Below are 144,179 nucleotides of genomic sequence, written 5' to 3'. Positions count from 1 at the left end.
TCATGAAGCCATTGTTTTTGATAGCTGAGTAGTACTCAATTGTGTAGGTTGACAATATTTTGTGTATCAATTCCTCTGTTGAAGGGCTTCTGGATTCGTTTCACCTTCTGACTATAATAAGTAAGGATGCTATAAACATAGTGGAGCATGTGGCTTTGTTATACATTGGAGCATCATTTGGGTATATGCCTAAGAGCAGTATAGATGAGTCCTCAGGTAATACAATGTCCAATTGTCTAAGGAACCTCAAGAATGATTTCCAAGTGGTTGTACCAGCTTGCAATCCCACCAAAAACGGACGAGTGTTTCTCTTTTTCCACATCCTAGCCAGCATCTGTTGTCACCTGAGTTTTTGATCTTACCTATTCTGGCTGGTGTGAGGTGGAATCTCAGGGTTTTTTTGATTTGCATTTCCCTGATGACTAAGGATGTTGAACATTTCTTTGCAACAATTTGATATTCCTCAGCTGAAAATTCATTGTTAATCTCTGTACCCTGTTTTTAATAGTGTTATTTGGCTCTCTGGGGTCTAACTTCTTGAGTTCCTTGCATTTTGGATATTAGCCCTCTATTGGATGTAGGATTGTTAAAGTTCTTTTCCTAATCTGTTGGTTGCAGTTTTGTCCTACTGACAGTGTCCTTTGCCTTACAGAAGCTTTGCAGTGTTCTGAGGTCACATTTGTTGATTCTTGTTCTTAAAGCATAAGGCACTGGTGTTTTGGTCAGGATATTTTTCCCCAGTGACCATGTGTTCAAGGTTCTTTCTCATTTTTTCTTCTAGTAGTTTGAGTGTATCTTGTTTTATATGGAGGTCCTTAATCCACTTGCACTTAAGCTTTGTATGGCGCAATGAGAATGGTTCAAGTTGCATTCTTCTACATGCTGACCTCCAGTTCAACTAGCACAATATGCAGAAAATGCTATCTTTTTTACACTTGACTGTTTTAGGTCTTTTGTCAAATACCAAGGGACCATAGGTTTGTGGATTCATTTCTGGGTCATCAATTCTATTCTAGTGATCTACCTCTCTGTTTCTGTACCAATACAATACAGGTTTTTTGTTTGTTTTTGTCTTTTTTTTTATGATTGCTCTGTATAATGACTTGATGGTGATTCCCCCAGAAGTTCTCTTACTGTTTAGGATAGTTTTTGCTATCCTGGGATTTTTGTTATTCCAAATAAGTTTGCAAATTGCCCTTTATAACTCTATGAAGAGATGAGTTGAAATTTAAATGAAGATTTCATTGAATCTGTAGATTGATCTTCACAAAATGGCCATTGTTAATATATTAATCCTGCATATCCATGAGCATGGTGGTCTTTCATCTTCTGAAATCTTCACTTTCTTTCTTCAGATACTTTAAGTTCTTGTCATAGAGATCATTAACATTTGGTTAGAGTCACACCGAGGTATATTATGTAGTTTTTGACAATTGTGAAGGATGTCATTTCCCTAACTTCTTTCTCATCCTGATTATACTTTGAGTACAGGAGGAGTAATGATTTCTTTGAGTTACTTCTATACCCAGCCACTTTGCTGAGGTTGTTTATCAGGCTTAGTAGTTCTCTTGTAGAACTTTTGGGGTCACATAAGTATACTATCATATCATCCGCAAATAGTGATAGCATGACTTCATCCTTTCCAATTTGTATCCCTTTAGACTCTTTTTGTTGTCTGATTGCTCTGGCTAGGACTTTGAGTACTATAGAATTTTATTGAGTACTTTTGTGTCTATATTCATAAGGGGAATTGGTCCGAAGTACCCTTGCTATCTTTATTCCATTGGATGGTTTTAACTCCTTTGTCAAAGATCAAGTGACCATAGGTGTATAGGTTCATTTCTGGGTCTTCAATTCTATTCCCCTGATTTACTTGCCTGTCTCTATACCAATACCATACTTTTTTTTAATCACTATTGCTCTGCAATACTACTTGAGATCAGAGATGGTGATTCCCCCAGAAGTTCTTTTATGGTTGAGTAGAGTTTCTACTATCCTAGGTTTTTTTTTTTTTTTTGTTATTCCAAATGAACTTGCAAACTGTTCTTTCTAACTTTCTTTCTAACTCTGTGAAGAATTGAGTTGGAATTTTGATGGCGATTGCATTGAATCTGTAGATTGTTTTTGGCAAAATGGCCATTTTTAATATATTCATGCCAATCCATGTGCATGATGGTCCATCTTCTAAGATCTTCTTCAATTTCTTTCTTCAGAGACTTGAAGTTCTCGTCCTACAGATCTTTCACTTACTTGGTTACTGTCACACTGAGGTATTTTATATTAATTTGAGATTATTGTGAAGGGCGTCAATTCCCTAATGTCTTTCTCAGCCTGTTTATACCTTGAGTAGACAAATGCTACTGATTTGTCTGAGTTCATTTTATACCCAGCCATTTTGCTGAAGTTGTTTATCAGGCTTAGTAACTCTCTGAGGGAACTTTTGGAGTCATTTAGATAAGGGAGCATATAGAACTTACATGTTTATGTGCCCCTGAAACAAGGAACTACATCATTATTATTCAGGGTCTGTGAGGTTGAAGTTCACAGTTATAGTCTTTGTTTTTTGCAACACAATGGATACAAATACAGTTTGTATTTGCTTCAGCATGCAGGAGGCTGAATTCGGACATTCACTGAAGAGGAAGACACACAGAAAAGAGATAAGCAAGATGTAGATGATAGTCCCTTATTACATATAACAGCAAAATATCATAGTGCTGCATATAGAACACAGCAACCATACTTTTAAAGATTAAAAAAAAAACACAAGGCCATTAAGTACAGAGCCATCACCCAAGAGGTCTTCATAGGTAAGTACGATCACAGCTTCTTGATTGCAATGGTTCTATTCTGTGTTGATATACTGGTCCTCTGGACACTTCGACATTATTCTAAATATGATGGCAAAAAGAAAGTATTGTTTAGATTGTCCAGTTCCTCCAGATTTTTCCAGTTTTTATTTTTCTTTTTGAGTATAGGCTTTTTAGTATGATCTGATGATTTTTTTTTAATTTCCTGTTTCTGTTGTTATAGCTCTTTTTCATTCCTGATTTTCTTCATTTGGACACTCTATTTGTGCCCTCTTGTCAGTCTGGCTAAAGGCTTATGCATCTTATTGATTTTTCAAAGAACCTGTTCCTGGTTTTTTTGATTCTTTGTATAATTCTTTTTGTTTCTACGTGGTTGATTTCTGCTGAATTTAATTGTTTCCTGCCTTCCACTCTCTAGGATGTACTTACTTCTTTTTGTTCTAGAGCTTTCAGGAGTGCTGTCAAGCTGCTGATATATGATCTCTCCAGTTACGTTTTGGAGGAACTCACAGGTATGAGTTTTCCTCTTAGCACTCTGTTCATTATATCCCATAAGTTTGGGTCTGTTGTGAATGTCTTCAATTTCTTTATTTCTTCATTAACCAAATTATCATTCAGTAGAGCATTGTTTACATTCCATGTGTATGTGGTCTTTCTGTTGTTTTTGGTCATATTGAAGACCAGTCACAGCCCATGAAGATTGAATAGGATGCATGGGATTATTTCAATCTTCCTATATCTGTTAAGGCCTGTTTTGTGACTGATGATTAGGTCATTTTTGGAAAAGGTACCATGAAGTGCTGAGAAGACGGTATATTCTTTTTTTTTTTTGAGAATGAAATGTCCTATAGATATCTGCCATATCAATTTGGTTCATAACTTCTGTTAGTTTTACTGCCTCTCTGTTCTGTTTCTGTTTCCATGATCTGTTCATTCATGAGAGTGGTTTACTGAAGTCTCAGCCTATAATTGTGTGTGGTGATTATATGCTTTAAGTTTTAGTAAAGTTTGTGTTATGAATGAAGACCCATCTCTACCACAACTGGACATATTCCAAAAAGATGCTCCAAAATATAACAAGGACACATGCTCCACTATGTTCATAGCAGACTTATTTATAGTAGCTAGAACCTGGAAACAACCTAGATGCCCTTCCACAGAGGAATGATTACAGAAAATGTGGTACATTTGCACAATGGAGTACTATTCAGCTATTAAAAATAATGACTTCATGAAAGTCTTAGGTAAGTTGATGAAACTAGAAATTATCTTCCTGAATGAGGTAACAAAATCACAAAAGAGAACAAAAGGTATGTACTTACTGAAATATGGATATTAGTCCAAAGCTTGGAATACTGAAGATACAATCTACAGACCACAGGAAGCTCAAGAAGTTGGAAGAACAAAGAATGAATGCTATGTCTTCATAGAAGGGAGAACAAAATATTCACAGGAGGAAATACAGAGAAAAAGTGTGGAGCAGAGACTGAGGCAAAGATCATCTGGAGATGGCCCCACTCTGTGAGCCATCCCATATACTGTCACCAAACTCAGACAATATTGTGAATGCCAAGAAGTGCATGCTGATAGGAACCTGATATAGCTTTCTCTTCAGTGGCTCTGCCATAGCCTGACAAATACACAGGCACCTGCTTTCAGACAACCATTGAACTGAGAACTGATTTCGCAATGGAGGAGTTAGAGAAAGGACTAGAAGAGCTGAAAGGGTTTTCAGCACCATGGGAAGAAAAACAGTATCAACCAACCAGACATACCCCAGAACCCATAGAGACTAAGCACTATATTGTTTAAAGATTTCTTACATTTAATAACTTTCAAGGAAAAACTTCATAGTATCAAAAACATGTTTTTGGGGAACCTACAAGCTACTTCAGAAATCTGTTGATTCTTGCATGCTCATCTTTCATTCTTTGTGGAGTATTAAGATTTATGTCTAAATCATATGTGTCTTATGTACATGTCCATTCCATGTTTCCACACATACAGTTAGATGCATATCCTCCTATCTTCTTTTCTCTTTCTTAAAAGAGTCTTCCAATAGATTCCAACACTCTATGTAGCCCTGACTGATTTTGAGTTTACATAGATATGCCTCTTTTTGCCTCTTGAATGGTAAGATTGAGGGCATGTGAGAGCTATGAGCAGATTTCTTCCCTTGATTTTTAATTTCATGTTTATCATTGATTTTTTTTGCATTTACTAAGGTTTTAAGTATCATTTAGTCTGAGAATGGAGAAAATGCAGGTTCTTGTCTATTTTTCACTAATTTATTTGAGTCACAGTCTCCATGTGTAGACCGTGCTGGCTTTGACTCGCTATGTGCATCAGGATTTCTACAATTAAGCAGAGATTTGCCTTACACTGGATCTCAAGCGTTTGTATTAACAACATGTAACACCTCAAACACTTGTCCTCATTTCTGATTTTAATTGAAATTCTTTGAGTTTCTCTTTATGCAGTACAATGCTGTCAGTTGGTTTACCATAGAAAGCCTTATTATGTCAAAATGTATTAGTTATATACCTATAGGATTTACTTTGTTTTGTTTTGTTTAACTCTGAATAGATACTGGTGATTGTTCAGAACTCCCATAGCACTTATTTTGGATTATCATGAAATCTTACCCTTAAGTTTATTTATATGATATGCTCTACTTAAGGTATCTGCATAAGTTGAATCATCCTAGAATGAAGTCATCTTGGTCACAAAGGCTGATTGTGTGTGTGTGTGTGTGTGTGTGTGTGTGTGTGTTGTTGTTGTTGTTGATGATGATGTTGAGTTACATTAGCTGCTGTTTATGTGTGGATATTTCTATCCATGTCCATCAGAAAGATTGATCCTTAATTACTGTAAAACCTGCTCTATTTCCTTAAAATGCCTTTCCTCATATGTATACAAAGACTTTTTGTGTTTGCTTTTTATCTGTTTGTTTGTTTTTGTTTTGAGACATGGTCTGTGCAGTGCTCAGTGTCCTCAATTCTGTGCTGTGAAGCACATGTCCCCAAACTCACTAGATTGGTGTAGTAGCAAATTATTAATCCACTCTAAACTCCTATTGTGTCAATGATGGTGCAGAGGGTACCTGGAAGGGAATGGGGGACAAGAGACAAGAAGAATGCCAAGACAAGAGTCAGATCAAAGCGACAATTTTATTTTTTCCCAAGGCTGAATTTATTTCATAAAGGGGGGGGAAGTGTGAATCATTTCCACAGGTCAAGGACACAGTATTCGTGTGGTGAGCTGATGTCAACTGGATGTCAGAAAGGTCACAGGTTTGTGATATCTATTAGTCAGCAGGATGTTGGTTTTTTTCAGGAAGGTTATAGGTCATCACATTGGGCATCTTGACGTAAGATGTATTTCTCAGCAATGGCAGAACTTTATCATATCATTATTCATCCTGACCACCAGATTTGTATTTGTCTTCGGCAGCTGGCTGGGGATTTTCCATGAACCCAGTCATACTTAACACTAACCATAATATTAACATCAATAATGGAGGGTTTCAAGGGCATCGCTCCCAACACTATTGCATGCATATGCCTCCTCTATACATGGCCTTTTGGATTCTCAAATGTAAAATAAACAAACAAACAAACAAACACACACACACACACACACACACACACACACACACACACACACGGGCTGATTCTGGAGTGTGGTTGGGCAACTCCTGAACCTCCACATGCCTAACACATTCCTCTCCAATTCTGAGTTAATAATTACTAAATCTATATTAATCCTAAAATTGGCATCTTAAAAATGGCACCTTAAAAATGGCATCCTCATCAGAGGAGTGGCATATGGGGCCACTTCCCTGAATCATACATGGCTGTATGACTTTTCTCCTGTAGCTCTTAAATCTGATCTCCTGCTTCCCCATAATGGCAATTCTGCTTCTTCTTCTCCCCTCCCTTCATCCCTTGTCCAGGAAATATAAATGCCCCACCTCTTTCTCCCTGCCTTGCCATTGACTATTGGTAATTACATTGACAGATCAAAAACCAATTATAGACAGTGATCCTCAGTATCTGAAAACTTAGATTTCCACGTGATTTGGGGAGTTAAATCAAGACAAAGGAATTGAACCCATCCCAACAGATAGTCATATCTCTGCATCCTCAGTGCTGGGAATAATAACATGGACCAACAATATCCATCTTTTCTGGCTATGAGTAGCTTGGTTCTTTAGAGGAAAAGAACATTTTTTGATTTTTATAAGCAAACTATAATATCTTATGTTATGTTATGAATAGACAATATGAAAGATTAATGAAACTTTACTAAATTTACTCAGTAAATTCAATGCAAACACAAATATTCATGAGATTATCATTATGTCATTCAGGGAAAATTATGAAACTCATAAACAAACATAAATACAGATAACAAACTTAAAAATGTACTATGCACACATTCAAACATACACAGATATACATAAATCTGCATACATACACATGTATGCACATACACAGATACACACACACACATGTCTGAAACAGCAGAACTAAAATATATTAGAAACACACATAATGCAACTACACACTTATTCATACTTAAATATACACACATGCCACACATATATTGATAAACATAGACCAACAGACTTATTCACCCAATGACACCCATTTACACACACACACACAGGGACAAATACATATGGAAAGACATGCAGAGTCACAGAGATACAATCTATAGTCAGTTGGTCTGATGCTACTTGTATTCAAATGCTAAATTTTGTACCCAAGACGTGATTGTTCCAAGACCGGCAGATACAATATATTGTTGTGTAAACCTTACCCCCAAATTATGTATCATTTGTTAATAAATAGGCTTACAGCTTAAAGCTGGGGAAAAGAGAGGTAAGTTGGGATTGCGGTTTCTGGTTAGAGGTTAGAAGTAAGGACAATGAGGGAGGAAGGAGAAAGTTGATGTCATTGGGGTAGCATGGTTCCTGAATGCTTGGCTACCAGGGCCAACCTTCTGAAATAGAATTGGCCCAGGCAGAACATTGCAAATATCATCTTGGAATTATTCACAAGGAAGTAGACAAAATACCATATATGATTGAGAGTTTCTTGGTTCTGAGCTTTTAAGGCTTATTATAAATATTAAGGTTTGTGTCTTTCATTTAGAACTAATTTATCAGTGATGTGGAAGAAATCACAAAATAATATTTATCACTAATTTTTCAACAAAGGGATATTTTGAAACATAAACAAACTTATTCTCAGAGAAATCTACAGATTGGAAAAGGATAATCATCAACCCTACATTTGACAGTGGGCTAATATAAAAATCTATAAAGAACTCAAGAAGTTATATACAAACAAACCAAATAACCTCATTTAAAAATGGCATATGGAACTAAACAGAATTCTCAACAGAGGAATATTGATTGAATGGCTCAGTATCGCTAAAAGAAATGTTCTACATCTTTAATTGTCAAGGAAATGTCAGTCAAACAACTCTGAGATTCCATCTTTCACAAGGCTCAATGATCAAAAACACAAGTAATTGCATGTGCTAGTAAAGATGTTGAGTAAGAAAAACACTCCTCCATTGAAAGGGAGTGTAAGCTTGTACAACCACTTTGAAAATCAATTTGGTGGTTTCTCAGGAAACTGGAAACAATTCTAGCTCAAGATCTAGCTATATCATTCCAATGTATATACCCAAAAGATGTCCCACTATGCTACAAGGACACTTGCTCATATATGTATACAATAACTTTATTTTTAATACCCAGATACTGGAATCAACCTAGATGTACGTAACCTGAAGAATGGTTACAGAAAATTAGGCACATCTGCACAATGGAATACTATTCGGCTATTAAAAACAGACACCATGAATTTGCAAATGACTGGATGGAACCTCACCATATTCTGAGTGAATTAACCCAGACTCAAAAGGACATACATGGTATGTTTTCACTTATTCACTTATAAATGGATATTAGCCATAAAAAATATGCTATATTCTATAGACTCAAAGAATCTTAACTAGAAGGAGCCGAAGAGAGGATTCTTGAATCTCACATAGAAGGAAGAATAAAATAGTCATAGGAATCAGGGGGAGAGAGAGAGAGAGAGAGAGAGAGAGAGAGAGAGAGAGAGAGAGAGAACTGGGTAGAAGAGTAGATAGGGAAGGGAATGTGGGAGTTCAGGATTTGGTGTGGGAAGGGACAGGAAAGATAGACAGATGGCCATGATAATAAAAGGAAATCTGCAATTAGCATGGTGGGAAGGTGAGAATCATCTCAAAGATGTGCCAGACCTGATTTATGGGATGAACTCAATAATCAGTGGAGTTCTCCTTATCTGTGCTGCATAGCATTGGGGATATGGGGCCTAGGAAAGCTGCCTTCTGTGTCTAGCAAAAACCTCAGTAGAGTAAAGGTACACTAAGCCATCCACAAAATTTTCTACCCAAAATGTTCACTATCTACAAGAAATGCAGGGACAAAACATGGAACAGAGATTGAGGGAATGACCAGTTTACAACTAACTATTTTTAGACCCAACCATAGGTAAGTACCAATCCCTAAAATGATTAAAGATGTTCTGTTGTCTTTGCAAACAGGAATGTAGAATGGCTTTCCTCTGAGAGGCTCTACCCTGCAGCTGATTCGGATGGATGTAGAGACCACAATTATTCAGTGGATGGAGCTTGGTGACTTTTATGAATTAGTTGTGGGAGGAATTGAGGGCCTCAGGAAAATGAACTACATCAAATAACCAAAACCTTTGGGGTTCTCAGAACTGAACCACCAACCAAGAAATATACATGGGTTTGAACATAATCATACATGTTTTCTGGCTTTATGAACTCTAAATCTTTACCCGCTTCTATTCATGTTATTGTTATGTTTGGTGTTTTCATTGAGTCATGATGTGTCAAACGGAGGCAACCTTAGACATGGACAACCTAGGAATGACACCAGAGCAACAGATGCAAGCATTGCAAACGGAATAAAAAGATGGAAGGGAGAATCCCCTGTATAAATAATACTACAGACAGTATGGACAAATCAGTCAAAGAAAATAAAAAGTGTAAGAAGCTCCTAACCCAAAACACCCAGGATATTCAGGACACAATGAAAAGACCAAATCTAAGAATAGTAGAAATAAAATAGGTGAATATTCCCAGGCCAAAGTGTCAGAAAACATCCTCAAAACATTCATAGAAGAAAACTTGTGCAACATAAGAAACAGGACACTAAAAAAATTGGGCGGGATAAAAGAATTACTCCTGTAATATAAATATCAAAACAATAAATGCAAGGAAAACAGAAAGGATAAAAAAAGGTATAAGAGAAAATGGCCAAGTAACATATGAAGGGAGACCTCTCACAATTATACCAGACTATCAGACGTCTCAATAGACTTTAAAAGCCAGAAGATCCTAGACCAAAATGATGAAGACCCTAAAAGATAACAGACGCCAGAATAAGCTAGTATACACAACAAAATTCTCAATCACCACAGAGGGAGAAACCAAAATATTCCATAATATAATCAATTATTTTCAATTTTTACAGTGTAGCCCTTCATTTTATACAAACAATTCATGCTGAAGTTAAAAAAAAAAAAACACAAGTCATGCAGAACATTTGAAATTCACTGTTCTAAGTTATTATAAAACATAAAATGGCAGGTCCTCAATACTTTTGAGATAATTCTATATTTGGTTCAAGTGCCTTGATGGAGTCATATCCTGTGATTTTGTGTTATTTGGAATGTAAGCAGTAAGGCAGTAAGAGGATAAATCTTATTGCCAGTGAAGTATGTAGGATCACTGGAAAGTTTGTTTAAAAAATCATGTTGCTTGTTCTCACTCCTCGAGATTTTGATTACCTTGTTTGGTTTCTTTATTCAAAATATGCTTTGTTTACTATATAGTATCATATTTTAAATTAATATAATTATTGAATCCACCCCCAGAGATAATTTTTGTTTTCAATTTTTTGAATTCATTTAAATCATTTTACATATGGATTAAAAAATCAATGAAAATCTTTGAACTTATATGCAGCCAAGGTAGAAAGAGCTGTTAGATTCTATTTTCGTATACATGGTTTCACTAGTTCAATATTAAGACAGTAGAAATCAGCCAGAACAGAATGTGTTCATGATCATTTGCCTCATTCAAAGAAAAGAAAAATTGACTTCTCTTCTATGAAAATGAGCTTAATGTATTTTAGAGATGATGAGAATATTTATTGAAATTATATCAATAATTCATATAGTCAAGTGTTTCATTGATTTTAAAGTGGTTTAATATATTTTGGGAAATTGTATCCTGTTTAAAATGTTAACTAAATTCTTGTTAATATTGTAATGCTAGACCTGACTAAATGCTACCTGGGTGTAAATAGTAACACAATGTATGAAAACAAAGATGAAAATCAGCGAAATTTTATTATCTAGAAAAGAATTTAGATATTTATTGAAGTTCCCATATATACATATCTAAAAATATACCTATGTCAAAGATACATAATCAAATTTTAAAAAGATCTCTCTACTAATCCAGAGGATGTTAAAAGGAATCCCCATAAAAGAAGGTTAACTACACCCAAGAAAACACTAGAAATTAATGATGCCACAACAAACAGAAGAGACTCACACACATGTAATAACACATCCAACAATAAAAACAACAGAAACTAACAATTATTGTTCTTTCATATCTCTCAAAACCAATGGAAAGATTTCCTCACTAAACGACACAGGTTAACAGACTGGAAATGTAAACAAGAACCAGCATTCTGTTGCATACACAAAACACACATCGTTGACAAAGAAAGACACTAATTCATAAAAAATGGCTTCAAAAAATTTTCCAAGCAATTGGTCCCAAGAAATATATCAGAGCAGTCATTTAATATCCAATAAAATGTACTTTGAAAAAGTTATCTATAGAGATGGGCAAGGACACTTCATGCTCATCAAAGGAAACATCCACAGAGTAAGTCTCAATTCTGAACATATATACTCCAAAAACAAGGACATCCACATTCATACTGGAAACTTTGCTAATGTTCAAAATACTTATTGAACCTCAAACAATAATAGTTGGAGATTTCAACATCCTACTTTCACCAATGGACAGGTTATTGAAACAGAAACTAAACAGAGACACGTTGAATCTAACAGAAGTTATAAATCAAATTAATTTAACAGATGTCTATAGAAATTTCAATCCAAAATTAAAACTTCTTCTCAGCACTTCATGGAACCTTCTCCAAAACTAACCATATAATTGGACACAAAACAAGCCTTAACAGGTACATGAATATTGAAACAATCCCATGCATTCTATAAGATCAAGCAGACTAAGGCTGGACTTCTAACCACAAAAAACAGAAAGCCCAAATACTCATGGAAGCTGAACAACATTCTACTCAATGAAAACTTGGCCAGGGAAGAAATAAGAAATTAAAGATTTTCTATAATTCCATGAAAATAAAGACGTAATGTGCCCAAAATTATGGGAGACAATTAAAGCAATGTAAAGGGGAAAATTCATAGCACTGAGTACCTTCATGAAGAAATTGGAGAGATGCTATACTAGCAAATTAACAGTACACCTAAAAGTTCTGGAACAAAAGGAATTGAACGCTTCCAAGAAGCCACCAAAGTCTAACTCAGGGCTAAAATCAACAATTAGAAACAAAGGGAACAATAGAAAGAATCATCAAAACAAAGAACTGGGTCTTTAGGAAAATCAACAAGACATATAAATGCCTAACCAAACTAACCAAAGGGCACAGAGATATTATCCAAATTAACAAAATCAGAAATGAAAGGGGAGACATAACAACTGATACTGATAAAATTCAAAATATCATCATATCATACTACAAACACCTATATCCAACCAAACTAGAAAACATGGATGATTTAAAAGACAGATTCCATATGCCAAAGTTATATCAAGATCAGGTAAACTATCAAAATCATACCATAACACCTAAGGAAATAAAAGTAATCATTGAAATCATCCAACCATAAAAAGACCAGGACCAGATGATCTTAGTGCAGAATTCTATCAGACCTTCAAAGAAGAGGTAATATCAATACACCTCAAACTATTTTTAAAAAACCTGAATAAATGCTGGCTAATTCATTCTATGAAGCCACAGTTATTCTCATGAATAAACCACACAATGACCCAACAAAGAAAAGGGACTTTAAGCCAATTATCACTTATCACTCATGAATAATGATACAAAAATACTCAATAAAATATTCTGTAATCAAATCCAAGAACACAACAAAACTGTCATTCACCATAATGAAGTCACCTTCATCCCAGGAATGAAAGGAAGGTTCAGTATAAGAAAACTTTGAGATTGTTTATAAAATACAAAAAAGTCACATGACCAGCTCTGCACCCAAATCCCATGGAAGGGAGAGCTAAACCTTCAGAGAGGCAGACACGCCTGGGAAACCAGAAGAGTCTATACTCGGCCCACATCTCTGACTCCAGAGGAAAACACCAAAGCCATCTGGAACCCTGGTGCACAGAAGCCCCCAGAAAGGGCAGCACAGATCTTCCTGGTTGCTGCCGCTTCGGAGAGCTCATAAGCAACACCCCTGGAGCAAACTTGAGCCTCGGGACCACAGGTAAGACCAACTTTCCTGCTGCAAGCGACCTGACTGGTGGCCTTGGGACACACAGAGGCAAAATTCCTCTAGGACCGGACACTTCCGGTTTTTAGCAGGAGTCACAATCTCGCGCTCCCTGCCTCCAGCTCACTGCTCCCAAACCCTGTGGGAGGGAGTGCTCACTGCTGAGACAGGTGGGCACTCCTGAGACTGCAGAGCGGAAGAGACCACCAACACTACCCACCCCTTCCCACATCCCTGGCACAAGAGGAAACTGTATACGGCCTCTGGGTTCCCTTGGATAAGGGCACAGGTGCAGGAAATCCGCTGTGTCTGAGACACTGCCAGAACCTGAAGGGACCAACTGGATAAACAGTTCTCTGCACCAAATCCCGTGGGAGGGAGAGCTAAACCTTCACAGAGGCAGATATTCCTGGAAAACCAGAAGAGACTACACACTGCCCTCATCTCTGACTCCAGAGGAAAACACCAAACGCTATCTGGAACCTTGGTGCACGGAAGCTCCCAGAAAGGGCAGCACAGATCTTCCTGGTTACTGCCACCACGGACAGCTCATAAGCAACGCCCCACAAGCAAACTTGAGCCTTGGGACCAAAGGCAAGACAAAGTTCCATCTCCAAGCGACCTGCCTGGTGAACACAAGACACAGGCCCACAGGAACAGCTGAAGACTTGTAGATAGTAAAAACTACACGCCTGAAACCAGAACACTCTGTCCCCATAACTGGCTGAAAGAAAACAGGAAAACAGGTCTACAGCACACCTGACACACAGGCTTATAGGACAGTCTAGCCACTGTCAGAAATAGCAGAAAAAAGTAACACTAGAGATAATCTGATGACGAGAGGAAAGCGCAGGAACCCAAGCAACAGAAACCAAGACTACATGGCATCATCAGAGCCCATTAACCCACCAAGCAAACACAGAATATCCAAATACACCAGAAAAGCAATATCTAGTTTCAAAATCATATTTGATCATGACGCTGGAGGACTTCAAGACAGACATGAAGAACTCCCTTAGAGAAACACAGGAAAACATAAATAAACAAGTAGAAGCCTACAGAGAGGAATCACAAAAATCCCTGAAAGAATTCCAGGGAAACATAAAAAACAAGTAGAAGACTATACAGGAGAATCACAAAAATCCCTGAAAGAATTCCAGGAAAACACAATCAAACAATTGAAGGAATTAAAAATGGAAACAGAAGCAATCAAGAAACAACCTTGGATATACAAAACCAAAGGAAGAGACAAGGAGCCGTTGATACAAGCATCACCAACAGAATACAAGAGATAGAAGAGAGAATCTCAGGAGCAGAAGATTCCATAGAAATCATCGACTCAACAGTCAAAGATAATGTAAAGCAGAAAAAGCTACTGGTCCAAAACATACAGGAAATCCAGGACTCAATGAGAAGATCAAACCTAAGGATAATAGGTATAGAAGAGAATGAAGACTCCCAGCTCAAAGGACCAGTAAATATCTTCAACAAAATCATAGAAGAAAACTTCCCTAACCTAAAAAAAGAGATACCCATAGGCATACAAGAAGCCTACAGAACTCCAAATAGATTGGACCAGAAAGGAAACACCTCCCATCACATAATAGTCAAAACAACAAACACACAAAATAAAGAAAGAATATTAAAAGCAGTAAAGGAAAAAGGTCAAGTAACATATAAAGGCAGGCCTATCAGAATCACACCAGACTTTTGCCAGAGACTATGAAAGCCAGAAGATCCTGGACAGATGTCATATAGACCCTAAGAGAACAAAAATGCCAGCCCAGGATACTGTATCCTGCAAAACTCTCAAATAACATCGATGGAGAAACCAAGATATTCCATGACAAAACCAAATTTACACAATATCTTTCTACAAATCCAGAACTACAAAGGATAATAAATGGTAAAGCCCAACGTAAGGAGGCAAGCTATACCCTAGAAGAAGCAAGAAACTAATCGTCTTGGCAACAAAACAAAGAGAAGAAAAGCACACAAACATAACCTCATATCCAAATATGAATATAACAGGAAGCAATAATCACTATTCCTTAATATCTCTCAACATCAATGGTCTCAACTCCCCAATAAAAAGACATAGATTAACAAACTGGATATGCAACGAGGACCCTGCATTCTGCTGCCTACAGGAAACACACCTCAGAGACAAAGACAGACACTACCTCAGAGTGAAAGGCTGGAAAACAATTTTCCAAGCAAATGGTCAGAAGAAGCAAGCTGGAGTAGCCATTCTAATATCAAATAAAATCAATTTTCAACTAAAAGTCATCAAAAAAGATAAGGAAGGATACTTCATTTTCATCAAAGGAAAAATCCACCAAGATAAACTCTCAATCTTAAATATCTATGCCCCAAATACAAGGGCACCTACATACGTAAAAGAAACCCTACTAAAGCTCAAAACACACATTGCATCTCACACAATAATAGTAGGAGATTTCAACACCCCACTCTCATCAATGGACAGATCATGGAAACAGAAATTAAACAGAGATGTTGACAGACTAAGAGAAGTCATGAACCAAATGGACTTAACAGATATTTATAGAACATTCTATCCTAAAGCAAAAGGATATATATTCTTCTCAGCTCCTCATGGTATTTTCTCCAAAATTGACCATATAATTAGTCAAAAAACGGGCCTCAACAGGTACAGAAAGATAGAAATAATCCCATGCATGCTATCAGACCACCACGGCCTAAAGCTGGTCTTCAATAACAATAAGGGAAGAATGCCCACATACCTGGAAGTTGAACAATGCTCTATGCAATGATAACTGGGTCAAGGGAGAAATAAAGAAAGAAATTAAAGACTTCTTAGAATTTAATGAAAATGAAGGTACAACATACCCAACCTTATGGGACACAATGAAAGCTGTGCTAAGAGGAAAACTCATAACTCTGAGTGCCTGCAGAAAGAAACAGGAGAGAGCATATGTCCACAGCTTGACAGCACACCTAAAAGCTCTAGAACAAAAAGAAGCAAATACACCCAGGAGGAGTAGAAGGCAGGAAATAATCAAACTCAGAGCTGAAATCAGCCAAGGAGAAACAAAAAGGACCATAGAAAGAATCAACAGAACCAAAAGTTGGTTCTTGGAGAAAATCAACTAGATAGATAAACCCTTAGCCAGACTAATGAGAGGACACAGAGAGTGTGTCCAAATTAACAAAATCAGAAATGAAAAGGGAGACATAACTACAGATTCAGTGGGAATTCTAAAAATCATCAGATCTTACGATAAAAGCCTATATTCAACAAAACTGGAAAATCTGCAGGAAAAGGACAACTTCCTAGACAGATACCAGGTACCGAAGTTAAATCAGGAACAGATTAACCAGTTAAACAACCCCATAACTCCTAAGGAAATAGAATCAGTCATTAAAGGTCTCCCAACCCAAAAGAGCCCAGGTCCAGATGGGTTTAGTGCAGAATTCTACCAGACTTTCAGAGAAGTCCTCATACTAATATTATCCAAACTATTCCACAAAATTGAAACAGATGGAGCACTACCGAATTCCTTCTATGAAGCCACAATTACTCTTATACCTAAACCACACAAAGACCCAACAAGGAAAGAGAACTTCAGACCAATTTCCCTTATGAATATCGACGCAAAAATACTCAATAAAATTCTGGCAAACCGAATCCAAGAGCACATCAAAACAATCATCCACCATGATCAAGTAGGCAAAACCACATGATCATTTCATTAGATGCTGAGAAAGCATTTGACAAAATTCAACACCCCTTCATGATAACAGTCCTGGAAAGAATAGGAATTCAAGGCCCATACCTAAACATAGTAAAAGCCTAAAACAGCCAACCAGTTGCTCACATTAAAATAAATGGAGAGAAACTTGAAGCAATCCCACTAAAATAAGGCGCTAAACAGGGCTGCCCTCTCTCCCTACTTATTCAATATAGTTCTTGAAGTTCTAACCAGAGCAATCGGACAACAAAAGGAAATCAAGGGAATACAGATTGGTAAAGAAGAGGTCAAAATATCACTATTTGCAGATGATATGATATGATATAATAGTATATTTAAGTGATCCCAAAAGTTCCACCAGAGAACTACTAAAGCTGATAAACAACTTCAGCAATGTGGCTGGGTATAAAATTAACTCAAATAAATCAGTAGCATTCCTCTACAAAAAAGAGAAACAAGCCAAGAAAGAAATTAGGGAAATGACACCCTTCATAATAGACCCAAATAATATAAAGTACCTCGGTGTGAATTAACCAAGCAAGTAAAAGATCTGTACAATAAGAACTTCAAGACTCTGAAGACAGAAATGGAAGAAAACCTCAGAAGATGGAAAGATCTCCCATGCTCATGGATTGGCAGGATTAATATAATAAAAATGGCCATTTTACCAAAAGTCATCTACAGATTCAATGCAATCCCCTTCAAAACACCAATCCAATACTTCAAAGAGTTAGACAGAACAATTTGCAAATTCACCTGGAATAACAAAAAACCCAGGATAGCTAAAACTATTCTCAACAATAAAAGGACTTCAGGGGGAATCACTATCCCTGAACTCAAGCAGTATTACAGAGCAATAGTGATAAGAACTGCATGGCATTGGTACAGAGACAGACAGATAGACCAATGGAACAGAATTGAAGACCCAGAAATAAACCCATACACCTATGGGCACTTGATTTTTGACAAAGGAGCCAAAACCATTCAATGGAAAAAAGATAGCATTTTCAGCTAATGGTGCTGGTTCAACTGGACGTCAACATGTAGAAGAATGCAGAACGATCCATGCTTATCACCCTGTACAAAGCTTAAGTCCATGTGGATCAAGGACCTCTAAATCAAACCAGATACACTCAAACTAATAGAAGAAAAACTAGGGCAGCATCTCGAACACATGGGCACTGGAAAAAATTTCCTGAATAAAACACGAATGGCTTATGCTCTAAGATGACGAATCGACAAATGGGATCTCATAAAACTGCAAAGCTTCTGTTAGGCAAAGGACACTGTGGTTAGGACAAAACGGCAACCAACAGATTGGGAAAAGATCTTCACCAATCCTACAACTGATGGAAGGCTTATATCCAATATATACAAAGAATTCAAGAAGTTAGACCCCAGGGAGACAAATAACTCTATTAAAAATGGGGTTCAGAACTAAACAAAGAATTCACAGCTGAGGAATGCCAAATGGCTGAGAAATACCTAAAGAAATGTTCAACACCTTTTGTCATTAGGGAAATGCAAATCAAAACAACCCTGAGATTTCACCTCACACCAGTGAGAATGGCTAAGATAAAAAAACTCAGGGGACAGCAAATGCAGGCAAGGAAGTGGAGAAAGAGGAACACTCCTCCATTGTTGGTGGGATTGCAGACTGGTACAACCATTCTGGAAATCAGTCTGGAGGTTCCTCAAAAAATTGGACATTGATCTACCTGAGGATCTAGCTATACCTCTCTTGGGCATATACCCACAAGATGCCCAAACATATAAAAAAGACACGTGCTCCACTATGTTCATAGCACCCTTATTTATAGTAGCCAGGAGCTGGAAAGAACCCAGATGCCCTTCAACAGAGGAATGGATACAGAAAATTTGGTACATTTACACAATGGAATATTACTCAGCTATCAAAAACAATGACTTTATGAAATTCATATACAAATGGATGGAACTGGAAAATATCATACTGAGTGAGGTAACCCAATCACAGAAAAATACACATGGTATGCACTCATTGATAAGTGGCTATTAGCCCAAATGCTTGAATTACACTAGATGCATAGAACACATGAAACTCAAGACGGATGATCAGAATGTGAATGCTTCACTCCTTCTTTAAAAGGGGGAAGAAGAATACCCTTGGCAAGGAATAGAGAGGCAAAGATTAAAACAGACACAGAAGGAACACCCATTCCACCCATTCAGAGCCTGCCCCACATGTGGCCCATACATATACAGCCACCCAGTTAGACAAGATGGATGACGCAAAGAAGTGTAGGCTGACAGGAGCCGGATGTAGATCTCTCCTGAGAGACACAGCCAGAATACAGCAAATACAGAGGCGAATGCCAGCCGCAAACCACTGAACTGAGAATAGGATCCCCGTTGAAGGAATCAGCCAATGAACTGGAAGAGCTTGAAGGGCTCAAGACCCCATAGGAACAACAATACCAAGCAACTAGAGCTTTCAGGGACTAAGACACTACCTAAAGACTATACATGGACTGACCCTGGACTCTGACCTCATAGGTAACAATGAATATCCTAGTAAGATCACCAGTGGAAGGGGAAGCCCTTGGTCCCGCTGAGACTGAACTCCCAGTGAACATGATTTTGGGGGGGAGGGCGGCAATGGGGAGAGGGTGGGGAGGGGAACACCCATAAAGAAGGGGATGGGGAGGGATTAGGGGGATGTTGGCCCAGAAACCCGGAAAGGGAATAACATTCGAAATGTAAATAAGAAACACTCAAGTTAATAAAAAAATAATAAAAGAAAAAAAAAAAAGAAAAGAAAGTCACATGACCATATCAGCTACATGCTCAAAAACCTTTGATAAAACTCAACATGCCTTTATGTTAAAAGTCTTGGAGACATCTGGAAGTCCTGGCACATAGGTAAACATAATAAAAGTAGTATAGCAAACCAATAGCCAACATCAAATAAAATGGAAAATGCTAGAAGCAATCCCATTAAAATCAGGGACTAGACAAGGCTGCTCATTCTCTCCTTATCTGCTCAATTTATGATTTGAAGTTCTAGCTACAGCAATAAGACAACTAAAAAAGATCAAGCAGATATACATAGCAAGAAAGAAGTCATTGCATTGCTATTTGCAGATGGTATGATTGTGTACATAAGTGATAACAAAAGTTCTACCAGAGAATTCCTAGAGCTGATGAACAACTTCAACAAGGTGGCTCAAAAATGTAGCAACCCTCTTTTTTAAATGATAAAGGGACTGAAACAGACATTAGAGATACAAAATTCATCTTAGTAACCACAAATAATTTAAAAGATCTTGGGTGCAACTCTAACAAAGCAAATAAAAGATATGTATGACAAGAACTTCAAATCAATGTAGAAAGAAATTAAAGAAGTTACCAGAAGATAGAGATGTATATCATGCACATGGACCAGTAAGATTAACATGGTAAAAATTAATATCTTACCAAAGACAATATAAAAATTCAGTGCAATTCCCATCAAAACACCAACACAATCCTCTACAGATTTGAAAGAACAAGTCTCAACTTTGTGTGGAAAACAAAATGCAGGATTTATTAAAAACAATGCTGTACAATAAAAGAACATTTAGATATATCACAATCCCTGATCTCAAGCTATGCTATAGAGCTATAGTAATAAAACTACATGGTATTCATACAGAAAAGGAGGTATTGATTAATAAAATCTGACATAAAAACACATACACACATACACACAGAGAGAGAGAGAGAGAGAGGGAGAGAGAGAGAGAGAGAGAGAGAGAGACTTGACACTTAGATATTGTCAAAAATGGCTAAACACAAACAAACAGGGCTGAACTAACTAGATGTCTACATGTAAAAGAATGACAGTATATCCATATTTAACACCAAGTCATAACTCAATCTAAGTCAATTGAGTACCTGCACAAAAAATCTGGCAGAATACATGTAACAAAACAAAAATAAAGGAGCAGTCTTTAACTCATTGGTACAGGAGGTAATTTCATGATGGGAACACTAATAGCTCAAATTGTATTATCAAAAACTGTTAAATTGGACCACATAAAACTGAAAAGTTCTGTAAAGCAAAGGATAATTGTCAACAGAACAAATCAGCAACCTATATATTGGGAAAAATATTCACCAACCCTATATCCAATAGAGGAGTAATATCCAAAATATATAAAGAACTGAAGAATTTAACCATAATACTAAATAACCAAATATAAAATGGGGTACAAAGCTAAACAGAGAATTCTCAACTGAGGAACCTCAAATGGTTAAGGAGTACTCAACAGAGAAATGCAAGCCAAAATGACACTGAGATTCTACCTTACACCAATCAGAATGGTTAACATCAATGAACAAGAAAATATCATTCTTAGTGAGGCTACTCAATCACAGGAAAACACACTTGGTATACACTAATTGATAAATGGATATTAGCTGAAAAGCTTGAATTAATGAAGATGCAATCCACAGACTACAGGAAGCTCAAGAAGAAGGATGAGCAAAATGCAGATGCCCCCACTTTTTCTTAAAAGGGGAAAAATATCCATAAGAGGGGATATGGAAGCAAAGTTTAGAGCAGCGACTCAAGGAATGGCCATTCAGAGCCTGACCCACATGTGACACACACACACACACACACACACACACACACACACACACATATATATATATATATATATATATATATATATATATATATATCCACCAAAACTAGATAAGATTGATGAAGCTAGAAAATGCATGCTGAAAGGGACCAGATATAGATCTCTCCTGAGAAACACATCCAGAGCATATTCAATATAGAGGTCGATGCTAGCAGCAAACCACCAAACTGAGAACAGGACCCCCTTTGGGGGGAATTAGAGGAAGTATTGAAAGGGTTGAAGGAGCTTGCAACCCCATAAAAACAACTATGCCAACCAACCAGAGCTTCCAGGGACTAAACTACTACCGAAAAACTATACATGGACTGACCCAGGGCTCCAACTGCATATGTAGCAGAGAATAGCCTTGTTGGGGCAACAGGGGAATGGAAAGCCCTTGGTCCTGCCAAGGTAGGAACCCCAGTACAGGGAAATATGGGGAGGGCAATAAGGGGGATGTATAGGACGACACTCATATGGGGGAGGATGAGGGGAGGAAATAGGGGCTTATCGACAGGAAACCTGGAAGGGGAATAACATTGGAAATATAAATAAAGAAATATATCTAATAAAAAATTTAAAAAGAACCTCAAGTAATAGTAAGGCTTCCAAGGATGTGGAGAAAGAGGAATACTCACTCCTCTGTTGCTGGTGGGGTTACAAACTGATACAACTACTCTGCAAATTCAAAATTTTGAAGTGGTTCCTCAACCAGAAGATGTTCCACCATACCACAAGGTCACATGTTTCACTAAGTTCATAGAAGCCTTATTCACAATAGTCAGAAACTGGAAAGAGCCCAGATGTCCCTCAACCAAAAATGGATACAAATAATATGGTTCATTTACTCCAAGAATGCTACCAAGCTATTTGAAACAAGGACATCCTAAATTTTGTAGGCAAATGGATGGAACTAGAAAGTATCATTCTGACACAAAGACGCTCATACAACGAGCTCATAAAGTATGCTTGAATCTTTCTCAGAAGGGAAATTATTGGATGTGGATGAAGGTAGGGAAAGGGGATGAGAAAATAAGGAAACAGTTGTGCGGCAAGAGAATAGTATCTGGTGTAGAAGAATCAAGAGAGAAAATAAATCATCAGTGTTCGGAGAATCTCTAGGAAATGTCATCCCTGTGACTAGGGAAGACTCCCTGGTATATTTGGGGTTGTTTCTAGCTGAGACTCCAAGCAGTGGCGGATATGGATCCTGAAGAGTTTACTGTCTATAGCCTAGCAGGACTCCCAATGGAGTAATAAGGGCAGCAAGCCATCCCCAAAACCTTTGACACAGTATGTATCCTACCTATAATATGTGGAAAGATAAAGATAGATCAGAGATAGAAGGAATAACAAAGCAATCACTGGCCCAAATATAGACCCATCCCATGGCTAAAATCCTATCCATGACACTATTAATGATACTGTTATGCTTGCAGACAGGAGTCTCGTATAAACATCCTATGAGAGGCTCCACACAGTGGCCAATGGAAATAGATGCAGCGACCCTCAAGCATACATATGATGGATGTTTGGGGAAGACTTAGGGAAACCATTTAGGTAACCGAAGTGGACAGGGACTCCACTAAAAGATCAAAAATGACAACTTAACCTGGAACAACAGACTGACCCACCACCTAAAGAGGAATCATGGGCTGGACTTAGGCTCCACACACATAGAAAGCAGAAGTGCAACTTGGTCTTCATGTGTGTCCCCGTGCAAGTAGATCAGGGCTGTCCCTGAACCTGTTACCTGCCTGTGAATTCCATTTCCCTAGCTGAGCTGCTTTGAAGGGCTTCAGTGGGAGAGGGTATGCCTAGTCCTCCGGTGATTGGATGTCCTAGGGGGGAATGATACACAGAGTATTCTTCCCCTCTCAAAGGAGAAAGGGAAGGGAAATCAGGGAGGATCTGCATGAAGCAGTACTAACTTGAAGGGAGTGCTAATATTGGGATGTAACGTGAGAATTTTAAATGTAAATTGGTTGTATAACTTTAATAAATGTAACTGAAGGAGGAACAAAATAAAGAAAAAAGAAAAGAAATTAAGCACAGAGGAGACAATATAAAGAAAACTATTATACACGACACTGCTAGCCATAATAATTAGAAAAAGAGTGACAGTAACTAGTTAATGTATACAGCTTGAAAATTTCTTCTAATAAGTTCTTCTGTAGCAACATTACCTTTATCACTTATAATTTATAAAAGTTCAGGATGATGCTTTCCATCCTAACTTTTGAAGAGAATTTCTCTCTGGACTTAAAAAAATGATATAGAACTTGGGGATAAAGATGCATCCCAGCAGGCCTGCACTGGAGGCCAAGATGGAAAACACTTCCACAGCCACTATGAATTTTCCCTTGGTACTGTAGTAGACAGGGAGAAAAGTAACCCAGACACTGCAGAACAACAGCATGCTGAATGTCAGGAACTTAGCTTCATTGAATGTGTCAGGAAGATTCCGGGCCAAATAAGCTACAATGAAGGTCCCTATGGCAAGGGAGGCTTGGTATCCCAGTACAGAGTAGAATGCAGTAACTGAGCCCTTGTTGCACACAATAATGATTTTGCCATACTCGGAGCATGCATCACTATCAATAAAGGGAGGAGAAATTCCAAGCCAGATTGCACAGAGGATAATTTGGATGAGAGTACAAATGGGAATGATATAGTTGGGTGCCCTTGACACCAGAATCTGCCGCATCCTTCTTTCAGGGCCTGTGACATTGAAAGCCAGAACTACAGTAACTGTTTTGGCCAACACTGTGGAAACAGCCACTGTAAATACAAGTCCAAATGTGATTTGCTGCAGGAGACAGGTGACTGAATTTGGATGGCCAATGAAGAGGAAAGAGCACTGGAAAGAAAAGATGAGTGAGCTGAGTAAGATGTAGCTCAGGGTGCGATTGTTGGCCTTCACAATGGGAGTGTCATGGTGCTTCACAAAGATCCACAGGGCCACAGCTGTGAATACAGAGAAACACAAGGCCATTAAGGCCAGTGTCATCCCTAAGGGCTCTTCATAGCTTAGAAAGACCACAGCTCTGTGGATGCAGTGGGTGTGTTCTGTGTTAGCATATTGGTCCTCTTCACACTTCACATATCTGACAAAAAAAAGGAAATTATCATTAGTGCTGGTACAGTCTTGTTTTTTGGATAGAATACTTCCATTATGTGTTTTTTAAGAAAATATGTTGAAGTTGTTTGCAATATATTCATTTTGTTGCTGAAGATATAATTTAAGTGATTCTATTTCTTAATTCTCATTATCTTATGGAGAATGAAATCATACAATCATTTATGTATATGTTTAATTCTGTGTTGATAATATCATTTATCCTGTTCTCAGAGAGCACAGCTTTCTTAGAACATTTTGAGTGCTATGATGAAATGACAAACATGATGAATTCACATAAGAAAAAAGTCATTAAACACAGTTGTACTAAATTCATTTTAAAATTACAGGCCCCATATATTCTGTCACTGCTGAAGGCTATCTCCTTTGTGAATACTGACCTCATGAGAAATAAAGATTCTGTTTTCTACTCAGACAAGAGGTACACACATAGTTTAGAATTAGTACCCCAACTCAAATGCATTGCTACAGAAGCAAAAATACATGGAATCAGTAGGTTTAATGTGTATGTATATTTTTAGATGTGATTTCCTGTAAAAGTTACAAAGAACCTTTTGTATATGGGGTGAGTGTAAGCGTAAAATTGAGAGAAGAAATGCATAAATTATAATAATAATGTGTGAAAAGTACAACAAATGAATAAGTAAATAACCTTTTGTAACCCCATAACTGAAGATAAGTATTTCTATATATTCTAATCAGCAAAAAGCCCTACATATTGACTCCAACACCTTTGACATCAGACAGCAAATGTTTTATTCCCCAATTGCTATCTATGTGAAATCCAGATTCTATAAGTAAACTTGAGAGTGAAGAAGATATTGGTAAATATCATAAGAATGCTAACACTGGAACCCCAATCAAGAACATTTTTTCCATCCATTTGTTTAAAGCAATAGTATCCTAAACATTAATGATATCCCCACCATTATAAGTGGAGTAAGTGTGATTGCAACGATGCTAAATCACTGGAATTTTGCAGAGAGACATAATATGCTCTAAGAATTTTAAGTCTTTATTTCTAGAACAATGCATATAGTGACCTCTGTAGTCAGTTAATTAGTTAAGGGGCTAGGATATTGGCTCAGCTCTGAAAAGAATGTCTTTCTCTTGCAAAAAACCCGAGCTCATTTCCCAGCACCCATGGCAGAAGTCCCACAACTTTCAGTAACTCTAACCTGTTCCTGCACTTGGGTACACTAACCCACCCTCTAAACATACATACACATTAAATAACAATATAAAGATTTTTGTTGTATTTGTTGGTATAAATTCTTATTTGTTTTTACATTTAAAACCATTTTATTACATGTTTTCAATTATTTTGAAATATGTTTTATGTAGGAGTGCATGGAGGCCACAGGACAACTTCTTGGACTTTGTAACTTCCTCTTACTAAATTGGCCCTTGGGATGAAGTTAGGTAATCAGTTTTAGAGTTAACAAATGTAACTGCTGAGTTATCTCACTGGCCATGAGTGTTCTTCATGGGTTTTCATTTCATTCTATAGGATGAAAGGTGATAGAAGTAGAAATCTGTGTGCCTTTTGTATTTAGCCAACCCTAGTTATTTAACTATTATGGCTAATGTAGCTAAAACTAATGTTTTAATAATTATGAACTAATTGCTTTCAGGACAAAACCATTTTAATATTTTATTTATAACATTAACTTGGTTTAAAATACAAAATATAGAATATAGGACAAATAATTATTAGCCCTCTTTTGTAATCTTACATATGACTTGGATTTGATTCCCAGAAGCCAAATAAAACAATCCAGTAGATCCAATACTCCATGCTGTTTTTAATGGGCTTTTGCACAACCAGGACAGATTCATGCACAAATGTTAACTGAATAAATAAATATTTTAAAGATTCATTACTGGAATCTAATCTACATGCAGTTATGAAGAAGATAAATCATTAAGAATGAAATGTTTAGAATTAATTAACACTGCAGTTTAATTATTAAAACAATTTTGAGAAAATGCCATCTGCAACAAACCTACAATTATGTTTGTCAATGCATTAATTATTTCTTTCATGGACATTGTTAGTGAACATATTCCTATACAGACTTAAGAAAGTCATATTTTTGTGTTTAGTTTGTTTTACGATGCCACCGGCATCCAAGTGTGGGTAAAAGAAGATAATTAATGTGAAGAATTTATCCCTGTAGCAAATACTCACTTGTCTCATTAGATATTTCATTTTCTGGGCAGCGAATACAGTCAAAACAACAAACTTCGGTACCTTCTTTCCAGAATTTTCTGAACCCAGGACCACAATCAGCACTGCAAACAGAGGGCAGAATCTGAGAAAAATTATGTACATGCTAATATGAGGACTTTTGCTTATGGGTTCCATATCTATAATACTTTAGCATATTATATTATCAATAACTATTTGCATATACAAACTGAGGGCCCACATTTTACTTAGTATATTATGTATTGCCAAACATTAATATGTGGAAAGAAATTGATGAAAAGCTTAATTGCTTCCCAACTTCTAGAAATTTATGAAGAAACACATGATTTAAATTTTTTTGCAAACACTCTAGTAACCAGCTTTATTCTTCTAGTGGGTGTGTTTTTAATACTCAAATGAGAACTGGTTAAATCATACATAAGGTATTATTGCTGGCCTCTAAAAGAGTTATGTGTATAGCTTCATAGCTAAACATCCAAATCATATTTTCTTTCCCTTAGAATGGCTTCTGTCCTCACTCTGAGAAAGATTCTAACTGTAGATTTCTTAATGTCTGAGAATCCTGAGATTTCACTACAAATCCAGCTTACACTTTCCAAAAATCAATACATTGAAAATTCAGCACAGTTTGTAACCGAGTCATTTGAACTAGATTACTCATAACCATCTATAGCAGAAATACTACCTGTAATATTCCTAGGACAATAATGGAAGATACGATTTAATATTTTATTCAAAACCACATTTTATTATGATGAATAACCCCACACAAAGAAGAAGAAACTAGACACAACCTTATTTGTTTGAGTGAATGATGAATATTGAGCTAGGCAAGCAAGGTTCTCTCAGTAAGCAATATCTTTTATTTTGAATGATTTAGGTCAAGAGAGAGGCCTGTGCTGTTAATATTAATTGCAGTCCATGAACAGAAAATATATCTGAATTCTATCACCCATGGAGTTGTCCTAAGTTGTCTTAGTTTCCCAGGAATTGTAATCATCAACATGTTCTGGCATCAGTATGAACCATATATTCAGGGCATTCACAGACATGCATGAATACAAAAAACATATGCATTTTTTAAAGTTATGTTATAGTTTATCTAAATGTATGGATTCAGATATTGGCAATTTAGAAACTATTTATAAAAAAAGAATAAATAATATTGTATAGTAAGCATCAATGACTTACATTTTACTTTACTCCTCCCTTAGAGTTAATCACATACTTTTTAACATAATTGTTAGAAGTTCAGCAGAAGACAGGAAAATAACTGTGTATATCAATATGTTACCAAAGGAACAGTTCATACTTTACTAGAGATTATATTAAACAATAAGTTTTTGTTCATATTTATATTTTGTATTAATATTTAAAAACCAGAAACAGTTTCTGATACAATAAAAAATTCCTATAAACATGCCAAATATACTTTAAGAATTAATAATATGTTACATAAAAAAGTAAAAGTAAGAAGTATAATACATAACACTACAAATAGTTTCTCCTGTGACAATCTATTTCATTTCACTAAATTACAAATAAGTAACTTAGTATCAGTGTTTAGTGCTAGGTAATATAAATGAGTTGAGATAGTTCAGACCCACCTGTCTACTTCCTGTAGCCCATTCTATAGTGTCTTCAGATACAATAAGCTGTTGAGTATGTGTAAAATACGGGCTAAATTTTCCTATCTTCACCTTAAGTGCAAGACTGTGTGGGAAATTCCAAACTTGAAAACTGTCATATTCTGCCTGCAGTTTTTCCTTCTCATTCACATTTACTCTGTCACCAACAGGATTAGTGAAGCGGATCTTCCTCAGATAGGAGTGCAGCTGAAAGACAAGCAGTGTTCTGTAGTGCATATGCCTTTGGTAGAAGTCAGATCATGTTCTGCTTATACCTTCTAAGCAACATTTTTGAAGATTTTGAGTGTAAAAAGTGGCCACGAAAGCAAACAGATCAATCAAACTGTGATAATGTTCCTAGAATCTTGCTTCTTTCAGAGGAAAGTACCAAACGCAAACACCAAAATGAATTCACATACCAGAGATATGCACTATACAAACACAGGCACACATATATCTACACACAGGAGACTCACTTCAATAGAGAGATATACTGATAACTCAGCTACCATGATATTCACACACACACACACACACACACACACACACACACACACACACACACACGCATGCATGCATACACACAAGCACAGAAATACATGAAGCACATAGTCATGCTCTTTAGGCTCTTTAGGTTTTAATAGGTATGGACCCCATAGGCTCATGTATATGAATGTTTGTGCTATAAAAATAATTGGTCGAAAAATGGGCCTCAACAGGTACAGAAAGATAGAAATAATCCCATGCGTGCTATCGGACCACCACGGCTTAAAACTGGTCTTCAATTACAATAAGGGAAGAACGCCCACATATACGTGGAAATTGAACAATGCTCTACTCAATGATAACCTGGTCAAGGAAGAAATAAAGAAAGAAATTAAAGACTTTTTAGAATTTAATGAAAATGAAGGTACAACATACCCAAACTTATGGGACACAATGAAAGCTGTGCTAAGAGGAAAACTCATAGCGCTGAGTGCCTGCAGAGAGAAACAGGAAAGAGCATATGTCAGCAGCTTGACAGCACACCTAAAAGCTCTAGAACAAAAAGAAGCAAATACCCCCAGGAGGAGTAGAAGGCAGGAAATAATCAAACTCAGAGCTGAAATCAGCCAAGTAGAAACAAAAAGGACCATAGAAAGAATCAACAGAACCAAAAGTTGGTTCTTTGAGAAAATCAACAAGATAGATAAACCCTTAGCCAGACTAACGAGAGGACACATTGAACTGCCTGAGGATCCATCTATACCTCTCTTGGGCATATACCCAAAAGATGCCCCAACATATAAAAAAGACACGTGCTCCACTATGTTCATCGCAGCCTTATTTATAATAGCCAGAAGCTGGAAAGAACCCAGATGCCCTTCAACAGAGGAATGGATACAGAAAATGTGGTACATCTACACAATGGAATATTACTCAGCTATCAAAAACAACGACTTTATGAAATTCGTAGGCAAATGGTTGGAACTGGAAAATATCATCCTGAGTGAGCTAACCCAATCACAGAAAGACATACATGGTATGCACTCATTGATAAGTGGCTATTAGCCCAAATGCTTGAATTACCCTAGATGCCTAGAACAAATGAAACTCAAGACGGATGATCAAAATGTGAATGCTTCACTCCTTCTTTAAAAGGGGAACAAGAATACCCTTGGCAGGGAAGAGAGAGGCAAAGATTAAAACAGAGACCGAAGGAACACCCATTCAGAGCCTGCCCCACATGTGGCCCATACATATACAGCCACCCAATTAGGCAAGATGGATGAAGCAAAGAAGTGCAGGCCGACAGGAGCCGGATGTAGATCGCTCCTGAGAGACACAGCCAGAATACAGCAAATACAGAGGCGAATGCCAGCAGCAAACCACTGAACTGAGAATAGGACCCCCGTTGAAGGAATCAGAGAAAGAACTGGAAGAGCTTGAAGGGGCTCGAGACCCCCATATGTACAACAATGCCAAGCAACCAGAGCTTCCAGGGACTAAGCCACTACCTAAAGACTATACATGGACTGACCCTGGACTCTGACCTCATAGGTAGCAAGGAATATCCTAGTAAGAGCGCCAGTGGAAGGGGAAGCCCTGGGTCCTGCTAAGACTGAACCCCCAGTGAACTAGACTGTTGGGGGGAGGGCGGCAATGGGGGGAGGGTTGGGAGGGGAACACCCATAAGGAAGGGGAGGGGGAGGGGGATGTTTGCCCGGATACCGGGAAAGGGAATAACACTCGAAATGTATATAAGAAATACTCAAGTTAATAAAAAAAAATAAGTCTATTAGAGGGTGCGGCCTTGTGGGAGGAAATGTACTACTGACTGTGGGATTTTATTCATCCTGTGTTCAAGATACACCCAGAGCGGCAGACAGTCTCTTCTGCCACCTATGGACCAAGATTTTTAACTCCCAGCTGTTTCTCTAGCACCCTTTCTTCCTAGATGCTGCAATACTTCTTAGCATGATAATGGACTAAACCTCTAAATCTGTAATCTAGGCAAATTAACATCTTTTCCATAAAGGTACATGGTCATGGTGTACCTTCATAGCAATAAAACCCCAACTAAGACAGAAGTCAGAAACATGAAATTGGCTATTACTTGTATAAGCCTGACCGTGCTTTTGTTTGAATGTATATTTTGGAATTCAAAATTAGAGAAGCAATTGAATGGTTTAAATGGGGGCTTCATGGAATATTCTAATAGAAATATAGATGGAAGACAGTCATGCTGAGGGTGATTTGAACTGTGAGGTCATGAATTAAAATGTTTAAGAAGAAAATAATGCTGGAGAGATGGCTCAGGGTTTAAGAGCATGAGTAAGTGTTCTTCCAGAGGTCTTGAGTTCAATTCCCAGCAACCACATAGTGGCTCATAACCATCTATAAAGGTCTCCTGTATTTATATAAAGAAGAAAATAATTTTAGTATGTTGCCTAGTGACAATTCTTGTGATATGTTGGTTAAAAATGTGCCTGCAATTTGCCCTTATCAAAAGAGTGGCTGAAGTAAGGTGAAGAGATTTGTATTGATTTCAGTACCAAAATAAAGTATAAAACAGCCTAGTATAAACTATCTTGTGGTTTATTCTTATAATGAACTCTTTGATGAAACAAAGCAAGCTGAACAATGAAAGATACAAAATAAATGTATCAAGGTTTAAAGCGACATCAGAGTAGAAAAAATAGTGTTGGGGCTTCCTATCAGCAGGTATATGATGTCTCGTTAGTGGCTCAGTGTCTGAGAGATCTCAGGTGTCCAGTTTAGTTGAGGCTGCTGGTCTTACTATGGGCCCATCCTCCTCCACAGCTTTGGGAGGAGGAACATCCTCTTGGAGATAGGGGAGGAGGTATAGGATGAGGAGCAGTCAGAGGGCAGACTTGGAGGGGACTGAGGAATAAAGACTAGACTGTTATAAAAAAGATTAAAGAATGAAAAAATAGAGTAGTGAAACTAAATCCAATATTCAAGGAGATAAAACATATGAAATGTATTAAACGAAAATGAGAGTGTTACAAACTTAGTTTGAAATTCTTCCCAGATATTCTTTCACCTTGTGAAATATGATAAAAGAAAAGCTTAGGTCCAGGCATATTGGTTCATGTGTTTATTGCCAGATTTCAAGAAACAGGCACGTAGATCTATGGGTTCAAAGTTAGGCTGGACTACAGAACAAATTTCAGAACAGTCAAGGTTAGGAACTGAAGGAATTCATTATATGTTTGAAGTATGTGATCTGTTTTTTGTTTTTGTTTCTGTTTTTTTTTTCCCGCAGTGAGTGAGAGTAAACAGATCGCACTTATCTCAGAGGAGATTCTCAGCTTTGAAATTTTAAATAAGTATGAGATTGTGGTTGGTTCCAGGGATTTTTAAAGTTGGACAAAATGCATTTCACATTAGGTTAAAACCCATGAGTATATGTAGGCAAGGTTCTGAAATATGGTGGTTTGAGTAGGCTAACAAACTCATGAGTTTCCATGTTTAGCCTACGGAGTGTAGCACTATAAGGAGATGTTGACTTGTTGTCACTATAAGGTATAACCTTTATAATTATGGGGGTTTGTTTTGAGGTATTCTATGTTCAACCAACACAAATAATGTACCAGAAGTCTCCTGCAAATTGTGGATTAAAATGAAACTCTCATCTTTTCTCAATCACTATGTGTGCCTGGTGCTGTCATACTTTGCACCATGATGATAATGGACTAAGTCCATAAGCCAGAAGAACAAAATATTATTCTTTATAACAATTGTAATGGTCATGGTGTCTCTTTACATCAATAAAACCCTAATTAGTACACACGCACACATACACACACACACACACACACACACACACACACACATGCACATACAAATACATATTGGGAACATACAAAGATATAGGCATCTACACAGAGAGACTTTGTGATGTAGATGAATATTTTCTCACATCTAAAAATATACACATAAACATGAACACATGTATACACCCACTGTGTACATGTGCACAGAAACATAGACACAGTTATGCAAACATCCATACCTGCAGGCACATACACAGGAACAAACAAAAAACACACAGGCAAACTCAGACACATGCAATGATTATAATAATTCCTAAATATTGGCAACAAATGAACAGGATATCATCTTCTCATCATGGAGAGTATTCATGAGGCAGGACTCTTTATATTCCTATAATTAGAACAGGTACTATGATATTTGGGTGTTCATTAAAAAATAATCACTGATCTTCATCAGTAAACATGCTTTTGAGTCCACTACCTTTGAATTAAAGATTTGTTACAACCTCTAAGTTTACTTTATCAGCAGGAAAAATGTTCACAAAATATCCTATTACATGAAATATTTCTTGGTCCACTGGTATTGAGCCTGTGACAGTTTCCTAAAGAGAATGACATTGATGAAAAAGAAAATCATCCAATGGTAGAAACACTACCTCCAAGCAGGGAGATTTAGACCTTATCTTGTTGTCTATTGGTGAATTATCTACTCTTTGAAAAATCACTTCATGAAAGGCATGAGCCACAGCATACACAGCATTGTATATATCAAAACTGCCATCACTAAAGGCCATTTCAAAAGTCTGTTCCATTAGCCATTCCAATGACACATTGAATGAACAGTTCTTCAGATTTTTACAATTAAATGTTGAGACATCACACCTGAAGGCCATCCACTCCAAACTTGCCAAATATTTGTCCAAGTATTTGAGAGGGTTCAATGACTGGACAAATTTTTTTATACCAGTAATATTAGCATGGCGGTGTGTAAAAGCAAAAGTCCTGGGGAAGGAGTTAAGGGTGAAGCCCCTTTTACTTGTAGTGGCATCCCACTCTGAGGTGGTGACCCATAGTCTGTGTACACCTAGAGATTCCCACATTCTAAAGTTCAAAGCTAGAGTACTGTCTGAGTCACCATAAATAATAATATTTGTTGATGATGTCAAGACTTGGTTATAATACACTTCAACTCTTGACATATATAAAGGAATGTCGACTGGGATCATACTGACAAATGAGAAGCAGACTGTATTTTTTTCCATCTCTGTTCTCAAATGTAATAGAAACTGGATACCATGATCATTGTCTGAGATGACCAGCCCAACCCAATTCCAGTGGAAGTAAATTATGAAGGAGACCATAGCCATGGCTAAAGATGTATCCTTGGGAGCCATTTGATATAGATAAGGAAATTGTCCATGATCACTCATGATAGGATGGAAAGGTCAATAGGTAAGCTGAAGGACCTTAGGGTACAGGGAACAGCAAGAGTTAGCAAGCACTCCTAAAAGCTTACAAACATGCTTTTCTGAAACAGAGTTCTAAAAATTTCTTACCTATTTCTCTTCCCTCACGTCTGTTTCAAAAATAAAATGTGGAGACCCATCAAGTCTATGAATATTACCTTTGATCTACATATATGACATAAACATAAAGCTTGTCCATTATTAAATACTTCTTAGCCTCCAGAAATGTCACCTAAGGCAACATGATTTCATAAGTTCCTACTCAACAAAATCTCACCTCCTGAGATTTGTACAGGTCCATGGTCTTCCGAAAGTTCACAGATGTTTTCCACCTTGGACCTGTTAACACCACTGCACAATTGATCTCTTCTTCACAGATATAGTTAGGTGGAATTGCATGAAATTGTTGGGAAAAATAAGTAAGAGATTCTAGTTTTGACATACTCATACAACCATCTTCTTGAACATCAAATACTAGAGAAATGTTTGGTAAGAGATCTGGGTTTCTGTTGACCTCATCCAAAGAAAAAGCCAAGGCCAGAGCATAGTGGTAGTTTTTTGTTGGTGTTCTGTAAAAGTGTACAATGTTTACTATGAACAGAGATCTAAAGATGTTTATTTTTAGTCAAAACCATAACTTTCCTATACTGCACAATATTGCACACTAACAAGAAAAAGTATCCTTTAGTATATGGTTTAGATGACATAAGAAGCTTGAAGCTTACACAAGGTTTTACTTTCATGAGAGTGCATCTTCCAAAAATGAGATGTGCTATAGGCATCTACCACAAAAATCATTTCCATATCTGGGTCTTTGAGTCATTATGCTGATAGTAAAACAAGGCTAGAGGCTTTGTTAAAACAATAAGCCTGTTCATGTCTTTCATTTTGAAATTATTTGGAAATAAGAAAATTATGTTCTGTATTAGCCAGTACGTTTATAGTATTTTTTATGAAATGAACTGAATTGGCTAAGACAGTGAAATAATGACTCTGCAGTGCACATTAGTCTTTCTGAAACAATATTTGGCTTCTAACAATTCACTATGCCTAGTGGGTAATATAGTTCACATATCCCACCATATCCATCCTCATTATTTTCTATTTATTTTGTAGTTTATTAAGGCAGAGAAAAAAATTAACTTTATATCATTGATTTTTAAATAAATTCAAAGACCACATTTGCATTTTGTAAGTGGTTTATGACAATATCCATCTATGTGTATGGACATGAGCAATGAGAATTGCTTAATTAGGGAATGAAAGAGTCAATGATCTCAGGTTTGAATGAGAGTTTTCTGTAAACTAGTCTGGTGTCAAAGGCACAGTGTTTCAACTTTTACAGGTCATGTGTGCTAAGAATACGGACATGTACCAATATCCGAGAATAGATAATCTGTTTTATATTTTATACAGTCACGTGATTTATTCACTCATGCTATATCAGAGTAACATATTTTTCTTCTAAATAATATCTTATGACTGCCATTACAATTATATCAACACAATGTTGCATTCTAATGAGAAAAATTAACATCCAACAATTGCAGTCGGATTTATATTCCCAATATTACATGTTTTTTAAATTGAAGAATATGAAGTTTAAAATGTGTAAAAAAATCTTACTTTTTGTACTAAAATTGTTAGACAAACCAGTTCAAAAAGAATAAAGTCATTCTGTATTTATGTTTATTAGAAGAAGAAGAATTCCTGTCTTTTCCAAGTCATTTCTTGTCATCTAAACAATATATATCAAACATCCTAATTCATTCTGAATGTTTCACTCAGAGATTGACAAACTGTTTTCCAGTTTGAAACTGTACTTCTGTTGTGTTTTTTCTACTCTTGTGCACCTTTTGTGTATTCTGAAGACATATAGAAAAGATATTACTGAAATTTCAGTAACATACAAAAGGAATTTTAGACTAGTGCTTGTGTGACTCAAAGACCTGAACTAAATCCTGCATACTAAACATAATAAACATCAAGTATTTTGCCAACAGAGTGGCTAGTGGTTGAAAGAGCTGTGTTTGAGAAAAATGATAAAAAATACAGAAAAATAAAGATGTGTATAGTTCATACAATAGAAAAATATGCAGATATATTTTGTAATGTTTCTGATATAGAAACATAGAGGAAATGTGATATTTGTCAGAGAATAAACAACTTATAAAAAGAGAAGAATGCTTCATAAATAATGGCCTAGTAGGTTACTCCTCTATTTTAGCTCTTGGTGTTGCCAACTGACATAAGCCAAAGTTTCACTTATGCAAGTGACAAAGCAGAAGTTACCAGTATATTTGTGACAGCCTAACTATTTTAAGAATGCAAACATATCAATTACAGTCCATATATTCCTTCATTTTTCTAATGAGAGAGTAGAGAACTGGTGTTTTCAATACTTAATCCAAAGATTGTGTATTTATTCAAGTGGAACAAATAAAGTATTGATGAACAGGAGCCTATGAGGTTCAGGCATGACAGATCTACTTCCATTAACAAGGCAGCTTCAAACACCAGAGCATGACCACACACAGATGATCAAGTGTAACTCAATATCAATGTGAATGCTTTCAAGAGCTAGGTGTTCTACAATCATTGGTTGCAACAGTGTATGTCTTAGGGACTGCACACTCTTCAAGAAGGACTGTAAGCACACCCCCCGTAGTCATTTAATTACATTTTTTTTCAGGATAATACTCAATTAAATAATATGGGGTTACTTTTGATAAAAAATATTATGGTAACTGTGCTATGAAAACTGTCACAAGGAGAGTTTTTTTTTGATAGATCAAAGAAGAGGCATTTCTTAACTCACCTTGAAGCCTTGTAAGTAGAAGAAAAACAAAATCCTCTCTAGACCAATTTAAACTTGAAATAGTTTTGAGTCTCTAAAAGGATTTGGCATTGTTTCCTACTGCGAAAGTTTGAAGGACAGGACATGACTTAGAGCATTCATCCATTCCTTAATCTCAAACATCCCAAAAATATTAATAATGACTTTCATATGAAAAACACAAAAGCACTTACATTTTTTTTAGAATGTGGTTGAAATAATCTTTTTCCACAGGCAACTGAATTGCTCTAAGGGGGAAAGCACAACCTTTCTTCAAGTCTTTATCTTTGTCTTCATTCTGCTTCATTCTCCAAAAGCAACCAGGATGAATAAATCCTGCTACAAAAAATGGAATGTTCAACAGCAAGAAGAGGAAAATAAAAGTGAACATCTCTGTCCTCTTCTAAGTCTGAACAATAAAGATTTTTAAGTTCCTTGCAGAACAACATGTCAAATGGTACTCACATATTTCCATCAGTTTTTATTTCAGGGACCAAAGGAAAAGCAGCTTGCACATTTGTAACATTCGTTCCCAGGTGGTTTACCACCCCTGGCGAAATCTCAAACTCTCTCTTCCCTGGGGCTCCACATCTGATGTCCACAGTGTGATAAACATGAATTGATAAATATATGTGAGGTTAAATGAGTCTCTGGTTCCATGGCATTACTAATGTTTAAGGAAATTAAAGCTCTTGGGTAGATGAGAGTTTTAGAAAGTTTCATCCAAGGACTGTGTCAACATCTACCTAAGTAAACAGCATTGGAAATTATGTCAGTGTATTTTGTTAGATGGTCACAGTGAGATGTGCATTAATGGCTCACGAATAATTTATATCAGGCATAGATCATGGTTACACACTGGGCATAGTATAATCCAAGTTAATATTAGGATGAGTTAACTTCATATATGAAGCTCTGTAATCCACAAATCATGCACTGTATGAACTATCTATAACTGTTAAACAATTAATATATCTAAAAAATTTCTGCTTTCATTGTGTGCAGAAATAATAATCAGGCAAAGTTTCTGAATACATAGTATACAAATATAAACAACTCACCACAAAAGCACACTTTATCAATGTTAACGCTTAAGTCTTACATGCTCCCCAAGATCAAGAAAGAATGCCTTACCTGTGTTCCTCATTTCAAGTACAACTTAAGAACTATCACTAGTTCTCCCAATCATTATTCATGAAAAATATGAATAGAAAGAATATTTGAGGTTTTAAACATTATCTCATTCTCAGATAGTCACTGCTCAAAGATCACTACTTGCTGTTTACCTGTCTCTTATGCATTATATTTAATTCCCTACATTGTTTTTGCTCATTTTACATTTACATGGGAAGAAGTTTTGTTTCTCAGAAACAAACAGAACTGGAAAATAGCACTCTATTCAATGTATAAACTCTTCTCGTGTCATTTTCTTAGTCATCTATTCTTGGTTACAGTCTAGAACCTGCATTGCCGGAGGAGTGTGCTGATGAGTGTAGGCTAAAGAATCTAGTTCAGTGGACTTTCAAGACTGCAGAGAAAGTAGAAGAAATGTAGGCCACTTTCTGTGCATGCTGATATGTGTTACTAAGCATTTCAGTTGAGGCACACATGGCTAATATTCTTCTCTGGATCTTGTTGTACATGTAAATTCAACATTTAACATGTGGATATCCTCTAATTCTGTGACTATCTTCCCTGGATATCTGAGTCCTGGACATTGAGGAATATGATTGGAAAAGTCATGCATAAGAAATCAAAGGAATTTTATCTTTTGTTAAGATGACAAGTAAAATTTCTAGTGGCCAGATTTCTCATGTTATTCATCTTTGTGTATAAAAATTTATCATTTCTTTTTAAATTAATATACTACAGGAGGGGATTCATTATGACACATTCCCACATGTGTAGCACATACTTTGCTGACATTTGCCTTTCCATCACCCGCATCTGTGGCTTATCTTACTGGTGATTCTATTCCTCATTGAAATGCCCACTTCCTCACTTTATGACATGTGTGTGCTTATTCATTTTATTAGGTTCATATGATACCACATAAATTTCCTTCATAAATTTTCAGTTCTCATATATTTGCTCTCCTAAGTTCACTGTTGTATAAACACACAGAAGTGCGCGCGCGCGCGCACACACACACACACACACACACACACACACACACACACACATTTACAGACACAGTGAAATTTAAAGTCAAAGAAAGTCTTATTTTTCTAAATCTACTTAGTTTAACATGATAATGTCCTGTTTCATCCCCAATTCTTGCTAATGACACAAATTAATAATTGTTGAGGCTAACTCTATTACGTGTATATAAATCCCAAGTAACGGTCATTTGAACTGGAATAATTCTAAGAGAATTTGTTGTATTCTTAGTTACAATAATTCATGAATTCCATAGAAGTTATATTTATTTACATTTTTAAATCATCTTTAATCAATTTTAACAGGCAAGTCGTTCTTGCTTTCCTAGTCTGTCCTCCAACTGTCCCCACGCTCCACCTCACCCAGCCTTCTGAATCCCTAGGACCTTAAGTCTCTCAAGAGTTAGATGCATATTCTCTCACTGAGACAGTGTCTAAGAGATCTTGGGGTTCGGAGGAGGACCAAGTTCTTTGAGACTGCTGGTCTTCCTATGGGATTGCCTTCCTGCAAGGCTTCTTCCACCATTGCCCTATTCAACCCCAGGGATTTTCAGCTTCTGTTCAATAGTTGGGTTTTAGTATCAGTATCTGACCCTTTCAACTGTTTGTTGGGCCTCAAGGAAGGCAGCCATGCTAGGGTCCTACCTGTAAGCACACCATAGCACCATTAATAGTGTCAGAGTTTGGAATCTCCCCTTGAGCTGGATCCCAAATTGGGCCAGTCACTGGATGACTTTTCCCTCAGCCTCTTCTCGATTTTTGTTCCTACAGTTCTTTTGGACAGGAACAATTCAGGGTCATAGATTTGGACTGTGGGATGGCAACTCTATCCTTCCTTCCAATTAATGTCCTGTCTGTCTACTGGAGGTAGACTCTACAAGTTCCCTCTCCCCACTGTTGAGTATTTCATCGAAGGTCCCTCCCTTTAAGTCCTGAGATTCTCTCATCTCCCAGATATTTAGTACAGTAGAGAGGGTATCCCTACCTCCTCCTTTCCGAGGTTGCCTGTTTCATTCCATATGCTGGTCCTCAGAGATTTACTTGTGCCCCCCCAATACCTGATCATATTCTCCTTTTCCTCTTCATGTCCCCTTTCCCACTGAGGTCCCTCCCTCTATCTGTTTCCCCCATGATTGCGTTCTACTCCCTCCCAAAGGGGATTGAAACATCCTATCTTGGGCCCTTCACCTTGTTAACCTTCTTGAGTTCTGTGCATTTTATCCTAGATATTCTGTACTTTTTTGCTAATATTCACTTATTAGTGAGTACATACCATGCATGTCCTTTGGGTCTGAAAATATCATCTCATGATTATATTTTCTAGTTCTATCCATTTGCCTGCCAAAATCATGGTGTCCTCATTTTTAATAGATGAATAGTATTTCATTGTATAAATGAACCACATTTTCTGTATCTGTTCTTGCATTATGGCATACCTGGGTTGTTTCTAGCTTCTGGCTATCACAAGTAAGGTCACTAAGAACATAGTGGAGCATGCATCCATCCCTGTGGCATGTTTGGGGTGTATGCTCAGGCACCTTCTATGAATATAGGAGAATATCATAAGAAATCATTTAATTGAATTTGTTTTTTGTCAGTACTGCTTGCCTCTGTCTTACATATCTGAGATATCAAACCTCTGTGTGTTGGCATTCATCCAGTGTCAATGCCTTCCCGCTTTTTTGGCAGGGAACTCATGATAAACCAGTCATTTGTTGGACACTGCTACAATATTTGAGTGACAGAATATTTTTAGGCAAGAAAAATTGGGTCTGAAATTTTTTCACAAACACACACACACACACACACACACACACACACACACTGTGCTTTCCTTGTTTTTTATTTCCCTGGGTTTGTGGACTGTAGCACGATTATCTTTACCTTTCCAGGTAACATCCACTTACCTGTGAGGACAGACCATCTATGACTTACTGGGTGTATGTTCCACTATTCTTCATGAAATTTTCCTAGTTTCATTCTTTTGAGTAAAATATTTATGATGTTATTTTTCAGCAGCTGAGTAAATACTCCATTATGATAACGTGTCACATGTTTTTACCCATTTTTTGATTGAGAAACATCTAGGTTATTTACAGATTCTGGCTATCACAAATAATGCTACATTGAACAATCAAGCTATATTTAACAAAGTTGAACAAGTTTTCCTGTGGGATCATGAAGTAGCTTTTGGGTATATTTCCAGGAGTGGTATAACTGGGACTTGAGGTAGATCAATTACCAATTTGGGATAAACTTCCATATTAATATAAAAAGTTGCTTTATGAATTTATACTCCCATCTACAATGGAAGAGTGTTCTTGTTCCACACCCTTGCCAGCATGAACTATCAATTACATACTTGATCTTCACTTATTTGAATGGCAAAAGAAATAATCTCAGTGTCATTTTTATTTGCATTTTACTGCTAGCTAACATTGTTGAACATTTCTTTAAGTGCTGCTTGACCTTTTGAGATCCCTCTGTTTGGAATTCTGTTTAGCTGTGTACATCATACTTAAATTTGATCACTTGATTTGTTGATAAGTAGTTTCTTGAGGTCTTTATGTTTTGGAAAGTCCTGTGTTGGAGTTGGTTGTGGTATTTAAACATTTTTTTCACAGCCATTTATTGATGTTGTGGTATTTTACCATTTTTACACTGCCATTTATTGATGTATCCTTTTTTACTTATAGAAACTTAGTTTTCATGATGTCTCAACTACTACGCATGCCTGCTTGATTGGTGTTCTGGCTAGGGAGTTGTCTACTATGACACTCTCTATGAGGATATTCCCTATTTTCTCTTTTATCAGGTTCAGGTTCAGTATATATGGTTTTATGTGCAGGTCTTTGTTCAACTTGGACTTGATTTTTTGCATTATAATGAATATGGATATAATTGGATATTTCCACATGTATACATCTAGAAAGATCACCAATATTTGTTCAAGATATATTTTGTTTTTCATTGTGTAATTTTGGCTTCATTCTCAAAAGAAATCATCTGTCTATAGGTATGTGGATTTATATATGAGTATTTCATTTGATTTTGTCGACCAATCTGTCTGTGCTTATGTCAATAATATGTGGTTTTTAATTGCTATAACCCTGTAATAGAGTTTAAAATCAAGAATGTTAAACTTTCCTACAGAAGTTCTTTTATTGTACAGGATTCTTTTAGCTATACTAGATTTGTCATTTTCTCTATGGAGTTCAATATTACTTTTTCAAGTAGGGTAAAGAATATTCTTGGAAATGAAGTTAAATCTGTATATTCCTTTTGATCAGATGGCAGTTTTTAATACATTAATCTTCCTGAACCACAAGCATGGAATGTATATCCAATTTTTTGCTATCTTTTCCAATTTCTTTCTTCAAAGATATAAAGTTGTTGTCATACAGGTCTTTCATTTGCATGGTTAGAGTTATACCAAGGCATTTTATTTTAGTTGTGGGTTTTATGAAGATTGTTCTTTCCCTGGTTTCTTTTTCACCACATTTATCATTTCTATATAGGTGGCATAGTGATATATTTAACTTAGTATTGTTCCAAGCACTTCACAAAGTTGTTTTTCAGTGACTTAATTTCCCTGGTAAAATTTTTGGGGTCACTATCATATTATCTCAAAGTAATGATATTTTGAACTCTCCCTTCCAAATTTGTATCCTATGATCTCCTTTAGTTCTCTTTTGCTAAAACTAAAACTCTAAGTACTGTTTTCAATAGATATGGAAGAACTGGGCAGTCTTTCTTATTCCTGATTTTAGTAGAATTACTTTGAGTTTCTCTCAATTTACTTTGCTGAAGATATGTGATTACTATATATAGCCATTGTTATGTGTAGGTATGCCCCTTGTATTCCTGACATGTCCAGAAATTTTACTATGAAGTGGTGTTGGATTTTATCAAGGGAATTTCACATCTAATGAGATTTTCATGTAATTTTTTTCTTTTACTTTTTTGTATGGGGGTTAGTTACAATGACATCCTTCATTGTGGGCAGATTTTATCTTCATCATGGTAAATTATCTTTTTGATGTATTCTCGGATTTAGTCTGCAATTAATTTACTCAGTATACTTGCATCTATGTTTATGAGGCAAATTGTGATGTAATTTTCTTTCATTGTTAAGTCTTTGTGTGGTTTCTGTGTTGGAGAGACTGTGGCATCATAAAGTAAATTTGGCGATGTTCTTCTCTTTCTGTTTTTTGGAGTAATTTGAGGAGTAATTTTGTCTATTCTTTGAAAAGTCTACTAGAATTCTGTTCTAAAACTAAAGGCCCTGGTGTGTGTGTGTGTGTGTGTGTGTGTGTGTGTGTGTGTGTGTATGTGTGTGTGTGTGTTTGTGTTTGTGAGACATTTAATAATTGCTTCTATTTCCTTAGGTATATATGACAATTTGTTCATTTTATTGTAGTTTTTACAGGTGGTATCTATACAAAAATTTATCCTTTTCCAAACCTGTAAACTACAGATTTTCAAGTACAATTTAATGATTTCCTTGTGGCCTTTTTGTTATGTCCCCCTTTTTACTTCTGATATTGCTCATTTAGCTATTCTCTCTTGAAATTCCCTGATCTCTGAGTTTTCTGGACCATTCCCAGATGCCTTCAGCAAACTGCTATCCTAGGAAGACCATCATTATCCAACCAAATTTCCACTGACCATCTTCAGAATTGCTGATGCAGAACTATATAACACAAGAATACCTATTAGAGGCCTGCCACACCACTATCATCATGGTTAGACAACCCTCCCAATAACTCCTACCACATTAATATCCAGGAACTAAAGCCATCCAGATGACTAAAGATATTCTAGATAATACAATAAAAAAGCCAGGGTAAAGGGGCACGTTCAGAGCACAACTACCCTAATGTCTGGTCCTGGATATCCTAACACAACCGCAAACAGGAAAGTGACCTTAAGCTCTCTCAGGACATAATAATCAAAACACAAAATCTGCAAAAAATGAAGAATATTAACAGTGGTAAGAAAAAAAAGGTCAAGTAACATACAAAGCCAAACCTATCAGAATAACACCTGATGTCTCATTAGAGACACTAAAAGCCAGAAAAGCCTTGATATATATGTTGCAACCTGCAGAAAACCACAGAGACCAACATAGACTACTATAACCCAACAAATCTCTCAATCAGCATTAATAGAGAAAACAATATATTTCAAGACAAATCCAAATTAAAACAAACAAATCCTTTCACAAAGCCAGCCCCACAGATATTAGAAGAAAACTTCAACCAAAAAGGATAACTACCCTCAAGAAAACAAGGGAAATAACTCCATAGCAGTGAAAACAAGGAAATTATACATATCCCCCCCCCTCTCTCTCTCTCTCTCACACACACACACACACACACACACACACACACACACACACACACACTAACACCACCAATATCAAGGTAACAGCTAATAAGAATAACTGGTCACTAATATCTCTCAATACCAATGGAATCAATTCCCCAATGAAAAGACACAGGATAAAAGAATGGATGCAGGGGCTGGGGATTTAGCTCAGTGGTAGAGCGCTTACCTAGGAAGCGCAAGGCCCTGGGTTCGGTCCCCAGCTCCGGAAAAAAAAAAAGAATGGATGCAAAAACAGGATTGATCATTCTGCAGCATACAAGAAAAATACCTCAGCCATAAATATGTTGCTGGAATTTCCAACCCCAGTAAAGCCATATGAAAGCACACAACCCAGTTACTGTAATTACAAGCTGTAGGCCTAAGTAGGGCATATCTAACGCTACACTAATTTGTTCCCCAGCTATAAGACCCTTTGCTACTTACAGTTTACTGGCCATTTGGTTCTACTCCTTCAGAACTCTCTGCTGCTCATTCTTCCCTTCCTCCTTCCTTTTTCATCCTTCCCTCTCTACCCCTCCTGCATTCTCTCTCCAAAATATCTCATCCTTCCTTTCCCTTCCACTGTCCAATCATAGGTTCAAGCCTTTATTGACTAGTTAAAATGGGAAGAACATTCAAATGAGATCACCTGAATATATCATGTACTGCTCATTGGAGACAACTCTTCTTGAGTAAACAATATTAACATCAAAATACAAACAGCATCAGAGCAACTGACATTTCCCCATTTATGTCCATAAAAATAGACATTATCTCAAAGTAAAAGGCTGGAAAAAATCCAAGCAAATAGACCCAAGAAGCAAGCTGGAATAGGCATTCTGATATCTAATAAAACAGACTTTCATCCAAAATTAGTCAAAAGACACAGGGAAAGACACTTCATACTCATTAAAGGAAAAATCTATCAAGTTGATATCTCAATTCTGAACATCTAGGCTCCAACATTTACAAAAGAAGCATTTCTAAACCTTTAATGGCAAATCGAATGCCACATGTTAATAATGTGTGTAATTCAACACCTTCATCTCATCAATTGACAGGACATCCAGGCAAAAATTGAACAGAGAAACAATGAAACCAATAGAAACTATGAATTGGAGCTCTCTGCTCTCAAACCCCGTGGGAGAGAGACCTCACCACCTGGTCAGGTGGGCACTCCTGAGGCTGCAGAGCGGAAGAGACCACCAACACTGCCCACCCCTGCCCACATCCCTGGCCCAAGAGGAAACTGTATACGGCCTCTGGGTTCCCGTAGAGGAGGACCCAGGAGCAGCAGGACCGCTGCCTCTGAGACACCGCCAGAACCTGAAGGGACCTATCAGATAAACAGTTCTCTGCACGCAAATCCGGTGGGAGGGAGAGCTAAACCTTCAGAGAGGCAGACATGCCTGGGAAACTGGAAGAGACTGCACTCTGCACACATCTCTGACGCCAGAGGAAAACACCAAATACCATCTGGAACCCCGGTGCACAGAAGCTCCCGGAAAGGGCGGTGCAGATCTTCCTGGTTTCTGCCACCATGGAGAACTCATAAGCAACACCCCACGAGCAAACTTGAGCCTCAGGACCACAGGTAAGACAAACTTTTTTGCTGCAAGTGACCTGCCTGGTGAACTCCAGACACAGGCCCACAGGAACAGCTGAAGACTAGTAGATAGGAAAAATTACAAGCCCAAAAGCAGAACGCTCTGTCCCCATAACAGGCTGAAAGAAAACAGGAAAACAGGTCTACAGCACTCCTGACACACAGGCTTATAGGACAGTCTAGCCACTGTCAGAAATAGCAGAACAAAGTAACACTAGAGATAATCTGATAGCGAGAGGCAAGCGCAGGAACCCAAGAAACAGAAACCAAGACTACATGGCATCATTGGAGCCCAATTCTCCCACCAAAACAAACACAGAATATCCAAACACACCAGAAAACCAAGATCTAGTTTCAGAATCATATTTGATCATGATGCTGGAGGACTTCAAGAAAGACATGAAGAACTCCCTTAGAGAAACACAGGAAAACATTAATAAACAAGTAGAAGCCTACAGAGAGGAATCACAAAAATCCTTGAAAGACTTCCAGGAAAACATAAATAAACAAGTAGAAGCCCATAGACAGGAGTCACAAAAATCCCTGAAAGAATTCCAGGAAAACACAATCAAACAGTTGAGGAATTAAAAATGGAAATAGAAGCAATCAAGAAAGAACACATGGAAACAACCCTGGATATAGAAAACCAAAAGAAGAGACAAGGAGCTGTAAATACGAGCTTCACCAGCAGAATACAAGAGATGGAAGAGAGAATTTCAGGAGATGAAGATTCCATAGAAATCATTGACACAACTGTCAAAGATAATGTAAAGCAGAAAAAGCTACTGGTCCAAAACATACAGGAAATCCAGGACTCAATGAGAAGATCAAACCTAAGGATAATAGGTATGGAAGAGAGTGAAGACTCCCAGCTCAAAGGACCAGTAAATATCTTCAACAACATCATAGAAGAAAACTTCCCTAACCTAAAAAAAAAGAGAGATACCCATATGCATACAAGAAGCCTACAGAACTCCAAATAGATTGGACCAGAAAAGAAACACCTCCCATCATATAATAGTCAAAACACCAAATGCACAAAATAAAGAAAGAATATTAAAAGCAGTAAGGGAAAAAGGTCAAGTAACATATAAAGGCAGACCTATCAGAATCACACCAGACTTTTCGGCAGAAACTATGAAAACAAGAAGATCCTGGACAGATGTCATACAGACCCTAAGAGAACACAAATGCCAGTCCAGGATACTGTATCCTGCAAAACTCTCAATTAACATAGATGGAGAAACCAAGATATTCCATGACAAAACCAAATTTACACAACATCTTTCAACAAATCCAGCACTACAAAGGATAATAAATGGTAAAGCCCAACATAAGGAGGCAAGCTATACCCTAGAAGAAGCAAGAAATTAATCGTCTTGGCAACAAAACAAAGAGAAGAAAAGCACACAAACATAACCTCATATCCAAATATGAATATAACAGGAAGCAATAATCACTATTTCTTAATATCTCTCAACATCAATGGTCTCAACTCCCCAATAAAAAGACATAGATTAACAAACTGGATACGCAATGAGGACCCTGCATTCTGCTGCCTACAGGAAACACAACTCAGAGACAATGACAGACACTACCTCAGAGTGAAAGGCTGGAAAACAACTTTCCAAGCAAATGGTCAGAAGAAGCAAGCTGGAGTAGCCATTCTAATATCAAATAAAATCAATTATCAATTAAAAGTCATCAAAAAAGATAAGGAAGGACACTTCATATTCATCAAAAGAAAAATCCACCAAGATAAACTCTCAATCCTAAATATCTATGCCCCAAATACAAGGGCACCTACATACGTAAAAGAAACCTTACTAAAGCTCAAAACACACATTGCATCTCATACAATAATCGTAGGAGATTTCAACACCCCACTCTCATCAATGGACAGATCATGGAAACAGAAATTAAACAGAGACGTAGACAGACTAAGAGAAGTCATGAGCCAAATGGACTTAACAGATATTTATAGAACATTCTATCCTAAAGCAAAAGGATATACCTTCTTCTCAGCTTCTCATGGTACTTTCTCCAAAATTGACAATATAATTGGTCAAAAAACGTGCCTCAACAGGTACAGAAAGATAGAAATAATCCCATGCGTGCTATCAGACCACCACGGCCTAAAACTGGTCTTCAATAACAATAAGGGAAGAATGCCCACATATACGTGGAAGTTGAACAATGCTCTACGCAATGAAAACTGGGTCAAGGAAGAAATAAAGAAAGAAATTAAAGACTTCTTAGATTTGAATGAAAATGAAGGTACAACATACCCAAACTTATAGAACACAGTGAAAGCTGTGCCAAGAGGAAAACTCATAGCTCTGAGTGCCTGCAGAAAGAAAAAGGAGAGAGCACAGGTCCGCAGCTTGACAGCACACCTAAAGCTCTAGAACAAAAAGAAGCAAATACACCCAGGAGGAGTAGAAGGCAGGAAAAAATCAAACTCAGAGCTGAAATCAGCCAAGTAGAAACAAAAAGGACCATAGAAAGAATCAACAGAACCAAAAGTTGGTTCTTGGAGAAAATCAACTAGATTTTCTTAGCCAGACTAATGAGAGGACACAGAGAGTGTTTCCAAATTAACAAAATCAGAAATGGAAAGGGAGACATAACTACAGATTCAGTGGGAATTCTAAAAATCATCAGATCTTACGATAAAAGCCTATATTCAACAAAACTGGAAAATCTGCAGGAAAAGGACAACTTCCTAGACAGATACCAGGTACCGAAGTTAAATCAGGAACAGATTAACCAGTTAAACAACCCCATAACTCCTAAGGAAATAGAATCAGTCATTAAAGGTCTGCCAACCCAAAAGAGCCCAGGTCCAGATGGGTTTAGTGCAGAATTCTATCAGACTTTCATAGAAGACCTCATACTAATATTATCCAAACTATTCCACAAAATTGAAACAAATGGAGCACTACTGAATTCCTTCTATGAAGCCACAATTACTCTTATACCTAAACCACACAAAGACCCAACAAGGAAAGAGAACTTCAGACCAATTTCCCTTATGAATATCGACGCAAAAATACTCAATAAAATTCTGGCAAACCGAATCCAAGAGCACATAAAAACAATCATCCACCATGATCAAGTAGGCTTCATCCCAGGCATGCAGGGATGGTTTAATATACGGAAAACCATCAACATGATCCATTATATAAATGAACTGAAAGAACAAAACCACATGATCATTTCATTAGATGCTGAGAAAGCATTTGACAAAATTCAACACCCCTTCATGATAAAAGTCCTCAAAAGAATAGGAATTCAAGTCCCATACCTAAACATAGTAAAAGCCATGTACAGCAAACCAGTTGCTATCATTAAACTAAATGGAGAGAAACTTGAAACAATCCCACTAAAATCAGGGACTAGACAAGGCTGCCCACTCTCTGCCGATTTATTCAATATAGTTCTTGAAGTTCTAGCCAGAGCAATCAGACTACAAAAAGAGGTCAAGGTGATACAGATCGGAAAAGAAGAAGTCAAAATATCACTATTTGCAGATGATATGATAGTATATTTAAGTGATCCCAAAAGTTCCACCAGAGAACTACTAAAGCTGATACACAACTTCAGCAAAGTGGCTGGGTATAAAATTAACTCAAATATATCAGTACCCTTCCTCTACACAAAAGAGAAACAAGCCGCGAAAGAAATTAGTGAAACGACACCCTTCATAATAGACCCAAATAATATAAAGTACCTCGGTGTGACTTTAACCAAGCAAGTAAAAGATTTGTACAATAAGAACTTCAAGACTCTGAAGAAAGAAATTGAAGAAGACCTCAGAAGATGGAAAGATCTCACATGCTCATGGATTGGCAGGATTAATATAGTAAAAATGGCCATTTTACCAAAAGCGATCTACAGATTCAATGCAATCCCCATCAAAATACCAATCCAATTCTTCAAAGAGTTAGACAGAACAATTTGCAAATTCATCTGGAATAACAAAAAACCCAGGATAGCTAAAATTATCCTCAACAATAAAATGACTTCAGGGGGAATCACTATCCCTGAACTCGAGCAGTATTACAGAGCAATAGTGATAAGAACTGCATGGTATTGATACAGAGACAGACAAATAGACCAATGGAACAGAATTGAAGACCCAGAAATGAACCCACACACCTATGGGCACTTGATTTTTGACAAAGGAGCCAAAACCATCCAATGGAAAAAAGATAGCATTTTCAGCAAATGGTGCTGGTTCAACTGGAGGTCAATATGTAAAAGAATGCAGATCGATCCATTCTTATCACCCTGTACAAAGCTTAACTCCAAGTGGATCAAGGACCTCCACATCTAACCAGATACACTCAAACTAATAGAAAAAACTAGGGAAGCATCTGGAACACATGGGAACTGGAAAAATTTTCCTGAACAAAACACCAATGGCTTATGCTCTAAGATCAAGAATCGACAAATGAGATCTCATAAAATTGCAAAGCTTCTGTAAGGCAAAGGACACTGTGGTTAGGACAAAACGGCAACCAACAGATTGGTAAAATATGTTTACCAATCCTACAAGAGATAGAGGCCTTATATCCAAAATATACAAAGGAGTCCAGAAGTTAGACCGCAGGGAGACAAATAACCATATTAAAAAATGGGGTTCAGAGCTAAAGAAAGAATTCACAGCTGAGGAATGCCAAATGGCTGAGAAACACCTAAGAAATGTTCAACATCTTTAGTCATAAGGGAAATGCAAATCAAAACAACCCTGAGATTGCACCTCACACCAGTGTGAATGGCTATGATGAAAAACTCAGGTGACAGCAGATGCTGGCGAGGATGTGGAGAAAGAGGAACACTCCTCCATTGTTGGTTTGATTGCAGACTAGTACAACCATTCTGGAAATCAGTCTGGAGGTTCCTCAGAAAATTGGACATTGACTGCCTGAGGATCCAGATATATCTCTCTGGGGCATATACCCAAAAGATGCCCCAACATATAAAAAAGACACGTGCTCCACTATGTTCATTGCAGCCTTATTTATAATAGCCAGAAGCTTGAAAGAACCCAGATGCCCTACAACAGAGGAATGGATACAGAAAATGTGGTACATCTACACAATGGAATATTACTCAGCTATCAAAAACAATGACTTTATGAAATTTGTAGTCAAATGGATGGAACTGGAAAATATCATCCTGAGTGAGGTAACACAATCACAGAAAAACACACATGGTATGCACTCATTGATAAGTGGCTAAGAGCCCAAATGCTTGAATTACCCTAGATGCCTAGAACAAATTAAACTCAAGACGGATGATCAAAATGTGAATGCTTCACTCCTTCTTTAAAAGGGGAACAAGAATACCCTTGGCAGGGAAGAGAGAGGCAAAGATTAAAACAGACACAGAAGGAACACCCATTCAGAGCCTTCCCCACATGTGGCCCATGCATATACAGCCATCCAATTTGACAAGATGGATGAAGCAAAGAAGTGCAGTCTGACAGGGCCGGATGTAGATTGCTCCTGAGAGACACAGCCAGAATACAGCAAACACATAGGCAAATGCCAGCAGCAAACCACTGAACTGAGAATAGGACCCCCTTTGAAGGAATCAGAGAAAGAACTGGAAGAGCTTGAAGGGGCTCGAGACCCCAAAAGTACAACAATGCTAAGCAACCAGAGCTTCCAGGGACTAAGCCACTACCTAAAGACTATACATGGACTGACCCTGGACTCTGACCTCATAGGTAGCAATGAATATCCTAGTAAGAGCACCAGTGGAAGGGGAAGCCCTGGGTCCTGCTAACACTGAACCCCCAGTGAACTAGATTGTTGGGGGGAGGGGGGCAATGGGGGGAGGATGGGGAGGGGAGCACCCATAAGGAAGGGGAGGGGGGAGGGGGATGTTTGCCTGGAAACCAGGAAAGGGAATAACACTCTAAATGTATATTAGAAATACTCAAGTTAATAAAAAAAAGAAGTTAAGAATTGAAAGACATGTATAGAATATTTCACCCAAACACAAAAGAATATACCTTCTTAGCAACTCATGTATCTTTCTCCAAGTTGACCATATAGTACATTACAAAGCAAGCCTCAACAGAGAAAAGAAAATTAAAATGCATTAAAGCTGGACTTCAACGACAGTAGAAACAATGGAAAGTGGACACTGTTAAAAATTGAATACCTTTCTACTCAATTGATTTTCTTCCCTGATTTCTGGGTCAGGGAAGAAATAAAGAAAGAAATTAAAGACATTTTAGAATTCAATGAAACAAATTCAAGGGAAAGAATGAAAACAGTACTAGGAGGAAAGTTCATATCGCTAAGGGACTCCATAAAGAAAGTAGAAAAATCTCCTATTAGCAATTTAAAAGAACACCAAAAAGCTCTAGAAAAGAAGTAAGGAGGTCCATGAAAGAGGAGTGAAGGCAAGAAATAATCAAAATCTGGGCTGATATATACCAGCAGGAACCAAAATAATACAAAAATTCAATGAAACCAAGAAGTGGTTCTTTCAGAAAATCAACAAAATAGACAAACCCTTAGTCAAATTAATTAAGAGACATGGCAACACTTTCCATAAAAATAAAATCAGTAATGAAAAGGCAAATATATCAACTGACACTGAGGACATTCAAAAAATCATAAGGTCTTATTTCAAAAACCTATACCCCACAAAATTGAAAAAATCTTAATGAAATGAATGATTTTCTAGACAGATACTACTTACTAGAGTTAAATCAAGGTCAGGTAAACTATTTTTTATTAATTTGGTTATTTTTCTATTTATATTTCAAATGTTTTCTCCCTTCCTGCCCCGCCCCCACCCCCTGCAAACCCTCATCCCATCCACCATCCCCTTTGCCTCTAAAAGGGTGTTCCCCACTCACACACCTACTCTTCCCTCTCCCCTCCAGAATCCCCCCTGTGATGGAGCAACAGGCCTTGACAGGACCAACAGCACTCCCTACCATTAATGCATGATAACACAATCCTCTGCTACATAGGTTGCTGGAGCCATGGACCAATCCACGCATATACTTTTATTGGTGGTATAGTCCCTGGGAGCTATGCAGGGTATGGTTAATTGATATTGTTGTTCTTTCTAATGGGTTGCATTCCCCTTCAGCTCCTTCAGTTCTTCTCCTAACATTTCAACTGGGGTCTCCAGGTTCATCCCAATGGTTGGCTTTGAGTATTTGCACCTGTCTTGGTGAGATGCTGACAGAGGATCTCAGAGGACAGCTATAATAGGCTTATGTCTGTGAGCACTTCTTGGCATCAGCAACAGTGTCAGAGATTGGTGTCTGCAGATGGGATGGATGCCAAGGCAGGGCAGTCTCTGAATAGCCTTTCTTTTAGTCTCTGCTCCATTTTTTGTTCCTGCATTTCCTTTAGACAGAAACAAATGTGGGTTAAAAATTTTGAGATGGGTAGGTGGCTCTGTATTTCAACTGGAGGCCATGTCTATGTACTGGGTGCGGTCTCCTCAGGTTTTATTTCCCCTTTCTTCAGTTTTTAGGCTAATGTAATCCCTGTTGGGTCCTAGGAACCTCGCACTTCCCTGGAATCTGGAACTATCTGGTAGTTTCCACAATCCTGAGCCCCACTGCTCCACATTTCTATTAATTTTTCTGACTCTATGGATTTCTGCCCTATTTTCCTCCCCATTCTCTCTCCCTCCCAAGTTCCTCCCTCCCTCTACCTCCCATGATTATTGTACTTACCCTTCAAAGTATGACTGAAGTGTCTACACTTTGGTCTTACTTAATGATTGATAACTTTCATATGTTCTGTGAGTTGTACCATAGATATTCTGAGCATTTAGGCTAATATCCACTGATCAGAGAGCACAAGCCATTTGTGTCTTTTTGGGTCTTTTAGGATCTTGTTCTTTAGGTCCATCCATTTGCCTCCATAATGCATAAAGTTATCATTTTTAATAGCTGAGTAGTATTTCATTGTGTAAGTGTATCACATTTTCTCTAGTCATTATTCTATTGAGGGGCACCTGAGTTGTTTCCAGCGTCTGGCTATTATAAGTATGGCTGCTGTGAACACAGTGGAATACATATACTTGTTACACGCTGGTGCATATTTCAGTAAATGACAGGTAGTGGTATAGCTAGGTCACTAGGTAGACATATTTCCATTTTCTAAAGAACCACCAGATTGTTTTCCAAAGTGTTTATACCAGCTTGTAATACTATCCGCAATGCAGGAGTGTGTCTCTTTCTATACAACTTTGCCAACATATGCTTCTCCCAGAAGTTTTTATCTTAACCATTCTAATTGGTGTGAGGTGGAATCTCAGGGTCATAGGATTTTTATTTCTCTGATGAATAAGTATGTTGAACATCCTTCTTTGGGTGGTTTAGCCATTTGAGATTTCTCAGTTGAAAATTTTTTGTTTACATATGTACCCAATTTTAATAGGGTTATTTTGTACTGTGGATTCTAACTTCTTGATTTCTTTGTATATTTGGACATTAACCCTCTATTAAACGTCAGGTTGGTAAAGTTTTTTTCCTAATCTGTAGGTGTGGGGCAGCAGGCTATGAAAGGTACCCTGATTCCTGGTCAAGATAGGTTGAATCTCTGGAACCCTAAGGCATGTAAGAGCATTCCCAATCTCCCAAGAGATCAGGCTCCTCTCTCTTAGCTACAGCCACCCCTTCCCCCACCACCCCTCATGATCCTCCTGTAGAGAGGTTTGAATCATATCAGTCACATAGGGCAATGCCCTTCTCCACAGGTTACATAGGCTCAAGAGAGATCAGTCACAAAGAAGCAGGATCATGTCCCCAGAAATGTAGATGAGGTATTCCCAAGATCTCAGGCCAAACCAATAGGAAGTACCTATGTCAGACCCTGACCAATTCCAAAATTGTATTTAAGAATCCTATTCAGAAGGATTAAAAGGTGAAGGAATTACTCAATTGTCTGGGAGCTTCTGTCATAAGAGTTGTAAAACCGCCTCTTGGGGAAGAGATCTGCTCTCCCTCACTATCAGGAGCTTCCCTGCAACCCTTGTTGGTCAGTCAGTCTCTGGATGGCTCAGCCCAGCCCAAGAAACAGGCTGAGTAGCACCAGCAGCAGAGGCAGCAAAAGCAGTCCCCACTCCCAGTCCAAATCCTGTCTCCCTTGCCCGAACCCCCACACCTAGCCAGACTAGAGGTCTCCATAGAAAGCCTCCAGAATGAAGTTCAACATGTACGTTGCCATTTTGTCCTACTCACTGTCTCCTGTGCCTTACAGAATCTTTTAAATTTTATGAGGTCCCATTTGTTAATCTTTGATCTTATAACCTGAGACATCAGTGCTCTGTTCAAGAAATTATCCCCGTGTAGGTGTATTTGAGTCTCTTTCCCACTTTCTCTTCTATTATATTCATCATATCTGGTTTTATATGGAGGTCCTTGATCCACTTAGACTTGAGTTTTATACAAGAGATAAAAAATGATCAATTTGCATTCTTCTACATGCAGACCACCAGTTGAACAAACATCAATTATTGAAAAGACTTTCCTTCACTCAAAGGTTTTGGCTTCTTTGTCAAAGATCAAGTGACCATGCACGTGTGGTTTTATTTCTGGGTCTTCAATTCTAGTCCACTGATGTACCCATTGTTATTGTTGTTATTGTTTTTGCTGCTGCTGTTGCTGCTGTCATTGTTGTTGTTTTACCACTGTTGCTCTGTAGAACTTGAGTTCAGAGATGGCAATCCCCCTAGAAGTTCTTCTATTGCTGAGAACTGTTTTCAATATAGTGTGCTTTTTGGTTTTTCACTTGAAATTGAGAATTGCTTTATCCATACAGGTGAAGAATAGACTTGGAATTGTAATGGGAATTGCTTTGAATCTGTAGATTGGTTTTGGTAAGATGGCCATTTTTACTCTTAATCCTAATGATATATGAGCATGGGAGATCTTTCCATCTTTGGAGGTCTTCTATTTCTTTCTTGAGAGAATTGAAGATCTTGTCATACATATCTTTCACTTGCTTGGTTAGAGTTACACAAAGATATTTTATGTTGTTTATTGTGAAGAGTGTTGTTTTGCTAATTTCTTCCTCTGATGGTTTATTCTTTGACGAGAAGAAGGCTACTTATTTTTCTGAGTAAATTCTATATCCAGCCACTTTGCAGAAGTTTACAGCTGTAGTAGTTTGCTGATAGAATTTTTTGAGTTATTTATGGGCACTATCATATCATCCACAAAAGTGATATCGACTTTTTCATTTCCAACTTTATCCATTTCACCTCCTTTTGTTGTCTAATTGCTCTAGCTAGAACTTTAAGTACTATAATAAACAAATATGGAGAGAGTAAGTACTCTTGTCTTGGCCCTGATTTTAGTGGAATTGCTTGAAATTTCTATCCATTTACTTTTATGTTGGCTATTGCTTTGCTCTATATTTCTTTTATAATTTTTTGGTATGTGTCTTGAATCCTGATCTTTCCAAGACTTTTACTATGAAGGTGCATTGTGATTTGTCAAAGGCTCTTTTTTTTAACTGAGATAATCCATGGATTGTTTTCTTTGAGTTTGTTGAATAGTCAATTATGTTGATGGATTTCCATATATTGAACCATCCCTCCATCCCTGGGATGAAGCTTACTTGATCATGGTGAATGATGGTTTTGATGTGTTCTTGGATTCAGTTTGTGAGAATTTTATTGAGTATTTTTGCATCAATACTTATAAGGCAAATTGGTCTGCAGTTCTCTTTCTTTGTTGTGTCTCTCTGCAGTGTAGGTATCAGCATAACTTTGCCTTCATACAACAAGTTAGGTAGTGTTCCTTCTGTTTCTATTTGGTGGAATAGTTTGGGAAGTATTGGTATTAGAACTTCTTTGAAAGTCTGATAGAATCCTCCACTAAAACCATCTACCTGGCCCTGGGCATTTTTGGTTGGGAGAATTTAATGATTGCTTCTATTTTCTTAAGGGTATATTTAATATTCTATTTAGATGGTTTATCTGACCTGATTTAACTTTCTACATGGTATATGTCTAGGAAATCATTAATTTCACCTAGATTTTTCCAGTTTATTAAGTATAGTCTTTTGTAGTAGGATCTGATGATGTTTTTCAATTTCCTCAATCTCTGTTGTTATTTTTTTTTGTATTCATTTCTGATATTGCTAATTTGGATACCTTCTCTGTGACCATTAGTTAATTTGACTGAGGTTTTTTCTATTTTGTTGACTTTTCTCTAAGAACCAGCTTCAACTTTTGTTGATTCTTTGTTTCTACTTGATTGATTTCAGCCCTGAGTTTGATTATTTCCTGCTGTCCATTCCTCTTGGATGTTTTTGTTTCTTCTTGTTCTAGAGTTTTAGATGTGCTGTTCCCCTTTCCCAACCACCTCCCTTCCTGCCCTGATATTCACTTGCACTGGGGGTTCCAGCCTTCGCAGTACCAAGGGCTTCTCCACCGATTGTTGCCCAACAAGGCCATCTTCTGCTACATATTCAGCTGGAGCCATGGGTCTGTCCATGTGTGTTCCTTGTGCAGTGGTTTAGACTCTGTGAGCTCGTAATTGTTGGTATTGATGTTGTTCTGGGGTTGCAAGACCTTTCAGCTACATGAATCCTTTCTCTAACTCCTCCAGTGGGAACTCTGTTCTCAGTTCAATGGTTTGCTGCTAGCATTTACCTCTGTATTTGTCAAACTCTGGCTGAGCCTCTCAGGAGACAGCGATAACAGGCTCCTATCATCATGCACTTCTTGACATCATCAATATTGTATAGGTTTGGTGGCCATATATATATACGGATTGGATCCCCACATCAGGGAGGCTCTGAGTGGTGATTCCTATAGTCTCTACTTCAAATTTTGTTTTCATATCTCCTCCTATGAATATTTTATTTCCCCTTTAAAGAAGGACTGAAGCATCCAAACTTTGGTGATACTTCTTAGAGTGTTCTGTGGTCTGGAGATATTATCCTGGGAAATTTGAGCTTTTGGGCTAATATACACTTAAAATGAGTTCATACTAGGTGTGTATTTTTATGATTGGGTTACTTCACTCAGGAACGTATTTTCTAGTTCCATCCATTTGCCTATGAATTTCATAAAGTCATTGTTTTTGATAGCTGAGTAGTACTCCATTGTGTAGATGTACCACATTTTCTGTATCCTTTCCTCTGTTGAAGGGCATCTGGGTTCTTTCCAGCTTTTGGCTATTATAGATAAGGCTGCTGTGAACATAAGGGGCATGTGTCTTCGTTATATGTTTGTGCATCATTTGGGTATATGCCCAGCAGTGGTATAGCTGGATCCTCACGTAATAAAATGTCCAATTTTCTGAGGAATCTCCAGACTGATTTCCAGAGTAATTGTTCCAACTTGCAATCCAAACAACAATGGAAGAGTGTTCTTCTTTCTCCACATCCTGACCAGCATCTGTTGTCACCTGAGATTTTGATCTTAGCCATTCTGACTGGTGTGAGGTGGAATCGCAGTGTTGTTTTGATTTGCATTTTCCTAATAATTAAGGAATTTGAGCATTTCTTTAGCCATTAGGTATTCCTCAGCTGAGAATTCTTTATTTAGCTCTGTACCCCATTTTTTTATTAACTTGAGTATTTCTTATATACATTTTGAGTGTTATTCCCTTTCCCAGTTTCTGGGCAAACATCATCCTCCCCCCTCCCCTTTCTTATCGGTGTTCCCCTCCCCACCCTCCCCCCATTGTCCCCCTCCCCCCAACAGTCTAGTTCACTGGGGGTTCAGTCTTAGCAGGACCCAGGGCTTCCCCTTCCACTGGTGCTCTTACTAGGATATTCATTGCTACCTATGAGGTCAGAGTCCAGGGTCAGTCCATGTATAGTCTTTAGGTAGTGGCTTAGTCCCTGGAAGCTCTGGTTGCTTAGCATTGTTGTACATATGGGGTCTCGAGCCCCTTCAAGATCTTCCAGTTCTTTCTCTAATTCCTTCAACGGGGGTCCTATTCTCAGTTCAGTGGTTTGCTTTTGGCATTCGCCTCTGTATTTGCTGTATTCTGACTGTGTCTCTCAGGAGCGATCTACATCCGGCTCCTGTCGGTCTGCACTTCTTTGCTTCATCAATCTTGTCTAATTGGATGGCTGTATATGCATGGGCCACATGTGGGGCAGACTCTGAACGGTGTTCCTTCAGTCTCTGTTTTAATCTTTGCCGCTCTCTTCCCTGCCAAGGGTATTCTTGTTCCCCTTTTAAAGAAGGAGTGAAGCATTCACATTTTGATCATCTGTCTTAAGTTTCATTTGTTCTAGGCATTTAGGGTAATTCAAGCATTTGGGCTAATAGCCACTTATCAGTGATTGCATACCATGTATGTCTTTCTGTGTTTGGGTTAGCTCACTCAGGATGATATTTTCCAGTTCCAGCCATTTGCCTACGAATTTCATAAAGTCGTTGTTTTTGATAGCTGAGTAATATTCCATTGTGTAGATGTACCACATTTTCTGTATCCATTCCTCTGTTGAAGGGCATCTGGGTTCTTTCCAGCTTCTGGCTATTATAAATAAGGCTGCAATGAACATAGTGGAGCACGTGTCTTTTTTATATGTTGGGGCATCTTTTGGGTATATGCCCAAGAGAGGTATAGCTGGATCCTCAGGCAGTTCAATGTCCAATTTTCTGAGGATCCTCCAGACTGATTTCCAGAATGGTTGTACCAGTTTGCAATCCCACCAACAATGGAGGAGTGTTCCTCTTTCTCCACATCCTCGCCAGCATCTGTTGTACCCTGAGTTTTTGATCTTAGCCATTCTCACTGGTGTGAGGTGAAATCTCAGGGTTGTTTTGATTTGCATTTCCCTTATGACTAAAGATGTTGAACATTTCTTTAGGTGTTTCTCCGCCATTCGGCATTCCTCAGCTGTGAATTCTTTGTTTAGCTCTGAGCCCCATTTTTTAATAGGGTTATTTGTTTCCCTGTGGTCTAACTTCTTGAGTTCTTTGTATATTTTGAATATAAGGCCTCTATCTCTTGAAGGATTGGTAAAGATCTTTTCCCAATCTGTTGGTTGCTGTTTTGTCCTAACCACAGTGTCCTTTGCCTTACAGAAGCTTTGCAGTTTTATGAGATCCCATTTGTCAATTTTTGATCTTAGAGCGTAAGCCATTGGTGTTTTGTTCAGGAAATTTTTTCCAGTGCCCATGTGTTCCAGATGCTTCCCTAGTTTTTCTTCTATTAGTTTGAGTGTGTCTGCTTTGATGTGGAGGTCCTTGATCCACTTGGACTTAAGCTTTGTACAGGGTGATAAGCATGGATCGATCTGCATTCTTCTACATGTTGACCTCCAGTTGAACCAGCACCATTTGCTGAAAATGCTATCTTTTTTCCATTGGATGGTTTTGGCTCCTTTGTCAAAAATCAAGTGCCCATAGGTGTGTGGGTTCATTTCTGGGTCTTCAATTCTATTCCATTGGTCTATCTGTCTGTCTCTGTACCAATACCATGCAGTTTTTATCACTATTGCTCTGTAATACTGCTTGAGTTCAGGGATAGTGATTCCCCCTGAAGTCCTTTCATTGTTGAGGATAGCTTTAGCTATCCTGGGTTTTTTGTTATTCCAGATGAATTTGCAAATTGTTCTGTCTAACTCTTTGAAGAATTGGATTGGTATTTTGATGGGGATTGCATTGAATCTGTAGATTGCTTTTGGTAAAATGGCCATTTTTACCATATTAATCCTGCCAATCCATGAGCATGGGAGATCTTTCCATCTTCTGAGGTCTTCTTCAATTTCCTTCTTCAGTGTCTTGAAGTTCTTATTGTACAGATCTTTTACTTGCTTTGTTAAAGTCACTCCGAGGTACTTTATATTATTTGGGTCTATTATGAAGGGTGTCGTTTCCCTAATTTCTTTCTCGGCTTGTTTCTCTTTTGTATAGGGGAAGGCAACTGATTTATTTGAGTTAATTTTATACCCAGCCACTTTGCTGAAGTTGTTTATCAGCTTTAGTAGTTCTCTGGTGAAACTTTTGGGATCACTTAAATATACTATCATATCATCTGCAAATAGTGATATTTTGACTTCTTCTTTTCCGATCTGTATCCCCTTGACATCCTTTGTTGTCTGATTGCTCTGGCTAGAACTTCAAGAACTATATTGAATAAGTAGGGAGAGAGTGGGCAGCCTTGTCTAGTCCCTGATTTTAGTGGGATTGCTTCAAGTTTCTCTCCATTTAGTTTAATGTTAGCAACTGGTTTGCTGTATATGTCTTTTACCATGTTCAGTTATGGGCCTTGAATTCCTATTCTTTCCAGGACTTTTATCATGAAGGGGTGTTGAATTTTGTCAAATGTTTCTCAGCATCTAATGAAATGATCATGTGGTTTTGTTCTTTCAGTTTGTTTATATAATGGATCACGTTGATGGTTTTCCATATATTAAACCATCCCTGCATGCCTGGGATGAAGCCTACTTGATCATGGTGGATGATTGTTTTTATGTGCTCTTGGATTCGGTTTGCCGGAATTTTGTTGAGTATTTTTGTGTCAATATTCATAAGGGAAATTGGTCTGAAGTTCTCTTTCTTCATTGTGTCTTTGTGTGGTTTAGGTATAAGAGTAATTGTGGCTTCGTAGAAGGTATTCGGTAGTGATCCATCTGTTTCAATTTTGTGGAATAGTTTGGATAATATTGGTATGAGGTCTTCTATGAAGGTTTGATAGAATTCTGCACTAAAACCGTCTGGACCTGGGCTCTTTTTGGTTGGGAGACCTTTAATGACTGCTTCTATTTCCTTAGGAGTTATGGGGTTGTTTAACTGGTTTATCTGTTCCTGATTTAACTTCGGTACCTGGTATCTGTCTAGGAAATTGTCCATTTCCTGAAGATTTTCAAGTTTTGTTGAATATAGGTTTTTGTAGTAAGATCTGATGATTTTTTGAATTTCCTCTGAATCTGTTGTTATGTCTCTCTTTTCATTTCTGATTTTGTTAATTTGGACGCACTCTCTGTGTCCTCTCGTTAGTCTGGCTAAGGGTTTATCTATCTTGTTGATTTTCTCAAAGAACCAACTTTTGGTTCTGTTGATTCTTTCTATGGTCCTTTTTGTTTCTACTTGGTTGATTTCAGCTCTGAGTTTGATTATTTCCTGCCTTCTACTCCTCCTGGGTGTATTTGCTTCTTTTTGTTCTAGATCTTTTACGTGTGCTGTGAAGCTGCTGACATATGCTCTTTCCTGTTTCTTTCTGCAGACACTCAGCGCTATGAGTTTTCCTCTTAGCACAGCTTTCATTGTGTCCCATAAGTTTGGGTATGTTGTACCTTCATTTTCATTAAATTCTAAAAAGTTTTTAATTTCTTTCTTTATTTCTTCCTTGACCAGGTTATCATTGAGTAGAGCATTGTTCAATTTCCAAGTATATGTGGACATTCTTCCTTGATTGTTATTGAAGACCAGTTTTAGGCCGTGGTGGTCCGATAGCACGCATGGGATTATTTCTATCTTTCTGTACCTGTTCAGGCCCGTTTTTTGACCAATTATATGGTCAATTTTGGAGAAAGTACCATGAGGAGCTGAGAAGAAGGTATATCCTTTTGCTTTAGGATAGAATGTTCTATAAATATCCGTTAGGTCCATTTGGCTCATGACTTCTCTTAGTCTGTCTACATCTCTGTTTAATTTCTGTTTCCGTGATCTGTCCATTGATGAGAGTGGGGTGTTGAAATCTCCCACTATTATTGTGTGAGGTCCAATGTGTGTTTTGAGCTTTAGTAAGGTTTCTTTTACATATGTAGGTGCCCTTGTATTTGGGGCATAGATATTTAGGATTGAGAGTTCATCTTGGTGGATTTTTCCTTTGATGAATATGAAGTGTCCTTCCTTATCTTTTTTGATGACTTTTAGTTGAAAATTGATTTTATTTGATATTAGAATGGCTACTCCAGCTTGCTTCTTCTGACCATTTGCTTGGAAAGTTGTTTTCCAGCCTTTCACTCTGAGGTAGTGTCTGTCTTTGTCTCTGAGGTGTGTTTCCTGTAGGCAGCAGAATGCAGGGTCCTCGTTGCGTATCCAGTTTGTTAATCTATTTCTTTTTATTGGGGAGTTGAAGCCATTGATGTTGAGAGATATTAAGGAATAGTGGCTATTGCTTCCCGTTATATTCATATTTGGATGTGAGGTTATGTTTGTATGCTTTCATTCTCTTTGTTTTGTTGCCAAGACGATTAGTTTCTTGCTTCTTCTAGGGTATAGCTTGCCTCCTTATGTTGGGCTTTACCATTTATTATCCTTTGTAGTGCTGGATTTGTAGAAAGATATTGTGTAAATTTGGTTTTGTCATGGAACATCTTGGTTTCTCCATCTATGTTAATTGAGAGTTTTGCAGGATACAGTAACCTGGGCTGGCATTTGTGTTCTCTTAGGGTCTGTATGACATCAGTCCAGGATCTTCTGGCCTTCATAGTTTCTGGCGAGAAGTCTGGTGTGATTCTGATAGGTCTGCCTTTATATGTTACTTGACCTTTTTCCCTTACTGCTTTTAATATTCTTTCTTTATTTTGTGCATTTGGTGTTTTGACTATTATGTGATGAGAGGTGTTTCTTTTCTGGTCCAATCTATTTGGAGTTCTGTAGGCATCTTGTATGCCTATGGGTATCTCTTTTTTTAGGTTAGGGAAGTTTTCTGCAGCCTCTGTACCCCATTTTTAATAGGATTATTTGGCTTGTAGAGTCTAACTTCTTGAGTTCTTTGTATATTTATGATATTAGCCCTCTATCATATGTAGGATAAGTAAAGATCTTTTCCCAATCTGTTGGTTGTGGTTTTGTCCTAACGACAGTGTCCTTTGCCTTACAAAAACTTTGGAATTTTATGAGATCCCATTTGTTGATTCTTGATCTTAGAGCATAAGCCATTGGTGTTCTGTTCAGTAAATTTTCCCCAGTTTCCCACGTGCTCAAGACTATTCTCAAATTTTCTTCTATTAGTTTGAGTGTATCTGGTTTTATATGGAGGTCTATGATCCACTTGGACTTAAGATTTGTACAGGGTGATAATAATGGGTTGATTTGCATTTTTCTACATGCTGAAAACCAGATGATCCAGTACCATTTGTTGAAAAAGCTCTCTTTTTTCCACTAGATAGTTTAAGATCCTTTGTCAAAGATCAAGTGACCATAGGTGTGTGAGTTCATTTCTGGATCTTCAATTCTTTTCCACTGATGTTCATGCCTATCTATGTACCAATACCATATGGTTGTTATCACTATTGCTCTGTAATACTGCTGAACATCACGGATGGTGATTTCCACAGAAGTTATTTTATTTTTGAGGATAGTTTTTATTATCCTGAGTTTTTTGTTATTTCAGATGAATTTGCAAACTGCTCTTTAAAATTCTATAAAAATTGAGTTGAAATTCTGATGGGCATTGCATTGAATCTGTAAATTTCTTTTGGCAAAATGGCCATTTTTTCTATATTAATCCTGCCAATATATGAGCATGGGAGATCTTTCCATCTTCTGAGATCTTAATTTCTTTCTTCAGAGACTTGAGGTTCTTGTCATACATATCTTTCACTTGCTTCTTTTGAGTCACACTGAAGTATTTTATGTTATTTTTGACTATTGTGAAGGGTGTCATTACCCTCAGCCTGTTTATCATTTGAGTAGAGGAAGGCTACTGATTTGTTTGAATTAATTTTATACACAGCCACTTTGCTGATGTTGTTTATCAGGATTAATAGTTCTCTGATGGAAATTTTGGGTCACTAAAGTATACTATCATATGATTTGCAAATAGTGATATTTATATCCACTTTACTTCTTTTCATTGTCTGATTGCTCTGACTATGACTTCAAGTACTATATTGAATAAGTAGGGAAAGAGTGGGCAGCTTTGTCTGGTCCCTGAATTTAGTGGGATTGCTTCAAGTTTCTCTCCATTTAGTTTGGTGTTTGCTACTGGTTTGCTGCATACTGCTTTTACTATTTTTGGTATGGGCCTGAATTCTTGATATTTCAAAGACTTTTAGCATAAAGAGGTGTTGAATTTTGTAAAAGGCTTTCTCAGCATCTAATGAGATGATCATCAAGTTTTTTATCTTGGAGTTTGTTTACATGGTGGATTATGTTGATGGATTTCTGTATATTGAACCATCTCTGCATCACTGAGATGAAGCTACTTAATCAGAGTGGATGGTTGCTTTGATGTGTTCTTGAACTTGATTTGCAATAATTTTATTGAGTACTTTTGCATCAATATTCACAAGGGAAAATGGTTTGAAGTCCTCTTTCTCTGTTGGGTCTTTGTGTGGTTTAGGTATAAGCATAACTGTGGCTTAATAGAAGGATTTGGGTAGTGTTCCTTCTGTGTCTATTTTGTGAAATAGTTTGGACAGTATTCGTATGAGGTCTTCTATACTCTGCATCTGATAGATGCAGAGATCTGATAGAATTCTGCACTAAACCCATCTGGTTCTGGGCTTTTCTTGGTCAGGAGACTTTTAATAACTGCTTCTAGTTCTTTAGGAGATTTGGTAATGTTTAGTTTGTTTATCTGATCCTGATTTAACATTGGTACCTGCTATATGTGTAGAAAACTATCTGTTTCATCCAGATTTTCCAGTTGTTTTTAAATTTAGGCTTTTACAGTAAGATCTGATGATTTTTTTTTAATTTCCTCACATTCTGATGTTATGTCTCCGATTTCATTTCTGATTTTGTTAATTTGGATATGCTTTCTGTGCCCTCTGGTTAGTCTGGCTAAGGGTTTATCTATCTTGTTGACTTAATTAAAGAACCAGCTCCTGATTTTGTTGTTTCTTTGTATAGGGTTTTCTGTTTTACTTGGTTGATTTCAGTCCTGAGTTTGATTATTTCTTCCCTTCTACTCCTCTTGGATGCATTTGCTTTTTTTTCTTTTTTGTTCTAGATCTTTTAGGTATGCTATGAAGCTGCTAATGTATGCTCTCTCCAATTTCTTTCTGGAGGCACTCAGACCTGTGAGTTTTCCTCTTAGCGCTGCTTTCATTGTGTCCCATAAGTTTGGGTATATTGTGCCTTCATTTTTATTAAATTCTAAAAAGTTGTTAATTTCTTTCTTCATTTCTTCCTGGACCTGGTTATCATTGAGTCAATTGTTGTTCAGCTTTTATGTGTATAGGTTTCTCTGATGTTTTTGTTTTTGAGGCCTGTTTTGTGACTAATTGTATGGGCAATTTCTTTTCTTGAGAAAAAGGTATATTCTTTTTTAAGATGAATTATTCTATAAATACCAGTTAAATCCATTTGGTTAAAAAAATCTCTTCATTACTATATAACTTTGTTTAGATATTGTTTTCATGATCTGTCCATTCCTGGCAGTGGGATGCTGAAATCTCCCACTGTTATTGCATGAGGTGCAGTGTGTGCTTTGAACTTCAGTAAGGTTACTTTTATGAATGTAGGTGCCCTTGCATTTGGAGCATAGAATTTCAGAATTAAGAGTTCATCGTGGTGAATTTTTCCTTTGATGAGTATAGAGTGTCCTTCCTTATCTTTTTTGATAACTTTTGGTTGAAAAATGATTTTATTCAATATTATAATGGCTACTCCAGCTTGTTTCTTGGGACCACTTGCTTGGAAAGTTGTTTGCTAGTCTTTTACTCTGAGATAATATTTGTCTTTGTCACTGAGCTGTGTTTCCTGTATGCAGCAAAATGCTGGGTCCTCTTTATGTATCCAGTCTGTTAGTCTATGGCTTTCTATCAGAAAATTGAGTCCATTGACTTTAAGAGATATTAAAGAATAGCGATTTTGTTTCCTGTTATTTTTGATGTTAGAGGTATAATTATTTTTGTATGGCTTTCTTCTTTTGGGTTTATTTCAAGAAGATTATTTTCTTGCTTTTTCTAGGGTATAGTTTTCCTCCTTGTATTGGAGTTTTCCATCTATTATCCTTTCGGATGAATTTTTTTTCAAAAATAATATAGTGTAAATTTGGTTTTATCATAAAATATTGTGGTTTCTCCATCTATCGTAATTTGAGAGTTTTGCTGTATATAGTAGCTTGGCTGGCATTTGTGTTCTCTTAGGGTCTGTATGACATCTGCCCAGGATTTTCTAGATTTCATAGACTTTGTTGAGAAGTCTGGTGTAATTTGGATAGGTCTGCCTTTATATGTTACTTGCCCTTTCCCTTACTGCTTTTAATATTCTTTCTTTGTTTTGTGCATTTGGTGTTTTGACTATTATGTAACAGGAGGAATTTCTTTTCTGTTCCAATCTATTTGGAGTTCTGTAGGCTTCTTGTATGTTCATGGGCATCTCTTTCTTTAGGTTAGGGAAGTTTTCTTCTATATTTTTGTTGAAGATATTTACTGGCTCTTCAGGTTGACAGTCTTCTATCTCTTCTATACCTATTAGCCTTAGGTTTGATCTTCACATTGTGTCCTGTATTTCCTGGGTGTTTTGGGTTAGGAGCTTTTTGTGTTTTACATTTTCTTTGACTGTTGTTTCATATTTTCTATGGTATCTTCTGCCCCTGAGATTCTTTCTTCTATCTCTTGTATTCTCTTGGTGAAAATTGTGTCTATGTCTCCACATCCTTTCCTATGTTTTCTATCTCCAGAGTTCTCTCCCTTTGTGATTTCTTTATTGTTTCTATTTGCATTTTTAAATACTGAATGTTCAATTCCTTCAGCTGTTTGGTTGTGTTTTCCTGTAATTCTTTAAGGAACTTTTATGTTTCCTGTTTAAGGTCTTCTGCTTGTTTACCTGTGTGGTCCTGTATTTCTTCAAGGGGATAATTTATGTCCTCTACCATCATCATGAGATATGATTTTAAATCCAAATCTTGCTTTTCTGGCATGTTAGGATATCCAGTATTTACTTTGTTAGGAGAACTGTGCTCTGATATGCCAAGTAGTCTTGGTTTCTGTTGCTTAGATTCCTAGGCTTGCCTCTCACAATCAAGTTGTCTTTGGTGTTGCCTTGTCTTGTTGTCTCTGACAGTGTCTTGACCCTATTTTATGCCTGTGTATCAGCACTCCTATAGACCTGTTTTCTTATAGCCAGATATGGGGACAGAGAGCTGTGGAACCAGTTCAGTCCTAGGCTCAGGCAGAAACTGGAAGCGTCCTTTCCCAGAATGCTCCTGGGTTTGTGTGCCCTGAGGCCTGCAGGCAGGTCACTCAGAGCAGAAGTGTTGATATTACATCTGCTCTCAGGTATGTCAACACTCCTTGGTGACTGCCTTTCAGCTCTAACGACAGTCAGAAACCATAAGGATCCTGCCCCTGACTGCTCCTTGCTTCCTATGCCCTAAGATAGTTCCTCTTGTGCCAGGAATGTGAGCAGAAGTGGAGGTCTCACCTGAGCTCTCAGAAATGTGGAACTGGTTCAGCTGCAGACATAGGCAGAAACCCCAGATATATGTCTTTTTCATCAGGGGGTCGGGGGAGGGATTGGGGGAGTATGCATGTATGTTTAAGTGGGTGGGTTCAATGTTATTCATTCTTATTGTTCATTCTTTGACGTAGGTTCTATCCTAGTTACTTTTTATTGCCATCACAAGATACCCTGAAAAAGACATCTATAAAAGAAAGCATTCAACTTGGAAGCTCAAGTTTACAGAAGGTCCATGATCATTCTTGCAGGGAGCATGCCAGCAAGCAGCCAAGCATGGTGTTGTACTTATACTTGAGAACTTATATCTGATCCATAGGCACAAGGCAGAGTGAAAGCCTATTTGGGATAATATTGGCTTTTGAAACCTTCACTTTCAATAATGTAACTTTTCCAACAAGGACACACTTCCAAATCCTTCCAAGACAGCTAACCATACTAGAAATAAAATATCAAAATACATGAGCCAAAAGTAGGCTAATCTCATTCAAACCAGCACATAGTCTCCGAATCAAACATTTTGTATGTAATTCAGTTTTCTCTGGGATCCTTTTTCTCTGAATTTACAGGCAGGCTGGCATGGATTATTTGATTCTTATTCCAAATGTCCTTAATCATCTTACCCATGAAGCCCTCTCCTCAGTCACGACTTTCTGATTTTCAAGGAAATGAGAGGCCAGCCAGTAAAGAAAAAAGACAAAAGGAGGAATAAGTTAGTTTAACACTCTTGAGTTTCTTGTCCTTTCTGTTATTATACTTGCCTCAATCATTCTTCTAATTTTCTTCTAAAAAATTATGTGCATGAGTGTTTTGTCTTTATATGTCTTTGTCCACCATACGCATACCTGTGGCACTTCGATGGCAATACTGAGCTTCAGATTCATGGAGCTGGTATTATAGGAAACTGTGAGCTACTGTTTGAGTGTGTGGAATCAAATCCACGTCTTTTAGGAAGAAAAATAACTCTTCTTAACCATAGAGACATCTCTCTAGCTTTACACCCCACCTCATTCTCAAGGGAAAAATTCTGGTTTTGTTGGAGTCTCATTTGTGTCATGTGATTTTTTTTCTGGAAACTGTCTTATGGGAGAAATGTTTTGCTGAATCAGACACATGGGAGGATATTTTGCTGAGGAAAGAAGTGGTGTTTTCTGGAAGCAGCCTGGCAAAAGGGCATGCAATATTTTACTAGAGTATGCACTTGAGAGGGCATGTGATATTTGGAAAGGTTATAAATATAGCCCAACATATGTGGACTATACTGTGTGGTACTGGTTCACCTACCCCTCTTTGTTGGGCTTTGTTGGGCTTTGCTGATGTTGGTCTTAGGTGATGATGCTGTGTGGTATCTGTTTGCCTTTCCATATTTTTGCTAGTCATTGATTATCATAACTTCATAGAGAGAAATGCACCAATGAACTTCTGATAGTGTTCCAGTGTCATCTAGCTACTTCCTGGGACTGAGGACTATACCAAGCCTCTCCGTTTCTTCTACTGTTTCTGATTCATGGATTGAATTGAATTGAATTGAATTGAATTGAATTGAATTGAACTGAGAGAGGATCAAAGTACTGCTGCTGATTCATGTGAACAGAACTGCTGGTATCCTGACAAGCAGATTGGATTCCTTCCAAAGAACTATTTCCAAACAGGTCCACACCCTCCTTTGTCCTATTAACCTTTCCTTTTCACTACCCCTGGTGGGCTAGAAGGGAGGAGGTTAAAGCATTTAAATACAAATATTAAAGCAGGCTTTAGAAATATAAGCCTATACCATTCCCATACCTATACCATTTGCAGAACAGAAAATTGCCACTTCAAATCTCAGTTGCATGCCTTCTTCCTGGAAAATTTCCCCATTTCTACTTTGTGCTCTCATCATCTGGCAATTGTATGGGAGAGGATAGTCTACCTTCTCTATATGTTCTCTGCTTTCTCCTGATTCCAGTGAGTCTCTTGGTATACATAGGCTGGTGTTTCCATTGTTAATGCTAAGAGCCAGCCATGTTGTATTTGGGGCAAAGACTTCAACAATGGCTACCAGGAATAGAGAAGTAGCTGGGTTGTAAAGCACTTGTCTAGCATCTGTGGCACTCTATGATTGACACCCAGTACTACAGAAGAAACCATTAGTAACAATAAAAACTGATGTATACCAGGCAGCAGTCTGTTAGGCTAGCTATGCTAAAACCATGTCTGCATTGTGCAGATCTCAAGTGCCATCTCTTAAACCTAGATTTTTAAAAACACCCTTTTCTCTCTTAATAGATGTGATACAGGGAGTGCTAAAATCAACAGAAATAGTTCTTCTGGATTATTTATTTATTTAATTAATTGATTTATTATTCGTCATAAACTACATCTTGACCAAAGATTCCCCACCATCCATTCCTTCTACTCTCTACCAAGTACATTCCCTCTACCTTATATCTACTCCTCCTCCTCAGTTTTTTTTTTTCAGAAAAGAGCAGACCTCCAAGGCTTATCAACTAAAAATGGCATAACAAGCTATAATAAGACTAGGAACATACACTCATATTAAGACTGGACAAAACAACCCAGAGAACATGTCACAGGAGCAGACAAAAGAATCAGTGAGGAACAGCATTCCCACTGTTAGGAGTTCCACAAGAACATCAAACTATAACCATATATGCATGCACATGTGGCCCATGCATATACAGCCATCCAATTAGACAAGATGGATGAAGCAAAGAAGTGCAGGCCGACAGGAGCCGGATGTAGATCTCTCCCGAGAGACACAGCCAGAATACAGCAAACACAGAGGCGTATGCCAGCAGCAAGCCACTGAATTGAGAATAGGACCCCCGTTGAAGGAATGAGAGAAAGAACTGGAAGAGCTTGAAGGGGCTCGAGACCCCATATGTACAACAATGCCAAGCAACCAGAGCTTCCAGGGACTAAGCCACTACCTAAAGACTATACATGGACTGACCCTGGACTCTGACCTCATAGGTAGCAATGAATATCCTAGTAAGAGCACCAGTGGAAGGGGAAGCCCTGGGTCCTGCTAAGACTGAACCCCCAGTGAACTAGACTGTTGGGGGGAGGGCGGCAATGGGGGGAGGATGGGGAGGGGAACACCCATAAGGAAGGGGAGGGGGGAGGGGGAAGTTTGCCCGGAAACCGGGAAAGGGAATAACACTCGAAATGTATATAAGAAATAATCAAGTTAATAAAAAAAAAAAAACCCACACATTAAACCTTTGTTATATTGTCATGATTGTTTCATTAAAATATCTAATTTCTATGAAGCATGTGATGTATACAATGATAGGTTTATATGTTTGTCAGATCCTTGTGTTAATTACACCATTTCTCTTGTTCCTTTCTTCCTTCCAAACTTTCCCATATATTTCTTTTTACTTTCTTTCAAATCCATGGACTCTCTTTTTATTAAATGTGGTTACATAAGTATATATGTATGCATACTGATTAAATTTGTGACTTAATTCCCTTAGAAATTAATCCCAATCAACAGAAGATATGATTATTGAGGAAAAATTTAGGAGCACTTCCCCCTCGGAATCATTTAACCAAGCAAATACCCAGATTTTACTCTGTGTCTTCTGTCCTTTATCCATTGGTTTGAGTCTCAATCTGTGCCGGCCTGAAGCTGTCTTTTTTTTTTTTTTTTGTTGATCTGCCATGCATTTTCATAGGCTACAAAAAATACACTTTATAGTAAATAAAACAATGAAGTATAATAACAACAGAAGTATTTGATAGTTACAAGGTCTAAATGTCCAGATAAAGTCAAGGATATAACACACATAATACTCATACCAAGTTCAATGTGGCTTTAAAGAGAACATATTATTGCAGACACCATATTTTAATGTTTTAACAGTGAAAATGGGTATCTCCTGAGAGGCTCTGCCAGAACTCTACCGATACAGACGAGGATGGTTGCAGCTAGAGAGTTAGAGAAAAGACTGAAGGAGCTGAAGGAATTTGCAACATCATAGGAAGAACAACAATCTCAACTAACCAAACACCACCAGAGCTCCCAGGAACTAAACCACCAACCAACGAGCACACATGGAGGGACCCAATGACTCCAGCCACATAGGTAGCAGAGGACGGCATTGTCTAGCATCAATAAGAGGAAAAACCCTTGGTCCTGGGAAGGCTCATTTTCCCAATATAGGTTAATGCCAGGGTGTTGAGGTTGAATTGGGTACGTGGAAATGGGAGCATCCTCATAGAAGCAGGTGGACGGGAAGCTGGTATGGCAGAAGGGGGAAAGGGAATAACATTTGAAATTTAAATACATAAAATATCCAGGACATGTAAAATTATTAAATAAAAAATTTAATTTTTTTCTTTTATTGGATAATTTCTTTATTTACATTTGAAACATTATCCCCTTTCCCAGTTTCCCCTCTGGAAATCCCCCATCCCATCCCCACAACCCCTGCCTCCAAGAGGGTACTACCCCACCAACCCATTCACTCCCTCCCTCTTCCTTGTCCTAACATTCCCCTCCAGTGGGGCATGAAACCTTCACAAGACCAAGGCCCTCTCCTCCCACTGATGCCTGACAAGGCCCAGACTCTGCTCGGTATGCTGCTGGAGCCATGGGTCACTCCATGAGTTCTCTTTAGTTGATGGTTTAGTCCCTTGGAGCTCTGGGGTGTCTGGTTGGTTGATATAGTTGTTCTTCCTCTGGAGGTGCAAACCCCCTCAGCTACCTCAGGTCTTTCTCTAACTCCTCCATTGGGGACGTTGTTCTCAGTCAAATGGTTGGCTGTGAGCATCTGCCTCTATATTTGTCAGGCTCTGACTGACCCTTTCAGGAGACAGCTATATCAGGCTCCTGTGTGCATGCACCTCTTGGTATTCCCAATAGTGACTGAGTTTGGTGATTGTATGTGTGATGGATCCTAATGTGTGACAGTCTCTGGATGGTCGTTCCAGTCTCTGTGTCACACTTTGTCTCCATATTTCCTCCTATGGATACTTTTGGTCCCCCTTTTAAGAAGGACTGAAGCATCTACATTTAGGCCATCCTCGAGCTTCATGTGGTCTGTGGATTGTATCATGGGTATGCTGAACTTTTGGGCTAATATCCACTTATCATTGAGTACATATCATGTGTGTTCTTTTGTGATTGGGTTACCTCATTCAGGAAAATATTTTCTAGTTCCATCCATTTGCCTAAGAATTTAATGAAGTCGTTGATTTTAATAGCTGAGTAGTACTCCACTGTGTAAATGTACCACATTTTCTGTATCCATTCCTCTGTTGAAGGACATCTGGGTTCTTTACAGATTCTGGCTAATATAAATAAGGCTGCTATGAACATAGTGAAGCATGTGTCCTTGTTATATGTTGGAACATCTTTTGGGTATATGCCCAGGAGTGGTATAGCTGGGTCCTCAGGTAGTACTATATCCAATTTTCTGAGGAACTGACAGACTGATTTCAAGAGTGGATGTACCAGCTTGCAATCCCACCAGGGAGTGTTTTTCTTTCTCCACACCCTCGCCAGCATCTACTGTCACCTGAGTTTTTGATCTAAGCCATTCTTACTGGTATGAGGTGGACTCTCAGGGTTGTTTTGATTTGCATTTCTGTGATGACTAAGGACGTTGAACATTTCTTTAGGTGCTTCTCAACCATTCAATATTTCTCAGTTGAGAATTCTTTGTTTAGCTTTGTACCTCATTTAAATAGGGTTATTTTTTTCTCTGGAGTCTAACGTTAAGTTCTTTGTGTATATTGGATATTAGCCCTCTCAGATGTAAGATAGGTAAAGATTGTTTCTGTTGGTTGTGGTTTTATCCTATTGACAGTGTCCTTTGCCTCGTAGAATTGCTTTGCCCCATTTGACAATTCTTGATCTTAGAGCATAAGCTATTGGTGTTCTGTTTGGGAAAATTTCCCCTGGGCCGATATGTTTAAGGCTCTTCGCCACTTTCTCTTTCATTCATTTCAGTATATCTGGTTTTATATGGAGGTCCTTGATCCACTTGGACTTGAGCTTTGTACAAAGAGCTAAGAATGGGTCAATTTGCATTCTTCTACATCCTGACCTCCAATTGAACCAACACCATTTGTTTAAAATGCTACCCTTTTTACACTGGATGTTTTTAGCTCCTATGTCAAAGATCAAGTGACCAGAGGTGTGTGAGTTCATTTCTTGATATTCAATTCTATTTTATTGCTCTATCTGCCTGTTTTTGTACCAATACCATACAGTTTTTATCACTATTGCTCTGTAATACTACTTGAGGTCAGGGATGGTAACTCCCCCAGAAGTTCTTTTATTGTTGAGAATAGTTTTTGCTCCCCTGGGTTTTTTGTTATTCCAAATGAATTTGCAAATTGCTCTTTCTGAGTCTAGAGACTTAGAAGAATTGAATTGGAATTTTGATGGGGATTACATTGACTCTGTAGATTGCTTTTGGCAAAATGGCCATTTTTACTATATTAATCCTGCCAATCCATGAGCATGGGAGATCTTTCACTTGTTTCCTTAGAGTTATAACAAGATATTTTATATTACTTCTGACTTTTGTGAAGTGTGTTTTGTCCCTAATTTCTTTCTCAGCCTGTTTATCCCTGAGTAGAGGAAGGCTAGCCTATTTTTTAATAGGATTATTTGGCTCTCTGGAGTTTAACTTCTTGTGTTCTTTGTATATTTTGGATATTAGCCCTCAATTGGATGTAAGATTGGTAAAGATCTTTTCCCAATCTGTTGGTTGCCATTTTGTCCTAATGACAGTGTCCTTTGTCTTACAGAAGCTTTGCAGTTTTATGAAATCCCATTTGTCAATTCTTGATCTTAGAGCATAAGCCACTGGTATTTTGTTCAGGAAATTTTCCCCAATGCCCATGTGTTCAAGATGCTTCCCCACTTTTTCTTCTATTAGTTCTATGTGGAAGTCCTTGATCCACTCAGACTTGAGCTTTATACAAGGCAATTCTTATCACCTTAATCCATTCTGAAGCTCTCTTACAAATTTTTCCCTGTGTGTTTGTCTGAGTGTGTTTCTGTTTGTCCCTAACAGAACAAAGGGAGCATGAAGTAGAGAATTGAAATCCTGATGTGGTCTTAGCAAATGACTGTAAGGGAAAATGTTTTATTTCTTTCTTTGAGTCTACACAGATGCATCATTGGTGACATAGAGTTACTCGCTAATATGTTTAATCCCTACATATAGCAGATTCTATTAGATTGTGACTTTTTTTCTGTTTTCTTTGTCTTTTTTGCTTTCTAAAAGAAAAACAAAATTTCAGTAAGGAGAAACACATAGCCCTGTCATTTGAAAAGTGAACATGTGGGGCTGGGGATTTAGCTCAGTGGTAGAGCGCTTACCTAGGAAGCGCAAGGCCCTGGGTTCGGTCCCCAGCTCCGAAAAAAAGAACCAAAAAAAAAAAAAAAAAAAAAAAAAGAAAAGTGAACATGTGCAGAACCCTGTGCTTTAAAGACAGACTCCTAATTCTGCATCTGTTTTCCTTAGCTCTCACCTTCTTGCAGAACTGGGATGCCTTTTAACGTGTCACAGTCATAACAGCACAGCTTGAACCTCAGAATATACCAAAGAAACCTGGTCCTCATGATAATTGTAACAATTCTATTATTTTAACTAGAATCCCTAAAGAAATGGGTAATTCTGAACTCTATTTTGTTCAGCCTATGCAGATGGGCCTGGGTGTACACAGCGAATTGTAGGTCAGAAGACAATCTGTGGATAAATGGCTAAATACTGTAGCATATATGCAAATTTTAGTTTTTTTTTATTTTTAGAAAAATCTAGACTGTTTTCCTAAGTGGCTGCTCTGGTTTTCATTCCCAGAAGCAGTGTATAATAGTGTCCCTTTCCTAACATTTATGTCAGAATTTGTTATGCAACCTAATGAGGATCATTCTAACCCAGAAGAAATGGGATCTTAAAGATTTGTCTGCATTTATAGTGGCCTATTTGCCAACATGTGAAGTACCCAAGCTAACTGTACAGCCTAATAAGAAGATATGAGTGCACACGCATATTTTGGGCCTACCGACATTAAAGGCCTCAAGGCAACTACATTGGAAAATCTACATGAAATAAACAGATATCCTGTTTCAACCACGTACCAAAATTATACCAATATGAAATAAATAAATAAATAAATAAATAAATAAATAAAAAATGGATAATTAAGTGATATCAACAGTAAAGCAGCAGTAAATATACAACCACTGGGGAAAAACTAAGAAACAGATTGATTCATCAAAGAATTTTTTCAAAACATCAGAGAATAATTGATTCTGAATCTAAAGTATCCCTTCATGTAAAAAGGAAGCAAGGCTTCCAGACTCTTTATGAAGCTAGTGTTACATGATAGCATAGAAAATGAAGACTCAAAATGAAGGTAAAGATTGATGTGATCTTTAGTAGTAGTAGTTGTAGTATTTCCACTTCACATGATATACCTCACTTAGTGCACACTCTCATTCCCAACTTCATTACAATCCTAGACCATTCTTCTAACCATTCTCCCCCCTTTCTTTCTCTCTCTCTCTCTCTCTCTCTCTCTGTCTCATTAGCAAAATGGCAAAATTATCATCACGTGGAGAATGTGATAAAGTGCAAGATGAATTTAGTTCTAGGTCGTTAGTTGGACTGACTAACCCTCAACTTCCTGAGACATCTATTTCCTTTCAAAATCCCGAGTTTTTCAAATATCTTCCCCCAAGGCAAAATTTCAGATTTGACTGGTAATAATGAAGGTCTGTGAGAGAAGGATGCAGTTGGCTTTTTAGTGTCACTCCATTTGGATAGATATGAAAATAATTATCTAGCTTTCCAGTAAAGCTCTCCAGAATGAGTTGTGTCTAAAATTTAATTTACTTCATATAAGTGCAGGATGTGCAGCTTAAATTTCACTTCTACCTTTAAAGGGTGCTACTTGCACAGAGTATTTTTTTAATTCATCATTTCCTTTGACTGAGCCACCAAGCTCCTCTACTTTGTCTTCAAGCCTAATATTCTGTGTCCTGCCTGTTTAATTTGAGACATTATTAGATACTGCAGTTTTCATTTCTTGCCTCGTTTCAGTTTGGACTTTATCGATGTTTCTAACTGCTTATTGAATTTAATCTTCATATCCTTAGTTATCCTCATTTCCTTGGCATTTGCTATTGGTTTATTTTTTGTTTGTTTTGTTTTTTGCTTTTGGGTTTGTTGTTTTTGTTGTGATTGTTGTTTTGCCGACAAATCGTTTTGTTCCTGTCCTTTTTGAGTTCATTCCCATGATCTACCTGCTTTGACATCCTTGAATTTGACCCTGGTTTTTGAGTTCTGTATTCTGATTATAATTTACAGTGCTTTCCTTAAAGGACACAGTTCAAGGTTTTGTTATTGTTTTGTTTTGTTTTGTTTTGTCTTGTTTGAGTCAAGGGCATTTTTGTTTTAGTTTTGCTCTTCTGTTTGAGAATGGAACAAAAATCAGAATTTACGTTGTTGGCTGCTTTTGTTGTGTTGTGTTTTGTTTTGTTTTGTTTGCTGTAGCCCAGAAGGCTGGTATCTCAAGATGAAAAGTTAGGTACAATAACTTCTATTTGAAGGACTCATAAGCCTCTCGAGGTAAGACCTGCGTGCAGCGTTCTATAGATCTAGTTCTAGACTGGATGTCAGCAAGCATAGTGGGAGAGCGCTGAGCAAGTGCAGCGCAGCCCGACAGAAGTGTGACAGGCTGCCCAAGACTGAGTAGGAGGGATCTGTCTCTGCGGGGCGGGGATGCTGATCAGCAGGGTGACGAAGATTTTTTTTTTTTTTTAAAGAAAAGAAAAGAAATCGGGTGGACTTGGAAAACTAAGAAAGAGAATGCCCTTAGGAGGGGCAGGTTTAAAAAACAAACAACAACAACAACAAAAAAAAAAAAAAAACCACGTAACCGGAACCGGCGTGTGGTGGGCGGGGCTAGGGCGGGGCTCCAAGGAACCTGGACAGAGTGACAGAAAAATCCACCATTCACTGAGGGACTGGGGGAATTGCGAGGTCCGGAATCCGGGGTCCGGGTAATGGGCTTCTCTAGTAGGACCTGAAAGTCTCCCTCATCTACGGGTGCGGCGTGAGGTGTCCTGAGCAAAATCATCAATCAACAGCGCCATAGCGTGAGCAGCAGCCCGGCGACCATGGAACGCCCAGGTCAGAGGAGCTGCGGGGCTTGGAAACCTTGTGGAAAACAGGGGTGGAGGCTGGTCAAAAGGATGCTTCTCTCACAGCTCTGTCATAGACAATCTTACCTTGGATATCCTACCATTGTCGGGAAGTTTGAGATCCTATGAATTGAGGTTTATCGTCATTTTTGCATTTATCTTATGCCGGCCAAATATTTTCATAAAATAATCTGCTAGAGCATTTGCATTATCAGTTGTCTGCAAGCAGGATTCTCATTGTTTTGTAGCAGTTACAAAGCTGCTGGAATTTAAATTCATGCATGCTTGCTAACTTCTCTGTTCTACCACTTGCCTATTCCAGACGTTGTCCTTTGCTCCTGGGACTGAGCACGGCAGAAAGCTTTGTAGATATTACTTGCATGAAGAACCAGTGTAGATTTGATTGAATCAGAAAATACACTGTGACAGCAAAACATGTAGAGGTTCCTCCATTTTGTATTCCTGCTGAGACCGTTTCCAGGATTATCTAAAAAAATAAAATAAAATAAATAAATATTTTCTTGATGGAGAATCCCATGTAAAAACGACCCAACTGTATTCTAGAAATAATAGATCAGGATGTCCTAGCTAACCTATCATATTTAGGCTTTGATAAAAGTGCTTGTTTTGGAGTAACCTCTTCCAGCCAACCTTTTATCCTAGCTGCTGGTGTGCTAGAACCCCCATCAGGATGGCTAACCTTCTATTTTAGCTTCTGTTAAAAACTGCTTGCTTCAAACTGCTTGTTCTGCAAAACTCTCCCAGCAGCTGCTAAACAAGATGCCTGGATTAGATCCCTGTCTTTTAAAACACTATGTTCTGGACACTCACAGCCACATTTAGGTCCCTGACCACTTGGGTGTGGTCTCAGCTGCCTGGAATAAAGAGTGGGCTATAAACTGTTTGAGTGGTCATCTCTGGTGGGCTACCCATAGCGGTACTTGCAGTTACGGCTGTAAATATTAACATTCACTATGCAAATTTTACTCCCTGTTAATTTTCTGTCTTGAGAAGTAAGCACTCTATAAATACAGTATTCAAAATATAAGTATACAATTCAGAAATGTATAATTATATGATAAATTCGTAGGTCCGGGCAAGTGCACCGTGGCTGCTCTGAGAGCATATCAGACCATACAATTTAATAGTTAGCAAACTGTTTAGATTAAAACAAATTGGAAAGCATCCTTTAAATAATTGTGTTCACTCACCTGTACACCTGTATCAGAGTAATGACTCCTTGGTTCAAAAAAAAAAAAAAAAAGAAAGAAAGAAAAAAGAAAAGAAAAAGGAAAAAAAAACCTCTGCCCTTGTACTTGTGACCAAACTGTTGTCTGATTTTTGTCTGTTTGTTTTAATTTTTCATTTCAGGATTTGTTGATCTTCAATGCTGTGAAGGTGAACTTGGTTCAGGAGGAATGTGAATGGTTAGACCTTGCTCAAAGAGTTTTTACAAAGAACTCCTGTTGGAGAAGTGCAACAGTCTGGTTTCTCTAGGTGAGAATAGTTTTCTTGCAGTCTTCCTTGTTCTTCCTCAAGGCGCTGGGAAAACTACACTGGACGTGTGTGAGCAGTATGTGATGAGTTTTACATCTCACAGAGTAAAGTGAAATCCTCAGAGAATGACAGACACTTTTCATGATGTTTTCTCCTTTCGTCAAACATATTCTTTTGACAGGTGTGAGCATTTTTCATTTTTCTTTCATGAAAAGTTCCAGATACTTTCTGAGGAATCTTTCTCACATGCAGGTCTCATACTCCTCAGCCAGTCCTGCTCATCTGTGAAGCAGAGCAAAGAGCCCTAGATGGTGAACAGAGGAAACTGTAGCAAAGGATGCAGGTATATTAGAGGGATGGAGGAAGGGATGGGGAGGGGCTCAAGTAACAGTAGAAACAGAACATGAAATTGGCTTTGCCATATTCTATTAAATTAGAAATGAGAATAGTCTCAGGATTATTATCCTGTCATGGGTGTTTGAAGATTCTGTATGTATTAATACTCAAAGGCAAATAAATTGGACTTTGCATGTGAGTGATGCTTTCCCTCTTCTATTCCCAGCTTTGGTTGTGTCTTCATACCAATATTACCAGGTTTTATTACTATAATTTTAATGTAGTGTTTAGTTAGAACCATTAATATCTCTTGGTTTTTTTCTACTCAGAGTTCATGAAATATTTTGTAGTTCCTTCAGGTTTTGTGTCTTTAAGGATTAATTTCTCCATTTCTTAACATTACATCTGCCAGATTTTGATAAGTTTTGCTAAAAACTTGTACAGAGAATTAAACTCTGATTATATTGCCTTCCCATTGATATCCCCTGTCACCTATCTCTATGTTCACTGTCCACGGTTTGTGTATCTATAATTCTTATATACTTTGAAATCACCTCTGGGTTTGATCCTTCTCTCATAATTTTTGAAGTTTTTGTGGTTTCTCACAATTTTATAAATTTTGCAAATATTTTCTCTATTCATATGAAAAATATCTGTGCGCTCTTGATTCAGATTACTTAGAATCTTTACAAAATACAAATATTCTTTTATGTTTCTTCTCATGCTTGAACATATGTTCAGTGAGTCAGTAGTCACATGACTTCTTCCGTTTTCTCTCTGCTGTTGATGTCAGCATTCCTGGTTTGTAGAGAAGACACTTATAAAACATTGATCACTACTAGGTTTGAAGACTTGTTCTATTTCTAAGACCACAGTAGAACATGCTACTTGAATGTTGAGAAGATTGGGCAGCTTCTGCTGTTGTGTTCATGATTCCCTGGAGACCTGCTAGGTGTTTTTGGTTTTCTGTGTTTTTCATGGTTGCCTTTCACTAATGTTCAACGTCACTGAATGGTGGACACTAGAGCTTTCCTGAATCACTGTTTATGTGCTTCTACAGTTCTGTCATTGTATTTGAAAAGTTTGTATTATAAAATGCATTCAAATTGAGCACATACCTTTCAGAAAATGAACTGTTTGATCATTTGTTAATAAGTTTGTTTTATAAGTTGATAGATTTGACTTTTTCTCTTGCCTGCCATAATTATAACAAACATTCTTTATGGCATATCTTTATTAAAAAGTTCCTTGATTCTTAGCATTCTATATGTTCTTATATTTGAAGTATTATGTGTATGTATGTGTATACATATGTATACATACATATATATACATATATAAATATATTTATGAAAAGTATATAAAAGCATATGTGTAAATTCTATAAAAGTATATATTATTACATATATTCTAAATATAGTGCAGACATATATATATACATATATATATATATATGTATATATATATATATATAGAGAGAGAGAGAGAGAGAGAGTGTTTGGGGTTTTGTCTTTTGAAGCAGTATTCTGTTTTCATATTTGGTTTGGGGAACAGTATCCACATATATTTCAAGAAATCACTGAAAGGAAATATAAAAGAAACATTTTGTTAATTTCTCCCTATTCTTATGTCTCTTTTCCTCTTTCTCCGTTCCTTTCTACCTTGTTGTTATTTTGCAGTATTTCCTTCCTTTATCCACTTGAGTAGTATCTTGTTTAGGTTTTCTCTTTTCCCTTGTTTTCTTGTTCGAGAAGCTGTACACTGAGTTGCCTGGTGGCTCAGTGAGTTTGATTCCCACTGACATTGTATCTCTGTGTTCTTCTTCCTCCATTGTCTCCAGGTTTTGATATTGTTTAGGACTTAAGTATAGACCCTAAGTAGACTGAGCAGAGACCTCAGTGTATATTTGATGGTCATTTTCTTCTTGGCTAAACCTGCAGAGTATGTACTATGTACATTTCAGCTGCTTTAATTGCTGTTTAACTTACCCTTATGTTTTATGCTTATTTATTGATTATAATAATATTTATTTGCATTTTTAAATTCTTCATAAAATCTGTGTTTATAAGGAAGTTTGCTAATAAATTTATCCATTCTGTAGACTGTTTCATCAAACCATTTCCGTGCAGTTTTTAATTGCATACAGTCCTGTTTGTTGCTTCTTGCTTTTGTGTCCTATTAATTTATAGTTCTATTCAAAAACTAGGTGCCTATGTACATATATGGACTGATTTCCCCTTGTGAAATAAAATTTCCTCTAAAAATTTCACAATTCATTGAATTGGACACAGTTTCTTTCTTTTATGATACTTTTCCATATACCATTAGTTGATGAGGCTGTCTATTCTGTGTCATATGTTTTTGTCATTTGGGTGGGAGTCACCTGCTGGGGCTGGTTCTGGATATGGTATGTCCTTTTCTGCTGCTTCCATGGTACAATTGCCCGTGTAGGTTTGCAGGATCTTCTGAAACCACAGCTGATATAAATCAAGCTTTGTTCTGTGTGCCTGGAGTTGCTCTGAACTCTTAGAGTCTTTGTGCTTCTGTGTAAATTTGTAGAAGCCTCTTTACTGTATATATGAAGTAATTCGAGGGGACATTGATTACCATAGGTTTTGAGTTATCATGCAAATTTTATAACACCATTATTTTTATAATAAAATGTTCATGCAAAGTTTTCCCATTTTGTAACATTCTCAGTTCCTTCAGTGAATTCAAGTTTTCATTTTAGAGGTCTCTTCTGCTTAATTAGCTTTTCCTTTGTTTTCTTCAAATTTTCTTTTAACTCCCTTTTTGTTTACTGTTCAGTTTTAATTAAGTCAATAGAAGCAATAACAGAAAGTGTAAAACTTCTAATTAGATGGTTAGATCAATGATTTTCAAAGGCCTGCCTTTAACTGGGCATTGATATCTCCCTTAAATTCAATCAGTTTAAGTTACGTTTAATTTTTATAATTAATAAATATTAACATCTAATCACTGCAAAGTTTAATCACTCACAATTATCCCCACCACACACACTCTCTCTCCCTTCCCTGGTTAGCCATATTTCTTTCATTAGACACCCTCATATTTCATGTATGATTTTGGGTGGGTTTAGGCTAGGTACCCAGGCCATGTGTTCATAATCTAAACTGCCATTCACATCACAAGAGTTTTTCATACACCTTTATCCTCCACTTCTTAAAATCATTTTTGTCTGCTCATTGGTCACATTGCTTGTGGTTTATATGTGGAAAGTGATTCCTATAATATGCTGTGCAGTCAGCAGTCAATTGTTCTCAGTTTTTGACCAGTTATGAGTCTGAAATAACTGATGCTCTTTCAAAACAAACTTTCTTTGAGCCATGGTGAAAGAAGCACCAGGCTATGGGTACAAACTGAGTCATTTCAAAGAAGTTTAAGTATTTGTGCATGTAGGAAAATGTCAGTAGTGGATTCTTTCCCAGGACCTGTGACCTTTCTCATTGGCTTTTGGCCAGCTTCCCAATAACATCCGTTTCCTTCTGTGGAACAGGGCTGTGATCAAACCTAAAAGCGTTTTTCTTACCCACAAAAGCATCTTGCCACTATGACACCTGAGGGCATCCCTTGCCTGGCAGGTTAGGAATTTTAGCAAGGATACAAATCAGGGTGTTGCCATTCATAAATCTGACCCCTGCTCCAGCTTTCATAGCAGCTTTTAACACTAGGGAGTTTAAGATGGTTTTAGATGCTGTGAGTGGCCTGCTGACTTCTCAGTCTTTTCTTATTCTTACAATAAAAACAAAACAACACACACAAACACACACACACACACACACACACACAAAGTGCTGTTGTATATGGATTATACAGCTTATTAGTATTATCAAATCTGAGCAATCTCATGGGTATTTAAACTCCTTGGATTTCAGAGTTTTATTTCCTTTGTTGACTTCCTTTCTAACTCTCTCATGTTTTCTCTTACATTTTTCTGGGTCCTCTTGAACAAATTACTCACTGATGTACTATGTTGAGTTAGTGTGGAGGAAGTAGACACTCTTCTCTGTCCTGATTAGAGAGGGATGATACCAGTTGTCCTTCTTTTGTAGAATTAGGTTTAGCAGTGGCTCATTGTATTTATTATGTCTTTATTACTGTATGTGCCTTTTCACATTCTTCAGAGCTTTTATTCTAGCAAAATGTGATATTTTGCCCAAACCTTTCATGAGGCTATTGACGTGGTCATATTTCTTTCACTAAGTGTGCGTATTTGGTGTGTTAAAGTTGATTAGATTGTTGGTATTGAACAGTCCTTTGTTCTTGATATGAACTCAGCTTTTGTTCTCCTTCCTCGTTCTTTTTGTTTGTGTTTTCTGCAGTATTCTCCTTTTGTCATTAGTGTAAGTTTTACCTAAAGGAAAGGAGAGTGCCGTGCTGAATCTGTCCAGTCCTTTAAGAGGAAACTCTTCCTGCCTCAATCTCAGTACTTCCTTAGTTTCTGGCCTACTTTTATGATACAGAAGAGTGATTTGTTCATTTGTTTCTAGGAATTCTTCCTTTTCTTCTTCAATTTTTGTTTATTTGTGTATGACTTTCCTCAATACTCCAAAGGGCAACACTGACGTCATTGGCATATATTACAATGTCCCTTTTCACCTCTAGTCCTAATTCTTAAGGATCCTTTGTATTAGGTAAATATGCTCCCTCAGTACTTTTATTTCATCACAGAAATGTCTATTCTGTCGAATCATTGTATTATCTTTGACTCTATGAATTTCTACACAATCTTTTCTAATACCTTTCTATATACTATTTCAGATTGACTTGTTCTTATCCTTGTAAGGCCTCAGGTACATAATTACAGACAGATGTCTTTTACAACCGTGACTTCTTGCTGCCAAAGCTTCTGAGCAGGTTTTTGTCATCCACACCTATGTGACTGTCTGTTATGACCTTGTACTTACCCTGACACCCTTAAGAACAAAATTATCCTTATTGTTTCATGAATTCTGTGCTACCGTTCCTTGATGTAAGTCTCTACAGTAGCTAATTAAGGAACAGTAAACAAGGGGCTAGAGACTAGGCTCAGCAGTTATGTCGCCCCTGCAGGTTCCAGACTCAATTCCCTTTACCTGCATGGATACTGACACCCTCCTTTACTTCTGGTTTCAGAGGATTAGTTGCTCTCTTCTGGTCTTTGGAGGCACTGCTTGTAAGCGGTACGTAGACCTTTGCAGGCAAAAACACTCACACACATAGAAAAAGAAAAAGAAAAAAAGAAAAAGGAAGAAAGAGAAAAAAGAAAAGGAAAAAGAGAAAGTAAAGAACAACAAACGATCTGGAGGTATTGTATAAGGTTTGAAGATAACAGTACAGGAAAGAGCACAAAATTGTCACTCCTAGTGTAAGAGTCAGTGTGGAGCCTGGATGTATTACAGGACAGCTGATACCTCCTATCAACATTGGAAAAGTAAGGATAATACCTGTGTAGGATAAATAAAGTTGTTTGTGCTTATGGAACCCAGAGCCAGAGAACATTCTGTACCCTTTTTAATGTGGAAGCAAGAGGTTTATCATACTGAATATGTAGTTAGGATCACAGCAGAAATTTTTTAGAGGACCCTCCCTAGTTGTGGAAGATTTTATAGGACAGGAAAGTTCAATGATCCAGCATCCCATCTACAGAAAAGTATGGAAGGAAAGTGAATTGTCTCAAGCACCACAGTTTTTTTTTTTTATTCTGTAGTGTAATAACAGGCCTAAGATCTTAAAAGCTCTTTATTGAGATGTGATGTAGAATGGGAATGTTCCCACTCTAAGTTGTTCATGATTGCTAAACAGGATTTGGGATTCAGGAGTGGGTATTTATTATACCCTAAGTCACACATAACCCTTCCATGCTGCTCATATGTGAAGGGCATTGAAACCAAACACATCGAGTGACATTGTCATTGTCAGATGCACTTCACTGCAGTGGTTTCCAATTGAACATCAAAATACCCTGTAGGCCTTGCACATTTTTGTTTCTGATGAGAGTTAGCTGCATGTGGTGTAATCACTGGAGCTTTTGATCTTGCTGGATATCACCTTTGTCTCTATGCTGCTGATGAATTTCATGTTGCTACTGTGAATTTCACTGACCTTCTCATATAACCACCTTCTATTGAGAGAGGAAACATACCTTTTCTATTGCTGCTGATCCAATCCTTTTTACTTTAAAAATAATGAATTCTCCATTTGTGTGTCCTCTGTTTTTTCCTGGGTGAGGCTAATGGAGATTAAGTTAGGTTAAGTGATGTCTTAGCTTGGGTTTCCTTGCTGAGAAGAGGCACCATGACCAAGGCAACTCTTATAAAAGAAAACATTTAATTGGGCCTGGCTTACAATTTCAGAGGTTTAATCCATTATCATTATGGTGGGAAGCACTTCAGTGTCCAGGAAAGGCAGAACGCTACATTTTGATCCACAGGCAGCAGAAGGGGACTCTGGTTCCATGAGTTGAGCTTGAGCATAGGAGACCTCAAAGCTTGCCTTCACAGCAACACACTTCCTCCAAAAGGCCACACCTCCTAATAGTGCCACTCCCCATGGGCCAAGCATTCAAATGCATGAGTGTATGGGGCGAAACCTATTCAAACCATCACAAGTGAGTTTTTTTTCCTTCCTCAAACTGGAGAGTTTCTCTGCAATTTCCTCATAGTGTAGCTTTCTGGGCTATTCTGTTATCTTTGTGTTGCTTTAACTCTGCTTCTGATACTATACATTTCCTAACCTCCTTTACTTATTACTCTTCTTGCTTAGCTCATTGAGTATCTTTTAAATTCTTGCAGGAATTCGTAAATACCAGTATTTCTAGACATTTATTTGAGTTCTTTCCTTTATTTTTATCTTCAAACACAGTTGACTGTTGTTTGCCTTTGATCATATTGTTTCGATTTTTTGGAAAACATTAGAGTAACTCCTGAAATCATGAGAAACAGAATATGTCTTTCCTATACTGGGTAAGATCAGTTGGAAATGAAGTTACTGATAAGTGGCATCTGCTCTCCCATACTTAACTAAAATTCTTTAAAAAGAAATCATGGGTATGTCCTTTAACTATCAAGAAAATTATCAGAGATGACATAAATAAAAATTTGATGTGTGATGTGCATGTGTGCGTGCATGCGTGTGTGTGTGTGTGTGTGTGTGTGTGTGTGTGTGTGTGTGTGCGCGCGCGCGCCAGCCATAATTATGTAAACTAAAAAAACATTTATCCAGGCATGTAGAATGGAGGTTTACTTTGCAACACAGGATTAACAAGGATATAACATAGTTAAATAAGCCAACAGTCTTAACACATGTTACAATCCTAGTTCACTTGAAACTATAAAATTGTTTTCCACAGAGGAAATTGGTAGCAGCCAGAGATGGAAGGAACTCAGAATTGTCACAGCAATCATTGATTGTCAACTTGAGTGTATTAAGAATTGCCTGGGTTCTGGTGAGACCGATCAGAGGATAAAAGTGGGAATTCCTGCAGACAAGAAGCAAGAAGGGAAAACTCCATTCAGCCAATTTAGTTGTTGCTGGTTCAAATTCTAGAAAGTCTGTCTCCAGCTGGTTTATTGTAAACCCATTTAAACACAGTACAGTTTGCAAAAACATTGTCTTGTGTGATACAATCCCTGGTGTACAAGAAAGCATAATTACATGAAAACTCAACTCAAAGTACATCCTTCCTTCCAAAAAGATGGATTCTGGAGATAGGCTACTTACGTTAGAGTAAGGGTCCAGAGAAGGAACTTGTGTGGTGTTGGTCATCCAGATCTTACATATAATATAGAGGTCAGCAGACTGTGAAATATGTGTGGCATCTCTCCTAAGGATGGGTTCTATGAACTGAGAAACAAAGATAAAGATAAAGAAAGATATTGATAGAGCATGAGTCTAGGATGAATATTCTAGGGTATTTGGGTAAAGTCTGGCACCTTAGTTAGTAACATTCACCAGGTTATTGACATCAACTCCCAGCTCTCTTGGGTATGAAACAGGTAAACAGGTAAAATTTGTTTCCTTGTTTGAAGAGACAACCCTGTTTGATTAATTTTCTTGTTTTCCCTAGTGATCTGGAACAAGGACATTTATGCTGCCAACATCTTCTCTCATCTTTTTTTTTTTTTTTTTTGAGAATAGACACTGGCTATAATAGAGGCCAAGTTTAAATGCATTATCTCTTAGTTAGTCTAATATATGTAAGCATAAGAGAATTATAAAAGTACGTAACAGAGGACTGAAGAAAAGGGAAAGCCATCTTAACGTGATGGCCATTCAGAGTTCACTTGAAGATTTTGTCTGTCTCATTATGTACATCACTAATTTGACAATCAATAGTATGGGAAAAATCTGACACATTAAAGGAACACATGCCAGGGTATTGTTTCCCATCAAGACTGTGCTCGAACAACAATAATCTAGAGTTGCTCTGGTTTGTAAAACTGTGATCCTTAGTTCATTTATCTATAGATGAATTTCTGCTAATATTTTTGCTGTAATAGTAGTTTTACTAATCATACAGGTCCTTTTGAGACTTCCCTGTGTATTCCAATAGTGATTCCTGAGAACAGTGAAAAAATTCCATTGTTGCTGTAACCATTTCAGGATCCAATTGAAGTAAAGAATCATCACAATTTTCAGAGTGCTCTCTTAATTCTCCTGATCACTGAAAAGGTTTACTGAGCAAAATGAATGCAGTACATCATTTTCCACACCTTTATAAACAATCCATAGCATGGCCAAACAATATCATACCGTCTCCTATCACAGAAGAGTCTTTTATTCCCCTAACCAAAAAAAAAAAAAATTGGATTCTGCATCGATAATCTGATAAGATTTTTACGTAGTTTTTATGTGGTTCTTGTTGTTTTCCAAAAATATCCATTTGATGCATTAAAGTCATACTAACTGCCCAAGTTATCAGCTTACTTTCCCTCTTGCGGTGTCTCCTCTCGCTGTATTTGTCATCTGCCATCATAGGTTTCCTTCATCCTCTAGATGTCCTAGTCAGAGACCTTAGATCAGTAATATATTCATGTTCTGGAAGGACCTAAGGAAAACCTCTCAACCTCCACTCAATATTAAAACATCAGGTCATTTCTACTGATTAGTTTCTAAGTCTTCTCATTTAACTTTTTGTCTTAGTTGGTGTTCTATTACTGCGAAGTGACATCGTGACCATGAAAACTCTTACAAAGGAAACATTTAATTGGTGTTGGGCTGGTTTACCGGTTCAGAATTGTAGTCCATTATCATGGTGGGAAGCAAGGGTGTGCACAGGAGACATGGTACTGTAGAAAGACCTGAGAGTTCTCTATCTGTATCTGGAAGCAGTAAGAAGAGAGAGTGACACTAGGCCCAGCTTGAGCTTCTGAAGCTCCCAAGCCTACCCATAATAACACACTTCTTCTATCTAGGCTACATGTCCTATTTCTTTTAAATGATGCCACTCCCTGTGAGTATGTGGGGGCCATTCTTAATCACACAGCTACATATACTTTAGACTGTGTCTCGATTAGGGACAAAATATTTTGGGATATCACAAAAGTCATTTTCCTTTACAGTGAATAATAATTTTTTAATTTAAAGTTAGCATAGTATGTGAGGATTTAGATGAGCATAATTAGTACCCCCTTTTTTACTTTTGAAATTTTGCCAGTTATGTATTTGATTGTGTTCTTCCACAATAGCTTGACCCTGTGGATAGTAAGAGATGTAGTAACATGATTAATATTTACATTCTTAAAGTCATTTGGTAGAATAAGGGCCATTATTAGTATTTAATTGTAATAAGAGTCCTCAAAAGGAAATGTATAAAGAGCTGCTCAACAGTCAGGTTACATATATGTCACAATGATATTTTCCTTGACTCACCAGGCCCCCATGCCAGACTTGGGACTATGCTCTGTAGCTGAATAATTAGCGAAAGGCATTATGCCCTCTTAGCACATATCTACACATACCTGAGAGCAGAGATGGTCTCATGCACAAACAGTTGTCGTTTCATATGTCATTCTAATATCCATTATGAATTATGTACTACTAACTTAGAATTTGGTATAAAATAATATCTATATACTATATAAAGTATTTTTTCCCTTAGAGCTGAGGACTGAACCCAGGACATTTCACTGTAATAGACAAGAACTCTACCGCTGAGCTAAATCTACAAACAAAGCTAAATAATGCTTTTAATAGAGGATTGGCTCTCATGAGCCTTCTTTATTGACGTCCCTTACCAGAGTCTAATCATTTATCAAGCCAAAGGCAACCACAAAGTCAGTTATATAACAGTGGTCATTGGTATTATTATTAGGTATTATTATTTGGTACCTTAAAAATTTAGAGCAATTTTAATTTTGAGCTTAAGAAGACTTTTCTATTAGGCCACAGGATATTCAGAAGTACCTGAAAAATAATCAGAGAATATCCTGAAAAAGAAAACAATTGGGTTTTCCCATGCAGGTGTGAAAATGCAAACTCAGCTGATACTGTAACAATACCAAAGCATAACTATTTCATGGAAAACAAACTTGGTAGAAACCTCTAGGCTCTCTGCATTTTGTAGACCAATTCTGATATAACAAATTTTTAGGCTGTACCAGAAATAATTTTAGGTGAAAATTTCCAAGTAAATATAATTTTTAATTCATTTTCTGACTTATTAGCTCCTTCTGACTTTCAAGGGAATTTGTGAAACATGCAATTATGTTTCTTGTCCAACATATTACCCAGAGGAAATATACTTTTAAATTTTTTCTTTATTTTAATTTATTTATATTTTAATTTTAAGTTTATTCTAAGTATATTTACATCGTTATTCTTAAATTTTTGTTGCTTTTTGCTGTGGTAGGCTTAACCATACTTTTGTTTAGAGGAATGTGGATTCTGGATTAGAAAAAACAGTGAACACTTTAAGTGGGGTTTAATGGGCTATTTTAGTAGGAACAGTGGTGCTGAGGGTTATTTGAACTGTGGCTCAAGAGGATTCAGAGGGGAATTTTAGTTTCTTGCCTATAGATCATTACTGTGATATTTTGGTAAAGGATACATTTGCTTTTTTTTTTTTTGTCTGAAGAGTCTGCCTGAGGCTAAAATGAAGAGATTTAGATTAATTGCATTGGCAAAGAACACTCAAAACAGCCTCCTTTCTTGTTACATTTCTTATAGAATATAACAAACTATCTCCAGAAGACAACTTAAAGATTTTATTTAAATCCCCAGTAGTGATTGACAGATAAGAATGTATCTAATTGACATGACAAAGAATTTCTAATTTGGCTTTTTTAGTTTATTTACCATTAAAGTTAAGCACTCATTTAATGATTGATTAGATGATTAGGAGAACAAGTTTCCATATAATTATTGAGCAATACATCAGGAAATGTAATCAGCTTTGGCTTAAGTTCTTTGTGTCCTAGTTGCAATTGTTACTATGCAAAATGCTGGGCCCATTGATCAGTCTATATTGAGTTATTCCCAGTGTGAGAGAAGGCAAACACAAAATCAAACAAGCAAATGTATATATATATATATATATATATATATATGTATATACATTTTCTTGTGCATACATACATACATACACACACATATATATATGAAACACACACACACACACACACACACACACACACATATATATATATATATATATATGTATATATATGAATGACACAGCCAGGCTCTACTCACCATTCATTGAAATTCAGGTTTTTGTCTCAGTGCTTCAAGATAGGCCAGACCGTAACCTTGGAAACAGGGGTGGGGATGAAGTGCTTTTAGATCCAGTCTGCTTGCTTGGGATGATGAACCACAAATACACTGGAAGAGCTGGAATGTTTGCAGAGTCCATTTAGCCCACATTATGCCAAATTATGTTTGGCAGAAGAAAAATCTCTCTCTCTCTCTCTCTCTCTCTCTCTCTCTCTCTCTCTCTCTCCTTTATTTATTTATTTAAGCTCTGAATCTTTTTGGGGGGATTATAACAAACGTTTCCATAATTATACAAAATGTGTTGTTGCATAAGACTCAGAAGAACCCGTATTAATTTCATCCTCTCACTTATGATTGTGAATTCACAGGCAAGAGGCTGAGTTTCTTGGACCCCTAATTTTTATTTAAAGAAACTTTTCTTACCTACTCCTAGGATTGAGCTCCTCACAATAATATTTGTGATTTTTCAGTGACGATGTGACTGTTTCCATATCTAATTTTGTGGAACATGTCAGTATTTTGCTGATGGGATTTGCATTGATTCTGCTGGTTACTGTTAGTAATAAATCATTTACACCACATTATTTGACAGTCAGAGTGCATGGCAGTCCATTTCCTTTTGTGCTTTTCTTTTACTTTTTATTTTTTTCAAGGGTGCCTTAAAATTTTCCTCATAGAAGAGAAGTCATCATTACTTACGTTTATTCCTAGTTCATTGTTTTGTTTTTTTTGTTTGTTTGGTTGGTTGTTTTTTTTTTTTTTTTGGCTTTTTTTTTCTTTTTTTCAGAGCTGGGGACCGAACCCAGGGCCTGAGCTTGCTAGGCAAGTGCTCTACCACTGAGCTAAATCCCCAACCCTCCTAGTTCTTTGTGAACCTACCACAAATTGTTAAATTTTTAATTTATTCCTCAAATTGTCGTTATATAATTTGTAGGAAAACTAGTCATTTTGTGCATTAGTTTTGCATTTTTCAATAATAGTTAAAGCACAATTCTAATATTTTTTCCCCATGGTGTCTGTGGGAAGTTTTGTATGTAACTTGATCATTTAAAACAAATTTGTTGCCAACTTCTTTACCTGCATCTCCTTTCTACTCAGTCTTATTCAGATTTCTCAAGCTCACTCTGGAGTAAATGAGACTAGAGAGCACATGCACCTTCCTTTCCTTAGAGTGTTCTTGTCAATGCTCTTCCTTTTTCTCCCTTGGCACTGTGCTGTAGGCCTCTATATAACACACCTGCCTTTTACTGTGTTGAGCTGTGCTCCATTTCTTCCTATTTGTTTTAGGAGTTCATCTCAAGGAAAACTTGTTAAACTTTGTCTCAGATATTTCCATGTCTACTGAGATTTTTATACTACAGGATTTTTATTTCTTACAGTATTTTAAAAATATACACTGGTTAGTAACATTCCTGGTAGTATTTTTCTTCCCTCCAGTTAGAACTAATGGTTTGTTGTTTTTGTGAGTTGGACAGGGAATCTTACTTCCAGCTCTCTTCTTTTTCTCATTTCTTTATGCAAAACATTTTTATTCCCTATATTATCATGGATAAATTTTCTCTGATTTTTTTTATGTATAATTTATCTCCAAATGTGAACTTTAGTGCTACTTGAGAGGATGATCTGTCTTATTTCATAACTTCTTCAAATGCACTTTCATCTCCAGGGATTTCTGGATGTAGTGATAAGATCCACGGTTATTTCCTTTAATTGCTTTAAATATATTTGTCCCCGCTTTTCTATATGTAAGAACATTGACAGTAAGCAACTCAGATATCTTTTTTGTTTTGTTTTGGGAGCTTTCTTATGTTGTTTAACATTGTCAGTAAAAGAATCGTATTAATTTTAGCTTTTTACTTTTGACATGTTGATGTGAAATGTCAAGAACTCCAGTCTTTGTTCCTGAGACAGAAACTCAGAGAGGAGCAACAGGAAAAATGGCTGCTTCTCTGATAGATGTGCCCCAGGTTAGTGTTGTATTCACATTTCCTTGAAAAATGTTTTTTTCAGTGAAACTATGCAAGCCTGCCTCTGGTAAAGTTATCTAAAGTGTTTATTTCCTATGACTTTTTTTTCTTCTTTTTCTTCTTTTTTAGTTAAGATTAAGCCTTTACATTTTGTCGCCTACATACCTCAGCCTTGTCCCATTGTATCCTCTCTGGATTATTAATGTAAGCCCACATATTTTTCATGTACGTCAGACCTGTAATTATGAGTGTAAATTCATATTTCCATTGTAGATTATGATCAAAGAAATGTATCATTGGCCAGTTCCTACACAGTATGGACATTTGTCCTTATATATTAGTGAGGAAGGTAGGTTTCATGTGCCACATAGGTTGCATTTCAGAGACAGTAAGGTTTCCAAATCATTTTATGCAAGTAGCCACGGAAACACATAGACATTTTGACCAACCTCACTGAGCAATTTATGGAACAGTAGAAATAGAAGAGACTCACTGTCTTGAATCCTAGTAGTAAATATTTCAGCACCCTAGAGAATCCATGTGATGGAAGGAATATATGGCTTGCTTTTGTTATAAAAACTGATGTATTTTTGAGCAGATGCAAATTGCAATACAGCGGATTTTCTTTCTGCTATTTCATATAACGTGGATTATGAGGGATCATGTACCTGTGGTGTATCAACATCCGAAAATTATTTGTCTCAAAAGAGGTTCGCCTCATATCCTTTTCTTGATTCTAATGCTCAGTGATAAGTTCTCAATTGGTAGATTAGTATTTTCTCTTTTTTATTTTAGTTTTCACACAAAGTGTAAACAGTCCTTTTCCCACCTCTATATTGCATCATGTAGAATCTATTAGTAAAAATGTTTTACAGATAGTGACCTGTTTCTATGTGTAATTTTGAAGCATAAATCAATGTTGCTTTTAATGATTCTGCTCTCTTCCTTCAGAGGTGGAAGACTCCTGCCACCCTATATGTTTCCTTTCCCTGAATCTGTGTATTACATAGGTAGAAATTCTGCAGAGATGGTGCATTAAGCAGGTTTCATTTCTTACTTTACAAAGAAAATGTCTTTACTAAGTATATGAGTATTCATCTACATGAGTTTATGTATACGACATTCTTCCATTGATAACCATGGAACTCAGAGATTGGCACCAAACCCTTGGTATAGGGGTAAAGCACTGAAGTAAGAAGTCATGAATGTAGAGAAAATTAAATTGTATTTGTCTGCAGGAACAAGTTCCCTTTACCTCTGAGCCATCTGTCTGTTCCTCAGGTTTACATTAAATTATTTGTATTCATGATGTAGCCCTTGTATAATGTTGTATCTTCTATTTTTTTTTTGAAAATGAAAGCATCATAAGTGAAAATTATCTATGAAATTTAAAATAATTTTAGATGATCGAGTGCAAGTATGGAAGAAAAGAATAATACTGAAATTTAAAAATTCAAATTTACAATTGAGACAATCACATGAATAATAATATATTCAAAATTAATGAAGAGTTAAAATTATTCTCACACAACATTGTAAATCACAGAAAATATTTCAACTTCATCTGAATGCATTGTCACATAGGATATTTATTTTGACTACTCTGTAGTGAACCTGCATATGGAATTTATGAAATTGTTATTAATCTTTATTGGTTTTGTTGACTTTTAGAAAAATGTAGTAATATCAATGTTGTCTAATAATGATTTTTCTGTACCTGATTCTATGTGTTGTTTAGAATGTTGGATATATGCAATGATGTTATACTCCTTACTGCTAAAAACAATAGTAACAGAAAACCTCCTTGACTATTCGTCCATGAATTCTGCGTTCTGTATTCTACCACTTTGTTTTATAGCATTGTACTTGTGCCACAGGATCTCAACTGAGCATGTTAGGATTGAGTCAGTGCTCTCTCTCTCTCTCTCTCTCTCTCTCTCTCTCTCTCTCTCTCCATTTCTTTCTTTGTTTCTGTGTGTACCCCCACCCTGACTCCACCTCTGTCCCACTGTCTGCATGGTGATTTCCTTGGCCTCCGTTCTTGGGACTGGTGAACAAGAGAGCTGTCCCCCAAAACCTGTCTTTATATTTTTTTAAAAAAGGAGAAGAAGAAGAAGAAGAAGAAGAAGAAGAAGAAGAAGAAGAAGAAGAAGAAGAAGAAGAAGAAGAAGAAGAAGAAGAAGAAGAAAGGAAGGGAGGGAAAGAGGGAGGGAGGGAGGGAGGAAAGGAGTCTTGTGAGGCCCAGCTGCAAGCAGGATTGATCCAGTATCCAAATTTGAGCAAGATTGATTTTGGAAGCATAGTTTTCCTGACAATTTTCTACCTGCAATAAGACAGTGTGATCCTGTTTGATATTAACATAGCCTTCATAAAAGTATATTCTCACAACTAGACCTCAAATTTGTGTCTTATATGCTCTCCAAATATGCTAATTGTGAATATAATGTCATTTCACAGAGATAGAAAATATAATATAGAGTGTGAATATTCTAGAATATGTCTTTTATTAAAATTAACTTCCACTTTTACTTATGGGTATACTTCTCAGAACATATACATGAGTAATATGTATTCCTATTTCCTGTAAAGTTCAGAAGAGAACATTGGGTTCAGTTAAACTAAAATTATAATCTATTGCATAGTACAAAGAGGGTGCTGAAAACCAAACTTGGGTTCTCCAGAAGATCAACCACTATTCTTAATTTATAAATGATCTCTGCAGCCTTGTTAGAAAACTTTTATTTTTGAATAATTTTTGTCTATATCACAAAATTGTCTAATTGTTTAGGTCTCTTTTACCTAGGAAAGCATTTTGTCAACAGCACATGGTAAATGGGTTATTTTCCATTACAGGATATATTAACATTCAGAAATGTGGCTGTGGACTTCTCCAAGGAGGAATGGGAATATCTAGACTCTTCTCAAAGAGCTCTATACATGGATGTAATGTGGGAGAATTACAGCAATCTAGTTTTTGTAGGTAAGAATGCTTTTTTTGTAGAATTCCTCACTCACCCTTTGTATTTACCTACTTTGTACATATATAAACTCTCTGATCTGCCTAGAAACTACCAGAAATAAGGAAAATTTCTGTAATTATGCCCATAACTACATTTTTCACTCTCAGCAGTAACAACCAATCATATATGCTATAAGATCCCTCCACTCTCTATCTAATTTTTAATCCCCAGTTCAGAGTTGAAAGAAACCTGAATATTCAAAGCAATGAAACTCACTATTGTGCAACAATTAGTTGTTGGAATACTTTGATTTTACTCTTTTTTTAATAGAAATAAAAAAAGATTTATTCAACATGGTCACATTAGGAACAGAAACAAAGAGTTCCAGTGACCCAAATAAGGCAGTTGTCAGACATTTGGGTTAATTAAAGACAGTAAGCTATTTACCTATTTCCGATTTAAAAAAAGAAGAACTTTTAAAATACGAAAAGAGTTGTTGGTGTGCAGGTTAGAATTTTTTCTTTTTTGTTTTTTTCTAATAAAAGGTCTCTAGTCCTAGTACTGCATGATTTTTAATTCTATCTCTAGGGAAGATGAAGCAAGTGGATCTGGTGAGTTCCTGGCCAGCTTAGGTTACATAATGAATTCTTAGCCAATAAAGGCTACATGTTGTGACTCTCTCAAAAACACAAATGACAAAAAAAGAGAAGTATTCTCCATATGATTGTTTAGAAAGCTTCTTTCTCATATTGTATTAATTTTCAGTCACCTATTTGTTCAATATTCTACAACATAGGCAGATTAGATGAGAATGAAAAGACTATTATTGACCCTTTCAGTTATAGAAATCAGAGTGGAGATTCCTCCGAGCAACCATGTTGTAATAGTGAAACACAAATGTCCTCTACTGAGAGCTCTATTTCTATGAATTGCTAGTTTTTCTTTGAGAGGTTAAACTTAGGGAGGCATAAGTTATTGAATCTGTTCAATCAACTATCAATCCTTATTATCCCTAATTTGCTAATTTTCCAGAAAACCATTGCATATGTGGTAAATATGAAGAGGTCGTGGATCAAAGCTCAAAGCATATTGTCTATCAGCATGCAAATATCGAAGAAAAGTCTTACAAATGTCATGAGCTTGGCAAAATGCTTTATGATTCCTCCCAAAGCTTACTTTACAATACAAGTGATACTACAGAAAACTGCAAGATATATGGGAGTGATAACCAATGGGATCATTCTAATGAATCATTAAACCTAAAGGCACATAAAAGTAGGAACACTGAAGAAGAGCAATACAAAGATTGTAGGGAGCATTTAAATTTGTGTTCCATCATTGGCCCATATCCACAAATTGACACTGGAAAGAAAGAACACAAAATTACAGAGTATGATAGATTTTTTGACTCTAAACATAAACTCATGATAAAACGAATGTGTAGTGGAGAGAAACCTTACCAATGCAGAAAATGTGGAAAATGCTTCAGGGCCTATTCAAGTCTCTATAGACATCGGAGAACTCATCCTGGAGAGAAAACCTATAAACTTACAGAATGCAATAAGTCCATTCTATATTTTTCACACCAAAAAGTACATTATAATATCCATTATGGAGAAAAACCATACAAATGTATAGAATGTGGCAAGTGCAATTATCATTCATCAGGCTTTGAAAGGCATTATAGAATCCACACTGGAGAGGAGACTTACAAATGTTATGATTGTAGAAAATCCTTTATCTGCTATTTAGGTCTTAAAAATCACCATAAAATTCATGGAGGAGAGAGGCCTTATGAATGTAAGCAATGTAGTAAGTCCTTTTATACATTGTCACACCTTGAAAACCATTACAGAACCCACCGTAGACAAAAACTTCACAGGTGTAATGAATGTGGCAAATCCCTTTCCTCCTCCTCAGGTCTTCAAAGACATCAGAGAATTCATAGAGGAGAGAAAGCATACATATGTGCTGAATGTGACAAATGCTTCATTCAGAAATCCCAACTTAAAACACATCAAAAAATTCATACAGGAGAGAAAAGTTACAAATGTAGTGAATGTGAGAAATCCTTTACTGTTGGCTCATCTCTTAGAATACATCAAAGAATTCATACTGGAGAGAAACCTTACAAATGCAGTGAATGCCACAAGTGCTTCATTCAGCAAGCTCACCTTAGAAGACATCAGAAAATTCACACAGGAGAGAAACCTTACAAATGTAGTGAATGTGAGAAATCGTTTACAGTAGGCTCAGATCTTAGAATGCATCAGAAAATTCATACTGGAGAGAAACCTTACAAATGTAGTGACTGTGATAAATGCTTTATCCAGAAAGCAAAGCTTAAAAAACATCAAAGAATTCATACAGGAGAGAAACCTTACAAATGTAGTGAATGTGAGAAATGCTTTACTGTTGTCTCAGATCTTAGAACACATCAGAAAATTCATACCGGAGAGAAACCTTACAAATGCAGTGAATGTGACAAGTGTTTTATCCGGAAGGCCAACCTTAGAAGACATCACAGAATTCATACAGGAGAAAAACCTTACAAATGTAGTGACTGTGGCAAATGCTTTATCCAGAAAGCCAATCTTAGAACTCACGAGAGAATCCATACTGGAGAGAAACCTTACAAATGTGAGTGTGGGAAATCCTTTTCGGTTGGCTCAGATCTTAGGAAGCATCAGAAATGTCATACTGGAGAAAAACCTTACAAATGCAGTGAATGTCACAAGTGCTTTATCAGGAAAGCCCACCTTAGAAGACATCAAAGAATTCATACTGGAGAGAAACCTTACAAATGCAGTGACTGTGGCAAATGCTTTATCCAGAAAGCTAATCTTAGAACACATCAGAAAATCCACACAGGAGAGAAACCTTACAAATGTAGTGACTGTGACAAATGCTTTATTCAGAAAGATCACCTTAGAACACATCAGAGACTTCATACAGGAGAGAAACCTTACAAATGTAGTGAATGTGAAAAATCCTTTACCGGTGGATCCATTCTTAGAAAACATCAGAAAATTCATACTGCAAGAAGCCTTACCAATGCAATGAATTTGACTAATCCTTTATCCAAGAAGCCCACCTTAGAACTCATCAAAGAATTTATACAGGAGAGAAGCCTTATAAATGCAATGTATATAGCACAGTCTTTACCTGCATCTCACGTCTAAGAAAACATCAGAGAAATCATGCAGGAAACAGAAGATTCAATAGTAAATAGAATGTCATATGCTTTATATGTGCTATGTACTAATAAACCACTAGAGGCTTCACACAAGAGAATCATGAACATGAGAAAATTGAAAACACCTTTGAGTTATGTTCAAATGTTAGAAAAAAATCAAGATTTCATACTGAGGAAAAATGCTACAAATGTGACATTTGCAGGAAAAAAATGTTAAAATGTTTCTTTTTCAAACTCAAATTCTTCATAATGGTAACAAAATGGAGAAGCCTGAAGAATGTTATTTGTGTAATCTAGCAGGTTTTTTTTTTTAAACTAAAACATTCCATGCTGTAAGGAAGCTGAAAAAGACAGGAAATAAAAAACTCAGAACATCTTCAGGAAGTACCTGAGACTGACAGAATTTATTGACCTTAATTACTTTGAAGAAACTCATACCTGTCTTGCTGCTTAGAAGACATTTGATTTATTTAGGTATTAAGATATGATGCTCTTAAACCTGTAGACAGGCTACAGTGTGTAGTGTGCTCTGGGTGTCAGGTGTACATAAGCTGTATCTCATGCTGGCTTGGAGCTTCATGATGCAACTGTCTTTTAGTCCTTTTTGCTCCTATAAGCAGCTCCATTCTTGTATTTATGTAAGTAACCCCAATAAACCCCATTGGTTCAACAACATGTATTTCAGTCGCAAGTGTACTTGGTAATGTTATAAATTCCCATTTTGGCTGAGTGGGTACATATGAATGTTGTATCTTCTCTGGAAATGTCTCTCATACAACATGTGCTGAACCCATTAATTGTTCCTCCAAATCTGTATGCCAGAAAATCAGTATTAGAGAGAAAACATTTAATTAAAGTACAGAAGTTCTTTGTGGTTACTGTTCCAACCTCACTACTATGGTAGTACACTATACCATTAAAAGGACTCAACACAGACAGCATGTAAAGGCTTAGGGAGCCTAAGAAAGAAGCTACTTGTATTCATGGGGAAGAGTAAGAGGTCCTTGGTGAAACATGAAAATATGGCTACAAACCTGTGTTACTGCCAGACAGTATCCAAACTGGGCTGTTTCCATGCATGATTCTGAACTCATGCTTAGACCCCATGATTCAGTCCAACTCCAGTGACCCTCAGAACACTACTGTCTGTGGGCAAATGCAAAAAACAGTTGTGCTATCCTCATGTCCTATTGTACTTTAGAAACCCCACTCTACAAGCCTCAACAAATGAATTCCTTTTGTTAAATCCTTTATACAAAGCTAAGATTCTAAACATCAGAAAACTTAGCATGAAATGAAGCCACAGAAAATGCTTTAATATTTATATTTACCTTAAATTGACATGTAACTCCTTCCATACAAATGTCAAGATACTACGAAGCTTTAAAGAGAGAACTTCTGAAAAAGAGAAGACACACATGCACATATACAATTTAGACATCCCCAAAGGTATGCTGGAAGATCATTTTGAAAAGAAAACATGATGACGTATTTAGTCCAATTCCAAAGCACTATATTAGAAATTTTGACACTGAGACCAGCAAGACTCAGAAATTTTAGACCCTAGAAAGGACAGCGTATTGCAGTAAACAAAATCATCAATGCATACATTTTGTTCTCAGTATTGAAAGTAGTCTTGATTAGTACAATCTTGAGTAAATTCAAGCTCATTGTTTCATTTATTGAGATCCCTCTGCTTGATGACATGAGATGGTTGTCCTATCTAATTCACAGATTTCCTATGGTAAATTTGTAAACTTGTGCACAATGAAGATATCTCACCTTGTACTCCTCATTCTTGTTTTCTTCATTCTATACTCATTTATAGATATTACTGGTATATGCTGGCAGCAATGTGTGGCAGGCTGTGGAGAGGAGGTCCAGGGCAGCCTAACATCCAGAGTTGAGTTGAAGAGAACCTGGACAGAATGGGAAAAATAGCTATCATGGGGCAATCACATGACCTGAAGAATGAGGGGGAAATGAAAAGTAGGTTGTGTGAGCATGAAAAATTTGGCATTTGCAGAAGTGCTTGGGGAGGGCTAGATTATAGGAGCCAAATAGAGGATGCATTTTTTTTAGGGACAGGAAAACTCTCAGCTGTAGGGCACCCTGTGTAGAGTTAGCATCTATGTAGAGCTCTCATCCTAGGACAGTTATAAGTCAGCAGTACAATGGGTGAAACTGCAGCCCAATTAACATGCAGAGTTGTGAAACAGGCAGTGAGAAACTAACCAGGGCTTTGACTAGGTTTTTTTGCTGCTGTGCAGGAGAACAAGGGCTTGCAGAGTTTTGTTGGGTGTATCTACCATGTTCATAAACTTTTGTTCATATGAACTGGGGCTTAATTTTTTTCATTAATCCAATGATTGCCAGCATTGTTACAGGTTAATCTGGTAGAGGATCTGCATTATCTCCTGTTTACAAACAGGGTTCTCATGCTATTGTAGCAATTACAAAGCTCTTGGAATTTAAATTCATCCCTACTTTCCACTTCCCATGCTCTACCACTTGCCTATTCAAGAATTTGAATAGGGAAGAGAGTGGAATTTGTTTCTTGGACTACCATTACAAGAACTGTTTAGAAATTAGTCCCGTGGGGAACCAATGCAGATTTAATGGAATCTGAAAATATACTGATCTCAGAAGTATTGGTTAAGCACATTAACATTTATTAAGGAGATTTTCACTCATTTTTAATTTTCCAGCACTCAGAAATGTGTCTTTATTAAGAACTCATATGGGTGCTAGAGAGATGGCTCAGTGATGAGGACCACTGACTGCTCTTGCATGGGTGCTGAATTCAATTGCAGCAACCCACGTGGTGGCACACAACCATTTATAATGGGGCCAAATGCTCTCTTCTGATATATCAGAAGGTAACTACAGTGTATTCATATAAGTAAAACAAATTTTTTGAAAACTCATATGAAGCATTCTTAATTTTCCACTTTAAAATGTAAAATAGTATACTATATATGCAGTGAGAGAGTATCAGGCCACAGTGGTTTTACAGTGATAAGCATTTTAGAGAGGACAGAATTGGAAAGCATCTTTTAAATAATTCTGAACACCCAGACGTATGAGAAAAATAGACGCTAACTGTGTTTTGGTCTAGCAAAGAGTAGTTTTCCAATATGTGCATGAACAAAGTGGCTTTATGTTGTTTTAGTTTTGCTTTGTTTTACTGAATTTATCACTCTGTTGCCTTACCTTCCTCAAAACTAACTCACCATGTAGTCCAACCTCCCTAATGCTAGGACTAAAGCAGTACACCAACATAGCTCATTCAAACACTGCTTTAGTTTTAGCATTTAATGCAATTAATTAATGCAATTAATTAATTATGGGCTTGCACTTCTCTCGAAAGGAATGGCATTGCCTAGACTTTGCTCAGTGGATTTTGTACAAAGATTAGATGTGGCAGAACTGCAGCAGTCTGGTTTCTGTGGATGCGAATAGTTTTCCTGCAGTCTTGCTTGCTCATCTTTAGGAGAAGCTGCATGTATCATAGCTCTGACTTTCACGTCTACAGAGAAAAGAGAAAAGAACAACACATACTGTATCTCTTATTCATGTGTATTCTTCTAGTAGAGGTGAGGCCTATTTCATTTTTTTTTTTGTTCCATGATAAATTCAGAAACTGAGTCATATAAAAGATTGCCATGCCAATCACTCAGTTCCATGCCAGCCCTTGAGTTTTGACTGATGTGTGATTGGAAATGGTGGAACTCAGCCTGACCCCAGAGCTTACTGTGTGCCACAGCTCTCTGTATACAGTTCCCGCTGGGAAAAGCTGATCTCACAGTAGTGCTGACACACCTAAGAGCACAGGTACGAACACTTCTGCTCCAAGGGACCCATGCAGAACCCTCAAGATACAGGAATCGAGGAGCAGTCTGAGGCAGGATCCTTCCAATTCCTGTCTGCACCCAGAGACGACCCTGTCCCACAACTCTTTATACCCACTGGGAGAGAGCTGGTCTTCCAGTAGTGCTGACACACAGGAGGGTCAAGCCACTGTAAGAAACAGCAAGACCAGCTAACACCAGAGATAAGCAGATGGCAAGAGGCAAGGGAAAGAACCTAAGCAACAGAAATCAAGGCCACTTGGCAACATAAGACCCCAGTTCCCCCACCATAGGAAGCTGTGGATAACCCCAACACACTGGAAAAGCAAGACTTTGATTTAAAATAAGAACTCTTGATGATGTTAGAAGACTTTAAGAAAGTCACAAGTAACTACCTTAAAGAAATACAAGACAAAACAGGTAAACACATAAAAGCCCTTAAAGGAGAAGCACAAAAATCATACAAACAGGTGAAGGAATTGAACAAATCCACAAAGAATCTAAAAACGGAACTAGAAACAATAAAGGAAACACAAAGAGAGAAAACCCTGGAAATAAAAAAACCCCAGGTAAGAGATCAGGAGTCATAGACACAAGCATCACAAAGAGAATACAAGAGATAGAAGAGCGAATCTCAGAGGCAGAAGATACAATAGAAAACATCAACACAACTGTCAAAGAAAATGCAAAGCACAAAAAGCTCCTAACACAAAACATCCAGGAAATGCAGTATAATGAGAAGATCAAGCCTAAGAATAATAGGTATAGAAAAGAGTGAAGACTCCCAACTTAAAGGGCCAGAAAATATTTTCAGCAAAATTAAGGAAGAAAACTGCTCTAACCTAAAGAAAAAGATGTCCATAAACATACAAGAAGCCTACAGAACTCTAAATAGATTGGACCAGAAAAAAAAAATTCCTCCCGTCATCTAATAGTTGAAACACCAAACGCACAAAACAAAACAAAAAAAGAAAAAACAAAAAAAAAGAATGTTAAAAGCAGTAATGCAAAAAGGTCAAGTAACATATAAATGCAGACCTATCATAATCATATCAGAGTTCTCCCCAGAGACTGTGAGAGCCAGAAGATACTAGGCAGATGTCATATAGACCCTAAGAGAACACAAATGCCAGCCCAGGCTACTGTATCCAGCAAAACTCTCAATTAACAAAGATGGAGAAACCAAGATAATCCACAACAAATCCAAATTTACACTATATCTTTCTACAAATCCACCCCTACAAATGATAATAGATGGAAAACTCCAACACAGAGAGGGAAATGAAAACCCTGGAAAGAGCAAGAAAGTAATCTTTCAACTAACCCAAAAGAAGATAGTCACACAAACAATGCCACAAGGACACTTGTACTAATATGTTCATAGGATTGTTGTGATAGCCAGAAGCTAGATACAACTCAGAAGTCCCTAAACAGAAAAGTGAATACAGAAAAATGTGGTTCATATACACAATGCAATCCTATTCAGCTATTAAAATAGATGACATCAGGAATTTTGCAGGCAAATTGATGGAACTAAAAACTATGAGGTATATACTCAATGATAAGTGGATATTAACCAAAAAGTACAGAATGTCCATGATACAACTCAGAAACCATATAAAGTTTAATAGGAAGGAAGGCACAACTCTGGCTACTTCAACCCCACTTAGATCGGGGGAGGGCACAAAATAATAAGAGGAGGCAGATGGAGGGAGGGATTTGAGAAGGAAGAGGAAGAGGGGAGAGGAAAAGGGGGACAGGATCAGATATGGGGGAGACAGAAGCAAAGCCCTTAGGGCCAGTAGAAGGAATGGAAATATCCAGCGCAGGGGTTTGGGAGGGTGAAGAGTAGAAAGTCCAAGAAACATGGAATGGGAGAAGTTCTCAGGACTCAATGGTGACAACCTTAGCCAAAACACCCAAAAGTGGGGAAATGGAACCTCCAGAGACCACCACAAGTAAATGGAAATGATCCCCAGTTGACGCATGGGGCCACCCACCCATCCTCAAAAATTTGAAGGAACAAAATTGCTCCTATCTAAAGGAAATACAGCAATAAAAATTGAGCAGAGATAGAAGAAAAGTCTGTCCAGTGACCTAGCTAATTTGTGTTCATCCCATGTGTAGATACCAAACCCCAACATCATTACTGATACTATGTTTTGCTTGCAAAGAGGAGTCTAGCATGGCTGTTCTCTGAGAGTCTCTTAACAGCAGTTGACTGAGACAAAGGCACGTGCTTAGAGCCAAGCATTGTACTGAGTTCTGGGCCCCCTAAGGAAGAAATAGGGGAAGGAGCTCAAGGTTATTGCAACCCCAAAGGAAGGAAAACAGATATCAACTGACCTAGACCACAGAGAGCTTCCAGAAAATAAGCTACAAATCAAAGAACATACATGAACTGGTCAATGACCCCAGGCACTTACATAGAAGAGGATTACTATGATGGCCTCAGTGGAAGAGGATACACCTATTCTTGTAGAAACTTGATCCCCCAGGGAAGGAGAATGTTGGCTGGTGTGAGGTGATGAGTAGGTGGGTGGGTGGGTAAGCAACATCTCAGAATCAAATGGGAGGAAAAAGGGTGAAGAACTCAGGGACTAGGGGACCTGGAGTGGGGAAAATATTTGCAATATAAATAAATAAAACATTTTGAAAAAAATTAATACAGAAACTTGGTGTGAAATTTAACAGAAATTGAATATCATTCTTTGTAGAAAGAAAGAAGTCATAAAATCAATATGGTAGTACAGAAATAACCTGGATAGCCAAAAACACACTACTTTAGCAATGGACCATGGTTAAAACATGCTAACTGTATTATACTTCAAAAAGAAAACACAGTAAGTCCATATGAGCTTTTGTCAAAGGTGACAATAGAACTTCAAATGCATTGTTCTGACATCATATATAAAGGAGTAATGAAGGGGTTGGGGATTTAGCTCAGTGGTAGAGTGCTTGCCTAGCAGGTGCAAGGCCCTGAGTTCGGTCCCCAGCTCCAGAAAAAAATAAAAAATAAAATAAAATAAAGAAGTAATGATTCAATCACCACCCTAGAAAAGAACTTAGAGACGCAGATTGTCAGCAATGACCACCAACCTGAGAAAGCATTTGGAAAAATAAAGTTGTTAATGAAACCTGGTAAAAGTGTCTTTGCTACTGGCTCTGAGGTAGAAAAACTTAGGAAAAAAATTGAAGTTCTGAAAGGCATAATTTAATTAGTTAAGCTAGGGTCCTTTAAGGGCATGAAACAAGAAAAGTCGCAGTATTGACTAATGTGATTCTAACTGAGGATGACCAAGGATGATTGATTTCTTTCTTTCTTTTTTTTTAAGATTACTAATTTTATTCTTTTTTTCCATCTTTATTAAATTGGGTATTTCTTATTTACATTTCCAATGTTATTCCCTTTCCCAGTTTCCTGGCCAACATCTCCCTAACTCCTCCCCCTCCCCTTCTATATGGGTGTCCCCCTCCCAAACCTCCCCCATTACTGCCCTCCCCCGCAAGAAACCTGTTCACTGGGGGGTCCAGCCTTGGCAGGACCGAGGGCTTCTGATTCTACTGGTGCCCTTACTAGGCTATTCATTGCTACCTATGCAGTTGGAACCCAGTTAGTCCATGTATAGTCTTTGGGTAGTGGCTTAGTCCCTGGAAGCTCTGGTTGGTTGGCATTGTTGTTCATATAAGGTATCAAGCCCTTTCAAGCTCTTTCAGCCCTTTTTCTGATTTCTTCAATGGGGGTCTCATTATCAGTTCAGTGATTTACTGCTGGAATTCACCTATGTATTTGCCACATTCTGACTGTGTCTCTCAGGAGAGATCTACATCGGGTTCCTGTCAGCCTGCACTTCTTTGCTTCGTCTTATCTACTTTGGTGGCTATATATGTATGGGCCACTTGTGGGGCAGGCTCTGAATGGGCATTCCTTCAGCCTGTGTTCTAAATTTTGCCTCTATATACCCTCCCAAGGGAATTCCTGTTCCTCTTTTAAAGAAGGAGTGACCAATTCGCATTTTGGTCATCCTTCTGGAGTTTTGTGTGTTCTGTGCATCTAGGATAATTCAAGCATTTGGGCTAATATCCACTATTCATGAGTGCATACCATGTGTGTTTTTCTGTGATTGGGTTACATCACTCAGGATGATATATTCCAGTTCCATACATTTGCCTATGAATTTCATAAGTCATTGTTTTTGATAGCTGAGTAGTACTCCATTGTGTAGATGTACCACATTTTCTGTATCCATTCCTCTGTTGAAGGGCATCTGGGTTCTTTCTAGCTTCTGGCTATTATAAATAAGGCTGCTATGAACATAGGGGAACATGTATCTTTGATATTTGTTGGAGCATCTTTTGGGTATATGCCCAAGAGTGGTATAGCTGGGTCCTCAGGTAGTGCAATGTCCAATTTTCTGAGGAATCTCCAGACTGATTTCCAGAGAGGTTGTACCAGTCTGCATTCCCACCAACATTGGGGGAGTGTTCCTCTTTCTCCACATCCTCGCCAGCATCTGCTGTAGCCAGAGTTTTTGATCTTAGCAATTCTGACCTGTGTGAGGTGGAATCTCAGGGTTGTTTTGATGTGCATTTCCCTTATGACTAAAGATGTTGAACATTTCTTTAGGTGTTTCTCAGCCACTCAGCATTCCTCAGTTGTGAATTCTTTGTTTAGCTCTGAAGCCCATTTTAAATAGGGTTATTTTTCTACCTGCAGTCTAACTTCTGGAGTTCTTTGTATATTTTGGTTATGAGCCCTCTATTAGTTGTATGATTGGTAAAGATCCTTTCCCAATCTGTTGGTTGCCGTTTTGTCCTAACAACAGTGTCCTTTGCCTTACAGAAGCTTTGCAGTTTTATGAGATCCTATTTGTTAATTCTTGATCTTAGAGCATAAGCCATTGGTGTTTTGTTCAGGAAATTTTCTCCAGTGCCCATGTTTGAGAGTCTTCCCCACTTGTTCTTCTATTAGTTTGAGTGTATCTGGTTTGATGTGGAGGTCCTTGTTCCACTTGGACTTAAGCTTTGTACAGGGTGATAAGCATGGATCGATCTGCATTCTTCTACGTGTTGACTTCCAGTTGAAACAGCACCATTTGCTGAAAATGCTATCTTTTTTCCATTGGATGGTTTTGGCTCCTTTGTCAAAAATCAAGTGCTCATAGGTGTGTGGGTTCATTTCTGGGTCTTCAATTCTGTTCCATTGGTCTATCTGTCTGTCTCTGTACCAATACCATGCAGTTTTTATCACTATTGCTCTGTAATACTGCTTGAGTTCAAGGATAGTGATTCCCCCTGAAGTCGTTTTTTTGTTGAGGATAATTTTAGCTATCCTGGGTTTTTTGTTATTCCAGATGAATTTGCAAATTGTTCTGTCTAACTCTTTGAAGAATTGGATTGGTATTTTGATGGGGATTGCATTGAATCTGTAGATTGCTTTTGGTAAAATGGCCATTTTTACTATATTAATCCTGCCAATCCATGAGCATGGGAGATCTTTCCATCTTCTGAGGTCTTCTTCAATTTCTTTCTTCAGAGTCTTGAAGTTCTTATTGTACAGATCTTTTACTTGCTTGGTTAAAGTCACACCGAGGTACTTTATATTATTTGGGTCTATTATGAAGGGTGTCATTTCCCTAATTTCTTTCTCGGCTTGTTTCTTTTTTGTGTAGAGGAAGGCTACTGATATATTTGAGTTAATTTTATACCCAGCCACTTTGCTGAAGGTGTTTATCAGCTTTAGTAGTTCTCTGGTGGAACTTTTGGTATCACTTAAATTTACTATCACATCATCTGCCAATAGTGATATTTTGACTTCTTCTTTTCCGATCTGTATCCCCTTGACCTCCTTCTGTTGTCTGATTGCTCTGGCTAGAACTTCAAGAACTATATTGAATAAATAGGGAGAGAGTGGGCAGCCTTGTCTAGTCCCTGATTTTAGTGGGATTGCTTCAAGTTTCTCTCCATTTAGTTTAATGTTAGCAACTGGTTTGCTGTATATGGCTTTTACTATGTTTAGGTATGGGCCTTGAATTCCTATTCTTTCCAGGACTTTTATCATGAAGGGGTGTTGAATTTTGTCAAATGCTTTCTCAGCATCTAATGAAATGATCATGTGGTTTTGTTCTTTCAGTTTGTTTATATAATGGATCACGTTGATGGTTTTCCGTATATTAAAACATCCCTGCATGCCTGGGATGAAGCCTACTTGATCATGGTGGATGATTGTTTTGATGTGCTCTTGGATTCGGTTTGCCAGAATTTTGTTGAGTATTTTTGCGTCGATATTCATAAGGGAAATTGGTCTGAAGTTCTCTTTCTTTGTTGTGTCTTTGTGTGGTTTAGGTATAAGAGTAATTGTGGCTTCATAGAAGGAATTCGGTAGTGCTCCATCTGTTTCAATTTTGTGGAATAGTTTGAATAATATTGGTATGAGGTCTTCTATGAAGGTTTGATAGAATTCTGCACTAAACCCATCTGGACCTGGGCTCTTTTTGGTTGGGAGACCTTTAATGACTGCTTCTATTTCCTTAGGAGTTATGGGGTTGTTTAACTGGTTTATCTGTGCCTGATTTAACTTCGGTACCTGGTATCTGTCTAGGAAATTGTCCATTTTCTCAAGATTTTCAAGTTTTGTTGAATATAGGCTTTTGTAGTAGGATCTGATGATTTTTTTAATTTCCTCTGATTCTGTTGTTATGTCTCCCTTTTCATTTCTGATTTTGTTAATTTGGACACACTCTCTGTGTCCTGATGATTTTTTTTCTTATACACCATTCTGCCTTCAGCTTTGTGATATGATTTAATAAGAGTTGCTGGAGTTGGGGATTTGGCTCAGTGGTAGAACGCTTGCCTAGGAAGCGCAAGGTCCTGGGTTCGGTCCCCAGCCCCGAAAAAAAAAGAAAAAAAAGAAAAAAGAAAGAAAGAAATTGCTGAATAGTACTTTGCATTCAGAGGATTTAAAGTAAATATGACTGACTTTTAAGTAAACATTAAGATTTCTAATTCTTTTTAGATTCTTATACGGTTACTTTTAAAGATAAATAATGAAATAATCACTCCTTTCTTTTTAATTTCAGATTTCTGTCTGTTAGTAAGAGAATTGTTTGAGAAAAACACTTTGATTCCTTTTACTTTGTTAATCTATAACAAGTTGCTTGTTTTGTTTACCTGTACTATGTTCTATTATTTCTGTAAAGGTACTGAGAAAATAGTTTTTTTTATATTCGTTCAGTCAGAGAAAACTCAAACATAATCCTACTGCCTGAAAGAATTTTTAGCACTATGTAAACCATGGGAGAAAGAATAAAGTGGTCAAAACATTGTTCTTTTCACCTACCAACTACGTTTATGTATATACATGTGTAAAGTTGGGTGAGAGTGTGTTGGAACTTCATTCCATCCATCCATCATATCTATCTGTATGTATATATGTAAAGCTTGTTTGGGTGTGTGTTGAAGCTTGCATCTTCCAGCAGTTCTGTGTGTATTCTCTCTGTGTGTGTGTTTATGTGTGTATGTATAGATTGATAGATGATAGATAGATAGATAGATAGATAGATAGATAGATAGATAGATAGATATTATGTGTGAAATGCTTGAAGCCTGCTTGTTGGAATTTTGTTTCATCCACCCACCAGTAAGTGTTTATATGTATGTATATATATATATATATATATATATATATATATATATATATATGTGTGTGTGTGTGTGTGTGTGTGTGTGTGTGAAAGAAATACTTGGATCCTGCTTTTCAGAGCATTGCTTGAGTTTTCTATCATGTGAATATGTATATGTTTGTCTGTCTGTGCCTGTCTGTCTGTGAGTATGTCTGTTGCTGGACCTTATCTTTATTTAACCTCTCTCCCCATCCCTATCCCACTCCCCCCTCCTTCACCTCATTCCCCCTCCCCTATCTCTCTTTCCCTCTCCCCTCTCCCTCTCCTTATCCCTCCTTCTCTCTGTCTCTCTCTGTCTCTCTCTGTCTCTCTCTGTCTCTCTGTCTCTGTCTCTCTCTCTCTCTCTCTCTCTCTCTCTCTCTCTCTCTCTCTCTCTCTCTCTTCCCTCTCTGTTGCGGATGTGTGTGTGTCAGTGAGTAAGAGAATGAATGAGTGAGTGAGTGAAGGGTTGCATTCTCCCCTTTCTCTTCACTAATTGCTGACTGCCCAAACCATCAAGCCCAGTTGATTTCTGGACCAATCCCCATCAGCTTCTCTCAGCACTGACCCTTGCTAGCTGACTACCTCAGATTACTCTGTGATGTCAAGGCAGATTGTTGCATAGTCATCTAAATTTCACACATAGAAGAGGTTATTTCAACAAGCTCTGTTTTTCCTGTCCATTTCACAAGTGTGTCTTTTATGATATACTTAAAGGTGAGTGTTCTTATGTAAAATGCTTAATCCCAACCATCTCTACCCATATTCCACTCTTTCTCTGATGGTTCCTATAATTCTAACACCATAGTAGAAAATTGAAAAGTAGAAAACCGGTGTAAAGTGTTTGCAATATTCTTCTATAGTTTTAAAAATTTATGTAATTTTATTTTGTGTGTGTTGTGTTATTATGTGCATGAATAAATTCGAGCAAATTTGGAGCACAGAAGAGACCACCTGATTCTTTGTAGCTCTTGTTACAGGTGGTTGATAATAGCAGTTTGCAGTGTTGAGTATTGAATCAGTTCCTCTATCAGAAAAGGGTATGGTTTTTATTGCTGAGACATCAATCCATCTTCTGAAATATTATATCAAACTTTTTAAAAGTATTCTTCTCTCTTCTATTTTTATAGAAGAACTCTTCTAACTCTTACAATGGATCAGGATTCTTTTAGCTCTTTCTGGCAAAGAGGACAAATGTAGGTGATTGTGGATGATTATAGGAGACAATGTAGACCTCAGTAGATATGATATTGCTCAGCACAATTATAAAAAGAAACAGTAAAATCATTCCAAAAATAAATAGGTATGGTAATGTTATCTGATATTTTGGTGATTATAAACAAACTATATATGTGCAAGTAAGAATTTATAAAATGTGAGTATGGGAAGATGATTTCTCCCTGATCATTTGAAGAGAATTTTTATCTGGTCTAAGCAGTATTATGTAACATTTGGGAACAAAGATGCAAAGCAGCATCCCTGAACTGGAAGCCAAAATGGAAAAGATCTCAACAGCCACCATGACCTTGCCTTTGGTGCTATGGTAAACAGGAAGGAAAGTGACCCAGACACTGCAGACCACCAGCATGCTGAATGTTATAGACTTGGCTTCATTGAAGGTACTAGGCAGGTTTCTGGAAAGAAAAGCCAATGTAAAGCTCACAAAGGCCAGGCAGGCCAGGTATCCCAGGACACAGTAAAAAGCAGTGACTGAACCCTTGTTGCAAACAATGATGGTGTGATCATACTCTGATTGAGCATCAATGTCCACAAAAGGAGGAGAGACTCCTAATCAGAATGCACAGGCAATAACTTCGATGAGAGTGCAGATGGGAATGATGTAGTTAGGTACTCGTGAAACAAGAAAATATTTCATCATTCTTTGAGGGGCTGTGACTTTGAATGCCAGAATGACAGTAACTGTTTTGGCTAACACTGTGGAAATAGCCACTGTGAATGCAACTCCAAATGTGATTTGTTGCAGGATGCATGTGGCCGAGTTTGGATGGCCAATGAAGAGCAAGGGGCAAAGGAAACAAAAAATGAGTGAGATGAGCAAGATGTAGGTGAGAGTGCTGTTATTGGCCTTAACAATGGGAGTATGGCGGTGCTTCAGAAAGATGCCAAGAACCAGAGCTGTGAATGCAGAGAAGACCAAGGCCATTAAAGAAAGTGACATCCCTAGGGGGTCTTCATAAGTGAGAAAGATAAGAGCTTTGTGAATGCAGTGATTCTTCCCCATGTTGGCATATTGGTCCTCTGGGCACAGGATACACATCTCCACATCTAATGGAATAATTAAGGTATTATTAGTGTAGCTTCAGCCATTTTACTATCAGCATATTTCATTTATGTATATACAAGAAGTGTTTTAACATGTGAATCTGCTGAAAATACATTGAAGGTCATTGCTACATAAAATAATTATTTCCATTGTTAATGCTTCTCATTATAGTAAAAAAAAACCACCAATATTTTTGTGTATATTTATATATTGTTGTGATCATTTATCACGGATCTATATGTTTACATGTAAGTGTGTTTACATGTAAAAGTGATAAATGTACTCATGAACATAAGAGCATTTGTGTTTATATAGGTAAGGTATGAGACTGCAAATGAGAAGTTTATATGAATATAATACTAATGTTTGTAACTGCAAAAATAAACAAAAATCATTTCTAGTTTTGACCTCTTTTGACAATAGCAACACCACATTCCTGGCTTTTTCATAAAAAGCAGTAACCCTATCACTAAAGGTAAAAAGCTCTGTAATTCCCATCATCGTGTGTGAAATAAGTCTGATTGCCATTACACTGAATCATTGCATAATTGCAATAAGAGATGATGTGATTCCGAGGTTTGAAGTCTTTTATATAAAGCAATACTTTTACTGACAGTTGTTATCATTAAATTTGTTTCAGGAACTAGGAATTCATCTTGGTTGTGAAGAGAACGTGTTGAGAGTACTTGACTTTGGTTTCCAGCACCAATGTCAGGTGTATCCAAACAGCCTTGCTGAATTATTGTGTACATTTTATTTTATACATATCAGAAAATAACAAGTAGGAGTTGGCTATCTCCTATTATATGTGTCCTGGGGATAAACTAACACCATTATAGTTAGTGGGAAAGGATTTAACTTCTAAGCCAACTTACAGACCATAAATCCTTTAAGGATTTCCATTTAAATAAGTCGGATAGCACACGAAGGAAGCGAATAAATGCATGCCAGGAAGTTATATCAAATTCATCCTGACTAGATAGTTATTTGACAAATATGGGCTATGTAAGTGCCAATATCATTTGAAAATTGTGCCTAATTCCTTTTAGAACAAAACAATTTTAATGTATGCTATTGTGGGAAAATATTAACTAAGGACTATTTATACTAGTATTTAAGAAAGGAGTCCTAATATTTACATATCATGTGCCAACAGTGATTCTCAATTTTCTACATTTCAAATATCACTGAGCATGAGAAAAAAAAGAATGTCTTTTTATTATACAAAATCTCCTATCTCCTACTTAACAGTTTTTCATAATATTACAAATTATTATTTGTCCTCTTCATGAGTCTTACAGAGGAGTTGGATTTGGTTCCCTCTAGTCACATGCCTAATTCTGTCCTCCATGTGCTTCTGTACTTGATAGTTGCGCATACACTTATGTAAGGGTATATACACCAAAACAATATAAATAAATCATTAAAAGATTCATGATCTACATATATTTTTATAGAGGATAAATCACTAGAACGGGTCCTTTCTAGAACACACTAACACAAGTTTTCTTATCAAAACTGTTTGAAAATATTGTATCTACTATAAATTTTCAATGAGCCAAATATATATGACAAGTTAATTTTAATAAGGACTTTTTAAATTATTATACTCCTATAATTTTTAACTTAGGAAACTCATATATTTTTTAATGTTTCATTTTAAACTATGTCAGCATTCCCATATGGGTGTAAGATGATAATCAATTTGAGGAACTTATCCCTGCAGGAAATACAAACTTGTCTCATTAGAAATTTCATTTTCTGGGCAGGGATTGCAATCAAAACAGCAGGTTGACATTTCTTTCTTCCTGAATTTTCTAAATCCTGGACCACAATCAGCACTGCACACAGAGGTCGGCATCTAAAGAAAAATAGACATATCCTGCTATCAGGACTTTTGATTACCCCTTCAAAAATTATATTATATTAGCATGTGATATTAATATGCTTATTTTATATACAAAGTTACCAGTTTCACTTAGCGCATTGTCTGATGAAAAACATCAATATATGACATCAGTATATGGAAAAATAAGGGAAAGTTGAATTGTTTCCCATCAACTTGTAATTCAGAAAGAAGAGTTCACAGCATCCTGTTTGCAAATAGTGCAGGTACTGCAAGGTGGTTATGTCATTTAATTCCTGTATCCTTAACAAAAAGTACAGCATAAAGGCACAAAGGTCCTAATAGAAAATTATTTCCATAAGACTAGCCTGTCATCATACCTGTGAAGCTCATTTTAAATTGATAATTGAGTAGGAACGTGGAGGTTATTGGGAGCAGCGTTCCTTGTACGCAGTGGTACCTTAGAAATCATGCAGAACAAGCCAGTATGATGAATTCCATGAGTGACTATGTTTCAGTTGCATTATACAGACCCGTGCCTTGTCCTCCCTTGAGTGTTACCCATGAGCCACTTCAACCTTTTCCTCCTCACTTTGCTTATAGTTAGTGTTAGATAAGAACAACATAGAAGCAAATTTCAAGTAAATAACATTCAAAAATGGGGAATAACAACTCAAATACCAGATAACCAAAATAACCTCAACTACATTAAGACTGAAAACTAAAACAAACTGAATGGAAAGAGAAAAAGAACTGCATAGGAAGAGGGCCCTTGTTTGTGTGATGAGGAGTTGCTGACTTTCTGTATAGTGAACTGAGTGTTTCCTGAAGTGAACAAGCTTTATGCAACCTGAAAATAGGGTGAAAATTTAGGTTGCTTAAAATTAATTGAGGTATTTCTTAAATTAGGGAAATCTTGGCATTACAATGAATCTTGTGATGGGTGTCCATATGCTGCATTGGAATTTTGCTGATTTCTCCATGCTGAATTTGCATCCTTTGTTTCATGTAAGTTTGATGTGGCCATCACTGAGTCTATTATTTACAGTCTCTCGTCATGTTCTCCAGAAATGTGATTAAGCACTACTCTTCTTGTTGTTTTCTCGTTGTTGTTATTGTTGTTGTTGTTGTTGTTGTTGTTGTTGTCGTTGTTGTTGTTGTTGTTGTTGTTGTTGAAACAGGGTCTCACTGTGTAGTATTAGTAGATCTCAACTTTCTATAGATCTGGGCAGATCTTTCTATTCATCTTTTTTTTCTATTTCTGTATTTAATTTTTTCTTACTTGTTTTCACCGTTAATAAGGTTTTAAAGACTATTTTGTGGATTAGTTAAGAAAATCCATTTCCTTATCTGTATGGTGCTCATTTCAATTAAAGAGTATCCATTTCAGCCCTGTTTTAATTAGATGAAATAGGAAAGGCAGACTAGCCTTGAGTGGAGAGAGACTATCCTGATTTTTGAATCACACCATGTAGATTAATGACATGTGCCACTACAAAACCTTGATCTAATTTCTAGTTTAATAGAAATTCTTTGATTCTCCTATCCATTTACTGCAATGCCATCAATATGTTTCCTGAAGAAAACTTTATTATGGCAACATATATTCTCTTAGATTGTCAGTTTTTGTTTGTTCTCATTTTTGAAATTCTCACTGCATCTTAGACTTTGTTAAGAGATGTTCTGCATATTTTTGTGTAATGTAATACTATCCATATCTTTATTTTGTGATGTATTACACTTAAAGTATACACTTGTGTCAAACCTCGTGGCATAAAGTAAATTTGTCCCACCTGAAGTTGCTTGTATTATAAATACAAGATGGAAACAATGGAGGAGGAGGATGCAAATCCCAATGGACTATGTCGATTTCACCCACAATCACTTACTTATTACTAAAAATTATACATAAATTATAATTTAGTTTTTATTTAAATATTTGATTTTTTCTAATACTTATTTTTCCATCAAGCATTCAAGTAGTATTTATATGTAATTTTGACCTCTTGGGTTCAACTTACTTTTAAATATGATGGAATTCTTTTGATGTCTTTCATAGTGATCCCTAATTAGTCATGATTTATTGTAATTATGTTCCTCTTGAAATTTCTTCTATCTCCTTTTTCATACAGCATTAATACACTAGATTGGCAGTTATGTCTCTAAATGTTTTAAATACATATTTCTTAATTCTCCTCCTTTAAGAATAGGCACGGTGTGTTACAATCCAAGTAACAAGAATTGCAAAAGGTGGGACACATGTATCTCCCTGAGAAGGGAATATAGAAGAGACATCATAGGTGAATGGGTTTGGGAATGAATTGGACTGCAGAGGAATGAGAACAAAAAAAGGACAAAGAAACAGATGGTTTGGAGAGGGCTCTAAGATTGGGGTGGTATCTCCGAGTCAAGCTAGGTTTGTAGGTTAATCGAACCTCCCAAAAATCTATGAGGAAGACCCTGTTAGGTCTCTGAGCAAAGCAGGATGTGGAGCCTGTAATGGCAATCTCCAATAACTAGGCAAGATTTCCACTGTTGGGATTCAGACAACACCCCATCCACAAAACCTTCAACCTACAATTTACCCTTCATAAAGATGGAGGGTGAGAAAAACTAGCAGAAGTTTGGGGGATAGTTAACCAATGAGTGGGCCAGCTTTAGAACCTTGCCATGAGAGAAAGGCCACCACTGATGCTGGTAATAATATTTTGTTACATTTGCAGGCAAGAGCCTAGCATAACCATCTTCAGAGAGAATTTACCCAGCAATTGATGGAAACAGATTGAGAGAAATACCCAAACAATGGGCAAAGTTTGAGGAATCCTGGATAAGAGAGAAAAGAAGGATTGTATAAACCAGAGTGATCAAGGACACAAGAAAACCTACATAAAAAACTTACCTGGGGTCCTAAGGGTTCACAGAGACTGAACCACTTATTGCAAATGATGCATGGGAGTAACAGAGGTCTTCTGAATATATACAACATTTGTGAAACTCAGTCATTACATGGTAGCAGGTTCTTTGCTTGACTCTGTTGTCAGACTTCAGGAAACTTTATTCCTACTGGGCTGCCACCACTGTCCTCATTAGGAGAACATGAAATTATGCTTTGTTATTATACAACATGATATGCCAAACATATTGTTATCTGAGGGGTGAGGGCTCCCCTTTTATGAAGAAGGAAGAAGTATTGGATGGAAAGGAGAGGATGGAATGACTACGAATAGATTAGGAAGTGTAAACTTGTGTCCAGATATAAAGTTAATAAATGAATAAATTAATTAACTACTTTCATTTTAAAATGAATGATGCTGGAGGAACCTGCTGTTATCCAGAGACTGACTTTCTACGACACAAGGTTCTCTCCTGTTGCTTTCATATCCTCCTTTTTTGAATAGCAAATTTTAAGTCAAATATGTCAAGGACTACTTCATTTTGAAAGTTAATTATTTGCTATTTACCTGCTTCTACTTGTCAAATGCCTATATAATTTATTCACCATTTAGACATAGAGTATTTCCTTCCTTGTAGTATCCCCAAAGTTTTTAAAAGTGATCTTTTAATCACAAGTGCTTGGTCATTTTCATTTTTCCTTGTTCTTTAATCTTTGATGTGGTTTGAATTTCCTAAATCTTGTGTCTTGTCTTCAACTCTTGACACCCTGTCCTCAACTTGGAATACTCATTTTGTGAGTCTTTTAACTAAGATATTAATTTGTTTTATTTTGCTTTTCTGTTATATATTTTTGCTTGAAATTCTTTCATTATTTTATACCTCTGGAAGTTCTCTGTCACATACACAATCAATGTCCTATTGTAAAATGTGTTCATGCTTTCATTGTATTCTCCCATATGGGGTTACAGCCCTCTTTCATTTTTTTTCATGTTCTAATTTCATTCTTTGATTCTTTGATTAGCATAACATTGAATATTCTTTCCCTTAAGTTCATGACTGTAAACATTGAAATCATATTTCCCTGAGATTTTCATGATTTCATTTATTCATCTCCATATTGGGATTATGATATATGTGAATAGAACACTGGTTGCATTTTTAAAAATCTACAGATTTCTACTGGATGTGTTTGAAGGCTCAAGTGAGGTTGTTTAGAACACACAGAAGATTACAATACTATCTTCTAAATGGATATGTAGCTCTGGAACTACACTTTTAGTTCTTACATTTGTTTCACTTTGCATTACATTCTTAATCACATTGAGAAAAACAGCAATTAAAATTTCACACTGTCTCAGCAACCTGGGAATCACTTCATATCAAGCCTGAAGACACTTACCCAATGTTTTGTTTTGTTTTTTTCTAGGGCTGGGGGCATGGTGGAATATGACACATTAAAACCAAGCACATCCTAATTCACACCTATAAAATCCTATTATGCATATGAAATATACCATTTTCAAATTTCCTCAAAAGGCGAATTTTTATTACTACCAATGTCTCCCCATATTTGAGAAGGAAACTATGCATATCCTTGTTTGGTCGAATGATTTGTGCACGTGGGGCCAAAATGTTTCCTTTAGTCATCATTAAATCTTCCAAGATAGGAATCAGGACTACAAACATGGATCAGCTCTCAACAACAATTGCTACCAGTAAAGAGAACCCAAATTTGATTTCCAGTACCCACTGTGTGGCATGGAGCTCTTGCAAGTACTCTGAGATTCAAATAACTCTTCACTCATCCATATATACCATACATGATGGTGTTACATGCATCTATATAATACATGCAGAACAAATTCCATACCCATATTTTTAAAACTGAAAAAAACAAAATATAGTTCATAAAGTATCTAAAAGTGTCATAAAAATGTTACTGTATGGTTAGCTAGAGATGTTGGAAATTTAGGACTAGTTGATCAATGGGCTTAAAATTACAAATTAAAAAACAATGTTGAATTTACTCTATCCTTACAATGAACAAGAGCCTTTAAACATCTTTTGATGAGGTTCATCAAAAGAATAAGAATAGTACCAATAGAATATTGCTAACTTTACAAGAAATAATATGAAACTGTTCTCAAAAACAGTTTAAGTTAATATTGAAGGAAAGAAACAAGCTCTGATCTGATACAAATACATTACATGCACTATAGAAATCCTAAATTAGCTGTTAAACACTCATCTGAAAAAGAATGAAAATAAGAAACATAGTTTATGAGGTTAGAAATTGGTCTCTCGCACGACAATGAACTTCATTTTATCACATTCAAGGAAGGTTGGATGCACATGCTTGACAGTGTAATTTAAATGAGTCCATTTTGGCAAAAACCCACCTGTGTACTTCCTCTTGCCCACTCTATCATATCTCCAGATAAATGTAACTGTTGACCATTTATAAAATAGGGACTAAATAGTCCTATTTTCACTTTAAATTCAAGTCCCTGTGGAAAATTCCAAATGTAGAAAATGTCATATATTTCTTGCTGTTTGTCTCTTTGATTCATATTTATTCTGTCTCCAACAGGATTAGTGAAGTGGATCTTGCTCAAAGAGGAACCCAGCTGAAAGACAGGCAACATACTATAGAGTATATGTTCTTGCTTAAGGTAAGAAAATGTATCCTTATACCATCTTAAAGGCAACTTTGTTGACAGTATGCAGGTGAAAAATATCTCAGTGAAAGCAAAGAAATAAATAAAATAATGTTTCTGTTATTTAATTTTCTAAGAAGAAATTACCACACAACCACAAACATGCATGTGAACAAACATATATTTGCAATGTGAAAATACAGTTACATTAAAAAGGGAGAGACTTGCATCTTTATAGAGATGCACACATAGCCAGAGCATACAGTTATTTACACAAATATACACATATATGCCCAAATACACATGAATATACAGATACACACTAAAACAGAATATGCATTAAAATAGTCAAACAGATGCAAAAACACACAAAACAAATACCCAGGTGAACACACATAAAACCAAATACCCAGGTGAACACACATAAACCCACATGGAAACACATGTTCAGAAGAATATACATAGGTAGACATACACATATGCTGACACCCACACAGAGCCTGGCATTGTCACAAAGACAAATCTATGCTCTCATACAAGAACACACTGGCAAAGCAAAAGCCTTATACATAACTGAAAGAACATTCAAAAAACCACACTAAACATACAGACACATGAAGAAACATGCATGATAAATAAACACAGGAATATATTCTTATACAAAATAAAAAGTAGGGAAAGCAATGGAAAAACAGACAATTACATGTTAATGACCATAAACCAACATATATAGGCAAATACACAAAGAACACAGATAGATAGATAGATAGATAGATAGATAGATAGATAGATAGATAGATAGATAGATAGATGGATGGATGGATGGATGGATGGATGGATGGATGGATGGATGGATGGATGGGTGGGTGGGTGGATGGATGGGTGGGTGGATGGATGGATGGATGGATGGATGCCCATATCAATGTTTGGACAAATGGACAGATAGACCGACTGGTAGACAGATAGATATACACATAATATAAAGGAAGAGATTGACATAAATATAGATATACATACATATATACCGTGAGAAATATACGTACACACACATGAGCACACAGGAATGGAGTAAATTGAATCCTTGCATTATTCTCTGTGTAAATACTCTCAGAGCACCAAGTGATAACGCTCACCTACATTGGGAACAGCATAAATTGAGATCTCTAGTTAAAACAATATACTACAGTGATAACTACATATGTAACAATTAATGAACAAAGATCCATTATTGAGTGGGTTCATTAGGAAGGACTGGATATGTTTTCAGTATTAAAACCTATGTGACAACAATCAGGTAATCAATAACATATCACAACGTTACAGTGACAAATTATGCCGTCTACTACCTTCTTTTTACATTAGAGGTATATACCAACATCTAGATTTACACGATCAGTAGGAAAAATATTCATGAATCACTCTATGTTAGAAAATATTTCCTAGCACACTTGGTTTGGGCATGGAAATGACTATTATAGACATTGATAAAAGGAATTATTAAATAATGTAAGAAGCACTACCTTATTGCAGACATAATTTTGTACTTTTCCTTTGGCAATGTGTGGATTATGCATGATTTGCAAAGTCATCTCATGAAATACATGGGCAACAGAATACACAGCATTGTATATGTCATAACTTCCTTCGGTAAAGGTCATTTCAAAAGTATGCGCCATTAGCCATTCCAGTGAGTGATTAGATGAACAGTTCTTGAGTGCCTTACATTTAGATGCTGAGACTTCACAGTTAAAGTACATCCATTCCAGCTTTGCCAGATTTTCATCTGAGGATGTGACAGGGTTCAATGTCTGGACAAAATTTTTAAAACCAGAAATCTCACGATGGTGGTGTCCAAAAGAAAATAAACCATACAAATTGTCTTTTTTACTAGGAGTGACATCCCACCGTGTGGTGGTGATCCATAATTTCTGTAGACCTAGAGATTCCCACATTCTAAAACTCACAGCTAAAGTACTGCCTGTGTCGCCATAAATGATAGCAACATTTGTAGATGATGTCACGATTTAGTTGTAATACACTTCAGCTCTTGACATGTATAAATCCATATCGACTGGGATCATGATGACAAAAGCAAAGCAGACTGTATTACTTTCCATCTCTCTTTTCAAATATGAGAGAAATTGGATACTTTGATCATTGTCTGAGATGGCCAACCCTATCCAGTTCCAACTGAAATGTATTATAAAAGACACCAGGGCAAGGGCTAGAGATGTATCATCAGAGGACATCTGATATAGATAGGGAAAGTTTTCATGATCGTGCAGGGCAGGATGGAAAGGTCCATAAGTCAGATGAAAGAACTAGAACACAGGAAGCAGCATGAGATACAATGTATTCCTAAGAACTTACAAACACTTTTTTCAGGAGATTTATAGAAATCCCAGATAGCTATTTTTTCTTCCCTCATCACTATATCATACAAGAACATATGAAAGCTCCATCAAGCCTCGAAAGAGTAACTATGAACTACATAGATTGACTCAGGCCTAGAAAGATTATGAGGGGTCCAAGTGATACCCGATTTCATGAATTTCCACCCAGTCCCTAATACACAAGTACACACACAGACACACACAGACATACACAGACACACACTTACCTGCTGATATATGAAGTAGCTTAAGATTGTATAAAGTAACAGAGTTGTTGCCCAGTTTCCTCCTGTAAGTGCCACTACACACAGGAGGTTATCCTCACAGGAATAATTAGGGAAAATTTTATAGTTATTTAAACTATCATAAATGAGATTTTTAAATTTGGATTTCCAGTTACAACTTGGTATTGAAATGTCCATTGTTAGAGACATATTTGGCAAAAGATCCGGGTTCCTGTTGATTTCATTTATGAAAAATGCCAAGACAAGAGCTTGCTTGTGGTTTTCAGTGAGTGTTCTGTAAAAAGTTACAGTGTTTATAAAGACAGCAATTTACAAATATCATTTTCAGTCCATAAAAGGACAATCCTGAACTCGATTGTATTGCCCTCACCCCCCTAACAGTTGAAATGAGCTGTGTGATGAGGTTGAGATGACAAAAGGAGCCGGAAGCTCATAAAATCTTGATATGTTCATGATAGGTCATGTCCAGTAAATGAGATGTACTATTATCATGTTCTCACTGAGAGAGTTTTTAGTCTCTTGTTTTTGATTATTTGTTAAGAATATAAATGAATTATCAAATACTTGATCAAACAGTAAAAGTGGTCACATATTCATTTGAAATCAGTGAGAAATAAGTAAAAATACATTGGATATGTTTGTGCCTTGAGTTTATGGTATTTTTGTGTAAAAGTGAGGGTATTGGCTAAAGCAGTAAAGTCTTCTGTGGCAAAAATTGTCTCATGTCATTAAAATTCATTTTCATTAGGACCAATATATTTAGCATATCCCCACATATCATCCTTATCTTAAATGTTCTTTCTAAAATCCAGTTGCAATGGAATAATTCTGCTTTGTGTTTATGTTTAGGAAAAGAATAATATCTCATATCTATTCAGAATATTTCAAAACATCTGACTGTTGAATATCAAACACATTACTTCATTATTAATTTTCTTTTTTTTGTTTTTTTTTTGTTTTTTGTTTTTTTTTTATTATTAACTTGAGTATTTCTTATATACATTTCGAGTGTTATTCCCTTTCCCAGTTTCCGGGCAAACATCACCCTCCCCCCTCCCCTTTCTTATCGGTTTTCCCCTCCCCACCCTCCTCCCATTTTCCCCCTCCCCCCAACAGTCTAGTTCACTGGGGGTTCAGTCTTAGCAGGACCCAGGGCTTCCCCTTCCACTGGTGCTCTTACTAGGATATTCATTGCTACCTATGAGATCAGAGTCCAGGGTCAGTCCATGTATAGTCTTTAGGTAGTGGCTTAGTCCCTGGAAGCTCTGGTTGCTTGGCATTGTTGTACATATGGGGTCTCGAGCCCCTTCAAGCTCTTCCAATTCTTTCTCTGATTCCTTCAACAGGGTCCTATTCTCAGTTCAGTGGTTTGCTGCTGGTATTCGCCTCTGTATTTGCTGTATTCTGGCTGTGTCTCTCAGGAGCGATCTACATCCGGCTCCTGTCGGTCTGCACTTCTTTGCTTCATCCATCTTGTCTAATTGGATGGCTGTATATGCATGGGCCACATGTGGGGCAGATTCTGAATGGGTGTTCCTTCAGTCTCTGTTTTAATCTTTGCCTCTCTCTTCCCTGCCAAGGGTATTCTTGTTCCCCTTTTAAAGAAGGAGTGAACCATTCACATTTTGATCATCTGTCTTGAGTTTCATTTGTTCTAGGCATTTAGGGTAATTCAAGCATTTGGGCTAATAGCCACTTATCAGTGAGTGCATACCATGTATGTCTTTCTGTGTTTGGGTTAGCTCACTCAGGATGATATTTTCCAGTTCCAGCCATTTGCCTATGAATTTCATAAAGTCGTTGTTTTTGATAGCTGAGTAATATACCATTGTGTAGATGTACCACATTTTCTGTATCCATTCCTCTGTTGAAGGGCATCTGGGTTCTTTACAGCTTCTGGCTATTATAAATAAGGCTGCAATGAACATAGTGGAGCACGTGTCTTTTTTATATGTTGGGGCATCTTTTGGGAATATGCCCAAGAGAGGTATAGCTGGATCCTCAGGCAGTTCAATGTCCAATTTTCTGAGGATCCTCCAGACTGATTTCCAGAATGGTTGTACCAGTTTGCAATACCACCAACAATGGAGGAGTGTTCCTCTTTCTCCACATCCTCGCCAGCATCTGTTATCCCTTGAGTTTTTGATCTTAGCCATTCTCACTGGTGTGAGGTGAAATCTCAGGGTTGTTTTGATTTGCATTTCCCTTATGACTAAAGAGGTTGAACATTTGTTTAGGTGTTTCTCCGCCATTCCGCATTCCTCAGCTGTGAATTCTTTGTTTAGCTCTGAGCCCCATTTTTTAATAGGGATATTTGTTTCCCTGTGGTCTAACGTCTTGAGTTCTTTGTATATTTTGGATATAAGGCCTCTATCTGTTGTAGGATTGGTAAAGATCTTTTCTCAATCTGTTGGTTGCCGTTTTGTCCTAACCACAGTGTCCTTTACCTTACAGAAGCTTTACAGTTTTATGAGATCCCATTTGTCAATTCTTGATCTTAGAGCATAAGCCATTGGTGTTTTGTTCAGGAAATTTTTTCCAGTGCCCATGTGTTCCAGATGCTTCCCTAGTTTTTCTTCTACTAGTTTGAGTGTGTCTGCTTTGATGTGGAGGTCCTTGATCCACTTGGACTTAAGCTTTGTACAGGGTGATAAGCATGGATCGATCTGCATTCTTCTACATGTTGACCTCCAGTTGAACCAGCACCATTTGCTGAAAATGCTCTTTTTTCCATTGCATGGTTTTGGCTCCTTTGTCAAAAATCAAGTGACCATATGTGTGTGGGTTCATTTCTGGGTCTTCAATTCTATTCCATTGGTCTATCTGTCTGTCTCTGTACCAATACCATGCAGTTTTTATCACTATTGCTCTGTAATACTGCTTGAGTTCAGGGATAGTGATTCCCCCTGAAGTCCTTTCATTGTTGAGGAGAGCTATAGCTATCCTGGGTTTTTTGTTATTCCAGATGAATTTGCAAATTGTTCTGTCTAACTCTTTGAAGAATTGGATTGGTATTTTGATGGGGATTGCATTGAATCTGTAGATTGCTTTTGGTAAAATGGCCATTTTTACTATATTAATCCTGCCAATCCATGAGCATGGGAGATCTTTCCATCTTCTGAGGTCTTCTTCAATTTCCTTCTTCAGTGTCTTGAACTTCTTATTGTACAGATCTTTTACTTGCTTTGTTAAAGTCACTCCGAGGTACTTTATATTATTTGGGTCTATTATGAAGGGTGTCGTTTCCCTAATTTCTTTCTCGGCTTGTTTCTCTTTTGTAGAGAGGAAGGCAACTGATTTATTTGAGTTAATTTTATACCCAGCCACTTTGCTGAAGTTGTTTATCAGCTTTAGTAGTTCTGTGGTGGAACTTTTGGGATCACTTAAATATACTATCATATCATCTGCAAATAGTGATATTTTGACTTCTTCTTTTCCGATCTGTATCCCCTTGACATCCTTTTGTTGTCTGATTGCTCTGGCTAGAACTTCAAGAACTATATTGAATAAGTAGGGAGAGAGTGGGCAGCCTTGTCTAGTCCCTGATTTTAGTGGGATTGCTTCAAGTTTCTCTCCATTTAGTTTAATGTTAGCAACTGGTTTGCTCTATATGGCTTTTACCATGTTCAGGTATGGGCCTTGAATACCTATTCTTTCGAGGACTTTTATCATGAAGGGGTGTTGAATTTTGTCAAATGCTTTCTCAGCATCTAATGAAATGATCATGTGGTTTTGTTCTTTCAGTTCGTTTATATAATGGATCACGTTGGTGGTTTTCCGTATATTAAACCATCCCTGCATGCCTGGGATGAAGCCTACTTGATCATGGTGGATGATTGTTTTGATGTGCTCTTGGATTCGGTTTGCCAGAATTTTGTTGAGTATTTTTGCGTCGATATTCATAAGGGAAATTGGTCTGAAGTTCTCTTTCTTTGTTGGGTCTTTGTGTGGTTTAGGTATAAGAGTAATTGTGGCTTCATAGAAGGTATTCGGTAGTGATCCATCTGTTTCAATTTTGTGGAATAGTTTGGATAATATTGGTATGAGGTCTTCTATGAAGGTTTGATAGAATTCTGCACTAAACCCGTCTGGACCTGGGCTCTTTTTGGTTAGGAGACCTTTAATGACTGCTTCTATTTCCTTAGGAGTTATGGGGTTGTTTAACTGGTTTATCTGTTCCTGATTTAACTTCGGTACCTGGTATCTGTCTAGGAAATTGTCCATTTCCTGAAGATTTTCAAGTTTTGTTGAATATAGGTTTTTGTAGTAAGATCTGATGATTTTTTGAATTTCCTCTGAATCTGTTGTTATGTCTCCCTTTTCATTTCTGATTTTGTTAATTTGGACGCACTCTCTGTGTCCTCTCGTTAGTCTGGCTAAGGGTTTATCTATCTTGTTGATTTTCTCAAAGAACCAACTTTTGGTTCTGTTGATTCTTTCTATGGTCCTTTTTGTTTCTACTTGGTTGATTTCAGCTCTGAGTTTGATTATTTCCTGCCTTCTACTCCTCCTGGGTGTATTTGCTTCTTTTTGTTCTAGATCCTTTAGGTGTGCTGTCAAGCTGCTGACATATGCTCTTTCATGTTTCTTTTTTTTTTTTTTTATTAACTTGAGTATTTCTTATATACATTTCGAGTGTTATTCCCTTTCCCGGTTTCCAGGCAAACATCCCCCTCCCCCCTCCCCTTCCATATGGGTGTTCCCCTCCCAACCCTCCCCCCATTGCCGCCCTCCCCCCATAGACTAGTTCACTGGGGGTTCAGTCTTAGCAGGACCCAGGGCTTCCCCTTCCACTGGTGCACTTACTAGGATATTCATTGCTACCTATGGGGTCAGAGTCCAGGGTCAGTCCATGTATAGTCTTTAGGTAGTGGCTTAGTCCCTGGAAGCTCTGGTTGCTTGGCATTGTTGTACTTTTGGGGTCTCGAGCCCCTTCAAGCTCTTCCAGTTCTTTCTCTGATTCCTTCAATAGGGGACCTATTCTCAGTTCAGTGGTTTGCTGCTGGCATTCGCCTCTATATTTGCTGTATTCTGGCTGTGTCTCTCAGGAGCGATCTACATCCGGCTCCTGTCGGTCTGCACTTCTTTGCTTCATCCATCTTGTCTAATTGGGTGGCTGTATATGTATGGGCCACATGTGGGGCAGGCTCTGAATGGGTGTTCCTTAAGTCTCTGTTTTAATCTTTGCCTCTCCCTTCCCTGCCAAGGGTATTCTTTTTCCTCATTTAAAGAAGGAGTGAAGCATTCACATTTTGATCATCCGTCTTGAGTTTCATTTGTTCTAGGCATCTAGGGTAATTCAAGCATTTGGGCTAATAGCCACTTATCAATGAGTGCATACAATGTATGTCTTTCTGTGATTGGGTTAGCTCACTCAGGATGATATTTTCCAGTTCCAACCATTTGCCTACGAATTTCATAAACTCGTTGTTTTTGATAGCTGAGTAATATTCCATTGTGTAGATGTACCACATTTTCTGTATCCATTCCTCTGTTGAAGGGCATCTGGGTTCTTTCCATTTTCTGGCTATTATAAATAAGGCTGCGATGAACATAGTGGAGCACGTGTCTCTTTTATATGTTGAAGCATCTTTTGGGTATATGCCCAAGAGAGGTATAGCTGGATCCTCAGGCAGTTCAATGTCCAATTTTCGGAGGAACCTCGAGACTGATTTCCAGAATGGTTTTACCAGTCTGCAATCCCACCAACAATGGAGGAGTGTTCCTCTTTCTCCACATCCTCGCCAGCATCTGCTGTCACCTGAGTTTTTGATCTTAGCCAATCGCACTGGTGTGAGGTGAAATCTCAGGGTTGTTTTGATTTGCATTTCCCTTATGACTAAAGATGTTGAACATTTCTTTAGGTGTTTCTCAGCCATTCAGCATTCCTCAGCTGTGAATTCTTTGTTTAGCTCTGAACCCCATTTTTTAATAGGGTTATTTGTTTCCCTGCGGTCTAACTTCTTGAGTTCTTTGTATATTTTGGATATAAGGCCTCTATCTGTTGTAGGATTGGTAAAGATCTTTTCCCAATCTGTTGGTTGCCGTTTTGTCCTAACCACAGTGTCCTTTGCCTTACAGAAGCTTTGCAGTTTTATGAGATCCCATTTGTCGATTCTTGATCTTAGAGCATAAGCCATTGGTGTTTTGTTCAGGAAATTTTTTCCAGTGCCCATGTGTTCCAGATGCTTCCCTAGTTTTTCTTCTACTAGTTTGAGTGTGTCTGCTTTGATGTGGAGGTCCTTGATCCACTTGGACTTAAGCTTTGTACAGGGTGATAAGCATGGATCGATCTGCATTCTTCTACATGTTGACCTCCAGTTGAACCAGCACCATTTGCTGAAAATGCTATCTTTTTTCCATTGCATGGTTTTGGCTCCTTTGTCAAAAATCAAGTGACCATATGTGTGTGGGTTCATTTCTGGGTCTTCAATTCTATTCCATTGGTCTATCTGTCTGTCTCTGTACCAATACCATGCAGTTTTTATCACTATTGCTCTGTAATACTGCTTGAGTTCAGGGATAGTGATTCCCCCTGAAGTCCTTTTATTGTTGAGGATAGCTTTAGCTATCCTGGGTTTTTTGTTATTCCAGATGAATTTGCAAATTGTTCTGTCTAACTCTTTGAAGAATTGGATTGGTATTTTGATGGGGATTGCATTGAATCTGTAGATTGCTTTTGGTAAAATGGCCATTTTTACTATATTAATCCTACCAATCCATGAGCATGGGAGATGTTTCCATCTTCTGAGGTCTTCTTCAATTTCTTTCCTCAGTGTCTTGAAGTTCTTATTGTACAGATCTTTTACTTGCTTGGTTAAAGTCACACCGAGGTACTTTATATTATTTGGGTCTATTATGAAGGGTGTCATTTCCCTAATTTCTTTCTCGGCTTGTTTCCTTTTGTATAGAGGAAGGCAACTGATTTATTTGAGTTAATTTTATACCCAGCCACTTTGCTGAAGTTGTTTATCAGCTTTAGTAGTTCTCTGGTGGAACTTTTGGGATCACTTAAATATACTATCATGTCATCTGCAAATAGTGATATTTTGACCTCTTCTTTTCCGATCTGTATCCCTTTGATCTCCTTTTGTTGTCTGATTGCTCTGGCTAGAACTTCAAGAACTATATTGAATAAGTAGGGAGAGAGTGGGCAGCCTTGTCTAGTCCCTGATTTTAGTGGGATTGCTTCAAGTTTCTCTCCATTAGTTTAATGTTAGCAACTGGTTTGCTGTATATGGCTTTTACTATGTTTAGGTATGGGCCTTGAATTCCTATTCTTTCCAGGACTTTTATCATGAAGGGGTGTTGAATTTTGTCAAATGCTTTCTCAGCATCTAATGAAATGATCATGTGGTTCTGTTCTTTCAGTTTGTTTATATAATGGATCACGTTGATGGTTTTCCGTATATTAAACCATCCCTGCATGCCTGGGATGAAGCCTACTTGATCATGGTGGATGATTGTTTTGATGTGCTCTTGAATTCGGTTTGCCAGAATTTTATTGAGTATTTTTGCGTCGATATTCATAAGGGAAATTGGTCTGAAGTTCTCTTTCTTTGTTGTGTCTTTGTGTGGTTTAGGTATAAGAGTAATTGTGGCTTCGTAGAAGGAATTCGGTAGGGCTCCATCTGTTTCAATTTTGTGGAATAGTTTGGATAATATTGGTATGAGGTCTTCTATGAAGGTTTGATAGAATTCTGCACTAAACCCGTCTGGACCTGGGCTCTTTTTGGTTGGGAGACTTTTAATGACTGCTTCTATTTCCTTAGGAGTTATGGGGTTGTTTAACTGGTTTATCTGTTCCTGATTTAACTTCGATGCCTGGTATCTGTCTAGGAAATTGTCCATTTCCTGAACATTTTCAAATTTTGTTGAATATAGGTTTTTATAGTAAGATCTGATGATTTTTTGAATTTCCTCCGAATCTGTAGTTATGTCTCCCTTTTCATTTCTGATTTTGTTAATTTGGACACACTCTCTGTGTCCTCTCGTTAGTCTGGCTAAGGGTTTATCTATCTTGTTGATTTTCTCAAAGAACCAACTTTTGGTTCTGTTGATTCTTTCTATGGTCCTTTTTGTTTCTACTTGGTTGATTTCAGCTCTGAGTTTGATTATTTCCTGCCTTCTACTCCTCCTGGGTGTATTTGCTTCTTTTTGTTCTAGAGCTTTTAGGTGTGCTGTCAAGCTGCTGACATATGCTCTTTCCTGTTTCTTTCTGCAGGCACTCAGCGCTATGAGTTTTCCTCTTAGCACAGCTTTCATTGTGTCCTATAAGTTTGAGTATGTTGTATCTTCATTTTCATTAAATTCTAAAAAGTTTTTAATTTCTTTCTTTATTTCTTCCTTGACCAGGTTATCATTGAGTAGAGCATTCTTCAATTTCCACGTATATGTGGGCATTCTTCCCTTATTGTTATTGAAGACCAGTTTTAGGCCGTGGTGGTCCGATAGCATGCATGGGATTATTTCTATCTTTCTGTACCTGTTGAGGCCCGTTTTTTGACCAATTATATGGTCAATTTTGGAGAAAGTACCATGAGGAGCTGAGAAGAAGGTATATCCTTTTGCTTTAGGATAGAATGTTCTATAAATATCCGTTAGGTCCATTTGGCTCATGACTTCTCTTAGTCTGTCTACATCTCTGTTTAATTTCTGTTTCCATGATCTGTCCATTGATGAGAGTGGGGTGTTGAAATCTCCCACTATTATTGTGTGAGGTCCAATGTGTGTTTTGAGCTTTAGTAAGGTTTCTTTTACATATGTAGGTGCCCTTGTATTTGGGGCATAGATATTTAGGATTGAGAGTTCATCTTGGTGGATTTTACCTTTGATGAATATGTAGTGTCCTTCCTTATCTTTTTTGATGAATTTTAGTTGAAAATTGATTTTATTTGATATTGGAATGGCTACTCCAGCTTGCTTCTTCTGACCATTTGCTTGGAAAGTTGTTTTCCAGCCTTTCACTCTGAGGTAGTGTCTGTCTTTGTCTCTGAGGTGTATTTCCTGTAGGCAGCAGAATGCAGGGTCCTCGTTGCATATCCAGTTTGTTAATCTATTTCTTTTTATTGGGGAGTTGAGGCCATTGATGTTGAGAGATATTAAGGAATAGTGGTTATTGCTTCCCGTTATATTCATATTTGGATATGAGGTTATATTTGTGTGCTTTCATTCTCTTTGTTTTGTTGCCAAGATGATTAGTTTCTTGCTTCTTCTAGGGTATAACTTGCTTCCTTATGTTGGGCTTTACCATTTATTATCCTTTGTAGTGCCGGATTTGTAGAAAGATATTGTGTAAATTTGGTTTTGTCATGAAATATCTTGGTTTCTCCATCTATGTTAATTGAGAGTTTTGCAGGATACAGTAACCTGGGCTGGCATTTGTGTTCTCTTAGGGTCTGTATGACATCAGTTCAGGATCTTCTGGCCTTCATAGTTTCTGGCAAGAAGTCTGGTGTGATTCTGATAGGTCTGCCTTTATATGTTACTTGACCTTTTTCCCTTACTGTTTTAATATTCTTTCTTTATTTTGTGCATTTGGTGTTTTGACTATTATGTGACGGGAGGTGATTCTTTTCTGGTCCAATCTTTTGGAGTTCTGTAGGCATCTTGTATGCCTATGGGTATCTCTTTTTTTAGGTTAGGGAAGTTTTCTTCTATGATTTTGTTGAAGATATTTACTGGTCCTTTGCGCTGGGAGTCTTCACTCTCTTCTATACCTATTATCCTTAGGTTTGATCTTCTCATTGAGTCCTGGATTTCCTGTATGTTTTGGACCAGTAGCTTTTTCCGCTTTACATTATCGTTGACAGTTGAGTCAATGATTTCTATGGAATCTTCTGCTCCTGAGATTCTCTCTTCCATCTCTTGAATTCTGTTGGTGAGGCTTGTATCTACAGCTCCTTGTCTCTTCTTTTAGTTTTCTATATCCAGGGTTGTTTCCATGTGTTCTTTCTTGATTGCTTCTATTTCCATTTTTAATTCCTTCAACTGTTTGATTGTGTTTTCCTGGAATTCTTTCAGGGATTTTTGCGATTCCTCTCTGTAGGCTTCTACTTGTTTATTAATGTTTTCCTGTGTTTCCCTAAGTGTGTTCATGTCTTTCTTGAAGTCCTCCAGCATCATGATCAAATATGATTTTGAAACTAGATCTTGCTTTTCTGGTGTGTTTGGATATTCCATGTTTGTTTTGGTGGGAGAATTGGGCTCCGATGATGGCATGTAGTCTTTGTTTCTGTTGCTTGGGTTCCTGTGCTTGCCTCTCTCCATCAGATTATCTCTAGTGTTACTTTGTTCTGCTATTTCTGACAGTGGCTAGACTGTCCTATAAGCCTGTGTGTCAGGAGTGCTGTAGACCTGTTTTCCTCTCTTTCAGTCAGTTATGGGGACAGAGTGTTCTGCTTTCGGGCGTGTAGTTTTTCCTCTCTACAGGTCTTCAGCTGTTCCTGTGGGCCTGTGTCTTGAGTTCATCAGGCAGCTTTCTTGCAGCAGACAGGTTGGTCTTACCTGTGGTCCCGAGGCTCAAGTTTGCTCGCGGGGTGCTGCCCAAGGGCTCTCTGTGGCGACAGCAACCAGGAAGACCTGTGCTGCCCCTTCCAGGAGCTTCAGTGCACCAGGGTTCCAGATGGCCTTTGGTGTTTTCCTCTGGCGTCCGAGATGTATGTACAGAGAGCAGTCTCTTCTGGTTTCCCAGGCTTGTCTGCCTCTCTGAAGGTTCAGCTCTCCCTCCCACGGGATTTGAGTGCAGAGAACTGTTTATCAGGTCTGTTTCCCTCAGGTTCCGGCGGGGTCTCAGGCAGGGGTCCTGCCGCTCCTGGGCCCTCCCCCACGGGAGCCCAGAGGCCTTATACAGTTTCCTCTTGGGCCAGGGATGTGGGCAGGGGTGGGCAGTGTTGGTGGTCTCTTCCGCTCTGCAGCCTCAGGAGTGCCCACCTGATCAGGCGGTGAGGTGTCTTTCCCACAGGGTCTGGGAGCAGAGAGCTGCTGCAGGCCCGGGATCCGCGGGCGTTGGACCTCCGGCAAACACAGGACGTGCCTGGTCCTAGATGAACTCTGCCTCTGTGTGTCCCGATCTCACCAGGCAGCTCTCTTGCAGCAGACAAGTTGGTCTTACCTGTGGTCCCGAGGCTCAAGTTTGCTCGCGGGGTGCTGCCCAAGCCATTATTAATTTTCACTAGGAGTTAAATATCTGTATTCCAATTAGAAATTTTACACCTTTTTGCAAAAACAATTCTTTTTAGAATATTCTTTTTGGATACACAAAAAGGATGTCTTTAAAAATTTCACTAACACACAACAAAAATTTGAGACTTGTACAAATCAAATACTAAATCCTGTACATTGAACATTAAGAAACATAAAGTACTTGAGTGATCATAGTGTCTTTGTGGTCTAAAATACTGTGTCTGAAAAAGACGCTCATAATATCAAAATACTCATAGTGTCCACACTGGTAAAATATGCAAGTATATTTCTAAGAGTAATGAAAAAGAGACATAAAGTGCTAAATATTGAAAGTGTCAGACTAAATAACAGAGAGGTAAAAAGGGAAGTCATATGCACCTTAAATAATGGCAAAGATGAGCTAGTAGGTAACTGTTCTATCCTTATTCTCTAATATTGCCAACAATCATATGCCACAGTTATTACCCAGTATAGTAACAAAGGAAGAAACTAGCCACTGCCTTTAGTAATAATATCACTTTTAAAAAAAATGCAAACATTTTTATAATCAGTACATTTCTTCTTTATTCTAAAGAGAGAGGGAAGAACTGGAATTTATAAGACCTGAAAGCCAGTGAATTTATATAGACCATACTATGAAGTTCACAGCACTCTTACATCAATTCTTGATGCAGCTTCAGTACGTAAGTGGGGACACATGGAGAAAATTTAAGAAAGTAACTGAGTGTCTATATGAAAGTTCTGCACAGCTAGGTGTGTCTCCAACATTGGTGGCCCCAGCACAAACACTAGAAGTAGCCCACTGATGGAAGAAACATCAGTTGATTCTGGGCATTTGCATAAAACACATAAAATAAAGTCATAAAATTATCTTTCAATGAGATAGTATTGTGCTACTGTGCTATGGAAACTGTCTAGGAGAAGGACATGTATGCTTGATAATAGCTGAAAGTTGTTTTATTACTCAGCTTAAATTCTGGTAAGTGGGAGGCAGGCTGAAAAAAAACACTGTCAATTTAAAGTGGTCATAAAGCATTAAGTCTGTAATAGAATTTGGAGTTCTTTCTTATTTTGCAGATTAATAACAGAGTACAAGAGTACAAGAGACCCATAGGATGACTTTGCTCCTCAAACTCAATAGACTCAGGAAATATTCATGATCACATATACATGGAAAATATAAAAACACTTACTGTGTATTCAAAAGAGGTTTGAAATTATCTTTCTCCACAGGCCCTTTTGTTGGTAGAATCAAGAAGATACAGCCTGTTTCTGAGTTTCCATCCTTGTCTCTATTCTGCTTTATTCTCCAAGAGCAGGTGGGATAATTGAAACCAGCCACATGAAGTGGAATGTTCAAGAGCAAGAAGAATAAAATCAAAGTGAACATAGTTTTCCTTCCCTGAGCCTGGGCAGAATGGTTTGTGAAGTGGCACACAGATTAGCAAATCAAACAGATACCCATATATCCCCATGTACTTTTATCACTGTGGCCAAGGGAGATGCTACATCTGCATTTCTGTTTCCTTTTTTAGAGCTGTTTCCTCACCCCTGGAGCAATCTTTGATACTATCTCCTGGGGATGTTCATCTGATGTCCATTGTTCATGTGATAAACTTAGTTGATAAATATAGATGAGGGAGTTGTAGCTACATGAATGACATCACACATGTTTGTCCCAGGAAATTTAAGTCCCTGGAAAGATTCCACTTTGTGAAATTTGGTCTCAGGATTGCCTCAAATTCTGTTTATGTGAACACTTGAAATAATTATCAGTGGATTTTTGTAGTTGATCCACTTTCAGGAAGGACTCATAGAGTCTGAGGTCATGGTTACACACTGAACATTGTGTCACAAATCCCATGTCAGGGAAAATCAGCCTCATGTTTAGAGCATTGTGATCCATTGAGAATATATTATGGGCAACGTACAGCATTGCCACACACAGAATATCTAAACAAAAACTGTGCTTACATTGTCTTGGGAATTAAAACATCATGACTAATCCAGAAATGTCCTGAATAATAGTAGATGTTGCTTTTAAAATATTTAAAAAACTCCATAGAGACTGTTAAACTTTTGTGCCTCATTTCAAATACTACATAAGACCGAGCACTCTTGTTTCCCCATTATTTTTAAAGAAAAACTAAGCTTAATATTTGAGTTCTAAAACATGATTTCCAATTTGACCCTCAGTTCTCACAGATGAATACCTCATTTTGACAAGTTTCTTCTACTTTATCATTTATTTTCTCCATTGATTTTGCTAATTTTACATTCCAGTAGTCACCATGAAGAAGTCTTACAATTAGTATTTTAGAAGCACATAGTAAGTGGAAAGTAAACCTTTGTTTAATGAGTAAACTCTTCTTATACAGTTTTCATAGCCAAGTGGGAGAGTATACTGATAATTGTGGTCTGATGCGTGTTTCTGGATATGGGCTGCAGAGAAAGCAGCCCAAATATAAGCAATTCTTTCTTGTATGTTGTGACATGTATTATTTAGCATTTATGATGAGGCAGGGCTTGTTTCCTTTCTAGATTTTGTTGTACATTTAAATAACAACATTTTATGTGTGCATGAACCAGAACTCCTGTCCTAGGTAGCAAATGTACAGACTCAGAGAGATGTGAGATGTAGAAATTTCCATAGGAAGGATAGGCACATTCATATTTCATGAGTACAAGTAAAATTGTCAAGAGTCCACATTCAGTATTGTATTCAGTTTCATCTGTGTGAAATGATTATTTCATTTTAAATTAATACATTTTATTATGTATTTATGTATGTATTTATTATGTATTATTTATTATTTATTATGTATGTATTCACATGTATGTTTAATGTACTTTGCCAGTTTTTTTCCCATTTGAAACCCACATCTATTGCTCATCTTGCTACTCATTTCATTCCTCATTTCAAACAGCCATTCTCTTACCTTATGACCTTTTTGTTTTGATTATGAGACAAGGGTCATACTTTATTGTGTATTTTTCCAAACTGGCTTCACATGGCACCCCATCCCGAGTGGGTTACCCACTTGCTTCATGTAAAAATGTGTGAATATGCACACACATACATACGTGCATACATTTATTAACTTTTATATATGAAATCTTCCCTGCCTCTCAAGGATAAAGCTTACGTGATCAAGGAAGTTGATATTTTTATTTGTTCTTGGGTTCACTTTGCAAATATTTTATTGAGTATATTTGTACCAAGGCTGATAAGAGAAGTCATTCTATAAATCTCCATCTTGGTTAGTTCTTTTTATATCTTGAATATCATGGTGACTGTAGCCTCATAATCTGAACTGGGCAATGTTTATTCAGTTTCTATTATATGGGACAATATGGGAATAATAAAATTATAATTTTGAAAGACTGTAAGAATTCTGTCGAAAATTTATTTGTTTCAAATTTTGGGGGAGGTGCAGCTGTTGGGAGAATTTTACTGAGTTTTTCTATTTCACTATTGGTTAGAGTTCTGTGTAAACTGTTATGCTGACATTCTTTGATTCTAGAAAGTGGTATGTGGTGAGGGAAATATCCATATTTTCCAGATTTCAAACTTCTGGTGTGCTGTTAAGTAAGTACTGTGAAATCATTCTTTCTTCTTCCTTTCTTTTTTTATCCTTCTTTTTTTATGAAGAGGTCTCTTTCTTTCTGTAGCCTTGGATTTTCTGGAACTAGTTATGTGAACTAGTTTAACCTCTTGTGGATCTGCCTCCCACATACTGAATTTAAAGGCTTGTGCCACAATCACCCAGTTGAACTTGCCTCTTTCAATGGATACCATTATCCCCACTGAATTTGTTATGCTGTGTAATAATTTTCACTTAATTCTCAAAGTATTTTTATATCTTTATTTCTGTCTTGAACTATTTTTATTTGGTAGAGAATTATTCTTTTTCCATGTGTTTGTATTTTTTTGCTGTTAGTATTGTTGTTTACATATGGTTATACTGAATTATTACTAACAGGATGCAGTGAGTTTTTTTTCTTTTGCTTTTCAGTTTCCTTGTATGTGTTGTGACTTGCTTTATGTTTGAGTACTTGGTCAATTATTGAGAATTTTTTATGAAAATTTGATAATAATGTTTACTATGTATGATTTTAGGAAAACTATCATAAATACATGTTAGGCCCATTTGGTTTACAAAGATTGGTAATTCCAGTATTTCTTTGTTTAGTTTCTGTCTAGATAATCTGAGTATTAGTGAAAGTTGAGTGTAGTGATAGTTAACCTGCTCTGCTTCTGGTGAGTTGCACTTTCACATCTGCCCAAGAGCAATCTGGATTCTTGAATGAAAGACACACACACACACACACACACACACACACACACACACACACACACACACACACACCCCAGTTAATTTTTATATGCCTTTGCTTTTGCTGGGATCTTCTAATCTGTCCCACAGCTAGCAAACACTCCCCTCTGGCATCCCACATTTAACACACTTTGAAATCTATATTTCTTCTCATCTAGAACCACTTACCTGAATTCTTATATGTCTGGTCCATCTTATACCCCACTCGTGGTGATTCTGCTTCTATGCCTTGCTTCTCTCTTTCAAGCCCAGGAATCCTCAAATGCCCGTCTGTCTGTACTGCCCAGCCATTGGCTGTTGACATCTTATTTACCAATGAAAGGCAACTGGGTTCAGGATTCCTTGGTGTCTTAACTGCAGACACTATTGTAAGCACTGTTGGTGACCAAAATTAACATTATAATGCCAGCATCATTAAACCAAACCTTCTTCAACTGAGTATTAAAGTCCACAAATAACAGTGTGAGAGTATATGTAAAACTGTAGAAGTATTTTTTGCAAACTTGTGTGCCCGACTTCAGAGGACACAGTCGATAAGGTTTGAAATGTCATATTAGGTTTTTATCCTTTGAAAAGTGTGAAGTATTCTTCCCTATATTTTCAGGTTAGGTCTGGTTTGCAATCTACTCTGTTACATATTGGTGTGAATGTACAAATTTTCTTCCTAGGTTCATTTGCTTAGAAAACCTTTTTACAACACATTATCCTGAGGTAATGTGAATTTCTATCAGTGAGGTATGTCCATTGGATGCTTGACAGGATGGATTCTATTTTCCTATACATGATGTCAGTCTGTGTCTTTTTATTATAGAGAAATTAAAACCATTGATATTGAGAGATATTAATGACCAATCATTGTTGATTTCTATTACTTTGTTTTTGTTAATTTTGTTCTTGTTGGAATTTTTGTGTGGTAGGAAATTTTCTACCATTTGGATAGGTGTGACTTCTTGCAGAATTTTAGCAGATCCTTTGTATCTGGCAAGAATCCATAGTATTTCACCTAGGCTTTGAAGTAGCCTGTTTTACATTTTATACACATTTTAAAATTATTATTGGATATATTTTATTTACATTTCAAATGTTATTCCCTTTCCCAGTATCCTGTCCATAAGCCCTATACCCCTTCCCCTTCCCCCACTTTATAAGAGTGTTTCTCTCCCCATTCACCCCAACTTTCCCCAACACTGGGGGTCCAAAGTTGGCAAGACCAAAGGGTTTCACCTTCCTTTGGTGCCCAACAAGGAAATACTCTGTTACATATGCAACTGGAGCAATGGGTCATTGCATGTATAGTCTTTTGGTAGTGGTTTATCCCCTGGGAGCTCTGGTTGGTTGGCATTGTTGTACTTATGGAGTTGGAAGTCCCTTCAACTCTTTCAATCCTTTCTCTAATTTCTCCAACAGGGGTTCTGTTCTCATTTCAATGTTTTGTTGCTAGCATAAGCCTCTAAATTTGACATGATCTGTATGTGTCTCTCAGGAAAAACCTATACCCAGATCCTGTCAACGTACACTTCTTAGCTTCATCAATCTTATCTAGTTTTGGTGACTATAAATAGACCACATGAGCGGCAGGCTCTGAATGACTATTCCTTCCTTCTCTGCTTTAAATTTGGCCTCCATATCACCTACTATGAACATTTCTTTTCACCATTTTAAGAAAGAGTAAAACATCTGCACTTCGGTCATTCTTCTTCTTGAGTTTTATGTAATCTGTGGTATCTTGGGTAATTAGATATTTTCTGTTAATATCCACATATCAGTTAGTACATTCTATGTGTGTTTTCCTGTGATTGGGTTACCTCACTCAGGATGATATTTTCCAGTTCCAACCATTTGCCTATAAATTTCATGAAGTCATTGTTTTTGATAGCTGAGTATTACTTCTTTTTTTTTTATTAACTTGAGTATTTCTTATATACATTTCGAGTGTTATTCCCTTTCCCGGTTTCCGGGCAAACATCCCCCTCCCCCCTCCCCTTCCTTATGGGTGTTCCCCTCCCCACCCTCCCCCCATTGCCGCCCTCCCCCCAACAGTCTAGTTCACTGTGGGTTCAGTCTTAGCAGGACCCAGGGCTTCCCCTTCCACTGGTGCTCTTACTAGGATATTCATTGCTACCTATGAGATCAGAGTCCAGGGTCAGTCCATGTATAGTCTTTAGGTAGTGGCTTAGTCCCTGGAAGCTCTGGTTGCTTGGCATTGTTGTACATATGGGGTCTTGAGCCCCTTCAAGCTCTTCCAGTTCTTTCTCTGATTCCTTCAACGGGGATCCTATTCTCAGTTCAGTGGTTTGCTGCTGGCATTCGCCTCTGTATTTGCAGTATTCTGGCTGTGTCTCTCAGGAGAGATCTACATCCAGCTCCTGTCGGTCTGCACTTCTTTGCTTCATCCATCTTGTCTATATGGGTGGCTGTATATGTATGGGCCATATGTGGGGCAGGTTCTGAATGGGTGTTCCTTCAGTATCTGTTTTAATCTTTGCCTCTCTATTCCCTGCCAAGGGTATTCTTGTTCCCCTTTTAAAGAAGGAGTGAAGCATTCACATTTTGATCATCCGTCTTGAGTTTCATTTGTTCTAGGCATCTAGGGTAATTCAATCATTTGGGCTAATAGCCACTTATCAATGAGTGCATACCATGTATGTATTTCTGTGACTGGGTTAGCTCACTCAGGATGATATTTTCCAGTTCCAACCATTTGCCTACGACTTTCATAAAGTCATTGTTTTTGACAGCTGAAAATATTCCATTGTGTAGATGTACCACATTTTCTGTATCCATTCCTCTGTTGAAGGGCATCTGGGTTCTTTCCAGCTTCTGGCTATTATAAATAAGGCTGCAATGAACATAGTGGAGCACGTGTCTTTTTTATATGTTGGGGCATCTTTTGGGTATATGCCCAAGAGAGATATAGCTGGATCCTCAGGCAGTTCAATGTCCAATTTTCGGAGGAACTTCCAGACTGATTTGCAGAATGGTTGTACCAGTCTGCAATCCCACCAACAATGGAGAAGTGTTCCTCTTTCTCCACATCCTCGCCAGCATTTGATGTCACCTGAGTTTTTGATCTTAGCCATTCTCACTGGTGTGAGGTGAAATCTCAGGGTTGTTTTGATTTGCATTTCCCTTATGACTAAAGATGTTGAACATTTTTTAGGTGTTTCTCAGCCATTCGGCATTCCTCAGCTGTGAATTCTTTGTTTAGCTCTGAACCCCATTTTTTCTAGGGCTATTTGTCTCCCTGCGGTCTAACTTCTTGAGTTCTTTGTATATTTTGGATATAAGGCCTCTGTCTGTTGTAGGATTGGTAAAGATCTTTTCCCAATCTGTTGGTTGCCGTTTTGTCCTAACCACAGTGTCCTTTGCCTTACAGAAGCTTTGCAGTTTTATGAGATCCCATTTGTCGATTCTTGATCTTGGAGCATAAGCCATTGGTGTTTTGTTCAGGAAATTTTTTCCAGTGCCCGTGTGTTCGAGATGCTGCCCTAGTTTTTCTTCTATTAGTTTGAGTGTGTCTGGTTTGATGTGGAGGTCCTTGATCCACTTGGACTTAAGCTTTGTACAGGGTGATAAGCATGGATCGATCTGCATTCTTCTACATGTTGCTCTCCAGTTGAACCAGCACCATTTGCTGAAAATGCTATCTTTTTTTCCATTTGATGGTTTTGGCTCCTTTGTCAAAAATCAAGTGACCATAGGTGTGTGGGTTCATTTCTGGGTCTTCAATTCTATTCCATTGGTCTATCTGTCTGTCTCTGTACCAATACCATGCAGTTTTTATCACTATTGCTCTGTAATACTGCTTGAGTTCAGGGATAGTGATTCCCCCTGAAGTCCTTTTATTGTTGAGGATAGCTTTAGCTATCCTGGGTTTTTTGTTATTCCAGATGAATTTGCAAATTGTTCTGTCTAACTCTTTGAAGAATTGGATTGGTATTTTGATGGGGATTGCATTGAATCTGTAGATTGCTTTTGGAAATTGGCCATTTTTACTATATTAATCCTGCCAATCCATGAGCATGGGAGATCTTTCCATCTTCTGAGGTCTTCTTCAATTTCCTTCTTCAGTGTCTTGAAGTTCTTATTGTACAGCTCTTTT

General features: G+C 37.4%; 1 protein-coding gene and 3 pseudogenes across 3 annotated transcripts; 1 reads left to right on the top strand and 3 right to left on the bottom strand.

The window, feature by feature from the left end:
- Window positions 2,519-2,683, bottom strand: Vom2r-ps31 (vomeronasal 2 receptor, pseudogene 31; annotated as a pseudogene).
- Window positions 24,153-37,808, bottom strand: Vom2r-ps30 (vomeronasal 2 receptor, pseudogene 30; annotated as a pseudogene).
- Window positions 78,880-101,399, top strand: Zfp40 (zinc finger protein 40). 2 transcript variants are annotated; one of them, XM_087592087.1, is made up of 7 exons: window positions 78,890-79,042; window positions 80,425-80,550; window positions 80,803-80,893; window positions 86,023-86,069; window positions 94,487-94,568; window positions 97,422-97,548; window positions 98,561-101,399. In XM_087592087.1, exons 3-7 carry the CDS (start codon window positions 80,888-80,890, stop codon window positions 100,708-100,710), a joined length of 2,412 nt encoding a protein of 803 aa, XP_087448213.1. In that variant the 5' UTR covers window positions 78,890-79,042; window positions 80,425-80,550; window positions 80,803-80,887; the 3' UTR covers window positions 100,711-101,399. The 2 variants fall into 2 exon arrangements, with proteins under 2 accessions (NP_001382067.1, XP_087448213.1); NM_001395138.1 differs by lacking the exon at window positions 86,023-86,069 and having other exon boundaries at window positions 78,880-79,042.
- A 12,201-nt stretch (window positions 101,400-113,600) lies between these two features.
- Window positions 113,601-139,119, bottom strand: Vmn2r116l-ps18 (vomeronasal 2, receptor 116 like, pseudogene 18; annotated as a pseudogene). Its single transcript, XR_015649603.1, has 6 exons — window positions 136,934-139,119; window positions 124,539-124,830; window positions 123,439-124,239; window positions 121,661-121,888; window positions 116,258-116,381; window positions 113,601-114,522 (listed from the first exon to the last, which is right to left on the bottom strand). The product of XR_015649603.1 is annotated as a vomeronasal 2, receptor 116 like, pseudogene 18 (transcript).
- Window positions 139,120-144,179: the final 5,060 nt, after the last annotated feature.

The sequence above is a fragment of the Rattus norvegicus genome, chromosome 1 (assembly GCF_021556685.1).
Source record: "Rattus norvegicus strain SHRSP/BbbUtx chromosome 1, alternate assembly SHRSP_T2T, whole genome shotgun sequence".
Classification (NCBI taxonomy): domain Eukaryota; kingdom Metazoa; phylum Chordata; class Mammalia; order Rodentia; family Muridae; genus Rattus; species Rattus norvegicus.
The sequence above is the reverse complement of the archived record's forward strand: the minus strand, read 5'-3'. Positions and strand labels throughout refer to the sequence as shown.

Coding starts and splice junctions, on each gene's coding strand:
- Zfp40 (XM_087592087.1), top strand. Junction 86,070..94,486: donor GGAGGCACTGCTTGTAAGCG/GTACGTAGACCT, acceptor TGAAATGTCAAG/AACTCCAGTCTTTGTTCCTG. Junction 94,569..97,421: donor CTCTGATAGATGTGCCCCAG/GTTAGTGTTGTA, acceptor TTTCCATTACAG/GATATATTAACATTCAGAAA.